This window comes from Punica granatum, chromosome 8 (assembly GCF_007655135.1).
Source record: "Punica granatum isolate Tunisia-2019 chromosome 8, ASM765513v2, whole genome shotgun sequence".
NCBI lineage: Eukaryota > Viridiplantae > Streptophyta > Magnoliopsida > Myrtales > Lythraceae > Punica > Punica granatum.
Genome location: NC_045134.1, coordinates 27621668 through 27765846, shown reverse-complemented (window position 1 = coordinate 27765846; position 144179 = coordinate 27621668). Strand labels below are relative to the sequence as shown.

Here is a 144179-nt window from a genome sequence, read left to right as displayed (position 1 = left end):
ATTATGGGTTGGACCTTTTTCACAAACAACTAGCATGCGTGCAAGCGTCTCTTCTAATTAGTCTTAAGTTAAAGCTGCAGATTCTGAAAATCTCCAGGTTGATTTCCCTACTTGAGCTGCATCAAGCATGAGCTTCTCTCTATTTTCAATCCACAGATCTGTGCAGGTCGCTAAGGACTCTTTCAACTTTTCAAGTAGTGGAGGGATTTCCATCTCCCCTATTGCTTTTTTCTTTTTTTTTTGGAGTTTCTTCCACTAGCCAGTCTAGAACATGACCGGTATAAGAATCACTAAAGGTACTAAAGAAACAAGAACAACAACTAGAAGGCCATTTCATTTCGACAAAAGAACCCTCAACCCAAAGTTTGATAACCAGTAGCTGGTCCCAGAGTATGGTCAGCCACCCTGTGACTGAGACACGACCCCCTTTTTCTTTCTCTGTTTTTTCTTCCTTAGACTGAGCCTGAAAAAACAAAGCGCTTCTTGAGGGTGTAATCGAATCGAGACGACACCAGAACTGTTACCAGAAGCTAATTTAAATGATTGTAATGGAGGCCGCCCGTTTAATTTGGAGTGTCGTTAGCATTGAGAATTAAAAGACCTAATTGACATTATTGCTTCATGGCAATCATGCATGTAGCTTATTTTATCATCTGCCAGCAACTGCTAGACATTTCCCCTGGCTGCATGCAATCGGTGATGGTGTAGAATAGAAGTCTTGGACAAGCAAGCAAGCTTATCCCGGTCTCTATGCCATACAAGAACAACTTACATGTGGAGGACTAGAAGGTAGGCAGGTTCTGCTTTGGGCAGGTCCATGATTGAAAATGCTACGAGAGATCGGTACCGGCAGCAGTTTGTTGTTAAGTTAATTCTGTTGGATACATGCCTGCGTTTTTCTATGACTGCCTTTGTTATTGTTAGTGCGACCCCCTTCGATTGGTATATTTATGTTGGATTAATATTGAAATTTAGCAATTGTTCAGTAGGATAATAAGATAATAATAGGTTTTAAAGTTAAAACCCTTTCATTTGTGTGTGTCACTGTGTTTTAAATTTTTAATATATATATATATATATATTTTGGGTTTTAAATAACACAGTATTTATCGAGACACGTGTCGACCGCCTAAGATTTTCCTTCGGCTCGGAACAAACACACAAACAAACGGGCTCACTCTCACTCTCTCTCCCCCCCCCCCCCCCCCCCACCTCAAGTTCACCCAGTCTCTGTCTCAGACTCGCTCGCTCGCTCAAAGTTGTGTAACCCTTCAATTTTTCCTTCCCGTTGTCCTACAGTTGGTGCCCCACCTCGCAAGTCGCAATCGCTCCGTTCCCTCTTCAACATAAACCCTAGAATGGTCGGCTCTGTCGAGCTTTTGGGTTGAGTTGAGTTGAGGCCTAGTTGTTTTCTTGTATGAATTTTGGTCATGGCCGAGATACACCGGCCGGAGTCGCAACAGATGAACGGTGAGAGGGCATTGGCGAGCGTTCCGTCAGAGATTGGATCCAAGCGGCAGCGCAGGCCCAGCGTCCGCCTGGGCGACATAGGTGGAGACCCGCCCTATGATTCCCATTTCCGGAGGTCCACCAAGCAGTGGAAGCCCCCAAATTTCTCCCTCAAGGACTCTGGTAACCCCCATAAATCCTCCAAGACTCGTAATCTCTTGCACCTAAACTCCCCTGGTGCTGAAACCCTAGATGGGATCGACAATTTGGATTCCTTTGCAATGGGTAGCTGGAAGACCAAAGACTCAAAGAAGCGTGCCACCGCAAAGAAGGTCCGCACAAATTGGGTTTCTAAGGTCACCGATGAAGGTGGAGGTGGTGAACCTGATGCCGATGATATGTACAGCACTGGCGAATATCTCGACGATGATGGCTACCGTGAGTTTGACATGGAGAACTCTGAGAGTCCTTTGAAGGATCAGAGCCCGCTACATTCTTCGGAGAATTTGGCAGCCGATAATGAGAGGGATTCTTCCCTGTATAGGAGACCATCCACCCGGGCCGGGAGTCGGAGTAGAGACCACCACAGCCACGACGGGATCGATATTTCAGGGCCCTCTGACACTGATGTCAGGGACAGGAATGGACAGTGTCGAGAGGATGGAGTCAAGATTTGGCTGAATGGGTTAGGACTTGGGAGGTATGCACCTGTTTTTGAGATTCACGAGGTTGATGATGAGGTCTTGCCCTTGTTGACATTGGAGGATTTGAAGGACATGGGCATTAATGCAGTCGGTTCGAGGAGAAAAATGTACTGTGCAATTCAGAAGCTTGGAAAGGGATTTTCCTGAGTCAATAGTTAGTTCCCTATTCTAATACATATCAGCCGTGGCATTTGGCTATGTAAGATTGCATAACTGTCTCTGACCCGGTTTTTGCTTCTAGTAGATCTTCTCTTGGTCCCTAAATCCAGCTGGTAGTAGTTCCTTCCTTCCTGGTTTACAGTTTTCTTATGGTATTACTAATCCATTGCTTTTTACCCTTAATATATAACTCAAGCATCCCGCCACTCCTCTTTTTTTTTTTTTTTACCCCGCTATGGGGAATATTATGTCAAGGCGGTCGGCCTGGAGATTTTCCTTGCGTCTTCCTTGATGTTAGAATGCTAGAATGTTAGAATCAGAGAGGAAAGTTTTTCTTTTTGTTAGCATCTGAAGTAGGAGAAAAATTTGGAGCTGGCCAAAATTGTGAGATGCTGTTTGGGGAATTGGGACACACACATTGGCTTTTGCATTTCTTCTCTCCTTACTAACCAAAGCGTTGCTAGGAACGATAGGTTCCTCTCTAGTAATATTTGCATTTGCTGGAATCTGACCACAAAATAGTTATTCAGCAAATCCATTAATGGGATTTATGTAATCTCCATGCATCATCAAATGAATTGCTGCAGATCGTTTTCTTCTGATTTTGCGGGCTCTCTTACGGTACTATTCGTGTTCTGTAGCTTTGTATGCCTTCCGTTTTAGTGTCTCCACTAAGATATCGTCTCTGGTTCATTTTGGCTTGCAAGACACTGTATGCAAAATAAAGTTCCTATTGTCAGTTGGCATATGCAACTATAGAATAGAATTTCTGTGGAGTTATTTTCCATTTCGAAAACAATTATGAAGTTTCCTAGTCTCCTGAAAGATTCAGTCAATTGATGAATAGAAGATGAAATGCGATTGCTTTGTCCTGTACAAGTGATTGCTGATGAGGAAAGATGCTGCACTCTATAAGTAATGTAAGAAAGATTTGATCCCCCTCTTTCTACCTCCTTTTTTAGTGAAATATATTGAAATTTTTTGCGAAAATTATCGAATCCAAATAAAAGTTCAATAGCATTAAGGTTGTATTAGTGTTACCAGTATAGATCTTTCGTCCTTTATTTGATTTTTCCTCCCTTTTTTCATTTTATCACAACATCATCCGCTGCTTGATATTCGAATCTTGTCATTTACATTTCTGAAATCCGTGTTCTTACATGCATTTTAATTATATAATTAAATAATATCTCAACATCTTGCAGTCTGAATGATTAGCGTGTTTTAGCAATAACCTGCAGTCTCAAAGTCTCCTTATGGTGTGTCGGGCTAGTAAACTAATTGAAGGGTGAAGAGTCCGTGTCATGCAAGAAGGATTCACCAATTGAATGCAATATATCTGCTTTTGTTTGATCTTGCTCCGTTACTTACTGGGATGTGCTGCCTCTATTCTTTATCTTGCATGTCTTTGTTACTCAATGTTGTGGGCCTGCTGTCTGTGTCTTTTAATTCATCATCTGGCGCATATTCTTTGCCTGGTTGATGAGTTTGCATGACAACTTGTGAGTAAGATGATGATATGTGGTGCAATTTTGTTGTGACATTATTACGGCGACAATACTTACATTGCAATAGGGACCTTTGAAACATTGGGGTGGCACACCTGAAAGACGGAACTGTTCCGTCCAGCTCAGATAAGAAACCATTATCAGACGATATTTCAGCCATGTGGTTCAAATCTAATGGAACCTCAATGTATCCAACAAAAGGACCGATGTTTGGATTGATCCATACATAGACAATAGCCTCAACCAAGTACCAATTTGTGTTTCTCATGGCTCACGCCCATCCACCCCTGCCCCCGAGGTGTTTAGCTACTACCAGGGCCAGCACCAACAATGTAAGGAGGCTCATAATTAGAGAAGGCTCCTATTAGATAGGCCCAGCAATGGAAAGTACGCCGCCAGGGGTCAATATATATCGGCCCCAACATAAACCAACCAACTGGGTTGCCTAGACAATTGGCTGAAGGGAGGGCCATGGTCAAGCCGGAAGGAACGATCACTGGACCTTGTCGGTGTTGCGTACCTTTGTAACTTTTGTCGTGGGGGGCCGGTCAGGAAACCGGGGCCTAATTTTAGGCTGAAGCCAACCACTCCGTGTCCACAAAGATTTTGTTATCAGGGCCATGCACGACTTAAGGATGCACACTTAAATAAACTATCAATCAATTTCTAAAAAGTACTAAATATAAAAAGCCCTGTGCATATCACCCCTCTCGTGCTAAGCTTCATAATAAAAAGGTTCACTACGAAAAAGGGGATTCAGATACATTCCAGACAGACAATAGCGGCAGGATCTTTTCATCAGTAATAACAGGATTACTTAAATCTGACCAGGGATCATATGTACACCTTAAATCAACCGAGCAAAATTTATTAATACTATGACAAACATAGGAATAGAACAAGCCTGAATTTTGTCGCCCGAGGCCACCCTGATTGCATTGATTTTCAGAACAAAGCCAGGGAATGAGGGGTAGTGACAACATGTGTTAGAACTGCCTCCCGTGGAGACTTTACATGACTTTTAAGTCTATCCTTCGAAGCCTCAGTCCTCTTTTATCACGCCTCTCTCCTGTTGTGGCTTCTTGGGTTCAGCAGGGAAATACTTAATGCCCACCAAATCACCCACTTCACTAAAAACCTACCAATGAAACCACGGGGAGAAGTTAAAAAAACAAAAAACAAGATTTCAGCATGTACCACGACAAAGACAAGAAGCATGTTTTTCCCATATTTAACAGTGAACACCTGGAGTCGACGCTCAATATATATCACTACTAAGTAAAATATCACTGTTTTAATATGTCATATCAACATTTATTACGGAAAAACTAAGCAATAAAAGAGAATAAAAACAGAAAAGCAAGCAAAAAGGTAAAAGGCCAAATGTACGCTTTTCCCCTTAGCAGTTCAAAGACTCAATCCCATTTCAAAAAGTTCTGAGTTCATCCTTTTACGATTTTCTTATCATGCTCTTCTTTTATCTCTACCAAATTGCAACCATGTCGACTGAAACTGCAATCTAGCCTAGACGGCAAACAAAATTACAACACAGAAATTGCTCAAGGAGGAGTACACAAAATTTATTACCTCGAGTGCCTTGAGAAGGTCTTCCTTAGTATGAGAGGCAGATATGCAAATACGCGCCCTCGCTAAAAGAAGAGGAGTAGCAGGAAAAGCAACCACGACAACAGCAATCTGTCATGACATTTCACGCCAAATGTTATCAACCACCACCAATGGTTAGCTTTCATTAGCGAACCAAATTTTATTTGTATCTGTTTAACTAACATGCAACCAGTAATACACTCACTTTGTGTTTGAGACATTCGCGTGAAAAGGCAGGAATTTTTGCTGGATTATAAAGCATTATGGGCATAATAGGAGAATCGTTATCCCCAAGAACCTCAAAGCCCATCTTCTGCAGCTCTGACCTAAAAAAGTTGCTGTTCTCACGTATTCTTGCCAGTTTTTGAGCACCTACACCCACCAAGACTCTGATTAGAAACTTAATAGATCAAAGAATTCATTAGAATTAGCAAATTCCCCACACTATACATTGGGATTTCCATTTGATATATGAAGGCCCCTAAACATTCTTACATATTAAACAAAAACATCTACTTAGCATTTGATAAACTGATTAAAAGAAGAAAGGAACAGAACTGATAACTTCGCTTATGATTTCATGATGATAGTTCTCGAGCCAATGCAAAACAGGAGATCTTAAGCAGAACATTTTTAAAGTTTCGCTGAAATTACTAGTGCTAACCAAAATTCTTTAATTTGGTATTGGCAGGAGACTCAAATAAACATTTATGAAGCCAAAAGATATAGCAAAACTTTTAGGTGCTTGGCTGTATACAGTAATGTAGGTTGCAGTCTGAGTTTGTCACCTCTGCTAGAACCATCTTCTCCAAGAATGACCTTTATAGCAGATATAATCTGTTGGGCAGCAGGAGGTGAAATTGAAGTTGCATATAGATGAGCTGGACAAGTATACTTCAGATATTGTATGAGCTCCTGATAGCAAAGCCAGAATTGATATCAGAAGCAGCAAAAATCAGCATATCCATCCACTTCATTCAATTAAAGCAATGACCACTAACCCAAGAAAGAACTATATGCTATCATAATGAAGATACCAGAAGAGAGGTTGCAGTGGTACCAGAATAATATATATTTATATATATATATATAAATAGAAATGTTCAGTTAATTGTGCATCGTCAGAGCATAGGCTATTGTAAACTTCTGCTTTCAAATTAGACAGAAAAGCTCTTAGCTACAAAAAAATAAAATAAATAAAATAAAAGAGAGAGAGATCAGAATAATAGTTATATCCTGCAATGGCCTTGCACATCTATGTTTCAACGTGAAATCCGATCGCAATCAGAGAAAGCAATAGAATTTACATTGAAAGAGAAATGCAGAGTGTACCTCAGATCCAGCAATATAGCCACCACATGATCCAAACGATTTTGTGAAAGTTCCCATCATGACATCAACATCAGTAGTATCAACCCCTAAAAGTTCACAAACCCCTCTTCCAGTTTTGCCGATTGCACCAATACTATGAGCCTCGTCCAAGTAAATGTAGGCCTACCACATATCCCAGAAGAGGGAGAAGGATTAAAGGTGTGAAATCTATAATAGATAATGTAAAGTAGAATTGGTACGTTTAATATGCTCTAAATAGTTTAATATAAGTAACTAATTTTATTTTGTACAAAAATATGATCATTTTGAACTTTATTTTCTAGAAAGTATTTCAAATAAAAAATCTTGAAACTTTTCTATCCTGATAACTACTCAAAAAATATTTAAAATAAACATTTTAAGCAGGCCTTTTGCTCTGATTTTATAATCTGAACAAATTCAGTATATGTTATATACATTTAACATCTATTATACATAATGTAAAGGTGAAGTGGTACAATTAATGCCCTAAGTATTTTAATATAAGTAATTAATTTTATTTTCTACAAAAATATAATCATTTTAATGTGATTTTCTTGAAAATGTTTTAAATAAAAAATATTGAAACTTCTCTGTCATAATCTCTTTGCTCAAAAAAAAAAAAAAGAACTACTAAAAAATATTTTACGTAAACACTGAAAGTAGCCTTTTTGCTCCTTATTTTATAATTGCAACTATTTAACTATATGTATCCATTTAACATCAATTATACATTTAATGAAGGATTATTGAAGACTATAAGTTTGTGTTTATAATTTAATGAAAATGAACAAATCTATATTCATATTTTTATTTACATGTTTCACGGGACCTAAAAATTATTTAGTTCGATATCCATTCAAAAAATTAAGATAGAATAATTGATTACATAGTAATTGGTTTAATTATGAAAACGTATTTCATTCCAAATTGAAAATCTGATATATTCATAAAAATAGTCGCTTGGTAAGAGAATCAATTGTACTTCTCTCATACTGTGTTTTTCATTCGTCATAAGAGTTACCGAAATACAACTATATACCACATGAAAACCCTTCAGTTACAATCATTGATTTGAAAAATATTTTCACACAAATTTAGACAGAATAGACACATCAAAATCCGTGCATCGCAGGGGCAAAGGCTAGTTTATCTCTGAATGAGAATTGGTCACGACTAAGTCAAGATGCATACTGGAGACCATAAGTTAGATGAATCACCTTATACTTCTTGCAGACTGCAACAATCTCTGGAAGTTCGCAGAGAACCCCTTCCATACTGTATATCCCTTCAACTACAACAATTATCTTCTTCCATGGCCTGTGTGTTCTTGGTTGTCCTTCAGCAATTTGCTCCCTCAAAACCTTCTCTAAGTGAGCAGGTGCTGAAGCAAATTTACAGGATAAGATTATTTTCATAATATGGGAATTACTCTAGAGCAGGGCTGCATGGTTCAGGAGGGACAAATTTAGAATGAAACTCACTATTATGTTGAAAAACTCGAATTGTAGCTCCAGAGCCTCGAGCGCCATTTACAATCGAGTTGTGGTTCAGTGAATCACTGATAATCAGACCTCCCTGCAGATAAGATGGAGATAAAACTTAGTTTGTGAAATAAAACTCAGTCTGTAGCAGTGTGTTGAAAACACCACAGTTACTTTGCCGATCAAAACTGGAAGGATGGCAGAGTTCGTCGCATAGCCCATGCCGAAGACAATAGCAGCTGGCTTCCCTACGAAGCTAGCAACGCATGCCTCCAATTCATTGTGCAGGGTTGTGGTTCCTGGTAATACATATGGTGAGAGTACATTCAGATAGGACGAGTAATAGATACAAATCAGGTCAAGGATCCCATACCGCCGTCAACGCGACTGCTGCAAGTGCTAGGTGAGAACCTCTTCAGCGACTCAATCACACGCGGGGTGCAGTACTCATCAGATGCAGCAAAGCCAAGATAGTTGTACGAACCCAAGTTAAGACACCTGCTTGACTTCGTGGTTCGTCTGCATGGAGGTGCAAAATCATTGAAGAAATAGGAATACTATGAGAGGCAAGGTATTTTGGTTAATCGACTCATCCAAGCTAGCCAGACAGTCAAAGTTAATGTCTATTCGCCCATTAAGTGCCGGGCTTCCAAGTAAAAGTCATTGAACGCGACGAAGATGAAGGTATCTGGAACACAAACAAGAAACGGTGCAGGGCAGGAAAGCCGTAGATGAGCTATCAGACGACACTCACTTTAGGGTCTTGTTGTTATCGTTGGAATAGCGCTCGACCACATCAATCCAGGCATCGGGAGCACTTGATATTGGTCGTCCAAAACAATCCTGTAAAGATGGAAAGATCAAGCCCTTTGCATTAAAATAGAGATGTCTAGAGAATTGATGGGTGACAGCTATTCCATCGTCACACATGAACCCCACTAAGAATTGTCAGCTGGAAATTAAACATCTTCTAGTTGAGTGAATTGAGGAAGAGTCGGAGGGAGGATAATCGAGTAGAGAGAAAAAGCACCTGAATGCGAAGGTACAGGCGACGAATGTAGAAGTCCTCTAATCCCAAGCAGATCGGCGCATAACCCTAAGAGAACAAAAGGAAAACAACTAATCACAAGCCTGTATCTACAAAGCAAAGCAAATAAAAAGCGGATCCATGACGAGCTAAAGAGGAAATTACCTGAAGGTTGCTGGAACGCCACCAATCGAAGATTTTCCGGAAGAAGTCGCGCAATTGGCCGAACGCGAAAAGCAACCCATAACTAAAATACGTAGTCAGAGCGGTCAGATAAGGGATGGTTATCATTGCGATGGATCGATCGATCTATCTATCTCCGTCTATCTATCAAGTGGACGATCCCTCTCTTCCCTTCCGTTCGCCTCCCCGACAAAGAAGCTGGGATTGAGACGATTGGATCAAGCAAATTACGAGACCGACGAGAAGCTTCGGAGATTCAAATCAGAACATCGAAGAAGAACGAGAAGGGATCGAAAAGGGAAGGAAGAGAGAGAGAAGGGGGCGGGGGGGCGCAGAGAGGACACCGCAGGTGCGGGCGCAGCCGCAAGCCGAGGATGAGGTGGAGAATCGAATCAAAGGTTTTCAATTCTCCAATAATGACATTAGCACGTGACCAATGAAGGTGATTTTCTCGGGAGGGAGGGAGGGAGGGAAGGTTGCATTTTACTTTTGACTTTCGCCTTTGTCAAGATTTAATTAGTTAATTAATTGAGGGATTTTTATTCTAAATGACCTATGATTTATCCGTTTTGTCAAATCTATTATTTTTTTTTTGTCAGATATATCTCATAATTTACTTTTTATATCAAATCTATCCCGACGTTATTTTTTCCGTCGATATCTAACGGTCATGCTGACGTAGCACGTGAAAGGATAGTGGGCCACACTTGCCACGTGGGTGCCATATCAGTACGGCCGTTAGATGTCGACGGAAAAGATAACGTCGGGATAGATTTGATATAAAAAGTAAATCATGTGATATTTGATAATATATATATATATATATGATAAATTTGACAAAACGGGTCAATCATGGACCATTTGAGGTAAATTTTCCATTAATTAACTAGTTTTTTTATCGCCCGTTACACGAACATTTGTATTTATAAATATTTTAATTTAATTAATAAATTTCTTTGAAATATATTTTACAAAATTAGGGGAATGATGATTTGTTACTAAGTTTGAATTTTAGTCAATTAGAACTTCTATAACAACTACAGATAACATGAACTACGTAAGAGTAAAAGCCAATTATTTTGGTCCATATAATACACAATATATAGCTGGTTGACAATGAAAAAAATGTGCCTGAATCAAATATAAAAGTTTGTACTAATAAAGGTGGTTCAATCAGTTCGATACTTGTTCCCCTCAAACGAGGTCTCGAGTTCGAATTTTATAAATAGAGAAAATTCTTGATTGAAAGAGTTTGATCTTTAATGGATCGAGCATGAGCTGAAGTAGTCAGGTCCGTTTAGCGTTCGGATATCAGGTGTACATCAAGACTATAAAGGATAGGAAATATTTTAAAATTGGAGCTGAGGAATAATAATACAAAGAAGAAATGATCAAAATAGCATATTATTAAAATTCAATTTTCTTGGCAATTTGGTGTTGGATAAGTGTGTACCTCTGTAAATATTGAATGAATGAATGAATGGAATACTAACTTTAAAAAAAAAAATGCCTTTACACGAGCATTCAAGAGCATGAATGAATTTATACCATTCATCATTTTTTCACTTGAGCAATTGCCTTTAGAATCTATACAAATATTATATAGTAGAAATTTGAAGAGTTGGTCAATAATAATTAAAGATATGCCCAAAATGCTTATTTGGAAGGCTCTTATTGCGTAGATGGAACTCCTTAGGAGTTAACTTTAATAACTAATAAGGTCAATAACGATTAAAGATATGCCTAAAGGCTTATTTGAAAGACCCATATTGCGTAAATGGAACTACTGATGGAAGGAGTTAACTTTAATAACTTGTAATAATAGAATAATAATAAAGACTAAATATTATTTGGGAAACTGAGGACATAAATAGATAATTCAATTGGCAACGGGGAAAAGAGAAAGAAGGTGCAAGTGACGCAAAGGAGATTAGGGGAAGAGGCTTCTTGGGGGCTGAGGAGATTTTGATGTGTGATAACAATACCAGAAAGTCTTTTGGATGTTAAAGAAATACAGCATTATCATAGAATGTTTTGAAAAAAAATCTAAATTAAATATTTTATGCGGTATATTTAAAAATATACTGAATCGAACATTTATAGTATTTTAAATTGATGTTTGATAAATTATATTTATGCGTCTATTATTAATGATGGAGAGCATGGATCATGTATGATTATTGAGAATATTATTGAATTAGTCATGCATCAATTTGGACCTTCACAATATCAATTTGGTCTGTCACTATTTTAATTTTGTCATTCACTACATCATCACTCACTAGTCACTACTCATAAACATCAATAAAATCCTTACTATCATAACTATTGGTTTTATTACCAAATAGGTCTTTCGACCCCCCTTTTCTTGAATTTCTACTTCTTCCACTTTCTTCTAATTTTGGTTTTAAGTGAGAAAGAACATAGTTGATCTGGTTGGTTTTTTTTATTATTTATTTATTGGGAAAGGAGGGGTGTAGGGTTGGGGGTGATTTTTTTTTTTTGGAACGACAATATTTTATTAAGAGAAACTATAATTTAGAACGAGGAGTCGACTAGGCCACTGGCCATCACGACTCTCAAACTGCCGACCACGAAGCTAGCCAATAAACTACCCACTAAGACAATGTCGGCCACATAACCAGCTGGGAAACAACCAACTACAACATGACTATTGACCATAGGGTCAACAATACAGTCCCTTATTAACCAAGCCCAGAGAACAAGCAACATAATAAACAATAACAGAGAGGGGTGAGCTCTCACTCGAGTGAGAGGATTGGGTTGGTTTTTTTTTTTATTATTGGAAAAGGTGAGAGGGGAGCGGTGAGCTCTCACCCGAGTGAGAGGGAACAAAGTGGGGAAACTACAATAGGGGCTTCACCAGGCAAGGTCATCTCTGGCGGGACACGGGGCTTGGAGTGATTGGAGCTCTAGGTGGGGCTCCCTTGCCAGCAAAATTCCCCCTTTGTTCATGTAACTAAAAAGGAAGAAATTGAAAAGGAAAAAGAAAATCGTAAAATGAAAAGAAAATCAAGGAAAAAATTTGGGCAAAAAGACCTATTTGATGCTATTACGCATTTTCGCTGCAAACTAACGGCTGACTGAGAAGTGACTTAATTGACATAGTGAGGGACGAAAATAATGTAGTGAAATGATCAATTGACGTAGTGAGGAACCAAATTGACATAATTAACGAAAAAATGAGGGAACAAGATTGGGCTGAGTGATCTTCGTCGGCCATCAACCCCCTTCAGGCGCAGTAGCTAGAGGCCTATTGGGCCTCTAGCAATCCAATCGAGATGGGGATAGTTGGCAGCTGGCAGGAAACCCCTTCCATTCACCTATCTAAATGTTTCTTTTTTTGAGTTATTTTTTTATAATATTTTTATTTTTTGCAAAATAAATAGCAATATTACCAATGCCACGTCAATTTAATGGTCCAATTGGTGGTAATTCAGCTGCGACATATGCAAAATGGGGGTGGTAGGTCGTTTTATTTAAAATGCATGGGGTGTCGCTTGTACATTACAAAACTTTAGGGACAAAATAGTAAAAATACTTGTACCTATCACTCTTTCCCTATTTCCTCTCCATTCGCATTTGTCTCACTTTTTCTTTCACTTCTTTTCTAGGTTTCTCTTCAATTCCCACGCTTCATTTTCTTTCTTATTTCATTTTAATATAATTTTTTCCTAGGAATATTTTAATATAACTTTGATTAATTTATATCTCTTGCGCAACGCGAGTGTCGACTGTCATTAAAGAAATGCCAAGTCAAAATAAGAGCAACATATAACTTTCTACATCATAAAAATAGAGATGATTAGTATCTATAAAGACATCTAAAACTATTATTTAAGGAGGGATGGTGGCGGTAAGTGGGTGGATTTTTCCCATATGCAACCAACTTTTTTTTTTTAACTTTAGTTTTTTTTTCCAATTTTAACACTTTCATAATTAATTAAATTTATTTTTTTCCCTCAGTTTAAACCTGCTTCGAATCCAAATCCAAATTCTACTAATTCAGGTTCTAGTCAAGTTAGCTCACTGAGGAATATGATTATCTCAATTGTGAATTTTCTCAATTCACAAGATTTCAACTTGAGGAAAGTGGATTTTGTCCATTTGCAATACTCAAACTTGAGACCTTAATTAAGAGAACATGCGCTAAACCACCTTAACAAACCTACATTAGTAATATTTCTATTTAAGTATTATAAATATATTTCAATTGATCACTAGTTTAACTAGCTTCTTTTTAACCTGTGAAGCCAAAAATGTCCCCCTTTTTTTTTTTATGAAATACAAGTTATTCAAGCATAATGAGTGAAACTAATTCTCGTTGGGAATTGATTTGACCGTGACCAAGATTGCTTTTAATGAATTTCAAACATGTGCACTGCAAGATGCCACTTAAAAATTTGTCGTGGCTACTTAAAATCTATTATACTGTGATCATCATGGTTTTCTAGTTAAAAATATTAAAAATTCAAGTGAAGTTCAACAAAAGAAACGTAAGCTTTTATACATGACATATTAATCTATATATAATATAAAAAAGTCAAATAGCGGGATGTGGGAGCGTTATTTGATAACTCTCAGTTCTTGGTAAAATGTAATGACTTGCTCAAATCAATCAATTCGATAACTCCCAGTTTCACGGTTAATTGATATTTCAATTTTAGTTCAATGAATTTTACTATATTTTATTTCTGTCAATATTCGACGTATTTTGATTACCATTCATATTATTTGTATGTATAGTTATCGTTTTGAAAAATTAAACTATTTCTCGATATTTTGAAAGGGCTCCTTAATTTTTGTGATATTTTTCAAGTTCGATATACCAACTGTTCTATATATACGAAGTAAAAGTTCATCACTTTACATTTTTTTTATTAATGATAATTTTTCAACACTCTAAATCTCCCATTTTTAGTTGCATTAATGAATATTGCGATATACATTCTTCTATAGTGATGGTTATTTGGACTCCTTCTCACTAATCATTGCAACTCACAACGAATTCTCTGCAAACCCATGAAATAAGTCCCCTAACTACACAGGCCAATCATTGGGTTCATATTACATAATCTTTGATTCTCTATATATATGATATCGCATATAATCATGTGGTTAGATTATATATTAGTTCGAAAATATTTAGTTATTTTCATATTTTGTTGTATTGATTATGTCTATTTGATAAATATATGATTTTTACAAATTATTTCTTTATATCTATATCCATTTATATATCATATATGTTAATTATTTAATTATGAAAATTAATAAAAATTTATCACGCAACGCGGGAGTGCTAACTATCAAATTTCGCCGCCCTCACCTGACACCGTATGGTCTTTTTCACCGTTTGCCTATATGTGTCACGTGAATCGCAACCACCGACCCTCATCAACTTACCTCAAACAAGGCTTCTCCAATTTTCTGGATTGGGCCTTAACACCTCGAGGTGGACTTCCTCTTCCATACTCAAGCGAGTGGGGTCAACCTATTGCAAGTCGGGCTTCCATATCCGAAATTGGACTTCATTTGCCACGAATTCCACACTTAGGCCGAGCGCGGTGCACGTCCCTACACGAGCGCTCATGCTTAGATACCATGTTAAATTTCACCATGCTTACATGGATTTGAACTCAACTTTAACTCAAAAGTTCGAGCTTATAGGTTATGGTACCCAATCTCTTATAAATCCATTTGAGTCTTCTTAGTTTTTTCATGTGAGATTCTAAATCTTAACAGCTGCCCTCACATTACACCGTGTGGTCTTTCTCACTCTTTTACTTACACATACCACGTGAACACGTAGACACTTGCCTTCAATAACTTACCTCGAGCTGAACTCCCATCTCTTTCGAACTTGGGCATTCACCACCTTGAGGTGGGCTTCCTCTTCTACACTCGGGCAAGGGGGATCAAACCAACTACAAGCTGGGCTTCTGCTTCCAAACTCAGACTTCACTAGTCATGAGTTCCACACTTGAGCATGGCGTGGTGTAAGTGTTAGAAAACGATACAAAAAACATGGCGGAAGCAAAATAAACGATAAATTAAAATTATGTTCATTCATACATACAGGATGATTGACATCCGAAATCTTATTCCGAATTCATGGTATCACTTTACCACGAATTAAATAATACTAACTTCACAATCTTACAAGAGTTTATCGATAGTTATCTCGTTCGCAAAATTCCCGCAAGATCGCCAAGTAATCGCTTTCTCGAATAATCAGTTGAAGCCGCCCAAATGTTCGACATCTAGCTCATTCACACGAACGTGTCAATTGCCAAGGGGTTGTTCCTTCTCGACTTAAACTAGTCTCCAAGAGTCACCCACACGATCGAACCATGCTCTCGAGCAAAGATGGAACGGGCGGTGAACTCCGCGTGCAACGGGCGGTCACGTGAAGATCCGATCTACTCCTATTGGCCATGAGCAAGAATGTACGACTGTTTTTGGTTAAGTTGCACATCTCTCCTCTATCCCTTTCTCTTTTGGCCGTGAATGAATCCTATCACAGATTTGACCATAATCTTATATATATCACACATATATCTATTATATGTTTATATATTTTTCAAATAGTCCTTAGGATAATTAGCAATTATAATTAATTCACAATTAATTATTCGCAAATAAGTCCCAGTGACTTGAGTAGTTTCTAAAATTATCCCGCAAATTATCTTGTAACTCACATTAGTTCTAAAAGAGAAAAACTGTAATGCACTTACTAATATATAGACACTCTATATATAGTAACTGACCATTTTAAGATACTATTGTATTGAATATAATAATTCCTTAAACAAGTTCACCTCAATGTTGGATTTGACTTCGGGATGTACTAATACCCCTGCAATCACGTTGCAAGTCTAATCCGATAATTGATTAATATTTGGTTGTCTTTAATTAGAATCAATTGCTACTTGGCTCAAACACGTTCTATTATGTGTGAATAATTAGGTTCATCACTAAATGACAATGAAACTATAACTTCGACCACCTTGACATTATTGGAAACTCCTTTAAAGCATAATTTCCAAAATGCCTTTGGCTCTCAAAGATCATGAGTAACGCCTAGCAACATATCATGATAATCCAAATAGTAACAAATGTGTGATTAGGATATTCTGATGAACTTGTGACCATATATATACTATGCACTTGAGTCCCTTCATTGTAGATTTCAATTTAGCCAGGGTCATGGTTAATATCAAACCCTATAGCCAGCCGACCATATGGAATCTCTGAGCTTCTATTCATAGATCAATAATTAAATTAGAAACTCTTTTTTATATAAGTCCAACTACCTTGGCCAACAATTTCCTAATCAAGAATAGAATCTAAACGCATAGGATCTTTTCCCCGTTTACTCAAGTCAATGAATTCTATCTCGACTAAACACCTTCCTCCACACACAACTAATTAGAACAAGTGCTTGCCGAATACCCATACTTAGCACAAGTATATAAGCAGGAGCAAATCCTAATTACCCATGTATGAAATAACGATGTCATCTCAGGTCTAAGGACTATATGCACTAATATGGTCTAAATAATATTCATCAACCACAGTAAAGTACCAATTGAATATTATATGCGCCACAGTTCGACTCACTTATCTCTATAAGTATTCACATGCATGTCTCAATATCAAATATTGAATAGCGTGAGATTCACTACTTTATCTTTATTAGCATCTCTATACTAATCATGGTTACAGACATAGGTGATAGTTTATTCGGAATGATAATACCTAACTAAGATTCTTACAACCGTAAACAATTTAAAGAAACATGCACCAAAATACTTCGTCACTCATATTCTCAGCCTTTTGAGAATAAAACATCTGCCAAGTATCTTATGGACTTAGTCTATTAAGTATAAACGATTTATGAATAACAAAATAAATATCATTACTATAAATAGAAATTATCCAATTACATATATCGGCTCTAAGGCATATAACTAACAGTAAGTCCTCACAGGGGTGCACAACCTAGGTTTTGGTATCGTGTTAAATCCCTCTGGGCTTACGTAGACTTGGGGTTCATCTTTATCTCAAAAGCTCGAACTATCAAGTTGTGAGACCCAATTCATATAAACTCCTTATGTTTCATTTTTCCTTGCCAGTGTACGGACTCGAATGTGGACTCTCGTCGGGGCCCGCATTGCGCTCTTTTGGTTCGCGCGGCTTGGGAGTGTCCACCTTCCCGTGGGGACGCGTGACGGACACGCGTGAGAGAAGGAGTCGCCACTTATCATTTTACGACCCGAAGGTCGAGGGCGGATAAGTTACCCGGGTCTAGGGGTATGGAACCCCTAGTTGTTGTTAAGGCATTGGTCTGTGCGGAACCGGAAAATCTGTGTTCGGGGATTCATGTTACTTGCGGGCCTATATCCCGCACGCCCTTTCGGTACTCTGGTTTGCTAGGCTTGCATGTTTTATGATTTACCGCATGAATTAAGCTGCACTCGGCTCGCACGTTTTGACACCGAAAATTCGGTGAACTAAACGATGTCGGTTGAGAAGCCGAGAGAGAATTAAACCCTTATGTCGGGGAGTTGGTTCACAATCTTGCGTTACAGTTCATCTAACCATGGAGGTTGAATCCCTGCGTGAACCAAAACCGCGAGTTCTTGGGCTTATTTTCCTTTGAGCAAGCATTAAACCGATTCGATTAATTCGACTCTCGGACCGTTCGCTCACCGACTGGAATTCTTACAGAACAAAATGTACAAAATAAAAGTCCTTACAATGCTCTCGAAAACAATAAATACAAATTACAAATGGCCGAATTCCAGTCGACTCACGTTCGGTTATTATTCCACTCTCACTCACCGTGAGTTTAGGGAAAAGACCGAAGAACTGAAATTCAATGGACGCGCTCACTGAATAGGGCGTTGGACCCTGTGAGTGTTGATTGGGGCGTTGGACCCTGTGATCGATGATTAGGGTGTTGAACCCTAATATTATTCGGCCTATGGATCAGGCTCGACCCGCATGGCAAACAGGTGCGGAAAGATAACACGCAACATGTTAATAACAGACAAGGGGTTTTGTTATTATCGAGTGTACGTGTTTTAACAAGTTTATTAATCCAAGGGTGTTTTTGCAAGCAAATGCCATATGCTAAGCAATCAAACAAGTGCCAATGTTTTAGTATTCTGCTTTTGTTGGAAATTTGGAAAAGGGAATCGAATCTCATGTGTGTGGATTGCTTTTATAGTGATTCAGTATTGCGACACTGAATTACCACTGAATTGATCCAAACTTGTATTTTGACTCTAGATTTGGAATCTAGAATTCCTCCTAACCATTATCTAGTGTTTGGTTAGGTCGAGTGAAAGGTTAATCAGCATTTTGCATGTTTTCTGACAGAGATAACCGTTCTAGTTACCCGAGTCTATGTTAGGATGACAGAAACTCATCGGTTAGATAAGAAAAGGCTATGCAGATGAACCTGCATCTGAACAGGTAGCCCGTTCTTATCCCGTACTGTAGTGTTTCTGTCATGCTAACCTTAAGGGTGTCGCTGAATTGTGAAAAGACGATTTTGCCCTTTATTTGAAATTTGTTTTCGGAAAAGGGAAAACATCGCAGTGCGGGCCATCTCGGCCTGTAGCCGGTGTCGACCAATTCCATGGATCTTCCAGGGTTGTGCAAGAATCCCGAAAAAGCCAAAGAACCAGTCGATCTGCCCGGAAGTGATCTAGAAAGATCTTATGTATCCTAACCTGAGTTACTTGGAATCAGGTAAAAACTCAAGTTGAAACACAGAAGCCCTTTTTAGACGTCCATGCTACATCGGACCGCGTGTTTCGGGTTTTGAAATTGATAAGTTTGAAAAGGGCACCAACGTCATTTGACAACTCATCGACGCGAGTTATCAATTAATGGCCAATTCGTGTAAACTTTATCAGTGTGAAGTGGGTTTAATCATGTGAGCGTCCCGATTGACCCGTTTGTGGAATTAATGCTTAAGGGTTGAGCCGAATGCATTAATTGTGAAAACGATTCGCGACTCGAAGACCAAGACGATTCCATAAGGATCGAGGATAATTTTGTCCAATGACCGAAACTACCCTCGTAACCGAATGGACCCGAATGAGTCATCGATACCCGAATCCATGCATGCTTTGTTTGAAAAGACATTTTCATGCGATATTGCGACGATAATGTAAATTGCAAATTACACGAAAGCCGAGAACGGACTCAAAACGGGAAGAGGAAGCCTCATGCAACCCGTACGAGTCTAAGAGGCTCTCGGTTACTTCTCCTTGGAGATAGCCGAGAGGTCTCATGGCCCGAATGGGGTTCCACGAGGTTTCCCCGTCTCGTTTCGAATCATTTCTCGCATGCTTAAATGACAGACATGATAAACGACACGATTAAACGAAAGTCAGTATTGCCATGATTTGAATAACGTATTCGAACATGGAAACATGCACAAACAAGTTATTTAAGGAATCGATAAAACAATACCGACTTCATGCAGGTAAGAAAACACGAGAAAACTCGGGAATCAAGCTTGGATCGGGCTAAGAAGGCCGATCTTAACCCGAGGAAAGCAAGCCAAGCCTCGGTCACCTCTTTTTGAGGCAAACCCGAGAGCTCTTTTGCTTATTTCGGGTCGGGAAGGTCTTCCGAGGGTCGATCCAAACGTTTCCCGACATGCTAACATGTTATATGATGATGAACATGCATAATATAACAAGAAAGTGTATAAAAATTAAGTCTTGCAAGTTAAACATGCATAAAACGCCATATTACTCCATTAGCCATGCAAATAATATAAAGAGCCCTAACTCCTCTAAGTCAAGAGTGATTTACCTAGCCTCGGGATACGAGGAAAGAGTCGGGGAAGTGTTCGAGAGTCGGGTGACTCGGTTGAACGCTTGGAAGAGTGCTCGGGTGCAAGGGCATGCACGTTCGGGGAGCTAGGTGCACGGGGCGTGCGGCTGGAGTGCACGGGAGGCGCGCGGGCGTGCGCGGGGGCGCAGGCAGGCTCGCGGAAGTGCAGGCGTGCGCGCGGGACGCGTGGGCGTGCGCAGGCGTGCGCGCGACTGGCGCCGGCGAGCGCGCGGCTGGCGCTGGCGTGTCACTATTCACCCGAGAGTAGCGATTTCACCTGAAATGCACTATTTGACCTGAAACAATAATTTAAAGACTTCAAATGGAAAAACCAACTTCACCAATGAACTCCATGGGTCCAAAACATATGGTCCATGGAGTTTGAGAATTTTTGAAGTTAAGTCGGGATGATGAACATCGGCTTCCGACTTAAGAAACTCAAAGTTTTCTTCGGTTTTTCTCTCTTGGTTTTGAAGTGTTGAAGCTTGCTGGTTTTGGCTATGGAGTTTAGAGCTTTTCTTGAGGGAGAAAGCTTGGAGAGAGTGTGCAAGAGGAGAAGTGATTATCTTAATCACTTTTGGGCCATTTATAGGCAAAACTAATGACACAATTAGTGAAACAAAGCATCATTAGTGGGCATGCTTAGGATGGACGGTTTGCTTAAGGAAATATCTAGCCCTATCCTCTTCCATTTGCATTAATGAAGAAGGGATCAAAGCATTAAATGGCATTGAAGAAGAGTTGGAGTGTTGTCTTCAAACTCTTTGGATATTTTGGCTAAGAATGCAAGTTGGCTTCTTGCATTGAAGAAGAAGAGGAAGCTTCTAGAGCAAAGGGGTGACTCATTTTGGGTAGTCCGTGGGTCCCACGACCGAAGAGGAGAAACCGGGAAAAAGCTCGAGTCTCGATTGATCGCGCATTCGAAGTTCGTGGTTTGAATTGAACGTCGAATTATCGATATACGCGAGGAAACGGATTTAATGAGTCCGAGATTGACATTTTCCGTGAGGAATTGCCAAATATCTGTATGAGACTCGAAAGCCGGTTTTTCTCCTTTTACGCATTCAGAGCGAGGTTATCCACTTCTGACAACATATCTTGTATCTGTATCCCACGTCGATCATTTTGACACAAATTGTCAAATTACGTGGGCACTTGTCCCTTAAGCCGATAAATGCAAATATGGAGCCGGAGATGTCCTAAGAGGCCGAAACTGGATTTCTCAGATTGCTTTCTGAGTTTCTTGGGCGATCCGGAGATTACTGTGATCTCTGTTCGCCGAGATTGGGCTTCTAAGGATATGAAAAGTACATCTAAGACCCTTACAGTACTGCTCGAGGGGTTTAGATGAGTTGTGTGATTCATTCCGACGATTCCACATTGAGCGTTGAGATAAGCGGCTCTGGAATTGCCAACCATCCGGCGTCAAGTTTCCCCAAAGAGGACCTCCGGATATGGATTTCCACTGAAAATGGTCTTTTGTGCTCCTCGGAGGTTACTCGGGAAACCGAGAAGGGTTTTACTGTCTGTTTCGCCCAATTGCAAATGTCCGCTGGAGTTTTCAGGACAATATAGTGTGAACTTTGTTTGCCGTAATTCCATCAGACCAGTCTCCGGTTATGCTCTTCCGAAGAGGGGTATGCCCGTTTTGTTGCTCGGAAGTCATTCATGGTGTTTGTATGGTGCTCTGTATGATTGTGGGGCGTGGCCGCATCTGATATTTGGAATTAACTTTTCTCCGAGAAACCGGCATTTTTGGACTTCCACTGAAAAGTTGTCTGTATACAGAAAGTTGTTCTGTATAGAGCAGATGATTTGCAAAATGCCTTTAGGGACACTTTTCATCTGTTTGGCATTGGAGTGGATTTTTGGAGTCCAATATTGGCTATCTTCCGATGATCGAGCGAACTATCGGAAAATAGAATCATCTATGTGGTACACTGAAAATGCCGGTTTTGGACGTTGTTGAGCTCTCTAGCCACTATGTTACCCTTTGGTGACTCCTAGAGTCCTTCTGTCATGTGTGTATGTTTTCTGCTCAATTTTGCCGACTTGAGGATGAATAGTAATTTCTGCTCTGTTAAGTCGTTTTTCTGTATTCTGCTCAAGTTGTGGCTTGAACCATTGCTAATATTGTTGTTTGGAAAGGTGAGCCAAAATGGGGTGCTGACAGCCAGTATGGGACTTTTTCCTTTTGACTTTCTCAACACCCCCCACGTAGCACAATGTGATCTTTTTTCACCGTTTACCTATACGTGCCACGTGAACCTTACCACCCTCCTTCAACAACTTACCTCCAATCAGATTTTTCCTCACTTTCAGACTCAGGCCTTAACACCTCGAGATGGACTTCCTTTTCCACACTCGAGCGAGAGGGGTCAACCTACTACGAGCCAGGCTTCCACATCCGAACTCGAACTTCACTTGCCACGAGTTCCACAGTCGAACTAGGCGTGGTGTACATACCCACACTGGTGCGCAACCTGGGCTCTGATACCGTGTTAAATATGTTAGAAAATCGAGCACGTGCACAGCGAAAAGTTTAAATTCGATAAAAATTAATTTTTTATTGCGTGCTCGTTTAATCAAAAACTTCAAGATCACATCTTGACATAAGAATCACCTTCTAACGAATAGATAACATCACTTATCGAATCCACTAGAAAAGTTAAGAACTTTATACTAATCTTGTCGATTCAAGTCGATCAAATTAACCGTCCAAATGTCCGATCTCTAGCTTGTCCACACGAGCGCATCTCCGCCGAGTATAGGTTCCTCTCGACCCGTACACTTCGATCTAGGTCACCAATCTCAAACATAATCATCACGGAAGGAAATGATCATTTTAAGGACGTCAAGGACAACACCGAAACGCCGACCTGAAGCTGAAGATGACTCCGATCAGCCTTGGACAGTGTACGGCTGTGCTGTGGAACCTTACGGTCGAACCTCATTTCAATCTCTCTTAATATCGGGTCTTATCAATAGATTGCTCTCTAGGGTTAATTGAAAGATCTATCTATATATATCTTTAACCTAAAATCCCAGGGACTCAATCGCAATTATTAATTAATCCACATTAATTAATAAATCACAGATAAGTCATCACGCTTTAAGTATCCAATGACTTGCCCCTGTAGTAAGAAAGAGATATCAAACAAGTTATTAACACGACTTTCCATTAACATACAATCTACTTATGGAAACTCTCAAAATAAGGAAACTTTCGTATTTCCATAATTAGATTTATCCTTGATGTTGAACTCGATTTCAAGATGTGCTAGCACCCTTGCAACCACATTGCAAGCCTCGTTCGAAAATTAATTCCTAATCAACTTCCTTAATTAGAATTAATTTTTTTCTTAGTTTAGACATGCTTAGAATGTGTTTGGTTTTTGAGTTGAGTTGAGTTGAGTTTTGGTTTCAATTGGTTTGTAATGATTGTATTGTTGAATTATGAGAAAAAGTGTGAAAAAGTAATGAATAGTTGAGAAAAAGTAATGATTAAGTAATGATTGTGTTGTTGAATTATGAAAAAAAGTAATGAATAGTTGAGAAAATTTTAAAATTTAAAATTAAATTGAATGGTTAAAAAAATTTTAAAAAATGAAAAACGTAATGATTGTGTTATTGAATTGAAGATAAGTGGAGTTAAGTTGAGTAAAATTGAAAATTTTTTAAAAACCAAACACACCATTAATGTGTGTGACTAACTAGTTTCATCACCAAATGGCAATGAAATTATAATATCAACTCATTTGACATTACCATAAATTTTTTCTGTAACCAAAAGCATAATTCCCAAAATACCGTTGGTTCCCAAAGTTCACGAATGACTCCTAGCAGCATATCATGACAATCCAAATGGTGACGAATGTATAATTGAAACATTCTGATGAACCTCTGATCGTATATGCCAAGTATTGAGTCCCTTCACTACAAGATCTCGATCTAGCTAGAGCTACAGTAAATGTCAAACCCTGCAACTAATCATATGGATTCTCCGATTTCATTCTTAGATTTGTAGAACTTGAACAGAAACTTCGTTATGTTCAAATCTATCTACCACGGCCGATGATTTCTCGATCTAGAATAAAATTCACATCCATAGGACCATTTTCCTTGTTTACTCAGGTTAGTGAATCCAGTCTTAATCGGACACTTACCTCCAAGTATAACTAACTAGAACCACTATCTGACAAATACTCATGCTAAGTACAAATAAATTAGCAATAGTAAATTCTAATTATCTATACATGAGATAGCGTTCCATCTTAGGTTTAAGAACTGTATACACTAATACAATCTAGATAATATTCATTGACATTATTAAATTACCGTATGAGGATTATATGTGTGTCACGTTCGACTACTAATCCTATAAGCATTCACATGTTTGTCCTGATAACAGTTATCAAAAAGCATGAGACTCACTACTCTATCTTTATTAGTATCTGTATACTAATCATGGATATAGGCAGAGGTGACGATCTATCCGGAGAAATAATGCCTGATTAAGTCTCATACGATCGTGAACAGTTTAAAGATATTCTTACTGAATTACTCCGTCACTCATATTCTTAACTCTTTAAGAATGAAGCATTCAAAATATCTTAAAGACTTCATTCTAATAAATATAAATAATATACGAATAATAGAATAAATTTTATTGTCATAAAAAGAATTATTCAAATACATAAATTCAACTCTAGGACATATCACTAACAAAATTCTATCGCACTTTTGAGTTAAAGTTGAGCTTAAACCCATAAGCTTGGTGAAATTTAACACCAACTAGTTAGTGTAATTTTTTTTTCTAAACACCTGTATCATAATTTTGTATCTTTATGTAGTTTTATCATTATGTCAATTGTACTCTATTAGTTATTACATAAACTGACATGATTACCCGAAAGCTTGACGAAATAATTTTTTTGATTCGTGGCCTGGCGTGGGTTTCTTTCTAGCCCACTGGACCAACAAGCAAAGCAAATTTGTTATTGCCGTGCAAGTCAATGTGTGGCCCTCTAGTTGGATTCGATAATCTTCTTCTCCTGCTTCTAGTCGATTACCTATAGTTCTGTTTAAATATGGACTTTGCGCGTGTACGCATGCATTCCTTTGGACCAAGAACGAGAAAGAAAATGATTCGCACACTGTGAATAAATTTACCAAAGAAGAGCTCTTATATATATATATATATATCTGGAAGTGTTCAGGTTTCGCACAATTGATCCTATACAATTGATCCCCTAGGGTTCCATGAACCTTGACGGCACATTAAGGGGATAATCATGTCAAAATCGCTCCGATAACTCTAATGGATTTCAAATCTGAAACCGGATAAATAAATGAATTCCTCCTTAACTGTGATGCTAAAGGGGTGTTTGGATTGTAAGTTAAAGTTTTTTAACTTTAACTTTAACTTTAACTCAACACACTATATAACAAAAATACACATTTCCCAACTTTAACTCAACACACTACACAATAAAAACACACGTTTCCCAAGTCAAATTTATAATCCCATCTCATTTATCATTTTCCACAATCAAAATCAAAATTACTTTAACTCTGAAATCAAACGCACCATAAATTTCTTAAAATTAAAAAAAAAAAAGGAAAAGAAAAAGCTCTCTTGCCAGTAAGTACATTTTCTTGCATCTTATTCAATAATCGCCGACCTACCTGTAGTGGGGACGGACACGCATTTCAATTGGGCATTTGCCTAATATCTATTATAATATATAAAAATCAAAAAGCGCTTATCAAACACCATTTTTTACAAACTCTCATGATTAATTGTTTCTTGTTCTTTTTAAAAAATTAATTTCTAATAAAAAAATTGCATTATCTGTCTATGTCTTAGCTAATCCATTGAACTTTTCTCGCACAGATACTTTGAATGCATGTTATTAATTTATTGTCCATATTCTGTTAATATTTACATTATAGAAAGTTCATTTTATTAGATGTTTTGTTTTCCTAATATAGTATGCCCCTATAAAAACCCATTCCGAAGTAGCGCACCATCACTCAAGCGCTTTGGATTTTTTCTCTTTTGATATGAAATACTCAGTCATTTTTCTACATATGATAATATTTTACATAATTTTTTTGCATATGTTTGGAGTCTATGGATGGCATAAACTGGGTTACTTGGTTATTATGGTGCGATTATTTCTACGTGTGATAGTATTTGACGTAATTTTTTGCATATATTGGAAGTCTATGGATGGTCTTAACAGAGTTACTCAGCACATCGTGGTGAGATTATACAATGTATTTTATGAAATATTATGATTGACACGGACATAATCATGCATGATATTATGATCGTCATAGTAACATTTTTCTTGCTTTTTCTCCCAAAAAAATTTCTAATAAATAACATATTGGAGAGTTTATAATTCAATAAATGTATAGACTACTTTACTTATTGATTAGCTATCATAAACAACTAATATCCTTTTGGGTGAATATAAATAACTTATACTTTTTTTCGGTAGATAAAACTGTGGGAGATATTGCTCTTGTAATTTCGAGGAATCGAGTATTAAATTATTTTTCCTCCCAATAAGTGCGCTTCTCGATACTCGAATTTAATTTGATTTGATTTTTTCCGATTTTTCAACTCTGTAAACTAAAAACCAAATTATAATAAAATTTTTTCAAGAAAACCACAACCAAAACTCATTTTCGAAAATTCGGATATTTGAATGGTTTCAGTTTGGTTTTTCGATTTTTTTTTTCTAATATTTTTTAGATGCCCTATTTGGGCGATGGCTGGCCCCCCACTGTCCCTTGTTCTCTTTATTTGTCTACTCTGTTGGAAGCTTTAAGCTTTTTTTTTCCTCAAATAAAAAAATATTTTGAAAAATAGAAATTTCATATTCCAATATTTTATGTAATTTGAGCTTTATTTCATAAAAACAAGATTGGATGGTCTTATAATGAAAATATTAAAAAGAGATGATCCCAATTAGTATTTTTTTCCATTGATCAAATAAGTCAAATGGGCTAAGCACCCTATTTTCTCAATAAATGGGGTTGAGTGCTATTTTTTCAAAGCACAAGGGAGATTATTGCATTTTACCTAATTTTTTGTCAAAAAATATACAATTAATAATAACTAAAATAATTGAAAATCATGGTTAGGTTAATTTATGCGATTGGAAACATGATTTCTTTAATACCTACTTATAAAAACTTTATACTTATTATATATTTCAAATATCGATTTTAAGAGAAAAAAATAGTAATGGTCCTAAAAGTTTGCTATTATATATATATATATATAATATAAATTATGTTTGTATATATTCATTAAATTTTCGATGAAAAGGAGAGAAGAGTCGATTTAGTAAACTTTCATTTTGGTCTTTGAAAAATTTGTGACTAAAATGGTCCTCCAATTCTCATTATGTCTATTAAATGGTCCAATGTCAAATTGCCGTGACGGAAAAGCTGATGTGGCGTTAACAGTGTTATTTCATCCAAAAAGGACCAATAGAAGAGTACCACGCGTCCTTCGTAAGAAAAAATAAAAAGTTATTCAAAATAAAAACAAAAAATTGAAAAAAATAACAGAGAGAGGTAGACTGGCTGGGGGCTCTCGGTTGGCCACCTCACCCTCCAATTAGGTCCCTGAAAACAGAGCAAGGGAGGGCAGGTTGGTTGGTTGGGGGGGGCTCTTGGTCGGCCATCTACCCCTCCGACAAGAACGCCAGTGGTCCATAGTATCTCCAGAGACCTCGTCGGAGAGGGAGTTGGCCGATAGAAAGCTCCCACCATTTTTTATTTTTCCAATACCTTTTTGTTCTTCTTCTTCTTCATTTTTTTGCAAAGGGACATGGCACTCTTTTAGTGGTCATTTTCCAATAAGAGAGCAATGTTATCGCCACTTCAAGTTTTCTATCACGGCAGTTAGACATCGGACCAGGAATGAAAATTGGAGGACCATTTTGGTGGCAAAAATTTTTTAGGGACCAATTTGATCGAAGACCCAAAAATCGAGGACCAAAATGATAGTTACTCTTCTATTTTCCTGGCCGGGGGGCTGGCCTTCTCCTCCTCCAATAGGAGTCCAACTGGACGCGGTCTGATCCCGCTCAGGCCGACTGGTCAGCGGGTTGACCTTTGACTGCTCTCTTTCTCTCTCTCTCTGTGATGCGGTGCAGTGCGAGAAAGCAGAGTTTCAGGACTAAAGCTTTAGATGGTTGTTGGCCCAGGCCCCAGTAAATGAGTAGCGGCAACAACCATACGCGTGAGAACCACGCACTAGGGCCTCGCGTTTCTTGTCTCTCGAAGGCCCCGCCGGCATTTTCCTCGCCATTTCTCACTCTTTAATTTTATTTTTCCTCTCCTCCCTCTTGATGCATTGTCAGTTGTCCCCAGTTGGATGGTTTCTCTCTCTAGGCAATACACACACAGACATGAGATAGGAGGAGGAGGAGGAGGAGGAGGAGGAGGAGGTTGTGTAGAACAGTAGAACTGGAAGGGTGATCATTACACCCGCCACAACACATAATAATAGTAGACTACTAGCCGAGCCATGAAATTAGTGCCAGTAGCAGTAGTAGGCGGAGGAGGAGGAGGGACGGATCCAATCAGCGGCTCAATCGATCTCCTGTCTTCTCTGCTGACAGCGATCCCGCTGTGCCACCACTTCAGGCCCAAATGGTCGCTTGTCAGGGCCAAGCTCTCCGATCTCCAATCCCTGCTCGCCGAGTTCTCTCACCTCCCCTTCTCCGCCTCCAACCCCCTCTCCCTCGACCTCCTTCGCTCCCTCTCCCACACCCTCTCCGACGCCCTCTCCCTCGCTGACCTTTGCCAGACCCCGTCCCTCCCTGCCGGCAAGCTCAAGACCCAGAGCGAGCTCGACTCCGTCCTCACTAGGCTTGACCGCCACATCGCCGACGCCGGCGTCCTCGTCAAGAGCGGCGTCCTCCTCCAGTGCACCGCCCCCGCCCCCCTCGCCAGCTCTAACCCTTCTCCCTCCTCCTTCAAGAGGGAAGCAGTCCGGGCCGAGTCCAGGAACCTCATTACCCGCTTGCAGATTGGAGGCCATGACTCCAAGAACTCCGCTATGGACTCCCTGCTGGGTCTCCTCCAGGAGGATGATAAGAACGTGATGGTCGCCGTTGCGCAAGGGGTCGTCCCCGTGCTCGTCAAACTGCTCGATTTGGGCTCTGATCTGGAGGTCAAGGAGAAAGCCGTGGCTGCCATCTCCAGAGTCTCGACAGTGGAGAGCAGCAAGCACCTGCTGATCGCCGAGGGGCTACTTCTCCTGAACCATCTCCTCCGGGTCCTCGAATCAGGGAGCGGGTTCGCCAGGGAGAAGGCCTGTGTCGCCCTCCGAGCTCTGAGCTTTTCCAAGGAAAACGCGTGGGCTATCGGGTGCAGGGGCGGCATCTCCTCTCTGCTGGAGATATGCGTGGCGGGCACGCCCGGCTCCCAAGCTTTTGCAGCAGGGGTCTTGAGAAACCTGGCCGCATTTCGGGAGATCAGGGAGAATTTCGTGGAGGAGAATGCGGTCGTGGTGCTTCTGGGGCTCGCAGCTTCGGGGACTGCTCTGGCCCAGGAGAATGCATTTGGGTGTCTACATAATTTGGTGTCCAACGATGAGAATCTGAAGTTGCTGGTGGTCAGGGAGAAGGGGATCGAGTGTCTGAAGGATTACTGGGATTCCTCTCCCAGTGACAATCGAGGACTCGAAGTAGCAATCGAGCTTCTGACCCAGCTGGCATCCTACCAGCCAATCGGGGAGGTCTTGATCTCGGATGGGTTCATCCCTCGGCTCTGCACAGCTCTGAGCTGTGGGGCCATGGGCGTGAGGGTGGCTGCTGCTCTGTGCATTTACGAGCTGGCTTTGAGCCCGAAAACGAAGAAGGAAATTGGGGAGTGTGGGTCCATCAATGTGCTGGCCAAGATGTTGGACGGGAAGGCTATAGAGGAGAAGGAAGCAGCTGCAAAGGGGCTGTCTAGCCTGTTGCAGTACGCGGGCAATCGGAGGATGTTCAGAAAGGAAGATGGCGGGGTCAGGAGTGCAGTTCAGCTGCTGGATCCCTCCATCCTGAATCTGGATAAGAGATACCCGATCTTGGTATTGGCCTCGCTGACCCATTCGAAGAAATGCAGGAAGCGGATGGCTGCTGCAGGTGCCTGCGACTACTTGCAGAAGCTTGCCGATATGGATATAGAGGGCGCCAAGAAGCTCTACGGAAGCATTAGGCGGGGAAATATCTGGAACGTGTTCTCCACACCCTGACTCGCATGGCATTGATCGTGGTCTATCTAGACTTCAATCTGACCGACACAGAGATTTTAATTTTCAACTTACACCCATATCAATGGTACAGTAATTTGAAGAGAAGATTATCATTCATCTATCTTATCCTTATCCCATGTATGTATATATTCGTGTACATATATATTCACATATATATGGAATGTATGTATGTATGAATGTATGCATGTACATTAGTTACTTACAGTTGTTTCTTTTCTTTTTCGTTCGCCTCTTTCTGTTGGTGGGTTTCATTTCATAGATCTGTCAATGATTGTTAGATAGGCATGCAAGCAGGCGTCACTTCTGATCTCTCAGTGTCAAGGGGATAGATGCTTGGAGGAAAGGCTGGAGCCAATGGAATCTTGGTTGGTGAACTAACTGGGTTGACGTTTATTTGTTTTGGTAGGAGAAAGAAATTAAAAAAAAAAAAAAAAGGAAATCGGAGGAGGTGTGAGTAGATTATTAGCTTCTGCTTTGCTTGCATGTGTTGACTTGACTACTGTGGGATATATAAGGAGACAAGAGTTTCCACCAACGGTGATGTTTTCTTACTTTTACCTGCTCCTCTTTGATGGCAAATTTGTTCTCTCCTCTAAATAAATACCGAGACATATACATACATATATATATATATATATATAATTGATGGATGGATTCATAAAATATAATTAACCAGTTCATATATACATAGGTCAATATAATATGAAGGTGGGAAAGGAGAAGAGGGTACTTTGTCTTGGAGATGATAGTAATGAGTAGTAAGGAAAGGATGGGTGTCCAATCCAACGCTGTCCGCAATCTGTGTGTTAATGAGTGCATTGCATGTGCTAGCTAATGCCTAATGTCTGTCCATCCCATCCATCCCTGCACTGTATTTTTATTTTTTTCCTTCTGGCTAGCTGTTTGTTTTCATGGCATGATTTGGTTGTGGTGGTGTCAATCTTTCTTCGCTCTTCCTTTGCTTTCCTTTTCTCTTATCATCTCTCGCTTGGAAGCTTCTATCTGACTAAGATTCCAAGGTAGCTGCTTTATGCAAGATCGATCTGCCCTGCATTCTATGATTCTATCCCATCACCTTAACTTGATGCGTGGAAAGCACGCGCGCCTCCAGGAAAATGACTCTTGGACCCAAATGTATGCAGGGCAGATGAAACAGTAGCAGCAAATATATGGCAACTTTTCGAATTTTTTTTAGAATTTTTTTTCAAATATATGACTCATGTTAGAATTTTTTTTTTTTTTTTTTTTTGTAACTTTAGCCGTGTGCAGAGAGATTTTCTTTTCGGTAGTTAGGAAGGAGCCTTTTCTTGGGACAGCAGACCACAGAGATAGGGAACGAGGACACGATTAGCTGTAGAGGGGGAATAATGGCACGTGCACTTGCTCTTCTAGTTCTGGAGCATGTGCATTTTGGCTGTTCCATACGCATGTGTGTGTATATAGCTATAATAATGTATATCTATTCATGTATCTATCAGTCTTATTGCTCTTCCCCCACCTCCGGGGTCCCCCTAAAATTTCATAGCCCCATAAGAATCTCTCGTGTGCTACCGCTAGCTGGTGAGGTAATAAGGACCTGTCTGTCCCAACTGCGAGCTATGGTCAAGAGGCCGTTGCCATCTTCAGAGGGACACCCTAACCAGTCCGTCAGATTTGTTCTATGGTTTTCAATCCCCTCGGAGGCTATATATATATATATATATATATATATATATGAAAGTAATGGTGACACTTAGTGGATATCATGGACGGATCATTCGAAGCAAAATAAATATATAAAAATAAAAAAATAGGAACGGATTACGAACCTTTAGGGACTTTAGATGATACTTTTAAAAGCATCACCAAAACATTTATAAAAAATTGTAAATTTCAATTAGAAATACCTTGCCGACGCTTTAAAGAGTTGGCTTAGATCGACCTCTCTAAAGGCACAGTTAAAGTCAATTTGGTCGACTCATTTTTTAAGCGACCTTTTATAAAGAGTCGCTGATAGGATACCTTAGGTAACCCTTTATAACCGTCGCCCAAGAAGTACCTTAGGCAATGCTTAAAACTTCGTCCAAATTCTTTAAATTGAAAAATATAAACAAAAAGAAAAAAAAAAGTTAAAATGATGAATGTTAACTTTCCCGCCTAACCAAAAATTTGAAAACTAACAGTGTGTTTAGTTTTAGAGTTAAGTATAGTTGAGTTTTGATTTTAATTAGGTTGTAATGGTTGTATTATTGAATTATGAAAAAATGTGTGAAAAAGTAATGAATAGTTTAGAGAATCTAGTATTAAAAATTGAATTTAATGATTAAAAAAATTGAAGAAAAGGAAAAAAGTAATAATTATGTTATTGATTTTTGTTGTGTAGTAAATAGAGTTAAAGTTATAATTAAAATTTTAAAAATCAACCCTAAAACCAAACGGACTATAATTACTCGTTTGGTTTTAGAGTTTGATTTTAAAATTTTAACTCTAACTTTAATTCTACTCATTACACAATAAAAATTAACTATTCCAATTCAAAAAGGTGAGCCCCATATATAAACCCATATAAATTTTATTATACTCAATTCAATTTTTAATACTAAATTCTCTCAACTATTCATTACTTTTTCAACAATTCAATAATAACATCATTATACAATCATCACTTTCTCTTAACTATTCATTACTTTTTCATACTTTTTTTCATAATTCAACAACACAATCATTACAACTCAATTAAAATCAAAATTCAACTCTACTTAACTCTAAAACCAAACACACCAATTTTTCCTTTACCTTCCCTTGACCTCTCTCTTTCTCATTATCTTCTCCTTGGAAAAGCCTTCGCCGCCACCCTTCCTTCTTATTCCGACCAACAGCCACCAACTGCTCATCCCGGTGACAGTGGTAACTTCGACGGCCTACCCACTATCTTCGGCAAGCTTAGCCTAACGTCTGTGTAGTTTCACCTCCCTCTTCAGCTGATCAACAAGGACGTTGCGAAGTCCCATCCCTTGGCTCCTTCACAGCATCCGCAGCCTTCACTACCTCAACAACATTGCTCCGATCTTCCTCCTTCCTCACCAACGACCCTACCTTTGTGCGTAGCTAAGCCACTAGGTTTTACGCTCTTTATTTTTCTCTCTTTCTCTCACTCCCCAAGTTCTAATTTGTCACCGTCTCACCCCCTTACAGCACTGTCGTGCTAAGCTCTACCAATAGCGATTGTTCGCCTCTGTCTTCCCTTATCTTAGCTCCTCACAACGACCTCAGCTCCTAGCACAATCCCGGCCTGAGCTCATCTCCTCATTTTCTCCCCTATGGTGGCAACAAGCAGCCGAGCACTATCTGCTTCCTCAACTTCAACCACCTTCGATCAACTCCATGTCTCTAATCTGTCACCTCTCCTCATCTTCGTCTGTCTCTTTTTTTTTTTTTCTCTTTCTCAAGTCGAGGAGAAGAAGGGAAGACAGCGGTTGTCTTCTTCTTCATCTTCATACTTCTTTCCGTCTCCTTCACAGCTTAAATAACAGGTTGTTAATGCTAAACTGATGAATTTACCACTAACAGCCTGTTGACAACATGTTATCCTCTTTTTTTTTCCCTTTTTTTTTTTTTAATTTGACTAGCTTTGGATGGCAAAAGACTGACCAAGGATATTCTCTCCATTAAATTGATAGGCCTAAGTCGACGCTTGAAAGTGTTGTCAAACTTATGCCGATTGAACTCAAAAGCGTTGCGGGACTTTTCCTGACATTTAAAAGCGTAGACCAAAGTCCCAAAAAATGTTGTCAGAAGTCCATTTTCCTATAATGATTCCAGTAAGTGAAGGTATCCACGGGTCCACGGTCAGTGCAATTGCTAGCTAGTGAATGCCAATATTAAGGTTAATGTATATGAAGTAACTGATTAATTAGGGTGAACTTATTATCTAGTTAATGATTATAAGCTGTAAACTAAAGAGATACTTGGAAATACTTTTTTTTCACAATTTGGTATTTGAAAGTCCAATATGTTTCGATTAATTCATGTTTGAGCCATAACGTCACCAAGAAAAGAAAATTTCATATTTGAACCGGATCGACCTACCAAGATGTAAATTCTCCCAATCGTGGAAGTTGAATTTTCAATTATGTGATTTAATTATTTCAATTTTAATACATTGCCGCTTATTCTAGTTTCCTTCTAGACGGATGAGCTAGTTCTCTTTACATATATATCCGCATCAATAAGATTTGAATATGTGAAGCATTGGTGTTGCAACTACTTAAATGTGGGAGTGACAAGGTAAAATCATCACAAGGTTTCTTAGCGAAAGCAGGGATGGATTCATGATTTTGGTCGAGGGGGAGTCCTTAGGGGGACAAAAGGGAAAATAATTTTGCCAGATATTATGGGAGCAAATATAAGTAATTCCACTAAAAATGAAAGAAAAATTTATCATTTTTCATCTGCCATCAAAAGTTTAGAAGGGCGACTGTTACCGGCTCGCCTGCTCCCATCCATGGAAAGGACTCGCGATTGAAGATAGAGGAAACATTCAAGTAAATATACGAGGAGGGTTGGAATTAAATGGACAAAGATGAAGCTACTAATTTGGCAGCTAAAGATGAATGAATTTATATATACATATAGATATAATTATATATACTAGATCCCTACCTGCGTTTTGTGTTTTTAGCATTGTTATCAAAATCGGACCAGACCGGCTGGTTTGACTGGTCAGACCGGAAACCAGCCCCATGTCTGTTTCGGTCTGATTAAAAACCCAATTTGCAGAATTGAAATGGTAGACCCATTGAACCGGCCGGTTTTTGATAAAAATTCAATTGCACCTGCCGGTTCAATGGGTTTCCTATTTTGTTTTTTAATGTAAAAATTGTTAGATTGTGTAAAGATTTGAACCCATGACCCATTGCTTCCAATACTAACATGCTACCAATCAAGCCATTACTACATTCTTGTTTTTTTAGCTCTACTTTAGGTACTTATTAAAATCCAATATTTATTTTGGAATAAGAAATATTAAATATAGACATTTTCTTACACTATCCTTATATTTCATTGAAATTATCATACTTCTATCCTAATTATCATAATTTTTTTAATAATATGAATACTCATTTTATTTTAATTAAACGCGCAGTCTGACCCATCGAATCTCCGGTTGGACCCATATACCCATGAACTCATACCTCTTCCGGTTCATCATGCGGTCTAGTTCTGATAACATTGGTTTTAGTGTTCAACTAAAGTTTTAATTATTTTAATTATTTTTCTATATATACACACACATTATTATAGAGGCCTAAAAATAAGATGATGATGATGATTATTATTATTATTGTTATTATTATTAAAATTAAAAACTAAAAATAAACTGTTGATGGGGGATAGAAAAAAGAGAAATAATGGTGGGGAAAAAAAGAGAAGTAGGGGGAAGACAGAAAATAATGGAAGAAGTGAGAAGTTTTGTTAGTGGTCAATAGAAACATATTTTAGGATTTTAGGGTTTTAAGATTTTGACTTTCAAAAATTTCCTAAATTTAAGAGATTACCTTGTGATGGGTAATCTTGAGAATAAGAATGTTAATCCAATTATCCTCTTTTTTCAATTTGTAATATAATATAGATATATGGTTTTAGTATGTGAATAATAATTAGCAAACACGGGGAAATGGGATAAAAGCACAGACGAGTTTTAAGCTTGTGTATAGTTGATATCCATGCGTTGTTCTATAAATTTTTATCAATTCTTATATGACTGAAATTAGATAATTAATAGGTATGATGTACATGTGAATACAAATATAACAAAAAAAAATATTATACTTTATCAAGTAGATTTAATATGTATTATAGAAATAAATATCATGTTAGCAAAAAAATATGAATCTAGTCATATAGAAAAGCTAATAATATATGCATAGAGAATAATTTTGTAGTATGAGCCCAATAAAGTTGGTTTGTGTATCCGGACGACATGTCCCATAGGCTTCATGTGGGCTGTGGGGATTGGTCGAGCAAGACCAAACACTCCCCGTTATTATAAAAAAAAAATCTTGTAATATACATTGATACAACGAAAACTGGGAAAATATCGTCTATGAGTTAGGATATTGACAGTGAGTAAAAAGATGAGAAAAAAAAGAATTTTCATGTCCTATTTACAGGGATATTTGGCACATTAAACTTGAAAACGTCACATATCTAGAGGAATTATCGAATAAACTTTTATTTTTTCGAAAAAATTAATAACATATTGTTACATATAAATAGTATCGGCGAATAATCAAAATACGTTGAATATGGGACAAACAAAGTATTGTAAAATTTATTGAACTGGAGTTAAAAAGTTAATTCATCGTAGAGTTTCGAGTTATCAAATGGATTGATTCGAGTAACTAAGGACGTCTTACCAAAAGCTAAGAGTTATCAAATGAAACTCTCATATTTCGCGTTTTGACTTTTATATATTATATGTTGAAGTATGGGCCGTTGGCTCATTTGGAGGTTCAACAATTAGAGCGACATATCAATCAATAGATTATAATTCATTATAATATATAAAAGTCGAAATGCGGTAAAAGGATGTGGTACAACTTATTTCTTTGAAAACCCCAACTAGTATTTGATTGTTTTTTCAACCACTCAAACAATTTAATCGTTCATCAAAAAATGGGATAAAACAATAAAATGTTTCTTGAAAAAATTATTCATATTTCGCGTTTTGACTTTTATATATTATATATTGAAGTATGGGCTGTTGGCAAAAATATTCATTTGGAGGTTCAACAATTAATGCAACATATCAATCAATAGATTATAATCCATTATAATATGTAAAAGTCGAAACGGGGTAAAATGATGTGCTACGACTTATTTCTTTGAAACCCCCAACTAGTGTTTGATTGTTTTTTAACCACTCAGAGAATTTGATTGTTCATCCAAAAATGGGATAAAACATTAAAAATGTTTCTTGGAAAAATTATTCATATACATATATTAAATATTTTTCTTGGAAAATATAAAGTTTTTTCAATAAATTAAACAACATATATAATCTGCTTAATATTGTCGCCTACATCTATATATGAAATTAATTATTATATAAAAATTGAAATTGTTCGTTAAAAAATCTCGCTCCGCAAATAAGTCTTAATTTGTATTTAAAAGTGTAGCTTTCTCCATAAATTAGATAATTTTTTGATATATCAATTTTCCTACACACCTGCTCGGAGTGTGAGCTTTTACCTAGTAATATATAAAAGTCGATGATCTACAAAAAAGAAAGCACCATATAAGACTTTTCTTGACATCTTTAGCTTGTAGTCGAGTGTCTCTTTAACTATTCTGCCATAATGATTATAATTATTTAATTAAATTTCTCTTTAACTATTCTGCCATAATGATTATAATTATTTATTTCATTTAATTTTTATTTATTCTAGAATAAATATTCAATATTCTTTTGAAAAACATGAAAAAGAAATTATCACGAATAAATATAAAAAAATATTCAAAAAATTTCTAAATAAAACTTAAAAATTGTTCCACGAATTTTATTAATAATTTTCTATATATTTGCACAATGCATGGACTAAGACATGGACATCGTTATAAGGAAGAAGAAGAAAAATGAAAAGCAAAATCTTCCTAATGAAGGAAAGTACCAAAATGAGGACCCACAAGTCCTAATTAGTCGGGAAAAAGAGCGAAAACAAAAGAAGTAAATAGGCAATTTCGTCCTTGACTTTCGCAACTTGCATCAATTTAGTCTCTAACTAATTTTTTGCATCAATTTCGTCTCTGACTTTGCACTTTTGCATCAATTCAGTCCCTCACTACATCAATTCAGTCCCTCTCAACATCAATTCAGTCATTCGCTACATCAATTCAGTCCCTATTACATCAATTTAGTCCATGCATTACATCAATTTAGTCCTCGTTACATCAATTTAGTCCCCTACGTTACATCAATGTAGTCCATGAGCGGTGGAGTTACATCAATTTGGTCCTTGTGTGGTGTATCAAGTCCTAATGCGACATCAGTTTGGTCCCTTGCCACATTAATTTGGTCAGATCGTTAAGTATGACTGTTGACGGTGTTAAATGGTGAAAATTGATACATCAATGTGGTCCTCGTACTACTTCAAATTAGTCCTTGCGCTATTTTCAAACAAATTGAACACTCCCGCCTTCCATATGCTACATCAATTTAGTCTCTGCACCATTTTTTTACAAACTGAACTGAACTCCCGCCTTCCTTCCTCCTTCCCCCAACTGAATAAAGCCATGTAGGCACTGGATGGCAGATGGATTGTAGAAGCATGAAGTTAAATGAAGGAAAAAACTTGCCAAATAAAATAGAATTACAAAAATGACTATATTACTATTATAGACAAGTTTTTATAAGAGATTGTATATGTTACTTTGCCAGAGTAGCTACACAAAACGTACAGACCGATGCAATGTCTAAGACAATATCTTTGACAATCTAACATGTATCCAACCCAAAATGGAGCCAATCAGTATCATCTTGGAACAAACATAACAAAATCAAGCTTTGTTTCCACTGATTGTTCCCAAAATGTGGTATATGAGCTTCTACAATCTGCAGTTTAGTTAGTTGGAGGTCCCCTTGGTTGAAAATATGCTGAAAACCTAGCAGCAGTTCCTGAACTTGCAGCTTCCATGGTGTGTGCTGTGAAAGGAGTGTGAGGGGGCTTGACTGGATGGGGCCTGACTGGAGGTGGCCTCACTGGAGGGGGTCTCACTGCAGGGGCTCTCATTGGTTGGAAAAAGGAGGCCTCGGCAAATATGTCCATCTGTGGAACCTACACATGATATTAAAGAGAGTCAATTAGTGATAGCATTTAGACAAATGGAAATGCACAAATGAAAGCAAAAGTACATGTGATGGCTATGCTGCAGATAGACCATACTGAGATGGCTGTGATGGTTGGGGTAGAGCGGATTTTTGTGATATATTCATTTCTTCTGGTTTAGCTTCCATACTCTCATTCCTTTCTAGTTGAACATTCACATTTTCTGCTTCAGCTTGCCTAGAACCACTCGGAGCACCACCTGAAGTAGAAGCACCATGCATGTCTTTTTTCCCCTCAGCAGCTGGTTGTCCAGTACATTTTCTCTTGCTATGCCCCATTTCTCCACATCTGCTACACCTTGGATCATTAGACTTCCTCTTTAACTTGTGAGGATTAACCTTCTCCTCTGGAACCTTCTTCCTCTACTTCTTAGGTCTTCCTAGTTGTTTCTTAATCTTTGGAGGAAGGATAAATCATAAGGAGTCCTCTCCCAGTATAACCCTCGAACTCATGTGCCTATGGTTCAACTTAGAAGAATAGAGTCGAACCAGGGTTGGATCTTAACAGCTCATGTCCATAATCTCTCAACCTTGCATACTGCTCTTTTTCTTCACCTTCACACTTTTGCTTGGCTAGCTTGGTGGCCCTGTAAACCATTATATCATGCAACTTCACTTGGTAAGTACTAAGTATGAATGAAGAAGTCAAACACCTGTAGTGAAGACATGTCTGGCTAGGTCCTTAATCTGGGAATTAACTTATCTGCAACCCACTCCCTTGTTACCAGTTTATTCTTGATCATTCTTGCATAAGTGTGCAAAGGATCATATGTCATCACTCGATAGGTGTTTGTCTTCTTATTCAAACCACAGTATATTTTTCATTAGCAGTCATCCTCGCCTTTCTTCTCTACACAGTATGCCATCACTCTGGCCTTATCATTTTTCATAAAATCAACTTCCCTCCCCATTGCAATGTTCATGTTTCTGACAGCCATCTTGAAGACCTTAAGATTTTCGAACTTCATTTCAATAGTAATTTCCAAATTTTGGTTGGCATCAGCACTGTACATTGGAAACTTATCTTGTCTCTCATCTGAATCCCTATCCAATGACTCCAAATCTTCACTTTCATAGCCATCAGATAGCCTACCATTCATTGGAATCTCCTCAGCATCATCGCCTACAGTTGCTGGTGGACTTGCAGGAGATGCATGTATTGCATCAGCATGATCATCTGCAACCATCTTTGTTCATTTATCTTGTGTTGTCATCTTAAACCTGTCCTTGCTTTTGTAACTTGGTCTCTAGTTTTTTGAGACCTGCTGGACTTTCTCCTTACCTTTCTCTTTTTGCTTTCTCTTCTTCACAGCAACAGACTTCTTCCTAGTTCTTACTTGACTTGCTTCTACACTGGCATTGCTAGATTCCATCTCCTGAAGACCGGGATGAGTGGACTGCTCAAACTCCATATCATCATATTCTTCATTCTCGTCCCTTACTTCGGGCTTCATCTTTTCCATCTCTTCTTCATGTCTCCTCTTCTCTGCAGCTTCTTGTTCCATTCTTTCAATCTCTTCATGCTTTCTCTTCAGCTCAGCTTCCTGCTCCTTTCTCTCAGCCTCAACCCTCTCCAACTCCCTAATCTCCTCTTCATTAAGTTCTAAAGGATAATCTACTTGAGCATGCTCATAGTACAAGTGGAGTTCAGTCTGATCTTGCAAGACACTGATCAAGTATCTAGCATCAAGGTCAGACTCGAAATTATTTATGGCCAAATCAAATGTCTAAAATGTAGGGATCCATATAATGGCAGGTAGTGGGTGAAGTTCTATACACATCAGGCATCAAATCACAGACCCCTACAACTGTGATTGTATCTACATTTATATTTTTCTATTATGCATACATCACCACCCTCATAACCCACTATGGGTTCCCCAACAAACTTCCCTCCATGATGCAGATACACATCCATTGTCTTCCACAAGTGCAAACTGTAAAGAACAAATTCAATTTTGTAAACCCTAAAAAACAATGATTTTCTTCAGTTTTTAGAAAACCGTTGTAAAAATAAATCATTTTTAACATGTAAAACCACCACATACACCAAGACATGAAATTTGAACCACATTACATCATGATCGACCCACCAAAAGATCATCTTTATCAACTGCACATACTCAGTAATGTCAAAACATGAATCTAAATCATGACAGAGCAATAACACTTTAGGAAGCATGTGTGTTGATGATCAAAACCCCTCATAAATCTAATCATTTTAAAAGCTACATTTCACCGAAACACAGATAGAGACAGCGAAAGTTACCCGGGTATGCAGACAAACTCTTGGTTTTTGTCTTCCATAGTTCTCGTTTGAGCCTTCTCTTGATGATCACCTTACTGAAACTTCGACTCTGACCTTTGCACTTGAACAAAGAGAATGCACAGAGAGAGCAAGAGAGAGAGAGAAAGAGAGAGCAGACAAAAAAGATGAAACGTCTGCAAACAGGCGGGAAAATAAAGGGAGAAAAGGTTATGATATCATCAACATTTAGGATGTAACCAACATCATTTAATTTTGGGGTTACATCAATTTGCTTAGGCGTTACATCAGTTCAGTCTCTCAACAAACTAATGGAACAGCAACGACATCTGGCCCTTTTGCTACAAGGATCATATTGATGTAACCGGGGACCGATCTGATATCACGCCAAACTCAGTGACTTCTGTTGCACCAGTCAGGGACTACATTGATGTAACGTAGGGGACTAAATTGATGTAACAGAGACTAAATTGATGCAGTGAGGGACGAAATTGATGCAAAAGTGCAAAGTCAGAGACGAAATTGATGCAAAAAATTAGTCATGGACGAAATTGATGCAACTTGCGAAAGTCAATGACGAAATTACCTATCAAAACAAAAGTGCTACTTGGCACAATAACTCTAATATAAATAATATTGATATAGTAGGAGGAATCTTGTACGAACCAGTTAGCAAATTATGCGCTTAAGCTCCAGATCGAAATTCATAAATTTAACATTTGCTCTTTTAAAGTTGATATTATATGAGTCATCACACCTTTTGTGTTGCTTGAGGTTTTATTCTAATGCACCCCAGCTATAGCCTCATATTCTACAAGAAAAAACAATATTGATTTTTTTTTATCAGAAATAATATTGATATACACACTCAACACTTTGATTCTTTATTCAACTCTTTCTTTGACTGATGATTATATTCACTTTTTAAATTTTCTTCCCCTAAAACTGGCGACTTTTAATTTCACTTTTAAATCGGCTTATCTTTTTTTCTTTTGACAAGTAGAATCGGCTGATCGTCTTTAACAAACATACATGCCTACAAAATAGAGTACCCAATTAACCCAGGCTCTACAGCTTCTAGTACCATACATGCATATATTGTATATATAATACGCATACTACTTATGAAAAGAAAAACAATATGTAGAATATACATGCATTCTAGATATATTAATCAATTGTTTTCTAAAATATAATTTTAAATACTCAATTTAATTTTTTAGATATATAACTGGTGTTAGGGATATATATATATATATATATATACATGTATGTATAAATATATATTCACGTATGCATGAAGCTAATTATGTCTTTCCTAGCCCTTTTACTGGTCCGGGTTGCTTTAATGTGTCATATGGTTAGTATGCTGCTGTGTAAAGCCACCAAAGGTCGGATTAATCAGCAACACCATACTGCTCACCCAAGGGGAAAAAAAAAAGCACAACCACTTTGATAATGGAAAGGAGAGCAGCCAGACAGAAAATCAAATTAATCAATCATTTGCACGCAGTTTGATGAATAATAATATTTTAATAATCAACTAAATAAAATTCCCTTAACAAATTAAAAGAAATTAGGTAGCTTGGCTAGATTTGGCTTTGGTAATTTAATTGATGAATGCATATTATTAATTAGCAACTTCTTATGGAAATATATAGCCAAATAAATAATATAGACCAAACAGTTCGACATACAAATTGTATCAAGAATGTTTCCGAAGGATAATAGTAAAATATGAAAATAAAAGTATTATGATGATTTTCCTTATAATATATACAAGTCACGTACTTGTGTTATGCATGGTCTGACAAAATCCTTTTTGTTTAAAAATCTGAAAAGAAATATTATTTTGTTATAATTTTTAATGTGTATTTACAATGTTGATTGGTATATAATTAGTGAAGTTAATAAAAAATTGAAAAGAAGATATAGTGAGATAGGAGAGACGAAAAGAAGAGCGAGAGATTTCAGTAAGTTTAATTATGAGACAGAGAAAGGGAGGGAAGGAAAAATATAAAGTTCGTGGTTAAAAAATAGCTGAAATTATTAATTTATCCTCAATTTTCATTCAATCTAGTAGTTGCTAATTTAATAGAGTTATTTCGCTATAAGTAAAATTGGAAAGATAATTTTACCAAAACCTCTTTCTTCGCCCTTTTATAATATAGATATGTCTGCATGTTTTTTATATGGGTGAATGTGTGTGTGCATGTTTTTAACAGTTATGATAGGACAATTTAATTAGGGTGAATTAAAAAAAAAATCCAAATTTTGCAAAATGTCTCAATTTTGTCATAAATTTTGTTTTGTAACAAAAAAACCATAAGTTTTCTAAAATGTTTCAAAAATGACATCCGTTATAACTTCCGTCAATTTTTGCCTACGTGTTGACCTACGTGGACTGTTAAAGGGACCCACAATTAGCAACAAAAATTGACGGAAGTTATAACGGATGTCATTTTTTAGACATTTTAGAAAACTTATGGTTTTTTTGGTTACAAAACAAAATTTAGGACAAAACTGAGACTTTTTACAAAATTTGGATATTTTTTTGTAATTTGCCCATTTAATTATAGTATACAGTAACCATTTTTTTCCCTTCTTCCGAGTGAAATTGGGATCATAAATTTTTTTTATTACAAAGCAAGTCCGTGGGTTTAGTGCAGTGAAATATAATTCATAATATCTAATAAAATGACGCTGGTAGTCCCACTAGATATCAAACCCAAAAATTCTTGATTATCAGGTGAAAGCGTGCACCATTAAATTACACTTTATTTTGGGATCCATAACTTTCAGTCGCAGCATATATCCTTAATTATATATATGGGCTTAATTACTGTCATTTGCGAAAATGGAAAAAAGGAAAAAAGAAAGGAAAGGGTAAAAGTAGACCCAATAAAGTCGAAAAAGTTTTCAAAGAATTAAAGTAGTTATTATTTATTCAACCAAAAAAAAGAGATTTTTTTTTACGGTTATAGAGATTTTCTTTCTTTTTTTTTACAAAAAAGATGTATTGACCATGTATATTGACATATAAATCTTAAAAGTTAATAAATGGATACAGATAATCTCATTAAGTATCTAATCCGAAATCTTTTAATTTTCAGACGATAACTTGTGTTACTGTGATAAACTCCCCTTTTACAGAGAAATTTTTTTATTTGCATGCATGTGTTGTGTGTTGTGTCCCTCATCTGCGCGCGCTCTATTAAATTTAGATACCGGTGGACCGATCAGATGAGCTCCTGTCCTAGTCCTATCCTGCCCTAGCTAGCTATCTATAGACTATATTCTCATCATATAAGTTTGAATTTGAAGGGGAATTCCAACACAATAGGCTGGCGAAACTGAGAACCAAAGCAAGGGAGAGCATAGTAGCTCAATCATATCATATAAAGGTCGACAACGAGACTGTCGTATGTATCTATGAAATTTATACGAAGTTCCATTTGATGATATCATCAGACGACGATGGAGGAGTGACCAGAGGATTACCACCAGGTTTCAGGTTTGAGCCGACAAATGAAGAATTTGTGGTCGAGTACCTCAAGCGCAAGATATTCTCCCTTCCTCTTCCCGCTTCCGTCATCTCCGACCACATCAACCCTTATGACACCGATCCCCGTAACTTGCTGCCTCCACCAGCTGCTTCTGGTAATAATGTAAAAATGTTAAGCATGTATGCACGCTAATAAGTAATAGTAATCCGTGGCCATGAAATTGCACATTTGTTGAACTTGTACGTACTAATGTATCTAGCTAGCCATATCTAAATGAATCGCTGCAGAAGGAGATCGTCCTAGCTATATGTATTTACGTACTATATAGATGAACACGTGTCGCTCCATTTGCATTAATTTTATATATATATATATATATTGTTAGTGATATGCCCTAGAACTTGATTTATGTATTTGGATAATTCCTTTTATGGCAATAAAGTTTATTATATTATTCGTATATTGTCTATGTTTATTAGAATAAAGTCCTTTAAGATATTTTGAATACTTCATTCTTAAGAGTTAAGAATATGAGTTCGAAGTAATTCAATAATAATATCTTTAAACTGTTCACGATCGTATGAGACTTAACTGGACATTATTTCTCCAAATAGATCGTCACCTCTGTCTGTTTCCATTATTAGTATACAGATACTAATGAAGACGAAATAGTGAGTCTCATGCTATTTGATAACTGTTATCACTTATCAGGACATATATGTAGATACTTATATGATAAGTAGTCAAACATGACGTGCATATAATATTCTTACGGTAATTTACTAATGTCAATGAATGTTATCTGGATCGTATTAGTGCATATAGTCTTTAGACCTGAGATGGAACGCTATCTCAAATATAGGTGATTGAGATTTGCAAGGGTGCTAGTACATCCTGAAATCGAGTTCAATATCAAGGATAAATCTAATTAAGGAAATACAATAGTTTCCTTATTTTGAAAGTTTCTATAAATAGATTGTCTATTAATGGAAACTCGGGTCAATGACTTATTTGATTTTTCTTTCTTACAACAAGGGCAAGTCATTGGATGACTTAAGTGTGAGGACTCATTTGTGATTTATTAATTAATGTAGATTAATTAATAATTACATTTTAGTCCATAGGGTAAAGATATATATAGATATGTTCTTACAGATAACCCTAGAACGCGATCTATCAATAAGACCCGATATTAGAGAGAAAGAGAGGAGGTTTTCGGCTGAGAAAATTACAGCAGCTCAGCCACACTCTTCCCGAGGCAATTCGGAGTCTTCCTCGGCTCCAATTCGGTGTTTCAGTATTGTCCTTGATGTCCTTGAAGAGATCCTTTCATTCCGTGACGATTCCGTTTGAGACCGGTCACTTAGATCGGAGTGTACGGGTAGAGAGGTGCTCAATCTCAATGGAGACGTGCTCGTGTGAACGAGCTAGAGGCCGGACAATTGGACGGCAAGTTTGATCGACTCGAATTGATAATGTTAGTATAAAAGTCTAAACTTTTCTTTTAGATTCGATATGTGATGTTGTCTATTCGTTTATAAGGTGATTCATACATCAAAATGTGATCTTGAAGGTTTTAATTAAAAGAGCAAGTGATAAAATTTGATTTTTATCGTAATTAACTTTTCCGCTGCGCACGTGCTCGGTTTACTAACATATACAATATACACAGATGCATGTATATATGCATATATAGACTGGAGGAAGAAACATTAGTTATCTAAAAATTATAAAATGCTGAAGTGGTACGTTACGTTACGTACGCAGGTGGAGATGTGGATCAGGGGAGACACTTCTTCTTCTTCTTCAGCAAAGTGGAAGACCAGAGAAAGGGCAAGAAGCTGAGAAGATATTATTGGAAAACATGCGGTACTGATGTTGATGAAGAGCAATATATCCTGTCACCAAAGAGCGAGAACAATGCTCTAATGGGTGTAAAGAGGATTCTAATTGCCTCCCATGGAGCTGGGGGCGAGAACTGCAACAACGAGCAGGCCTCACCTTCACCTTCATCATCATGGGCAGTGGGAGTGGGTCATGCACGAATATCGCCTCATCCCTACCCCACATATTGCTGCTGCTGGTTGCTCATCCAACTCATCAATTCTTGATAATAAACAGCAGCTGCAGGTTACTTTATTATTAATTAAGAAACAGCTAGTATTTACTCACCGAAAAAAAAAAATTCAGTTAATATTTAAAGCGAGTTATCTCTTAATAAATTACTACAAATATGATCGTGTTCTCCTGCTTCTGATGATCTCTAGCTAGCTAGGGAGAAGCGTGAAGCGTTAAATAATACATATATCTATATATATATATATAATACATATTTTGAGTGTGTGTGTGTGTTTATTTGCAGAAATTGGACAAATGGGTGATATGCCGCATATTCAAGTCTAAACCGAGCAGCAGAGGCAGCAGCCGAGTCGTCCCTGAAACAGTCAGGCGGCAGAGAGTTGGTGGTGATGTGATTTGGATAAGTGGAGGAGGAGGAGGAGGATCAAGAAGAAGAGGACTACCGTCTTATTCTAATTATTGTTATTATTATTCATCATCAGCATCATCATGTTCATTAAATTGCAGCTCTGTCACTGATGAAGTCTCCCCGACAATATCAACCAATGACTGGGAACCTGCAGAAGAAGAGATTACTAGTAGCGGCTGAACTACCGAATATTAGCTATATATCTCTAATATATATATATATATATATATATATATATGTATGTATATGTACTCTCTAACCTGCCGTACGTTTATATAAAATAAAATAAATTATTAGTTTCACAATAGTACGTAGGATTACATATATACACACACATATGTATCCCCATGAGATGTGCGGAGTTTGTAATTTTAGAACGATTGCGTCCAAATTGATCTTCGGTTGGTTTTGGTTTTTGGTCTATGAAGAATGAATTCATTCATTCATTCATTAATGTATAAGTATGAAAAGGTATAGACCAACATATCCCGGCCCCCACGTCTTCTTCTTTACTGCATGCAGATTAACGTTATGCTGTGAATTGATGCCATTGATCTGATAAAAATGATACAGCATGCAACAGCATGAGTCTTGCGACGGGATCCTCGGAGCAAATGAGGATTGGATTGGATTGGATTGCATTTTTTTTTTTTTTTGGTATGCAATGTGATATTCGAGAATCTAACCTAAATAATCCAATTCGAGTCGAGACAACCCACTAAGGAATAAAACTCTTTCGACGTGAATTTTTTCCATTTACAAAACTTGAATCCAAAACCTTATTTGTGTTTAAAAGAAATAAATGTCAAACCACTTGAATCAATCCACGTTAATAATTGCATAAACATCATCACTTGGGATGCCATGTCCTGGTGACACACAGTCATTATAGCCAGACTATACAAGACGATACTCTGCAGGGCAACACTACAGAGCAGGCTACGTCACCATCCCCATCAATATCATCATCATCACCGCACAATCAAAAACAAGTCCAAACTCAAAATCAGTGGTAGGAGGAAACTTTGGGAGAGAGTGACGTGGCTGTCCCCCAGTGGCTCCGCTTAGTTGCTTTGGATAGGAGGAGGAAAAGGAAGAGTAGCTTGCACACTCGCTCTCACAGACTCAACGCGAACCTCAACCTCAACATCCAATGCTACTACTACCTCAACCACTCAACGTCCGGTCCTACTACTACTGCTTACACCACTCTCACTTGCCCTGCGGTATATGTGCGTATTGTGTATATATATATATATATATATATATGCGTGTGTGTGCTGTTCTTCACCCACGCAGTCTCAGTCCCCCACTAAATGATTGTTTCTTAGCCTCCTCTAATAGCACCTGACCTGTCTTTAGTCAACAGAGAAGCATCACACAGAGAGGGCAAGCAAGATCGAGAGAGGGGCGATGGACATGGGGATGTGCTGCTCTGAGTCGGATACAAACGAGATGATCATAGGGCTTCTCTTGGCTCTGATCATTGCCATTGTACTGCTCTTCATCTGTCAGCCCTACCCCCCCACCAGGAGGAGATTTGCCACCGTCTATCGCTGCTCTTGAAACGAAGAAAAGAAAAACCTGATCTTGAAGGATTTCCCTTTCCTCAACCTCAACCCCCTACTACTACTACTTCTACTACTTCTACTACCTACTGCTGTATTCGTACACCCTCTGCATCCCGCAAAGACTCCTCCAATTACTTTTGTGCTCGTCACTTACTATCACTACTAGCTGTCCTCCCTTATCTTTCTACTTCTGTAGCTCCACCCCCTAATCACTCGCCAATCTTATATAGGCCAGCCACGGCTCCTGGGACGGTTTTGAATCTCGATTATAGGCCCCTAGAAGAACCACTGCGTCACTTCTTAAGACAATGAACAGTTATCCCATCACTCTTAACTCCATGGTCCAAGATGTAGCGTAAGAAGACAAAGGGCATCCTCGAGGCAGGACCAGCTCAAGCATGATCCTTGCCCAAGCAAAACTGACTGCAAACACTGTCCCCCCATTGGCCCTGGCCTCATCAGCTAGCATATGTAAAATGGAAATATGCAGTCCTTTTACGTTCACCAATATTTCTAAGCTTTTGTTCCCTTCAAATGTAAGTTTCTCCAAAAGATACGCAAACGGACACTAAAATCCAGAAAAAAAAAGAAAAAAAAAAAAGAAGAAGGTGATAATCAAGAAAAAGCAGTAAGCACAGGATAACAGAGTGGGGAGTCAAAAGTAAACCTAGCACTTGCAATAGTCCGGCAACAAGTGAAATATTTCTGAAGCATCAATCAATATCATCTTTGACAATTTAATACAGTCAATACTTGCTCACACCTTAGCTGGAGCAGAGCCTTTCAAGTGCCAAGTTCTCATCCCCACCTACAGCTTCCAGCGCACTCCTCACAATCGGCTCAGGGAACCCCATTTCCACCAGCTGCTTTACCTGGAGCAAGCACAACCACTATATTATGTACTCTGCTCAACGTACCATGCCTGGCAGAAGGGAATGTAAACTAAAAGATTCCACTTCCTAGGTACGATTCCTTCTGTGAATGTTTGCAGCAAAAGCTTTATGTGTAAATACACCTCTACTTCACATAGAAAATACAAGTCTACTGTTACTGGAAGATTGTAACTCTTACTTTTTCTTCAACCCCAAGGGAAGATGTCTTGGCAAAAGCCTCAGTCCAATAACGAGCAGTGCTAACGAAGGTCTGGTAGTCCTTATGATACTGTAACATCCTCATGCAGACGCTATCATTATATTATAAAGAGTCCAATCCACTAAGTATTAATATTTGCAAAGAATAAAGGGGAAAAGCCAGCAGCTAACTGAACCTGCTGGGCAACCACGGCATCTTGTGGATCATTAGGTTCTGGTGCAGATAGTAACGCTTGCACAGAAAGAAGTGCAGTCTTCAAAGTGAGGGCAGGGCTCCATTGGTCCTTTAAGATGTCCAAGCAGATGGCTCCACTTTGGCTGCTGATATTAGGGTGCCTGCATCGACAGACCAGATAAAAATGCTAATCGCGGGAATCCCGGCTTCTGAATCATCGAGGGTTCAGTTCATTAAGTGCTTGCAGGGTTAGAATCAGAGGGGTCAAGGACTTCCGCTCCATGTGTTTATTGAGAAAAGTAAGTGCCAGTATATCACACAAGGAAACATGGATGCGGCAGATAATAAATATACTACAGGAATCCAGGACTTGGACCGGAAACACATAGAGTAATTGGAGGCAAAGAGTTATAAGTATAGCATATAAAAGACGACTAAGAGGAGCAGTTTACAAAGATCTTTCCCTACCAAACTTTGGTGGCAAACTGCATTTTTGGAGGCTGGAATGGATATGCATCTGTAGAGAAAACAAGGTCAGAAGCCAACAAGAAAAGGATTATCGCAATGGAAACAGTTACACAGGAAACACGTGATGCAAAAAATGCAGTCAATAGCTAGTCTCAGCACTTGAGATGTAATGAATGGATACTATACTGCCGAAGAGCACATGATCCAACAGTATGCAAAACCCCAACCAAAGCAATACATAGTATAGACAGCCATTAATGTAAATCAAGAACTGGATACTGCTCCCTCCGGAGTCAGGACAGCATCTGATAAAGATCAATATGGCTGAGCCCCAGTTTCTCAAGAAAGTGTGTCCCGTAATTAGATATATCTCCAGCCGAAAGCCTGCCTAAAACCTAAACATCGGTTCGATTGTCCGTAGCTATCCCGTGAAGAAGCAGAGAGAGAGGAGATTATGGGGGGAGTAAACACAAGACATTGATTTCAGCGGTGTCACAGGGCAACCCTAAAGAACACAAGTGACAGGACAAAGGTGGCTTGAGAGAGAGAGAGAGAGATATTGAGGGGGCTACCGGGGAGGGTGATATCAATCTGGAAAGTGCCACCTTCATAAGGAGTACCGGTTGGCCCAGGAATGGTGCCGAGCAAGCGAGTGAGATTATCGCCCTTTGGGGTGACTTTGATGCCGGAAGCTTCGATATCTTTGCTGCATTCCTGAAGCTCCTTCTGTACCCTACCGAAGTCGATCATCTTTCCCTTCCAATTCCAATCAGATCATCAAATTATCTTTCAGAGACTTTGACGACGACCTACTGCAACTGAAACCGAAAGCGAAAAGCGGAAGAGAATGAGGATTCCGTTCGTCTCTGTCTCTGATTAAACGAACGGAACGGAACGGAACGGTCGGTCCGTCCAGAGTCTCTTTTCGTGTAGATTTTTCGCCCACACCCATCCCCGGGGCAATAACCGGACGGTTATATTATAACCAAGCACTTAGAATCAGTCGAGAATCATGAAATCATAAATCGTAGAATCGATTCGTAAATCGTAAGATTCTAATTTCTACATGTAATTAAAAAAATAGCATATATATATGTATCATATTTTTTTTTAGCAGAAAAGATCAATTCTCACGACATCGTTATAAATTACCAAAAATCAAATCACAGTTCATAACTCAAAGTCTCGAAATAGAGTTAAAAGGCTAACATAACATAGAGTAAACAAACAGATCAAATCTTCAACACTAACATGATCAATGTATAGCAGAGCAGCAGTGGAGAGCTCGAAGCGCACGGCAACACACAACAGTACTTGAAGGACAACGATTACAATTGTCAATTTCAACTGAAGGAGGAAGTACGATTATTACAATCAGCAATTTGAGCGGGGATGAAGGCGATTTCAACAGGAGAAGACAAGATTTGAGTAATGGGAGAGATAGGATTGGAGTCTTTTCTTTCTTCGAGACTTCAACAAAACTCAGAAGTTAGGAGTAAATTATCAATTCGATTAGTAGAAGGGGGAAAAAAATCCAGTCAGACTGCTCTATGGGCCAAACAACTGGACGGAGCTTGGTCAAATTTTTAGTTTTGAGCCTAATGTAGGATTGGTAAAATCGTACCAACCCTATGATTATGCGACTTTGGATGCGATTTTACTAAGATTCTAAGATTTTGATCCCCGAGGTGAAATCAGGATTGCTAGTCCCCAGAGAATCGTAGAATCATGCGATTCTACGTCTCAACTCGTGCGTCTAATAACCATGATTATAACAACGCACTAGTTTAATTTAATAGATGACTAGATGAAAGGGTTCGCGCAAGATTTTAATGCCAACATATTTTAATTTTTGATACTATTCAAATTTATAATTATAAAATATAATAATTTAATAAATAATATCATTAAAAAAAGAAAGTTTCAAAAGCTAATTTTTACTAAATTGTGACTTCTATCATAATATATAATTTATTATATTGAATGAATTGTAATTTGTCACAAACCATAATAATCCAAATATCCTTCATTAATTCGTTGAATATGAAAAGTCATTCAATGTAAGGACTCATTTGTCCTATGTGGCGTAATATGAAGAATGGTTCCAGTTTTTTATAATTTACTAAAAAGCCTGAAAGCCGCCTCTTCAATAATCTCACTCTAAAATATTATTGGAATTTGGAAATGCTATTTTGAAAATTTACATTAAAATTTGGTTAAATCAACTTGCATATTTATTATATTTACTGAAGTTCGAAGAGCACCTTAATATCATTTGGATTTATACCTTTTATGAGAATCATGAATCATTACATCCAAAAATAAAAATAACATTATGCACAACTTTTTATAAAGGTGCATTATAACTACGTAATTTATGGCATTTCATGAGTATTTGTCTTTCTGGCTTTCAAAAGAGATGTGGAAGTAAGATACCACACCATTTGTAATATCATTACTGGTTATGACTAAGGGTTACGCAATGAAGGTTTTGCTCTTTCTTACGTGGCATATTTCGGTACGTTGTCTTAGCTTTTATAATTCATATATATATATATATATATAGACATATACTCACGCATCGTATATATAACATACAAATAGATATGAAGAAAAAAATATTAAAAACTACATATTTTATCAAATTGACCTAAAATATAATAGAAACAGTAAGTACAAACAAATATATAATCTAGCTTACAAGATACACAAAAAACAATAATTCCGTAATATAAATCGAGAAAACTATCATTGTCATCATTTTACTTTCACCGAACCACCACTTTAGTCCCTCAACTAATTTTGCAACCAATATGACCCAAACATAAGCATTTCGTTCACCAATTTGGTCCTCGTTGTCAACTGCTCCAACAAAACTCTGACGTGGAGCCTCGCTGAACAAAACAACATCAAAACAATTTTTTTTTAATCAAACTTCCCAAAACGACATCGTTTTGAATTTTTTTAAAAATTAATTAATTTTTAAAATTTTAACGATGAAGTCTTAGATCGGTTGGGGGCTCCCTGGTTGGCCTCCACCCCCTCGATTGAGCTCGTTGGAGGAAAGAGGAACCCCTAGCGACCTCGCTCGATGGGACGGCAGTCGGCTGAGGAGGTCCCAGCCGATCTGCCCCTTTTCTTATGGTTAAAATAAAATCAAACTGCCAGAACGACATTGTTTTAAGAATTCAACAATGATGTAAAACATATGTACAATCTATATATATAAAGTTGTATCACACCTTATTAAATAGGGGTAGAATAGTAAATATATATATATAATTGTATCACACCCTATTATATTGGGGTAGAATAGTAAATTTTTAATAAATTATGAAACTTAATATATGAAATATGAGTGAAAGAAAGACAATTGTGAATACTTAATGTTAAAATTTTATGGACTCTATGATTACTAGTCTTTCATTAATAATAAACTAGCTAGGAATTTTGTTTTTATTTTTGAATTTTATAATTATTTTCTTATAAATTGAATTGATAATTAAGGTCTGTCTATGAAATATTTTACATGAATTATTTGCTTATGAGCTCTTCAATTAATATTATCTAGCATGTTAAGTTTTTATAGTATAAAACAAATTTTCTATTTTCTATATATTAATATTAATATAAACTATAAATCTATATTTGTCTTCTAACATTTCGTAATAAATTTTCTTTACAAAATCCGTGTAACGTACGGGTTCAATAACCTAGTACAATAAAATAATTATTCAATATATATTAAAACAATTATTATTTAACTTTTTTACAACATAATTGGCATATACTCTATTTCGAAATAAATTTTTAGGAAGATGTGCTTGGAAGACAAGGAGAAAAACATACTCGATTTCATGAACCGTCCATGCATTGGACGGTAGAATTTCATGAAAAACATATGAGAATTGTTAAACATATTGAAAAAGATTAGACATGTAAGAGTGAGATTATTTAAGTTCATGAAAGTTTTTGACTATGTACAGAAGGTTGATAAAATTTTAAAAGGAAAAAAATGAATAAATCGGCTGATACATGTCCTCGTGAGGTATATGGATCAATTTTAGGAACTCCAATAGAAAATAGCTAGATAGATAGATAGATAGAATTAATTAATTAACAAAATTTAGGAACTAATGAAGAGAGAGGGATTATGCAAAGTGAGTGGTGTGAGTACTGCTGTGCTGCTGCTGGGCTTGGGCTCATAAGCCCATGCCTCGTCTTTCTTCTCTTAGGCGAGCTCATTGTGATATTTTCATGAGAAAAGCCCAATTTCTCCGATAATCTATACTTTCATAATTATTGACGTAAGTTTATTTCAAAAAATCATGTAAAGTAATTTTTTAATATGCAGCATCGTGCGGGTCATAATTGCCTAATTATATTATATAAGGAAGTTATTTTAGGTCCCATTATGGGATCGGGGGAGAGTGGGGATCTTTTTCCTATCCCTTTAAAAAAGTATATATATATATATATACCAAAAAAATCTTCTTTTTAAAAAAATATCTCCCCCTTTCTTTAGCATTTTGAGATTTGACCCATATAAGGTGGTATTTGAGATCCAACTAAAATCAAGGCGGTAGGTAATTCGGCCAACACATCGGGCCAATCGATCCGATCATTATGGTCGTACCAATTATTTTCAAAAATTAAAGAATTTCGTATAAAATATATTAGATGTAAAAATTAGAATATATTAATTTTTTAAAATTTTAGGTTGCGACTGGGGAACTTTTTCTCACTTTTAATGTTTCATTTTTCCACTTTTTTTCACCATGTACCGATTTTAAATTTTAAATTAAAAATGTGCTCGCAAGAAATTTTATCACTCCTTATAAATTCTTATGAAAAATAACATAGAATGAACTCAACTAAATATACGGTAAAGTCAAGTTTATTGTCAATGAAAATTTTATAAAAATAATGATTAAACAATGATCATGATGTTAATATATCTAGAAAGTTATATCTAGAAACTGTATATATTTGAATGATGTACGTAAAAAGAATATATTTAAAGATTGTTTAAAATTATAGATGTAATTGTGTTTCTTTGTATTGGAATATACGGAAAGAAAAACAGAAATTTTCTTGATATGGTGGTTTAGATTTCGTAAAAAAAATAGATGCGCAACAAAATGCAAGTTATCATACTGAAAATGTATCACCATATTATATTTTTGTCAGTTATTTTCTATTTTTGATTGTTTCAAATATTTATTTCTATAACGAGATCGGTTAAAGATAATAATGATACTTATTTTATAATGAGTTTATATTCATAGACTTTTTTGATAAGTATAATTCATGGGTTGAACACTCCAAACAAATTATTTTAAGATATTATCATTATTAATAAATAAGTGAATATAAGAAATAATGATTTCTTAATATTACATGTGTGTAACAGTTATTCGAGACATTTTTTAGACCTGTAGCAAAGCGCGGATATTTTTACTACACGGGAACACATGCATGCAGTGTTATCAGAACCGGACCGGATGATGAACCGGAAGGGGTACGGGGTCATGGGTTTATGGGTCCAACCGGGGGTTCGATGGGTCGGACCGCTCGTTTATTTAAAATAAAATAAATATTCATATTATTAAAAAAATTATGATAATTAAGATAAAAGTATGATGATTTTAAAGAAATATAACAATAGTATAAGAAAGTATCTATATTTAATATTTCTTACTTCAAAATAAATATGTTATTTTAATAAGTACTTAAAAGTAGAGTTAAAAGAACAAAAAAGTGGTGGTGGCTTGGTTGGTAGTATGCTAATATGAAAAGCAAGAGGTCATGAGTTCAAATCCTTACACAACCAACCAATTTTTACATTAAATAGGAAACCCATAAAAACCCATAGAACCGGCCGGTTTAATGAAATTTTGCTTAAAACCGGCCGGTTCAATGGGTCCGGCGGTTCAAAGCTGCCATTTCGGTTTTTAGGCGAACCGGACCGGACTTGGTGCCGGTTCCCGGTCCGACCGGTCGAACCGGCCGGTCCGGTCCGGTTCTGATAACAATGCATGCATGCATCTCATTAATTTCTTCTCTTCTCTCCATTCCATCCTACCATACCATTCCATACCGTACCGTACCGTACCATACCGTATATATTCCAATGCTGACTAAATATAGATGGAATTCAGGGACGACAAACTTCTGTGAGTATATTGTAATAAACATGACCAGCTTGCTAAGCACATATCTTCTTGCATGTATAAGGCCGAATATCAGTGCACATGATCACGCATTTAATTAATGAAAGACGATCGTTGCTAATCTAATTAAGGTGATTGCCACCCTGTTCGCCTATTGTCTTATTAATCGATTGGTCCTATTATAAATATCTGGACAACAGAGTAATTAATTAATTGAAGAGAACAACGTCCTAATACATGTTATGTTATATTATATTATATAGTTCAGGTGTTCATCACTTAATTACAGGCTGAGGCTGAGGTAATCTTAATTATTATTCGAATCATTTGATAGAGTGAGTGAGCAAAATCTTATCCCATATCATTTGGTCAGCAAATCAACTTACCCACAAACATACACATATTCTAGTTGTCCACGTACCTCACTTGGAGATCCCTAATTCAATCTTACCAGCACTAATCAACCTGAAGTACTATCTACCTATATTTATATATATTACTATAATGACAACCTATACGCGAACACACGCATTCATTACTCAACAGGACTTAACAACGGGTGTCTAAATTGACGGTTTGTACAAGATTGTTACAAAATTAAAACATTGTGTAGTTGATTGTCACAAATTTTTAGTTTTGTATTAAAGTATTGCATCGATAAAATATTTTGTACTAAATGAGCAATTTTGCCTGAAATATTATCTGTATCTATACCTACAACCTAAAATACAATTCTAAAAGCGAACTATCTTTTCCTTGACACGTGTCCATCAATTATTAATTAATCCACTTTTTCCTCTTATTTTTCTTCAAAAGCTTCCCCATATTATTTCTCATCTTTATATAAGTCCTTTTAACTTCCCAAAAAATACTTTTCCTTTCAAGAATTTCCCAAAACTCCATTAATAATATTGAAAAAAGAACTTATTTATCTTACTCAACAAGTTACTATAATTTTATACAAGTATAATCTACATTAATTTGAATTGAATGCTGTCCATTTTCATATTTTCTTTAACTTTTTATTTAGTTTTAAAAATACTTTTAATTCATTCAATGTTTTTTAATCTACAAATACCACAATATAATTCACAATATTTGAAAGTTTGTATAATGAAGGAATATTGGAGTTCATATTAGAAATAATCAAATATAGTATATTCAATAAAGTTAAAATAGTTTCAGATTTAAGATAATTTAACGAGTTTTAGATATTATTTTATCGTAAAATTAATCGTCAGTAATGCACATGAATTAATTTTAGTTATCTTTATATGAAAGGATGGACCGATGGGGCTGAGGGAGCAGTCCCCCCATAAGGAAATTTGTATATCGTCCTTCAAATTTTCATAAAATTACTACTATTCACCCCCCTAAATCGGAAAGTCTATGTTCTTATTGTCCCTCTAAGGACCTTGCCCCCGAGCTAAATTCTGCGTCCGTCCTTGTTTATATGTACATATCCAAATAATTAATTCGATCAATCTATGATATTAAAGAAAAGGCAAAAGGGAAGCTAGATATTATATGTGGGCCGGGTATATGTGCATACATATATATCTATTTATAAACTCTATTGCTTTCGGAGTGTGCTGGGGAGAGCACGATTCGAATTTCGTATTCTCGTAACTGTGACTTTTTTTCATTTATTTTTATTATATTTTTAATAAATTCATTTTACTTACAACATGTTTGATATGACTTTCAATGAATAAACAAACAAAAGTAATAAGTGTGTTGACATTGCTAATTCGTCCTTTTAGGCAAATAAATTATTAACGATAAATTAAATAATAAAATTATAAAGTTACACAATAATAAATACGTTGCTTAACGCTGAAATAAATAATAGTATTATAAAATAATATATTAATATATATACATTTACTTAACGATGAAATAAATAATATTAATATGCACGTTTATTTTTCTATAAGTTTTACAAGAAATTAATTTTCATGAATTTCATTGTAAAATTGATTGAGCATACTCGATCAAGCGGGTGATTTTCTCACGTAATACGTACCCCATTCTACCCTTCTGAGGCAAATATTTAGATCTATTATGACATAGTCTTTTAGGATTTATGGTAGTATGGGTACATATAGATTCTATAATACCCACATTTAACATTTTTTTTGTATATATTTTACTGAAAAATAATAAACTTTAATTGATTTGGTCACATTTACTTAGTTGAAAGTTAAGTCATGTATAAATTTCAAATTATTTTCCATAAATACAAAATTTACTTTTTTTGCTGCTTACAAAGCACATGTTAACTCAATTAATTGCTTCAATTTAATTTTCACCGACTACCGAACATTAATTATCCTATTAATTTAAAAATGATTAATCTCACATAATTTTTCCCCATTAAATATCCTATATTAGCTTAAATGTCACAATAAGCAGTTGGATACCTAGCTTTTCTCGTAGAGCCAGTAGCTACGCTAGAAGTTTTTCCTGTCTTTGTTTTTATAAATTCCATGAACAATCTAGCAGCAGCGATTGTTTCACTCACTTACTGATCAAGTTACAGTGCCAAAGCATGATAAATACCGCCAAAACCCAATACTGCATAAGAAAGTAAGTGAAGTACTCCAGATACAAAGTAAGGAAAGGTGTCTATAACTCCCCACCCCACCCCCCAACCTAGAGTGGCAAGGTGGGGAAGTAGAATTAATCCTTGTTCATACATGGGCTTCTCTGGTACAAAATGAGCCACTTCAAATAGGTTCATTGCTCCGGCTGAGAATACAATTAATCCGGCATGGGCTACATGAGCTCCCAAAAGCTTGCCGGATAAATTGATAAGTCGTGCATTCCCGGCCCACCAAGCGAAATCGGTGGTTTCTTGATCACGACCAGCTAAAGCTAAAGTTCCATTAAAGAGCGTGGTTGTGCAGTAAACCCCCTACGGGCGGTCAGCCCCAACAAAGAAAACAGTAAGGATAACGAGCGCCCGTATGGGGTTTACTGCACAAGGCCCCTTTTCATAATAACATCATTAATGACCGTGCATAGCACGGGCCATCACTCTAGTACATATATATATATATATATATATTAAAATTTTCTGCTTTATTAAAGCCCAGATGGACTAATTGATTAAGGAACATCGATCTTATGTCATGGTTTACACCATCAATCCTGTCCGTACTGGCCGAAGAAGAGCTTACCGGCAACTTTATGTAAACAAACGTTTGGTTATGAGAAATTAAATTACTACTTCAACCACCCATAAAAGAGAGAGAGAGAGAGAGAGAGAGAGAGAGAGAGAGAGAGAGGAGAGAGAGAGAGAGGAGAGAGAGAGAGAGAGAGAGAGAGAGAGAGAGAGAGAGAGGACATCCATCTTGTATTGCTATAAATAATTGGAAAATAATTATATTATATATTTTTTTCGATGTATATTTTAATATTCAAAAGTCAATTAATCTGATTAATAATTCAAGCTGGATCACTTCATTAAGTGATAAAATTATTCCACTTAAAATTTTTCTCTATTCACAATACTTGAACTCGAAATTTTACTTAAAATGAAATAAGCGAATTAACTATCATCAATATTATTATAATATATATATATATATATATATATATATATGAGACAGATACAAATAGCTATCAAAGAGAGATGAGATGAGATGAGATGCTGCCATGTTTTGCGACCGAGGAGATGATCTACGTGTGGCCTCTTCACGCGTGACGGTCAAAAAGGCAATTGGAGATATAACGCAATAACACTCTCCCGAGCCCACCCTTTCCGTATCTATACATATACATATTATATGATAGATATATATATCTATATTATAATAGCAAAACTCCCTGCGCTTCGCAGCTAAGTATACAATATCAACTCTTCAATAATAATTAATGATAAAAAAGTTAGCTAATGCATATAACATGAATCAATATGTTATTGAACAATTAAATCAACGATAATTAACAAAATTTATGGAGTAATTAATATTATTTGAAATATCACTTTATTTTATAAAATGTTCTTTGAATTATTGTTATAAATATCTTAATTTAAGAATTGTCAAAAAAAATCCTAATTTAGATACATTCATATATATACTAACAAAAAAAAGTTGTTAGATTAGATTCCTTAATTTTTTTCTTCGGTGAACTCCTTAATTTTTTTTAAATATGATTAAATCTCTCAAAAATTAAACATAACTAAATTTGTCATTCAATATGAAACTCTCCTTGTCGACATTTTAAAAAGTGTAATTAATTAAAAAATAACTTATTTAAAACATTAGAGTTTAAACTAGAAACCTATTACCATTTAGAATTATTAAATTATTAAAATTTCTCGGCCTAATCTTTATTTTTTAATATATATAGAAGATTTCTTTTTCTAATAAATTAAAATAATATATTTCTTTTATTTTTAGAATGACTTGTGAAGGCATAGAAAAATTCCATTGTTACTCTCTTTTTAGTCTAATATATAGATTAGGTATAAAATGTGATTTAAGGGCACCCAACTTTTGTTTTTTTTATAAATTCATTTACTACTAGCATGTATAGCTAGCTTGCTAGAGGCTTCGCTTGCTTGCTGGATCAACACATAATTAATATTGCAGGAGGCCTAACTGAAAGGCTGGCTTCCTTGAACATGTCAAATGCTCGGTCTGACTCCTGGATTGATCTATCTCCTCAAGACATTTGTCTGTTGTTTGAGATAAACAAGACCGGCCAGGTTTGATCAATCATATCATCATATTAATTATCATATCAATGTATAAATTTGTATGTGCGTGTGCGCGCGTGGGGAGATCTCTGTTGGGTAGAAGAAGCAACAAAATCAATCAATCGTTCATCACATATATATATATATATATATATATATATATAAAAGATGCCAGAATCATGGTGATGGTGGGATTTGTGCTGCTGCATATTAATTAATTAATGAGCTGCAAAGAATTAAATGAAGTTGACGGTCGTACTTTGCTGGTACACATAATATATGAGAAATTTATTCAGTCCAGGGCAATAACGGGTTTAGGGAGGCCCAAAATGAATACAGAAAATTGCAAAGTGAATGCAATTAGTTGGAGCTAAAATGCAATCTATTATGATGAATTTTATAGTCGATTATTTGAGAACACTGGCTTGATTCCTCGGGATGGGATAAGCTCCCTAATATATGACAAGTGTGCATTCATGTCGGGTGGGCCATAAAATGATTGGTGAAGAGAGAGAGAGAGAGAGATTGGATCAGAGAACGGAACGTTACGTTTCCCAACCGATGAGAAGGGGAGAGGAGAAGAGGAGAGGAGAGGCGAGGAGAAGATGGTAATAAGAAAATATTTAGTGAATATTAATTAACTGTTCATGTAATATCTAATTAGAATGTTTGAAGGTGGAGAATTGACCTCATAATGAGTTATATATTTTCACTTATAAACATTTTCATTGGATATTACTCATTCGCGATGGATGAATAATACTTATTGAATATTTTATCATAAGATAATGTCAACGCAACGAGAAAATATTCGTTGAGTATAACAATCGATCAATATGCTTATAAGTAGGAATATGTGAATCTGTTGCAGGGTCAATTTCTCACTTACAAGTATTCTGATTAAATATTATAAAGGAAAATAATAATATAATGCTCGCCGAGTATTTTTTTGGAATGCGTTTTGGCATGCATGGTTCTCTCCTCTCTCCCTCTCTCCCTCTCTCCATCTCTCTTTTTCTCTCTCATAGGCAATCCATGGACATGCACTGCCGCGAAGAGAAGGCAAGTGGCAAGCAGGTGGAAACGGAACCCATCATCAGAAAGGTTTCTGACCGGCCGAAAAGCTTTATTCATTATTTATTCATTTATCCTTTATCCTTTTTCATTGGGTGGTCTGGTCAAATAATATTTCATTACTCTTCTTCTTATTTTTTTTTTTTTGCTCTTCTCTTTAAAAGGTTTTGGAACGCCAAAAGCAGAAGAAGAAGGAAAAAAGAAAAAAGAGTTTGTTCAAAAGTCACAAATTATCACCTGACCTGACGATGATTTGGCGCCGTTTCAGGTAGATTGCATGCTTGCTTTAAATACTTTTCCGTGAATTCCTCTAATTCCCCTCTTCATATTCATACATAATATACATAGGTACATACATAAACATGTAGAATAATAGTTTTCTAGAGTGAGTGAGCTATTCATATATATACATAAATACAAATATGTATCTATACTTACTATACAAAGAGAGAACTTAGTATTTCCTAATAATTACTTTTATTGTGACTTTACTGAATTATTCTCAATAACTTTTAACTATAATAGAATAGAATAAGAAAAATAATGTCAAATGTAAGACCATAATTGTAAAAATAATTATGTCCATCACTCCTCACAAACTCCTTTTCTTTTCGTAAGGGCCTTACTTCTCCTTCACTCTTCTCTCTCCTCTCTCTATTTTGTTCTTCCGTTTCTTCCCGGTTTCCACCCTTACTATCCCATTCCCTCTATCTTTTCATTTTCATTTTCATTTTTTCATTTTACATAACATTTATCTTCCTTGAAAAATTATAATATGACTTTAATCGCGTGTAGCATGAGTATAATTTCTAGTGTATATATATATATATATATATATATATATATATTTTAATGTGTACTCTGATATCTAAAAACCTAATGGTGCGTTTGATTTCAGAGTTAAAGTAATTTTGATTTTTATTGTGGAAAAATGATAAATGATTGTGTAGTGTGTTAAGTTAAAGTTAAAGTTAAAGTTAAAATTTTTTATTTGGGAAATGTGTATTTTTATTGTGTAGTGTGTTGAGTTAAAGTTAAAGTTAAAATTTTTGTGATTTTAATTGCGAAACCAAACGGAGCATAAAAAGTCCCGACCAATCCAGTTCGAGCTGAGTCGACCTACTAAAAGGAAAGCTCTCACAATATGCATTTTTTTCATTCACAATATTCGAATTCGAAACCACTATAAAGAAGAACAAGCACCAAATCATTAGTACTAATTCATGTTGGGAGTATATATTATGCTTTTACGACCTTATGAATATTATCATATCGCGAAATTAGCCAAGCAATATAAGAAAAGAAAACACAAAAGGAAAGAATGTTAATAGTTTTCCCAACGTCTTGCTCTCACATGTAGCAACATCAAAGCAAGATATATGACTCAGCCATACTGATAAATCTAGCCCATGCACACGCGGGTCTCCTCAACTAGTTGTTATGTGTGTATATATATACACGTATATATGTATATACACGAGAGATTTTTAGCTGAATTGGTGGGTAGCAGCGATAACAATATTGCTGCCTCCCACTACATAGTATTTGAACTATCATGTTCAACCGTGAACATATCATGCGAATTGAATAACCAGCGCAAACACTAGTCCCGTCAGCGTAGTACCACCGGGGGTCTATTATAGTTCACAAGAGTCAGAGATCACCCCACACCCAAATCAAGTAGCCCACCCTACCATATCTCCCTAGGGGGATTTGACCTCGAGACCTGAAAGTTTTTAAACTACATGGAAGTGTCCTTGAAACCACTAAATCATCACCCTGATGGTGTATATACACGGGACATAATATACCTACTTTCACTCAATTCCTTAACTCCGTATAAGTAAAAATGCATCTCTCTTGCTTTTGTACGTACTGTATAAGTATATATATATATATATATATATATAGAAGTTTGCAAACAGGTCAAAAGAAAAAGTTCGTCAAAATAATTTCTATACAAAATAGCAGCATATTGGTTTGCAGATACAGTATGCCACACAATACATATGCCTCATAAGTACAATACATTATAATCATCAACAACTGTTAGTGGAATGGTAAATAACATATATCAACTTTCGTAAGGATAAAAACACAAATTTGGCTTTCGAAAAGTGCACATATTATAATTTTAAATTGTTCATGCTCGAAATTGAGAAAGTCATGTCTTCCGTGATTTATTTTTAAAAAAAATGTATAATATACACTGTATGTATGTACATGTGCATCTCATGCACACATAACAAGTTGAAGAACGTAGTAATAATAATGAATGGATCATCCGATCTATTATTTATATTATCCCGTAGCTAGGTAGCCTTACTATATACTAACCCAGAATCAAATCATTAATGGAGTTTCAAACACCGCCTCCTATTACTAAGGTGTCCATCAAATAGCTAGCTATTACATGCAAAAAACTATAAAATATTACAAAATAATAAAACTTTATATTCTAATCATTATTAAATAATTTATTAGAAAATAGTGCAATATTGTTGTCTATATATATATTGCAAGAGATCAGATAAGTAGCAGTATGCCCCGGCCCTCACAAGGCTTTCCTTAGTTCTAACTACTAGCCGGCCGGCTAGATCATCCATATCAGGGTTGGATTGAGGTGGGGCAAACTGTTGCATTTGGAGTCGAGACCTTTTCCGGGTCGTCCGCCTCTTCCTCGCTCTTCTTCTCTAAGCTAGCTTAACTATAATTAACACTATACGTACCAGCTATATACGCACACGCACGTACATTAGTTGATCAATTTGTGGTCTGAACGACCGGAGAAGAGCTGGGAAGAGAGAAGGAAAAATGGCCATCTTCTCATCCCAAAGTCCCTGTGCCTTTGCTTTGGGTATTCTTGGTACGTTAATGAATAACAATACTGGCTAGCTACAACGTCTCTCTGACATACTCATCATCGCCCATGCCCTACTATATATAATATATATATATATATATATACACACACACACGTATACCCATGGACCCATTCCTTGTTATAAGGAAGGAGGCATATTGTTTACGTACGTACTAATTTTCTGTGTAATTCAATTAATTAACTGATCATCTATCGGCTTTCGATTGATGGAGAGCGCATCTCTGTCCCTCTCTCTCTCTATATATATATGTATGCGTGTATATATATATAAATTAGTTTATTTTAGTACACATGGGAAGGAGTAACTTACCTTATATTTATAATTTGTTGCAGGTAATGTAGTATCTTTCGTGGTTTTCCTGGCACCAGGGTAAGCTCTATTCCTTAACCACAATATCATATATTGCACCCGAGGCATAAGTACCGTATTATTTCTGTTTGCTATATATATATATATATATATATATTACATCTACATGTATCTAGCTAATATGGATGGACTAATTATGAATGGTTTGTGGGTGTGCGTATATATGTACAGACCGACGTTCTATAGGATATGGAGGAAGAAGTCAACAGAAGGGTTCCAGTCATTGCCGTATATAGCAGCACTCTTCAGTGCATCGATGTGGATATACTATGCTTTCCTCAAGTCCTCCAGTGATTTCCTCCTCATCACCATCAACTCCCTCGGCTGCCTCATTGAATCCTTCTACCTCCTTCTATACGTAGTTTTCGCCCCGAAGCATGCACGGGTATTCATCACGCCTAATTAACACATATGTTCCGGTGCCGTCATGATTATCTGTGGATTGTGGATACGTATATATTCATTTTCATGAGTAGCCAGTGATCGTATATATGTATATGTGTGAGTGTATGTAATTAAATGAATGATGGCAGATGTTTACGTTGAAGCTGCTCCTCCTGCTGAACATTGGTGGGTTGTGCTCGATTCTTCTGCTCTCCCACTTCGTATTGGCAAATGGATTGACCCGTGTCCGAGTTTTGGGATGTATTTGTGTAGCGGTGTCCGTGTGCGTGTTTGCAGCACCTTTAAGCGCTATGGTAATGTCGTCTAATAACTTGATCATCATGTGAATTCATTGTATACATGCGATGCATGTGCACTACCTAGCATATATACTACTCCAATTTCTTTCTTTAGTTGATCATATATATATATATATATATATATAGTTTGATTAATAAGGATATATAAATTAATAAAGAGTGAGAGTAAATTGTGTTATTTTTTTAATATATATATATATAAATGATATTGCTGCTGCATGTTGATGCTTCAGAGAACGGTGGTACGCACGAAGAGCGTGGAGTTCATGCCCCTGTCTTTGTCATTTTCCCTCACGGTGAATGCGGTGATATGGCTCGTTTATGGTATATTGATCAAGGACTTCTTTGTCGCCGTAAGAATCTGATCATCAACTTATTATGATAATATATGTGTGTGCGTGTGTGTGAATTTCAGTGATATATATATATATAGCCATATTTATTAATAAATTATTGATGCATGGATGAATAATATTAAATTAATTCAAAATTGGATTTGGGTGGGGTGGATGGATGGATGATTTGGATGCAGCTTCCAAACAGTGTGGGAATCATATTAGGGGCGGTTCAGATGGTGCTGTACGTGATGTGTAATAGGAAATGGAATCCACCAAGGATCACGGAGCAGCTGAAGCTGCCCCAGTTAGCCCCTAGCTCAGTAGTGGTCCCCAAGCCTGACGGTGGTTATGATGATCAGCCGACCGAGCCTGAGCCCGAGCCCGAGCTTATAAATGATAGAGACGATAACATCTGCAGCCGTACTGATGATCCCATGATCATCATAATCGGAATTCTGGCACCTGTATCAGCCGATGATGATGATACTCCTGGCGACAAAATTATTCGCGATAAGGAGAAGGGCTACAAATGCGACCAAGCTTCCAATGAAGGACAACAGGCAGTTGCTGTTGTCGAGAAGTGACGTTTGATCTACCAAGCTGAGCGAGCATGTGGCTCCTAGTTAATAATCTCACCCACGATCTGGCTGGCTCATTGTACTATTCTCGGCTTCGATGCAAGATTAGATAGCTAGCCAGAGCATCAAACAAATTAATAGGGGAATGTATGCCTTTCCTTCATCAGCTTTTTGTCTCATTATTAATTACCGTCCTCCCCTACCCTGTGTGTCTTAATTAATTTAAAGGTAACCCCTTCATATCTAAGCAAGCAATGCAAAGCATCTATACATAAATTAATTATTGTTTGGTTGTTTGTTTTCTGGTTTGTGAAGTGGTAGTTCGGCTCGGAGGCATTAGCAATGTGAGTAATTCATTAATTAGATTCCATTCCCTCGTAGTTGTCTGTCTATCCATATCAACACGACAACACCCTTCAATTTGGCAGTACGTATTTGTTTATTTATTAATATTAATAATTAATAATTAATTGGAGACGGATGATGGATCGAAATAAGAGGAGACTGTTCAATTCAAGCAAGAAAAGAATGGAGGAGGTGAGGTCGTACAGGTACAACGAATCTGTTCAACAGCTATCTGCGGTGCCGTGTAATTGTCTTTAATTCCGTGTAATTGTCTTTAATTGAAAACCGAAAACTTCTATTTTGGATGAACTAAAAGGAGCCGTAGCCCAATTGTTTTTTTAAAAAAAAAAAAAACTGAAAAGCTCTAATAATCAATAACCTATCATTGATAAGAAAAAAGGAAAAAAACTAAAAAAATAAAAAGAAAGAGCAGGAGGGGGGCGGGCGCGCACGGCTAAAGAGAAGCCCAATGAGGATATGGGCATTCATAAGCCCAGCCAGGCCCAGAGTAGCGGATGCAGTGCAACCACAGACCTTCCTCCTCCTCCCCGCCATCATCGTATCTGCGCAAATGAAAAAAAAAAAAAAAAAAAAAAGTAATCAACTCTTCTCTGCGTCTGTATGTCTGTCCCGCCAAAATGAAACCAAATAGAGAGAGGCGGAGACCGAGAGCGAGACAGAGCTTTTTACCCTTTTGGGCCTAAATTTGGGCAACTCGTGCACATTGGGTCACTCTTATACGTCAACATATCATAGGAATCCTCTTTGTTCCCAGACTGACGGGCATCATCTTCATGAGGAGCTGCCGCCTGTTCCAATGGTTTCCCTGCTGCAACTGCAGCCCTCACAGCTCTCCTTCCATCTTTGCCCAAACAGTGCTCCGACAGGTATAGCACATCATTAGCTATTGGATGCCCGGTGTACTGCAAGTGCACTCTTATCTGCAATACCCTGCATGATATGTTTCGGAGTCCCAACACAGAAACCAGTCCAAGAGCTCTAGCAATATATATATACATGCCCGCCCGCCCCGCGCCACCCCCCCCCCAAATCGACCAATAATAATAATAACAACGACGACGACAACGACAATAACAATAACAATAACAACAATAATAAATGAAAAAAAAATGTGGGAAACTATCTTACTTGATGAGTCCGCCCGGTGACTGGTTCACATAAGACGATGCTATGAGTTCCATCAGTCCTAATCCTTGCAAACTTTGTACACGCTTCCTTCCCTCTCACGCTCACATTACGCCCTCCAGACCCGTGCACCTTGCAAAAGAGAGGCACATAAATGTCGACATTTTAAGGATCGTCCCTGATGCTATTCCCATGTATGATATATTGCAAGCATCCTCCTCTACGAATACCAAAAGGGTATCAACCATATTAATCGACTGTTTCTCATTTCTTCTAACCCATTTATCTTTGAAAGCTACGCGTCATACAAAATGCTACTGGCTCACAAGCACATAGCACTCTTCTAGAACTCTTGATTTAATCATGCTATCTTCATGAAATCCTATATTGAAGAGTCAACTCACTTCTTCCTGCGCCTCATTCAATGTAAAAGCTGCAGTTTGACTGCCCCAAAAGTTGAGTCAGATTACTCACCCCTGCTGTGCTCCTTCCTTCCCGAGCGTTATAATTTATGTTAACATCAACCAGTTGCTGGTGAACCACAGATTAAACTGCATGGTCAGTGTCATTTTCAAAGAAGAATGATGCTTAAACGTTAGACAACAATATCATACGGTTTTACAGAAACAGAGTTACCAGAATCCATCAGATAGCCGCTCTTTGAGAGAATACTAGCAGGGAATAATAACTTTGTACAAAATTCACGGGGCATGTCTAATATTTTCTGTCCATTCTACTTTTTCTCCTCCATGACTTTCCAAAAGTACATTGCAGCATGTCTCCAAATGACACAAAATTAAAATCGGATGCCATGTTTTATTCGTACACATGTACCCGAGGAAGGGGAAAAGGTTACTCGTGATGGAGAACAACTAAAAGCAAGCAAGAGCATACCTCTTTTTCTGGAAATTCTCCAATGACTTTTGCAATATATTGTTTTCGTACCATTCCACCCTCAATCTGCAATGTGAATTGCTAGTTCAGACTCTACCATAGGCCAAATCAGCATGCCAAAATCAAGACACCCTATTCATTATTCCTACTGGTATAGAGAATTAAGTAGCATCAAGTGCATCATGAAATCACAATATACATGGATTTAAGAGTAGTAGTTAACAATGCAGCACATGAGTAAGGAAAAGTTATTGGGTTCAAATCAAGGATCTGAGAAATGATGTAACAAAGTACATCTAACATCTTCTGGCAACACCACTAAGAATGGAAATGGGCATAATGGCAATCACTGAAGATTTATTAGCCATATCTTCCAAGAGAGCATTTATAGCGGAACCTTATAAGAGAACTAGAAAACACGGTGCTGATTCAGCCACGACATGGAAAAGCTGGAGCAGTGCAAGACAAAGCGCTGGCATCAGATTAAAAGTTTGAACACCACCATTGCAGAGTGCAGAATATTAAGAGAAGGCACAAAAGGGAAATCTGCAGTACCAGAACATGCGCAAAGCCCAACAAACCATTTCTCACAGCCAAAGAACTTGCTCTCAATGACTGGTAGAGAGAACTAGTTTTTCCGCTTAGAAGGAGCTTCATTCAGTCTAAGACTAACCTGTTGCCTGAAAAGATCAGCTCTGGAAGCACTTCTAGCAAAAATAAGGAGACCCGATACAAGGCGGTCTAGTCGGTGGACAGCTGATATAATTGTGTCAAAGAAAATAAATGAAACCAAGAGTGTCCCAAATGGAAAGAAAGATGGGAAATGTCATTAAATAATTGGTACACTAGATATAAAAAGGAACAATTAAGGAGGGATTTCAACATAATTACGATAAGCATCCAAAGTAATTTCTCGAATAAGATATCAGCTTTTGAGTTCCAAAATGCTAAGCTTGGATACGAAAGAGAGGTGCCAACCCATGCTCTGCCTCAAGTATCCCAACAACAGTGTTTTTCCGATATTGTCCACAAGGATGTACCTCCGTCATATATAACATGAACCTCAGTTAACCAAAACACATGTAGAAAGCAAGAAGGGTGAAAATTGGTGAAAAAGATTGATTGCTTGCAGTGGGTTTGACTTACCGGAACAGATGCTGGCTTACATACAGTCACCACATCCGGTTCTTCCTGAAGTACGGAGACACCATTTGCTGTTACAGGAGGTTCGTGCCTGCAGCTTTAGCTAACATCAATTGCAAGTTAACAGCTTCAAGTGTGGGACACTCGCAAATGGTTTAGGAGATGGTGGTAGCAAAGCCACCAATTTGACAGAGTAGAAACTCTCCCGCTGACATTAAATTTTCCGAAACAACTGCTCCTAAAATGATCTGAACAAACAGTTGGGCGAAGGGCGAAATCAAACCTGTGGACAAAATGACTTATCTTCTGAGAAGATTTGACAGGGTAAGAGATGGGCACCATCTTGCCTTCCACCTGTATCCGTCCACATTTAACTGCACTAACCTACATTACATAATAGCAATTAATGAATAGAAACTAAAACATCAGATCAGACCAGAAGGCAGTCCTTAATACATATTATGCGCAAGCGCGCACAAAATCTCTCGGAAGCAGGTAAGATGGGTAGACCTACATAGTAGTCATAAGGTCGGCCTTTGAACTCTTGAGCAAACAGATCAACAATTGTTTTGCCTGCCCATCGATTCTTCCCCTGTTTGTGTTGTGCCCCAACCAATCCAAATCAAACATTGCATTGCAGTAGACAAATTAAGAAAGCTTTTGTTTTTCTTTTTTTTTTTAACCAGCTGAACTTACAGAAAATTTCGAAAAAGACTCACATGAGAGATGAACTCGAAGTAATAGGGCCTCACGTAGCGTCTCCCTGCATATATACGTACATTATGCATATATAAGCATCTTTTAAGTTACGAGCATTGATAATTTAATTAAGGTCGTGGGAAGAGGAGACTGAAAGGAGAGGAGAGACAAGTATGATATATGTATATTCATAGATAAGCAGAAGGCTCATGGGTTGGTGTTGGTTACCATGGCGAAAGATGTAATCCTGGGCCTCCGGAGGATCAGCAGGAGTTTGCCATACAATCTCCATCTCCTCCTTCCTCTCTTCATCCCCTCGCTTCCTCTTCATCTTCTGCATCTGCATCTGACTTTGACGGTGATAAATAATTACTGCAACAGATGGAGCATTCTTAACTCGAGCAGTGGCCATAGGGTCAGCGGGCTTTCTCTTTGACCCCCCAGCCGGAGCTGCTGCCGCCGCCGCCGCCGCCACGATAGAGTACTGGAGGTGGACGGAGGAGCAAGGAAACAATCAAGCGACGTTGTCTGGTTTAAGCTTCGTAAGAAATTCTTCTTCACGCCACGATCGGTCGGTCGGTCGGTCGGTTCACCAACGAGAAAACCAGAGAGAGACAGAGAGAGAAAATGGGAAGGACTAGCAGGATGGGCCCACTGGTGAGGTTTTTTTTTTTTTAAAACTTATATATATACTTTACTTTACTAACAATCAGGCCAGAATAGATGCAGGAATGAATAAAATTGAATTGCTCTCGTATCGTCTCGTCTCCTCTGTCTAGTCCAGTCCGTCTTCATCATCTCCCTCCCCCTCCTCCTCCTATCCGTTTGATTGACTACCCACCGGATAATCGATCTCAACCCAGCTGGTTATGCTTTGCGAGGGGGTCTCTAGAGTTGAAGAGGCGAGATTCTTTCAATATTTGATGAGATGAGCTGAGCTGAGCTGAGCTGACTGATCTGTGTCAGTGTCATCGATTTGAGGAAGGAGAAAGGAAAATTGCAAATTCGGAGAGACAAATAAAGAAAGCACGAAAAGGGAAGTTTTTTAGTAGATGCCGGAAGAGGATTGCTTGCTGGATATCAAGTTCAGGTTGTACGATGGGTCGGACATGGGCCCCTTTCCAGTATTCATCCGCTTCCACCATTGATATGCTCAAGCAGAGAGTTGTGTCTGATTGGCCCAAAGGTACGTGTCTCATCTCATTCTTATCGAGGTAATTATCATATCAATCCAATATTCCAGAAAGACAGATTGGGAAGACAGACAGACAGACAGTGCCGTGTATGTGATCCTGTCCCAGCTGATTGATATATCATATTAGATTGATGGCTTGGCTTCTCTGTATGCCTTGCCATGCCGTGCCATGATCAGGGTCAGAGATGGAAGGAAGCTTGCCTCAGTTTAGCCTATTTATATTAGCAGTAACACCACCTCAAAATATTTAACTGATGAAATGGACTGTCTGTATCTTAATGGGACGAAATGGATTGGATATCCATCTGATCTGTTGAGGTCGTTAGACCGGGGCTGCTGGGTTGATTGCCTGCCCCCTCCTCATCTTTTATTTTTTTTTAAAAAAAGAGCTAACTTTTGGTGCTTGCAGCTTGTCGTTCCACTTTCAATATACAAATAAATATCTTGTTTGATTGTATATATGTGTGTGTGTGTGTGTGTGTGTGTGTGTGTGTGTAATTATATGATATGCCCGCCAGCCTACCTCCTACGGTTTTTATTGTTCTAGTATCTTCTCAGGTAAGACGGTCATACCGAAAACTGCGAGTGAGATCAAGCTGATAAGATCCGGTAAAGTCTTGGACAACAGCAGAACTGTTGGTCAGTGTAAATTGCCTTTTGGAGATGTGGCCGGGGGAGGTACAGTAATAATGCACGTCGTGGTGCAACCATCTTCGACAAAAACCAAAACAGGTATTTCCCATTTAAAAGATTGTATGTATGCTTTCTTAGGCTCATGCACAAAGAATTTAGGAAATTTTTTCATGTCTACATGATGCGAAAGACTCTTGAATCTGAGTATAGTGTATGGTCTTGATGAGGTCATTCACTCGAGTCCCGTGATAATTCTGGAAAGCCAGTCCTTGTGAGTCTCTTTGACTGCAGCTGCTATTTTTTGTGATTCCAATTGCCACTTCTGAAGGATCGTGTTAATTGTCATGTAAGTTTGGACAATCAGTTCTAGAAAGATATTTTTATCCGAGAATATGGACCGTTAACAATTTCGATTAAATACCTTCTTGCCAAGCTTCTTTCCTCTTCATTCCAATTCATCATTTCGTTTACTGTGAGAAGGTAAGTATCGTATATAGTCAAGCCCCCTCAAATGTAGTTGATCTAATCCCATCTCAAGACTGTTACTGCTGGATCAAGTCAGTTTTGATGGAGGGGGCGGGGCACTTTGGCATTGTGTTCCGGCTGATTGGGGCTGGCTAACGTTTCTTCCTCTTGCTTTACGTTGATATCTGAGACAGTGCTGTTGGTAGAAGCTTTCTGATCCCAAAATGCTCGGGGTTTTGTTTCAAAACAGAGAAGAAAGTTGATGACTCACCACGGAATGTTGTCTGCTCGTGCTCCATCCTGTGAAAGCAGAGAAGTTACCTCTAGGGGTGTATGTGTGTGTAGCGCTGGTATGAATGCTTTTGAGTGCAGGAATCAGTCTGGATCATCGTAAGGGCAGTTGACGCATTCCTGTGCAGAAGTGTATAGTGGTAGGAATTGTGTTCGCATAAGATCCATGTTTTTCAGTCTTTCCCTGTTCATATATATGTATATACTCCTACTACAAGCCCACAAGATGCACACTGAGAAAGCTTTTGACGCAACGGCATATGCTTGATCTCCTTGCTTGTACTAAGTTTGGCTCTCAACAATTCTTAATCTACAATTACATATACAATAATGAGCTGAACGAACCAAGCTCCCTGTCTCTCCATAAAATGAATGGCATTTCTCATGCTCCGCACAAACATTTGCCTTGAGACGTTTTCCATGTTCCAAATCCAGGTGAATAGCTCCGTTCACGCCACTGTTAATACTATCGCAATAATATGCATTCATCGGAAAATGGCGCGAATATCCCCTTTTTTTAGTACCTAACAATGTTAGCTCAAAGTACACCGAGAAAAACAATGTCAGCTCAAAGTATTGAAGCTCCAAAGAACTGAGAGCAGGCTAGACTAACACGATTATCATACTCAAATTCATGGCAATATCATGTTACTAAAACTAGTGGCAATGTCTATGCCTCGCCGCCATCAGAGGCTCAAAAGTTCAACATCACAAGAAGGAAAAATCACTCTCTTTCAAACATCCTCATCATCATCAGTTCAGTTCCCCATTCAGATCAGGGGAACCAAAGTACCACTATACCATACCATACCATACCATACCATACCATACCATAGTATACCATACTATACTATACACAAGAGATGCCTCGAAAGAATGCAACTCAACCATCTGTCCAAACTGTAATTCAAAAGACATGCAGGCTGTCCAACTCGGGTCGCCTGTCGAAATGCGTGTATCAGTGCCGAAAACTCCTATTATATACTCTGTTCCATCCTCTATAGTAATCTGCAATATCCAAGGATTGTCCTGCGGTACGAGCAGGGGGAAGCCCAAGCACAACATAGAATAGCAGCAAAGAGAGTCCCAATGACTCAAGCCGGTGAAGTTTGATTGATCCAACAAAAGAAATATCCTGCAGAAGGGAGTCCGTCCATGGCAACTGCTGTGAAGTCTTCTGTATCATCAGCAGGAAACTGAGAAGACAGAGAGTGGGTAGAGATAGGTATTGGCATATGTGAAGGAGAGGCCAGCACCATAGGCCAAGGGCTCTCCGTTGTTGACAAGACAGTCATCGTAATAGAGTCGCCTGAAGACCCTGGGGTTGACGAGACGGACAGAGCTGAACCATCCGCATTTGACGTGGATGTTGGAGATGTTCCAGCCGGTGGCACAAACGTTTAGGATCTCGACAAGGTAGGCAGGTGTGCCATCTGGGAGTGGAGCCGTAGGACCTTGGTTTATCTCTATATCTGATGCTGTACATTTTTCTCCCCAAATCCTGGTTGTTTCCTCCGCCTTCGATGCTGTGGGAAAGTACGCGATAAAAAGCCATAAATAAACCAACAACTTAATCAGGAATTGATTCTCCAACGACAGTCAAAAGAGGGAGAGCTCAATCAATCATTCAAAGACATGGAAAATACGACTGATTCAGATTTTTCGTAGATTCAACTATAATTACTGACACGAACGAAATTTCCCACACCGAGAGTGATTGATCATATAAGCCACAAGGCCTTAATCATCATCAATCAATTAAAATGAGGGATCGTATTCATAAGATATTGAATAGGCCACAGTAGGCCTCTACTGGGGCTTGGGTTTTAGGGTCGACCGACCAATTAATGGACGCATCTGCAGACGAAAATAACTTTTCTTTCTCGAGGCAGTACGCAGAAATCATATTTATTAGGAATTTACTTTAAAAAAAAAAAAAGAAAAAGAGAGAGACACGGAGACACGGAGACAGAGAGAGAAATGAACAGAAAAAGGCTCTGGGCTCTGGTCACCTCAATGGTCGGTCGGTAGGGAGGGGGCGTCACCAGTTTTTAGTTTGGTTTCAGACATTTTTCTTAGTTTTCCATGCGGGGCGATGGATGAAAGTCCCCTCCCACTTTTACTTCGTTTCATCTTTTTTATTGGAAAAGAAAATAACAATCAATCTTAATCAGTCAATCCCACTAATTATCCTTTTTAACCAAACCATTTGGCTTGGCCTTTCATCATTCTGCAAGGCACGGAGCGCTCAAAACTAATTTTATTATCCCAAAAAGAAGTTTTTTTTTTTTTTTAAATGTGCCCATTGCATTAGCATTATCACTCAGGTAATATAAGCTGCTGCTAAAAATTATACACATTTCACCATACTAATTAGGGGCTTCAATCAATAACAGAAGGGAATTGGACTGAAGGAAAGTTTACAACGAGGAGAATTTATTGATGGCAGATGGATACCATAACCTAACCTGTCAAAAAGAGAAAGACAGTGTTGATGATGGATGCGACGGGAACACCTCCCAATATATTATTATTATTCTACCCCAACTCCCTCGCCAGGCCAGGCCTTCCTCCCTTTTTCCCCAAACCTCCCACCCACTTTCTTTCTGGCTTTCTGTTCTGCTTCTGACCTGATGACCATTCTATAATTGCTGTGGCTGTGGCTGTTCATAATTTAGGTCGTGCATTTCAAATATTCATTTGCAAACCGACGTACAGACGGACAGACAGGAAGGAAATAAAGAATTTAATGATCGTCTCGTCTCGTCTCGTCTCATCTCATTTCATCACCACCCCCAACCATTGCAAGCATTACATTCCATGGCCATATCACAAAGCAATAGTGCTGAACCCATCTCCCATCTGCCCCCTACGCTACCGTCCGCACCTCCAGTCCCGTCCCAACAGCAACAATTCCAACTCCAAAAAGAGAGCACTCCCCAACCCTCACCTTACTCCATTATCTACACGAAGACAAGCTGAGTGCAGTGCTGCACTGCGCTCATCAAAACAATTTTTCTCTCCAGTCCACTGAAACAAATTTCAAGCTTATTGTTTCTGTAGTGATAATCATTGAGCTTTGTTTAAGTTTAAAAAAAGCTCTAAAAGGAAAAATCAAAGTTTCCTTTTTTTTAAAAAAAAAAACAACAATAATAATAATAAGCTGAACAAGTTAATTTGCAAAACCCAAAAATCTCGGAATTGTTTGTTACCTGGACGAAGCAGCTTCCGGTGAAGAAGAGAATGGAGCTTGCTGTTGCTTGTTATGTACGGGCCATCAACCACACCTGCAATGATGCAATTGCAATATAACCAACTCCCATTTTGTTTATTCATTTAATACATACATATATATATATATATATAATAGAAATAGAATAATATTTGAGATAATTGAGAAACAAATGAACATCCCTTTCCCAGGAGAATGGGGAAATAGAAGAAGACGACGGAGAGTAAAAAAGGAAAACGACAAAGAGCTGAATATATTATAATAGTAATGGAGAGGAGAGGAGAGGAGTGGAACCCCCCGCTCCCCTCCGCTTCCCTTTTGTCGCTGAAATAGAAGCCAAATAACAACCCTTGACACCCAAAAAAAAAAAAAGCATATATATATATATATATTATTCAACAGAGAGATCAGAATCAGATCATAATATCATCCATCTTTTTTATTATCTTTTAATAGCATGATTATTATATATATTTATATATAAATAAATAAATAAATAATCAATCATCAGTAAAATAAGAACCAATGCCCCGCAGGCAGATGAGAACTACTAAATGTATGTATCAGTATCACCGTTATTCATTCACACGCATCGACCAGACGATTGCTGGCTTCGATCAGCAAAAGAGAAATCAAACCATGTCATGACCACACGTAGCGTACGTACCCGTGGGAATCGCAATCGTCAACAGCAGCAGAAGCGCCACCATTGCCGAACTAGTAACAATGGCGCGCCGTCTCCATGAATCTCCGATTTCAACATCAAAACCACAGTTCCTCATCAAGCTCATACTCATCTCGAACTCCTCGATTGGTGCTTGTCTTATCTGGATGTCTTTCGTCCCTTAATATATATATATTATATTATATATGCCACTGGGTGAGGTCCGTACGGTAGCTCGGAGAAGAGACTCGGTGAATAGATGCGGCAGTGAGCGAGTCAAGCTTGGAACCCTAAGAAGGAAGGAAAGCGAGGCGCCATTAGTTAAGGTGATGGCGGCGGCGCTGTGGTGTGGTGTGGTGCGGTGTTCACCGGCTGGAATGGAAGACTGTAACTCTCTCTCTCTCTCTCTCTCTCGGTGTGTGCGCCTCTCTCTCGCTCCCACTATGTCATGTCGCACAGCTGCACGCACAGAGGAACCTACCTGCATGCATAGAAGAAAGAGCGGCTTGCAATGAATGAATGCAGGTGAAGAGTTTGGTAATTTATTTCTTTCGGATGGATAATGGGATTTCGAATTAAAATCGGTCACAGGAATTATCACAGGGTAACGAACAGACGAGAGAAGAGCAGAGGAAGAGAGACATCAATTAATAACTATATATATGGAATGCCTACTGCTTGGTAATTGCTATATCCCTACAGCTGGCCTGGCCGAGCTTTCACTCAAAAAAAAATGAAAAGAAAAAGAGAGAGAGAGAGAGAGAGAGAGAGAGAAAGGAAGGAAGGAACTCAGGAGCGGCTAATTAAAGTCTACCTCTAACTACGTCTTAGAAGAAATTAGGAATGTAATAATCAATCGTTCATTCATTTACAGGAAAAGCTTTTTCTGTTTTTAATCTGATCGGATCGGATCGGATCGGATCAGATAAGACATTTTAATACTCTTTCAAGCTTCTTCTGTTCGCTGCTCAGTTCTCGAGCAAAGACATACTAATTAATGGTTTCCTTTTTTTTTTTTCTTTTTTCTTTTGTGCACTTATTAGATTAGCTAGTGGTGCAATTGCAAGACGAGATGAATCTGGAAAACTAGAAGTCGTCTCGTCGTGTGTGGTGATTCGTATAGTGGTTAAGAGATATGAAACGCCAAGCTCTACCTCCTCCTCCTTCTTCGGTTTTTCTGTTTCCTCCCTTCCTCCTTGTTTATTTTTTTCCCGAGAAAATTGAAAAATATAGGAGAAATTGCATATATATATATATATATAGAGAGAGAGAGAGAGAGAAAAGGGGGGGGGGGGGGAGGCAACAGTCGACAAAGCAGACAGTACAGTACAATCCCACGCTACACAAATACCGGTGCAGAGGGACAGAGAAGCAAGAGCGCAGCACCCACGCACAAAACAGCAGAGCAGAGCAGAGAGAGAGAGAGAGAGAGAGAGAGAGAGAGATGGGAGGAAGAAGGGGATGGTGCACTGCAGAGGAGGATCGGCCTAGCCAGAGACACAAATGATAAAAGCAGAAGGACTGGAATCAAACCGCATTTATAGCCACGAGTTGAGCTAAACACGGCATATATATATATATATATATATATGCGCGCGCGCGCGCGCGTTTATACAAGGGGCAAGAATACCACAAATTATATAGCTGTGGATAGAGAATGCCATAACATATGCCACTGTCACTGGACTGGAGATGAATGTGTGTGTGTGTGCATATATATAGTAGCAATAGATATTATTATGTGCATGTAGTAGTAGACTAGTAGTAGTAGATTGTCTAGATGATCATGGAGTTAAGAGTAATGGAGAGATGCAGCTAGCTAGATAGGGGCTTAGGGCCAGGTTGCTAATTTCTTTTATGAAAATTCAACTATGGTAAATAAAATGAGAAAGCTTATTCAGTTCTATCCTGAATCATTCGGGATTTAAATAAACCCGGTCGATTGTAAAAATGCAATACAGTGGACTGTGATCTAAAACCTTGGCCCCATTTGGCCCTTCCCTGTACGGTACGGACGGGATAAATTTCCATTAATGGACATTCTCCTTTCCTCCTCCTCCTTTTCTAAATAAAAAAAGAAAAAAGAAAATAATAGCTTGTAGAGCAGAGCACATTACGAACCAGTGTTTCTTTAATTTTGACGATCAGTCAAATCAAAATCCCGATGGAGCTACGTGCGGCTCTGCTAAAAAAAAAAAACAAAGAACAGGAGAAAAAAAAAGACGCACAGACACTACACTATGTACACGACACGGATGAGATCAGATTAAATGGGTGAGTGAGTAAGAGGCGAGCGAGAGACTTTTTTAGCCTCCGAACAAACCAGAAAAATTGTGAAACGAAAATTATACATTTAATCCTTTAAATTTAGATATTTATTTATTTTAGTCCTTTTTTAATCATTTTTTTATCTTTTAAATTCTATATTTTCGAATACTTTTTTATTTCAATTCTCTTTTTTTTCTTGATTCATTTTTATTAAATATATTTGATTACTATTTTATTTTCGTCATTTTATCATAGATTTTATTAGAGAAGATCTTAACTTTGATCGTCAACTTTTAAAAATTATTTTTTATCCTAATTATTTTATTTTGTTCAATTTTTCTTAATATTAAACATTTTGTTTCTCATATTGTTACGGTTCTACCTCTTGAATTCTCATATAATGCCCGCAAAGCATTTTTAAATTTGAAAAGATTATTATTTTAATTTCAAAAGTAAACAAAATATATCAAAATAATAAAAGAAAGATTGTGAACCTACTGAGAGAATGAGCAGGGACTAGTGTTTAGGTCACAAGCAATCTTGACGAGAGAGTGGCGGTTTACGTTGGGAGAATCAATACTCAAATTTGCGAGTAATGAAATGGAAAAATACAGAAAAAATAAAAGCGATTGCGATTCGATAATCACGAACCCGCGTATGAGGTTGTGTCGGTAGTGACACACTAAACAAGAACATGATAAACCTTGATGTTGTAAAGTGTAATCGTGGATAGAAGTATAGGCCTAAGGTGACCTCTCATACGGTGGCGATGCCGGACTTTGTCCCATATCGGCCATTGCCATCGCTCTCCCTCTTAATTTATCATATTATCCTCTCAAAATATATTTTGATAGATTTTGTTTTAATTTTGAAATTTTAATAATAAATCTTTTATAAATTTCAAAAATATGGTGTGCGCAATTTTATGGAAATTTGAATGGTAATAGTATAAGAAACAAAACATTTAATATTAAGAAAAAATTGAACAAAAAAATTACGATAAAAGAATAATTTTAAAAGGTTGAAAACCGAAGTTAAAATTTTATATAATAAAAAATTTGATAAAATGATGAAAATAGAAAAATAAAAAGAACCAAAATAAAAACATATTCATAGATATAAAATTTAAATTAGAAAAAATTAGAAAAATAATTAAAATAGAAAAACAAACCAAATGTATATTTTACTTCTCTAATCAATTCTATGAATCCAAAGAAGTATTTTTTGAATTATAGACTTAATATTGATCTAACGACTGATGCGATGTGAGCTAATAAAAATTTATGCCCTCGAAGGTGGTAACCAGAGATTAAAAAAATTAATTAATTAATATTAATCGCCACTTGGCATGTTAACCGGTAGATTGACCTTATATTTGAAAAAAAAAATTGAAACAATATGATATTGTCAAATTTCGATCGAGAAAAGTTAAAAGGGGTTCTGTCGCCTTTTTCTCCCGTAAGCTCTCTCCCTCTCTCCTTGTCCAGCGCCTACCTCAGCATCTTGTTTTCTCCAGCCGGCGCATGTGGCTCCGGCCACGCGCGTTGACTGCCTACTCACGCTCCCGATGAGAGGATCCCACCGTCCTCTTAACTGTTGACCGTCCCTTCTTCTCCACCGCCGCATTGGTGGCTTTTGCCCAAGCGACTATGTTCGCTTCTCCTCCAACCCTTCAAGATCGGACTTCTCCACCGGATTTCACTGAGATCAACATCATTCCTCCCTGACAAGATTTTTTTGTAAGGTGAGCTCTTTGCCGCGAAGTCCTCGACGTCGGAGGGAGCTGGGAACAACATCGGAGGTGACGATGGCGGTCTGGAAGCTTCATACGATTACCGTTCGGAGGAGACCGGACTGCTGCAACTCTGCCTTTGATCCGCTGTCTGCCCCAACACACCCACGCTGTTACCTACTCGGACCGACCTCGATCCGACCATTTCTGGACAGATCTTGGTCAGACCTACTAGAATCTAGCTTGATTATACCGGATCAGATCAGATCCGGTCGGATCCTGTTTTCGATTAGAATGATATCGGGTCGGGTTGGATTATATCCGATCCGGTTTCGACTGGGTTGGATCCGATCTGAATGTGGGTTTCAGGGTCGGCTGTAGTCGAAACGTCTCGTCCACCCCAGTTTTTGTTTCTCTTGTGGCAGGTGCCTTCCCCGGCATTATGCATGATTGGTCGACCCAGGAATGTTACTGGCTGGATTGGTTGGCTCGTTTGCGTCCTCCCTGGCTTTGCTGCATTGATGCCTATAGCCTTTGATGGAGAAAACGAGAAACGAGAAGACCATATGATAGTTCTAAAATATAATTAAAGGCTGTTGAACTGAAACCGTAGAGTCATTTTGTGTTTAGTTTTATGAGTCATTTCTGCACTAAATAGGGTTAAATAAGATGTCATTTAGCAACCAAAAAAAAAAGAGTCAAATAAGATGTCATTGGAAAGTCCTAGAAGTCTAGTTTCCAATGCATCAAACTGTTCGTAATTTGGAGTTGTCTAAGAAAAGTTATCGTCATTTTTGTGAATTGTGTCCAGAAAATTCGAGAAGATAGAATTATAGTTAATGGGGTGTTTATGGAAGCTAAAAAGTCATTGTGTCCTTATTCTATAAATATGACGATCGTGTAAGAATGTGGGCATGTTATCTTTGAAGTAATCAAGTAATATTCTAAAATAACTCATTTTTTGAGTTGTTCTTCTTTGACTTCGAATAACTCAGGTGGATTCATAAGGTTTTTCGGGTCGTTCGCTCTTTCTTTTGGGGGCTTGGTCCTCTCCTCTCTCATTACCGCCATCAGATTGGTATCAGAGCTCCGGGTCTTTCCATGGTTGGACGTCGTCGTCGAGGTGCGAACGTCAACGTGGTTCCAGTCGAGCGTGATTTTCGTGATGTCGAAGTGGATAAGTTGAGGAGGCAAGTGCGACAACTCCAACAATAACTTGAGCGTCTTCAAGCTACAAACTAAGATGAGCAGCATCATGGTTCGAAAATCCATGAAGAGGATGAGGAGGAGAATCCTTTTCATGAGGAGTCCGACTCATCCAATGGGAATGCTACTTTTCAACATCATGGTCGTGAAGACTATGGTGTGAAAGTTGACATTCCCGACTTTGAAGGTCACTTGAATCCGGAACATTTTATCGATTGGTTAGCAACGGTTGAATGTGTTTTCGACTACAAAAGCATTCCGGAAGACAAGAAGGTTAAGTTGGTGGCCATCAGGTTGAAGAAACATGCCTCAATTTGGTGGGGGAACTTGACGAGGCGAAGGGCTCGTGAAGGGAAGAGGCGGATTACGACATGGGAAAAGATGAAGATAGAGCTAAAGAAAAAGTTCCTTCCCACTAGTTACGTGCAAAATATATTTTGTCGTATCTATGATTTTAAGCAAGATGAGCTGTCTGTGGAGGAATATACCGCTGCATTCGAGCAGCTCTTGATGAAAGGTGACGTAGTGGAGTCGGAGGAGCAAACTATTGCTCGATATCTTGGTGGTCTTAGATCCGAGATCCGAAACATCGTCCAACTACAACCATATTGGACCTTTGAGGATGTTGTCAAGTTGGCAATTCGCGTGGAAAAGCAACTAAAGGCGAAAGGTGCTCGCAAGATAGTAGGTAAAGAAGAAGTTCTTAACCGGGGGAGCGCATCATGGTCTAAACCAATGCCCACGGACAAGGCTACTTCTTCAAAGTCCGTCCCAAGGAAATCAAATACTCCTCCTAGTACTTCTAACACTACCTCAAGACAGTGTTTTAAGTGCCGTGGATTTGGTCACATCTCTTTCGAGTGCCCAAATCAAAAGATTGTTTCTCTCGTGGAGGAAGACGATGGAGAATCGATCTATGACTCCTATCCTAGCGAGGAGAATGAGGTTGATCATGAAGAGATTACTTATGGCGATCAAGGAGAGGTTCTCGTCGTGCAAAGCATCTTAAGAGTTGAACACGTGGAAGGTGACAAGTGGATCTGTCATAATATCTTTCACACCCAGTGTACGTCGCACGGGAAGGTTTGCAGGGTAATCATTGATAGTGGGACCTGTGAGAATGTTGTTTCCACTACTATGGTGGAAAAGTTGCAGCTCACGGTGGAGAAACATCCCGAGCCATACAAGCTCTCTTGGCTCAAGAAAGGCAACGATATTCGCATCGACAAACGTTGTTTGGTCCAATTCTCGATTGGACGACACTACAAGGATGAGGTTTTTTGCGACTTGGTTCCTATGGATGCATGCTATCTACTCCTTGGACGGCCTTGGCTATATGATCGAAGAGTTATTTTATGATGGGTTCAAGAACGCTTATTCCTTTGTCAATGATGGTGTTAAAATCACCTTGGGACCTTGTAAAATGGAGAATAAATCCAAGTCCTTGAATGGAGAAGGGAGTTCACTTCTCTCCAAGTCTCAATTTCTTCGTATAATGGATTGCTCTACCGATGCTTTTGCACTAGTGCTCTTAGAGGAGAATGAAGATCGAGAGTACATCACTTCTAGTTTGAAGCCTTTGCTCAAGGAGTTCCAAGATGTTGTCCCCGATGAGATTCCTCCTAGACTTCCGCCCATGCGAGAAATTCAACATAACATTGGTTTTGTTCCCGATGCTTCAATTCCCAATAAAGCAGTTTATCGGATGAGTCCGAAGGAGCACGAAGAACTACAACGACAAGTTGACGAGCTTCTACAAAAGGGCTTGATTCGAGAAAGTTTGAGCCCTTGTGCGGTGCTTGCTCTCTTGGTACCAAAGAAGGATGGTTCTTGGCGGATGTGTATTGATAGTCGAGCGGTCAACAAGATCACAATCAAGTATCGGTTCCCGATTTCTCGTATTGATGATTTGCTAGATGATTTCTCGTCTTGATGATTTGCTAGATCAACTTCATGGTTCGTCAATGTTCTCCAAGATGGACCTTCGAAGTGGATATCATCAAATACGAATGTGCCTCGGAGATGAATGGAAGACGGCTTTCAAGACAAGGGATGGTCTCTACGAATGGATGGTTAATGCCGTTCGGATTCTCTAACGCGCCTAGCACTTTCTTGCGCCTTATGAACCATGTTTTGAAGGCTTTCATTGGTAAATTCTCGGTGGTCTATTTTGATGATATTTTGGTCTATAGCAAAAATTTAAAGGAGCATTTTGAGCACCTTCGACAAGTCTTTAAGGTGCTTCAAGAACAACGACTATACGTAAATCTCAAGAGGTGCTAAGTTTCCATGGGTTAGCATCCTTTTATCAGTGATTTATTGCGGGCTTTAGCACTCTTGTTGCTCCTATTATCGAGTGCTTGAAGGGCAACATGTTTAAGTGGGATGAAGCAGCACAAAGGAGTTTCAAGCTAATAGAGAAGAAGATTACTGAAGCGCCCGTTCTCGCCTTGCCTAACTTCGAGAAAGTGTTCGAAGTTTGCTGTGATGCTTCGAGCATCGGGATTGGAGCTGTTCTCTCCCAAGAATGCCAACTCGTTGCCTATTTTAGTGAAAAATTGAATGGATCACAAAGGAATTATTCGACTTATGAGAAGGAATTCTATGCTATTGCTCGAACCTTAACTAATTGGAGGCACTATCTTATTTCAAAGGAGTCTATTCTCTTTTCTGACCACGAGGCATTGAAGTATATCAATGGCCAACACAAGCTCAACAATCGACATGCAAAGTGGGTGGAGTTCCTTCAAGCTTACACCTTTGTGATCAAGTACAAAAGTGGTGCTCAAAATCAAGTTGCGGATGTTTTGAGTAGAAGACATGTGTTGCTCTCTTCAATGCAAGTAAAGGTCATGGGTTTCGAAGTCGTTAAGGAGTTTTATGAGAAAGATCCGGATTTCTCTAAAATTTGGATTGAATGTTCTAAAAGTACCCCGAAGGATTTCTTCTTGCAAGATGGATTTCTTTTCAAGAATAATTGTTTGTGCATTCCTTGGTGTTCTTTGTGGGAGGCAATAGTCAATGAGGCCCACGATGGTGGACTTGGAGGCTATTTCGGGCGAGATAAAACCCTTGCCCTCATTAAGGAAAATTTCTACTGGCCGAATATGATTCGAGATGTGTCAAGGTATGTGGAGCGTTGTCGAACGTGTCACATCGCAAAGGGACATGTTCACTTCTCGTTCCAAATGCACCATAGGAAGATGTGAGCATTGATTTCGTGGTGGGCTTGCCGAGGACACAAAGAAATAAAGATATTATGGTAGTGGTTGATTGTTTCTCGAAGATGGCGCATTTCGTACCATGTCTCAAGACTCTTGACGCCTCTCATGTAACGGATCTTTATTTCAAGGATATCGTGAAACTTCACGGCATTCCAAAGACCATTACATCAAATCGTGATTCGAAGTTTATGAGTCACTTTTGGCAAACGCTTTGGAGGAAGTTCAGAACTACTCTTCAATTTAATTCCTCGCACCATCCACAAACCGATGGACAAACCGAAGTTGTCAATCGGAGTTTTGGGAGCTTATTAAGGGTCTTGGTCAAAGGGCATATTCGGCAATGCAATCTTCAATTACCTCAAGTCGAGTTTGCCTATAACCGATCTCTAAGCAAAACCACGGGCAAGAGTCCATTTCAAATCGTGTATGGCTCTAATCCTAATAGCCCATTGGATTTGGTTCCGATTCCAATAAATCACTCTTTTAGTAGTGATGCTGAAGAAAGAATGGAGCAAATTCAAGAGTTCCACAAGGAGGTTCGCAAAAGGATTCTTCAGCAAAATGAGAAATACAAGGAACAAGCCGACAAGTCTAGAAGATCCGTAAGCTTCAAAGAAGGAGATTTGGTGTGGATCCATCTTCGCAAGGAACGATTCCCTCCAGGTCGTTTTGGGAAGCTCAAGCCAAAGGCCGATGGACCTTTTCGAATTTCGAAGAAAATTGGTGAAAATGCATACAAGGTGGAGTTGCTAGAAGATTATGGAGTTTCAAACACCTTCAACCTTTCCGACCTGTCACCCTACATTGGAGAAGATGAATAGTTCGACTTGAGGACAAGTCTCTTCCAACCGGGGGAGAATGATGGAGAAAACGAGAAGACCATAAGATAGTTCTAGAATATAATTAAAGGATGTTGGACTGAAACCGTAGAGTCATTTCGTGCTTAGTTTTCTGAGTCGTTTCTGCACTCAATAGGTCAAATAAGATGTCATTGGAAAGCTCTAATGGTGTGTTTGGTTTCAGAGTTAAAGTAACTTTGATTTTGATTGTGAAAAAGGACAAATGATTGTGTAGTGTGTTGAGTTAAAGTTAAAGTTAAATTTTTTGTGATTTTAACTGCGAAATCAAATGGAGCATAAAAGTCTAGTTTCCAATGCATCGAACTGTTCGTAATTTGGAGCTGTCTAGGAAAAGTTATCGTCATTTTCGTGAGTTGTGTCCAGAAAATCTAAGAGGATAGAATTAGAGTTAATAGGATGTCTAGGGAAGTTAAAAAGTCCTTGTGTTCTTATTCTATAAATAGGATGATCGTCTAAGGATGTTGGCAAGTCATCTTTGAAGCAATCAAGTAATATTCAAGAGTAACTCATTTTTTGAGTAGTTCTTCTTTGACTTCGAATAACTTAGGTGGATTTCTAAGGTTTTTCGGGTCGTTCGCTCGTTCTTTTGGGGGCTTGGTCCTCTTCTCTCTCCTTACCGCCATCAGCCTTCCCCGGCTTGGATTATTGGTCGTGGCTCGAATTCAGTGTTTGGTCCACAACGTACAAGTATGGCTCAAGAGCCCTGCTACTTTGCTCAGATGTCGATGTCTCTTCAAAACGTCGATGTCAGATGGCTAAGTTTTACATGAATATAAGGCTTGAGGATTGTTCCTTGATTTTTACTAGGGTTCATGTGTAATGACAGAGGGTCTTGATCGGGACTTTGGATTGCTGCTACAAAGTGTTTCACCTTTAATTTTCCTATGTAGGATGCCTGAGAGGATTATTCTCTCTTCATTTCTTGAATATTTTATCTGGATACTCATATCATGTAATAGTTTTACATGTCATGGGTTCTATTAATGATGATAATGGTGATTGCAGTATCATTATATTTATTAGAATCGACCATACACCTACATTCAATACAAATACCGTAAAATACATACGTACAAACATAAAAAAAAAAAAAAAGCAATACATACATACATACGACATAAAAAATGGTCGCCTGCGGCCATAAAACAGTCGGCCAATCCAAAGGCAGTTGGCGAAGGCCCCTCTCTGAATGACCCATTGAGATTCCTTCCACTAACCTGGGGTTGGGTGGATCCTGGGCCTCTGCAGATTACGTTATACTTACAGATAACAAGGTATGAGCATAATATTTTACAAAATATAATAATTTAGTCATTACTATCAATCAAATGTAGACGGTGAAAGAACCCGAGAAATCGAAATGAATACATTACATTAGATCGGATCAGATTAGACAGAGTTTAGTGCTACATGTTCCAAAATCCGACGTCTCTCTTTCTACCTATGACTGGGAAAAAGAGAGAAAAATAATTGCAGATTGACTCATCACCGCTCACCGGCGATCCATTCAGAGTTTCACAAGGAACAATTTAAGATGATGCCAAATGACTCAGAACCTTCACATGCTACTACATTTAATTACAAAATCACATACATAATGCACAAGATCCTCTTTCACTCATGCTTCTTCAATTCCTTAATGCCCTACCACCCTGCCACCGACCCTACTCAAACTGAAACCATCTCTACTGCTTCAACTAAACCATCCCATGAATGAAAGACACACTTCCTAAGCTACATACCCAACTCAAATAACGCTGATCAGATCAGCCCCACTCGTTCCTTCCACAATCAGAGATGCCAGGGATGAAGGGCATACACATACCGCTGCCCATGCTCACGAGGCATCAGATTTGCGGTTGAAAGACTTCATATTTTCCAAGAGCCGCACCTTGTCGAGCAAGTCTTGGATGGTATCCGAAGCTTCCTAAATAAATAAAGCAAGCAGGGAAGAAATCATCAGTCCTTTTAGCTTACTTCCACACCTGGCAATTTTAAGGGGCGGAAACAAAAAGAGAAACGCTGAAAAAGGCCACAAATTGACATGGGATGGATAAAACCTTTAACTTCTTCCTCAAGTTCTGCTCCTCGGTTTCCCGCCGCTCTCTTTCCTCTGTAAAGATCTCAATTAGAGTTTCTTGCTCCATAGTCACTTGCTCAATCTTCTTTTGGGATTCTTGGAGCTGGTCAAAAGATGGTGCCGTTAGTACTCGCAACAGAAAACATAGAGCAAAGAATAAGACTGCTATTACAAGCACATTCATCCCTGGTCCATGATGGTCTAATGTGTAAAATGATGTATAGCTTTATGGAAATGGAAGCAGAAGCACCAACCTGGTTTTGAAGTGTCCTACACCTCTCTCTTTCAGCCTCCAGATCACGCTGCAACTCACTCACAAAGTCACTCTCCACTTTCTCTAACCTACATAGAAAAGGTTACTTAAAAGAGTAAACACTGGCACAACCATGCCAAGAGATAATGGACCAAATTTGCCAGTGCTTCCATGGAAATGGAGTAATCACCTCTCCTTTAACTCACGGTTTTCTTGCTTCAACATTTCCATCTCATCATCCTGCAAGACAACGAAACTACATACCTTTAATAGCCAATCCATCATTTCCTAGCTGCACAATTATGCTATTCCTCTACCAAATAGCACAGGGAAGTTCATGTGCGAGAGCTCAGAATTAAACCATATCAATCAGTTTAACTACTAGAGCATCACCAAGTAAATCCAAAAATAAGAGAATAATGGCAGCGGTTTCACCCGAAAAAGGAAGAAAAAAATGAAGCTGGGAGTGCTTAATAACACACTAAAAGTTCATGTCACATAGGCTGCAAAGCCTATTGAATCTCCTTCATATGATGGTCTAACAGCATTCACTTTATAATTACCCTAAATTTTTTTTTTATTATTTTGTGTGCTTAGAAATTTTTTTTGTTTTAAAGTTTATTACTCCGTTGCAGATTTAGACTCTTTACAACAAATGCAACATTTTAATATTTATGCTTTCTAAGAATCAAAAGGAGAAGCGACTTATCATTTCTTCCCCTGCTCCTAGATTAGAAGATTTCACAAGGCATTCTCTCACAGTAGGTGATGTCTCGAGTTGGAGGCTGGGCAAAGAATTTCAGTGAGCATAATCTCTTAGAGCAAGACTGGAAGTTTTGATCTTAAAGCTTGTTTGCAGTGTTTATAAGTATAGACAGTGTTCACCGAAAACATAATCAAGGACCCCAGTCGACCTCTGAAGCTGTCCATAGTCAGATCATTGAGATGATAAACACTAGATATGTTACTATTCGTTTTCTTGTCCAGGAACATGAAGTAGATTGTTCCAGGTTAGCTGATAGTTGGAAATTGGAATTAACTAACTTTGGCAAGTAAGGGCTCATACGGAAGATTGGGTTTGACTGCAGGAAGGATTTATTAATACAAAGCAATTAGTTTACCCAAAGAGGGAAACTTTGTATGTCTATTGCTGTGGCGGGTAACAAACGAAACTGCTGAAGCAAAAATGTATTTGCAACTGCACACAGACTAGAAAATTACCCCGTAGCTATTAATCAATTATGCTGAAGGTGACAGAACTTATAGTCAATGGCACTTCTAGAATTTCTCAACCGAACTGCATTAATGAGCCAGAAAAAGAATAGACAGGCACAGAAATTACCTTCGAAGTGGTCCCTGTGGTCCGTACATTACTTTTATCCGGGTATGCATAATCTTGTTGTGCACCATTTCTACACAAGTTTGCACTCGATGATGACACGCCTGCACCATCTTTCCTAGATAATGTGTCCTTGCAGAATGTTCTGTGAATACAGCCATTCAAATTTCCCAGAGATTGGGAAGTTTGCAGATCATCTTCATTGAGGTACTCCACCGAAGGTGAAGATGGCTCCAATGCATTTGGTATCGCGATACCTTTCGCACCCAAAAAAGTATCTCTCCTCTGATTCGGTCGTAAAGAGAATTTATGTGAACCATTCAATGGTGATTTGCCACTGGAGGCAGCACGGCTAGTGGACTTGGAAGATAGCCGGAGATTGTAATCAGGAGAATTATCTGTGAAAAAATAATTGTAAACAATGAATTCAGAGAATACTAGCGGTATGTTTGATCTGATTCTGACCTGATTACACTTCATCTGAGTTAGAATTTCCGTTCTGGAAAGATGAAAAGTCAAGGGGGAATTCCTTTGAGTTTTATATATAATGGATATACTCTACCTGCCAAAGCTAAATGTCTAAAATCCCTTGCCGCTTATTTTCTTTTCAAAATTTCCTAACCCATTTCGAACAAGATATACTCTAGCTGCCAAAGCTAAATGTCTAAAATCCCTTGCCACTTATTTTCTTTTCAAAATTTCCCAACCCATTTCGAACAAGAGTCACCTGCCTTCCAGCAACCCCCATGAAACTGATTGGCCCTCCAACAGCTATAATTCAGTCTCATAATGCCGCAGCTACAGTATCGACAGTACCTCAACCACGGAGATAGCCAGTCTAGCGTTGATGCACATCTAAGCATCTGCCTAAATGGAGGTAGCCTCAACAATGCCTTTGGAGTTCAGATCACACCCTTCTGCCCATCTATCTGTGGCTATGAAACCTATATACTGCAAAGCTGCCTTCGCAGCCTTACAACACCAAGATCTGGCTGTTGGCAGGCCTCATAACCTTGACAAGGCTGAGGTCATAGGCCTTGGGTTTTTCAAAACACAAAAATCTAAAAATAAACATTATTTCAAGTTCTATAAAAAAAATTCCAGTGTTTTACTTAGGATCCTTATGATTCTGTAATCAAATCCTTGTACAATGCCAGACTCCATTCTTAATTTTCATCAATTTCTTTCCCTAATTATCATATTTATCATATACTTCATAGGTTCCTTCCAGAACTAGCAAACTTGCCATTAAGGCGTAAGAAACAAATCAGAATACTTAGTCATCATATTCAAATCAAAATCTTAAACTTCCAGCATACCTCTGCCTGCAGAACTGCCTGTCGGTTTCATGTTCTTAAGAGAATTATAACCAATTTTATGGCAATTCGTGTGCCTAGGAAATCCAATACGAACCAATTAGTGATGAAAGGCAGCCAAAAAAATGAATGGGGTACAGAAACAAACTCTAAAAAAATCACACATTAGTTAAATACCAGTAATTCTTCTGCATTTGTATAAGTCGCCCTTCAAGTCTTGCAAGAACTGTTGTTCGTTCGAAACCCTGCTTATCATGAGCTGGTTCGACAAAATTAGCTTCCAGAACACCTAAGAGCAAAATCAATCTCTTCAGAAAAGTAAAGGTTGTAAATATTAAGCCAGACCAACAAAAGAAACAAACCTATGACTCCACGACCGTGACTTGCCGCAGGATTCCAGAGCCTCCAAAATGGCTGATACAAAGAAAACATCACATGATTGTGAAGCTCATACTAATGAAAGAATCTTCACCAGAAAAAAATGAACAAAGGGTCCAATAATCATTCCTAACTCCACTTGCTTTGTAAAATGACATCATATACAGAAAAACAGTAATATTTCAGCCCTCAAAAAGCTAATTTTAGCCACTGCATGGGAAGAAGCTTAATTTATATGCATATACATACATACACCTATGCATCAAAATTACCTCAAGAAGAAAGCAATCGACCTACTAACCAGGTCACACCAATTATAATATGAATAAATTACACTGGTCAGACTTTTCACTAATTGAAATTAGTTCTAGAAGGAATTGACATATTTGTTGAATAAGCTTCATTTACCCAAGAAGTGCAATTAAATGTTTTTATATATGAGTGCTCTTTTTATCGAAGCAAACCTTAATGAGGCGATTCTTATGATATACATTGAATCCTTGCACATCAATATGGTACCTGGCATCCTTCACAAATCCAATAGTTACAATGGCAGCCATCTGATAATAAACATGTATGAAATTAGTATCGTATATGCCAAAGCAGAAACATGTTAGAGAACTGATAAAAATAGTGACCGATTACGTTATCTTTAGGAACCCCATCAGCGCCAGGCTGTGGCCGGTAAGTGACTTCCTGGGATAGCATCATATCATTCACTATATTGTGATGCTCGATATCTTTTCCGCAAAGAATCATTCGGAAGGTTGGAGGAAGCCTCAGATAGAGAATGGAGGCATAGCTCTTCAGGTAACAAAAGAAACAGTCAACGTATGTCAATACATAAGAATGGCAAAATCAGTGGAGAAAAAGGCTGCAAAACTGTCAGATATTAAAGCCATAAAAAAAATAAAGAAAGAAAAAGAAAGAAAGAATTAGAGATTAGGCCCCATTGCATACCCTCAAAGAATGTTTGTAAGTCAGGTAGTGTCTAGAGTTGGGAAATCTTTTAGCCATTTGTATATTCTTCTCATCTCGATTAACGCCTCTAAGTTGAATATCCTGAGACACAAAAATCCATGCCATTAAAACTAAATGCAGACAATGAGGAGTGTGTGTGTGTGTGTGTATGCGTGAGATTAAGGGATGAAACCACAAAATAGAAGGTACATACATGTGGATCAGCATCAAAATCAAGTTCTAGTAATCCTTGGTCATCCTCCCAAAGGTTGTATATGATAACACGCGTACCATGGTCTTCCATCATGCTAAACTATAGAAAAGGATTGGAAACAGAGTTAGCCCATAAAGAAAAATCTAGCTAATACTCCTCAATCCATTTATTAGTTATACCTATGAGCCAATAAACAAGAATGATAGAAGAAATAACACGCTCAAGATTTAAAATTCTCCCGCACATGCAATCCTATAGCACTGCTGATCAATTGCAAGCCTATCAGGGAAGAAAAGTATCACAATTTGTTACTTTATGAGCACATGATGATCATCTAAATGCGCCTTTAATCTCTACTTTCACTCAACTGTGACTCGTAATGCTCATCTTACGTTTTTTCCCCATTCAAGGCATATTTAAAAAAATTCAAATAATTGAAATTAGCTATCACCTCGACCATTCATTAAAAGTCACCCTAAATCCTGGCATCTAGGCTCATCCTAGTCATCCAACAAATAGGTCAACCCTAAGATCACCACTCAATTCATCAATTTCCAATTTATATCACAGACAAATCACCTCAACGTAATATCTACTGTTATCCTAAGGCTTCCATCTAGGTTGATCTAGGAAGTACCTGCCGTAGAAGGTCTGCTTCACTGGAAAATGGAGACCACTGAACTATTGTTTCCACATTTTTATTCCAATCAGTGGATGTAGATCGTTTCAGTTGATTCCATCCCCCTCCTCGTCTTTCATAGTCAAGCTTTTCAATAAATATCACAGGATAAGAATCAGCCAATAAGTTTGGCAATGAGTTTCAAAAGCTAGGTTAGTATAGGTAGAAATACAGGCAGCCGTATTACAATAAACTTCATATCAAATTTATATAAATATTGGAGTGCATCAAGTAGCCAGAGACAGATTCATTACCATAGGAACCACTATATTTTCCATGCCAGTGCTCCTCAAAAATGTGTATGACAGCATTCCGATGCTCTCCGTAGGACTAAAACAAATAACCAAATGTCTTACTTAATCCATAAAACAAACATATACTATGGACAACAATTGTGTAGGAAAATTGTATTTGTACTTAATGAAACACAAACCTTTTTCCGCCTTTACAGATGGCAAATAATGAGCATAATCTAATTAAACCGATAATACCAGCTGCTAACATAGGCAATTAAATGACATTTGTGCTTAATGAGTCACAAACCTCTTTCCACCTTTACCACGACACCGTGAGAACACGATTACATCTGCCCCAAGCCTCATAGTACTTGTTTTGAAACCATTGCCATCTGTTGGAACAAAAAAATGATATGGTTTCAATCAAGCATCCGTCATATACACCTTTCATAAAATATTACGGTTTTACATTGTCCAATAGTGTTGGCCACTTTGCTCTTCGCAGAATATCCTAGAGACATGCACTTTCGCATTTTATCAGGATCCATGCCACCACCGTTATCTACAGTTAAAGGACAAAGAAAACGCAAGTCAATCTAGAGATGAGTTTCTCGATTGAAGCATACCACCTACAAATAGATCGCCCTGATAAATGCAGTCCCATGTTGTTGTCTGTCAAATGGATCGATTGAGAAATATAGTAGCATAATATGGAACCAAACAACATGAAAACTCTATGGTATGAAAGCGATTTAAACTTCACCACCATGATGATTCTTATCACTTGTATAGTGAATTGCCAACACTTTCCATCTGCGACAAGTCGTGTCTCGTTAGCATGGTTAAAACGCTCACACACAATATCAAACAGAAGATTATCTTCATTTCTACTCCAAAGAAACAATAAGAACAATTTTACATTGATAGATTGCAGTGTCACACAATATCCCCTGAGTTGCCATGCCATAAGGCAAGCCTCTCTACCAATATGAATCATCAAGCTGATCCCTAGCTCATTGACCTAGAATGGCTAAGCGTCACCACTCCACTGTATTTCCATTATCCCGCTTCAAGCTTCCCAAACAATTTTGAGACTCCAGAAGTAGATGCAAGCAAGGTGCAAACAAATCAAGCACATGCAGTAGATACAAGATTAGAGGTCAAGGGACGCTACCTTCAATCAGCAACATTCTACTACCATCTTTCTTATTTTCAAGCATATCCACGTTTACATATGTTGCTCCATTGCAAACCTGGAACCAGTAATTTCAGTTGCATTATTCGAACAGCAGAGTAAATTGCCAGTTTTGAAGCCTCAATAACCACTTCAAGTACCTCATCTAATGAGTTGTCAAGGAGCTCAGCGAGAGCTGCAGAAGATACATGGCTACCCTCGATCAGAACCAGAACTTTGTATAAACCCAAAAAAAAAAAAAAAGGGAATTTCAAGTGGTTTACCTCCGAGAGCCCACTTATGGCTGGTCGCATTCGAATGCAGAAATTTGGGGTGTACTCTAACATGGTCGATGCCTCCTGAATCGAATGACAGGAGAAGATAATGACTTCAACAACAAGAATCATCAAGCAAGATTCTTGATGTAAAAAAAAAATTAAAAAAAAAATTACTAGTGTAACAAAGTTGCCTTAGCAAAAGACTGCCAGATGAACTAATGCACGTTCAGATATGATCCCTTCTTTTTTGGTCGAGTGTATCCACCAAATTCAAAAGGCAGAAAATAGGTTCATAACAAAAAGAAGAATCTCTTTTTCAGTTTAATTAAGTTGAAATTGAAGGCCACCGGCCACCGGCCACCGGCCATGACCATGAGATGAGTGAATGTGAAACCAAAGAAAAGAAAGCAAGTAGAGAACCTGAGCTGAGAGCCCAATCAGTGGAGGGCCCTCCATCATAATCTCCGGCCTTCCAGAACTGCTTAGAAGTCGGTCCGGTGGCAGTGGCGCGTGTGGGAATGGGAGTGGGGGTGGCCAGTGGGCGCCGCAGGACAGGAACAGATGAAGGAGAGGTAGCAGCAGCAGCAGCTTCAGTCGCCAACGGAAGAGGCGCGAGGAACCCATGGGGCACCGCAACATCGAGTTTCCTCCTCTTGGAGAGGCCTGCTCTTCCACCGTGGTCGGAGTCGGAGGCGTCGCTGCTGCGGCTGCTGGTATCGTCGTCGTCGTCGTCGCTGAGATTGATAACAGAGACGGAGGAGGGGGGTTTATCATTAGGATTAGAAAGACAGAGCCTATGAGGGCGGAGATGGTCGGTGAGTTCCTTTTTGACAATCACAGGAGGGTCCATTGAATTGCAAGGAGAAAGAAGCAACGTGAAAGGAAGGGAGAGGGGAGGGGAGTAAGGAGCGATGGAAGAGGAAGGGCAAACTGGTAGGCTGGATGACAATGGAGAATTTAGAAAGAAGAGTAGTAATTAGTAGGGATCCGTGGAATAGGAAATTAATGTGCTCGTGTGCCCCGCTGCCTGTGCCTCAGACCCCAGAAAGAGAGAGAGAGAGAGAGAGAGAGAGAGGAGCGTTGTTTTGCTCTGTTAGGTTGGGGTGGTAGGTTTTTTTTTTTGTCAAACATATTACCGTATGATTTGTCTTTGATTTCAAAATATTTTTTTACTCCACTTTACTCCACCTCACTTTCTCTTCAATTCAATAACATAATCATTATTTTATTTTAAAATTTTTTATCTTAACTACCATTTAATTTAACTTTTTAATATTAAATTTTCTCAATTATTTATTATAACTTTTCATAATTCAACAATATAATCATTACTTTTTTATCTTCTTTCTTAACCTTATTATTACAATCTCACTTGAATATATGTATATAAATATTTTTTCACCAACATACTTATTTATCTTTCACCCATTTCAATGAGAATTTAGTTAAATATCGAAATTTAATTCTATTGCTAAACGGACTCTTACTTACTATTCTCATCTAACTAGTTAGGATGTTAGGATATTTCATAAATGAAATTTATGAGATTATCGTAGAGTTAATTATTTATTTTTCAAATATTCTAATTAGGTGTCGTACTGCTATGTTTGGTTGTGAAGTGAAAAATACTTAATTTTTCTTCACTTTACTTTTTTTCAATTTAACAACATAATCATTACTTTTTTATCTTATTCTTCAATATAAAAATAAATTCTCTCACATATTTTTTTCTTAACTACCATAATTCAAATTTTTAAAATTAAACTCTCTCAACTATTCATTACTTTTTTCAACAATACAATCATTATTTTTATATTATTCTCTAATTTAATAATAAATTCTCAAACATATTTTTTTATAACCATTATTAGAATCTCACTTAAATATTTATATAAATATTTAGAGTGGAATTTAACTCGACTCCATTATCAAACGCTATGGTATTGAGAAGCCTTAAACCAGTATTTGTATTTATTGGGGTGGGGTGGGGGTGAACCGAAACAGAGAGAGAGAGCCTGATCGATTGGATGGGGAAAAGGAAATATAGGATTTTCTTGTGTTGCAATGCGAATGTGCCCATTTTTAATAGTTTTATTAAGAGTAAATAAGCAATTTCGTCCCTGACTTTGACAAGTTGCATCAATTTTGTCCATGTCTTTTTTTTCATCAATTTCGTCCCCGACTTTGCATTTTTTCATCAATTTCGTCCCCAACTTTGTACTCTTGCATCAATTTAGTCCATAACTTTTCGGTTACATCAAATTGGTTCTCGACTTTGCACGATTACATCAATTTAGTTCATGACTTTACGCAGTTACATCGGTTAGGACTACTGTTGCATCAATTTGGTCATTCTGTAAGGTGGTTGTATCGATCAGATCCCAATGCGACATCAATTCGGTCCTTACCACATCAATTTAATCCCCATGCTATATTAAATTAGTCCCACTAAAATATTTTAATCCATTTGTCTTTGTTTACTCTTCTTCCTCTTCATTTCCTTATGATTCTTCTTCTTCGGACAAATCTCACTTGATTATGATTACTACCATACACTAAACCCACTGTCATAACAGAAACAGATCCCTTCACCAATGCTTAAATCCTCTCAACCCCACTATTCAATTCCAAATCCCCACTGGTAGCAACCACCGGGAGATCCTTGTTCGGATGGCGCGAGACTGGCGTGGTCGCCCCTGTTGCGGCCTGGCCATTCCCAATGCTGAGGGCTACTGCCTTTCAATCTGACTGATTTTGGGGCGGTAGGCGACGTGGTAACCCTTAACTCCGGAAGTTGAGGTGTCGCTCGTTAGGTTTTAAAGAAAGAAAGCTTGAAGGCTCGTTAATGACAAATCATCGTAGCTATGTTATTTGACCAGAATTGCTGTATAATTTCATTGCTTAGATTAGTAGGATGCTTTAGGATCTTACAGAATCGAATTTAGTTGAGTCGTTTGAAAAATATCGTATTCTAAAATCGGCTACGGACATGATGAACAAAGGATTCGAGCTAGTTTTTCGACCTGTTTTCTCCATATTTTTCACTTCCGTTTGATTCTAAACTGTAGCCTATTGTTTAAGGTTTCCACAGACACCTAAAATACATAAATTTGAGTCTTGTGGAAATAGAAACACTCTCCCGAAGTTGGTCCGATAGCCTGTCCAATGTTGTTCGTGCTTGTCACGCCCAACAAATTAGAGAGGTTCGCTTGACACGTTTCGATCTCTATTATTACTAATTTTTGCGCCTAATAACTTTTATTTCAATTTCTTATTTTTAGTAATTTTCTGGAATTTTTTTGAAAATATAAGTATTTAATATATCTTTGAAAATAAATGAAAGTTGTTGGGTTTTTGAGTCTTGGGTCTTGGGAGAGCTGAAACATACCCTCAAGTTTTTAGGATGTAACTGATATAACGAATATCATTTAATTTTGGGGTTTCATCAATTTGCCAAGTCGTTACATCAATTCAATCCCTGAACAAATTCATGGAATAGTAACACCGTCTACCATTTAACCACTTGGACTAGATTGACGTAACCGGGGATCGATCTAATGTAACGCCAAAACTCAGGGACTCGTGATCGGAAAGTCAGGGACTAAATTGATATAACCATGCAAAGTCAGGGACTAAATTGAAGTAAAAGTGCAAAGTCGGGGACGAAATTGATGTAAAAAATAAGTCAGGAATGAAATTGATGCAACTTGTAAAGTCGAAGATGAAATTGCCTATTTACTCTTTTATTTATTATTATCTATTTATTTGTTTATTTATTTATGTGTTCACTTGATATAATTTTTTTTTTCCACATAAGCATGCCCTTCAATAGCGGTCACCGGACTGGGCTAGGCTAGGCCTACTCAAATAAACTCCAAACAGATCCAAGAAGCAGGCACGCAGAGGCCCAATCAAACTAGAAGCCCAGTTGGCAATGACATGCTTTTTACAAAGAAGAATTAATGGATCGAAATACAAAAGAACAATCAGCCCACTTTCCGGTTATTAGCGACCTGGCTCATCTGCAATTATGTTTGGTGGAAAGGAAAAGAATTGATGGGAAATAGAATCTATAGAGAAATGAATTGATAAAGAATAGATCCATCAAGGAAATGAGAGGTTTTCATAGTTTGGCAGTGCAGAGTAGGCGTTTAAAATAAATGAGGAATCAAACATACTAACGATTGGGAAGACCAAAACGCCATCAATCAATATACCTTATTTTGTTTATTTTAGTATATATATCATATTTGATAAATTATATATATTTATATTAATTTTTTGTATTAAGATGTAGCAAATGGCAAGAGTTCCTCCTGTCATGCTCCCAAAAATAAAATAACATTAATTAGACTTATATAATAAAATTATTTAAAAAAAATTGAAAAGGAAAGGCAGGATTTCCAATCTGTTTCTCATCGGTCCCGTCCGTCCTATTCTTCTTCTCAACCACCACCCTTACAGGATTTCGGAGGCTCGGAGCTGGGCAAAACTCCTCATGGATCGGAGTCGGGGCTCCACGGCGAGCATTGGCAAAGGATCTCGAGCTCTCTTGCTTCTCTCGGAAGCTCATGTTATCGGGTTTTCCATAACTCACTAGCCAAGGCTAATCAGGATAATACGAGAACGGATTTGGCTTCTCCGGTCAGCTGAGGTGTCTCTGGCCGTCAGAGGTAGAGCGTCAGGGCTGCGTCGGCAGAGAAAGAAATGGGGGCGGCGCGGGGGAGGGAGTGGTAGGCAGAAGGAAAATTTAACTGATAATTGAGGGCAAACTTGGTATTTCGGTGTTATTAGTTTAAGATGGGCCTGAAAGAATTGAGCCGGAAAGTCCATTATTATTTATTTCATGATCAGGAACTATATTTCCTCACTGATCCGGAATCAGGCCCGATTCGGGAAGCTCATGAAGGATCCAAATTTGCAACCAAAATAAGGCAAACAAGCCATTTTTTTACATTCTCCGTATAATCACATGTTGTATTTGATTTTAGAGTTGAATAAAGTTGAATTTTTATTTTAATTGATTTGTAATAATTGTGTTGTTGAATCATGAGAAAAAATAACGAATAGTTAAGAAAAGATAATGATTATATCGTTGAATTGTGAAAAAAAATAATGAATAGTTGAAAGAATTTAATATTAAAAATTAAATTGAATCATTAAAAAAATTAAAAAAATAAGAAAAAGTAATAATTGTGTTGTTAAATTGAAGATAAGTGAAGTTAAAGTAAAATAAAGTTAAGTAGAGTTAAAAAAATTTCTTTAACCAAACGGGACAAAGTTTCGAGCAACCTGGGTCTTTCTTTTTCCTTTTTATATTAATAAATAATAACAAATAAAGAACGAACTAAAAAACCAAAAAAAAAAAAAAAAAAAAAAACTTTCACTTATCCTCAAGAATTGCAGGCCACTTCCCGTCAGGAAAAAGGATGCCATGTAAAAGTTAATGACAGGGGAGGGAGAGAGACAAGGGACCTTATCTGCAGAAGGAAATAACCAAAACGACACAAAAGGTCCACAAAAAAAGTTTTTGAAACGTGCTTCTTCATTGAAAGTCTTACCTCCCCTTAGCCGACTCATCAAACTCTTCAACCCCCTATAAATATTTAATAGCCTGTGCATGTCCCTTTCCCTCTTAAAAGCTGAGGATTCTGCCTTAACCATAAAGAATTCCATAAGAGTCTGAAAACCACGGAGAGGCTTGGGGCTGAGGGAATTACATCCAAGCTCTTCATTTTTGTAATTCTACTGCAAAGGACTACCTAGAAGAGAAAATTATTATAGAGTTGGTCATAAATGTTGTTTTCTTTTGCATATCTCTAAACATTTGGAGATGTATAGAAAAAAGAGGCTTCGGGCAGAGGAAGACTTACCAGCAGTAAGTTACGAGAGGAGCTGCAAATATAGAGAAAAACGTACATTATCAACCATCAAAGTCCAAAAAAGCTGAATTAATCAAGAATAGCGTCGGAAGTAGAAGCCAAAAAAAAGGTGAGTTCTTCACTTCAGTAATTTGTAGCACTGGACCGCCTGAGACAATGTTCCTTACCGGGCTTTCCTGATTGTCGTTTCTTCGCTGAACTTGCACAGATATTGGAGCTCTATTTTCAAAATTTCCGTACCACTAAAAAGAGGCGTAAAAACCACTATATGTTACGCATTCTATTTATTTTTTTTACTTAATTTTTCTGTGTGGATTATGTGAATGTATTTGTTTCATATTGGATGAAATTTAGAGACGCAGCAGCTTACATGATTTTTGGCAGGTTAGTAATTACCTCGCATGAATGTTGTTTATCTTTGCAGCGTTTCAGGAGAAATTTAACCTGTCTTTCCAATCTTCCCTCAGCAAACAAAGGCGCGTAAGTCAATATATGGCATATCACTGTTTTCTCTGGCTTAGCTAAGTTGCCACATGTGCTAATAGGAAAAAACAGAAACGTGGGTCGTGGCTGAGAGGGATTTTATAAATTCTTCTCTTTCTAAATTTTATTTGTTATTATTTCATTCATGATGATACTGCCTGACGAGAAAATTTTAGTGGGTTAACTTACATGATTGTTGTTTTCTTTTGCAGTGTCTATGAAGAAGATTTGAAGCGGTATCTTCAAATTTTTGCTGCTAACAGAAGCATGTAACTTAGCATTAGCAAGAAAATCACCAAAAATTGTGAGAAAGAACAGCTTTACAGAGAAATGAAGCTCCAGCTCCAACCTTTAATATTCATGTATATGTCTACTAACTGAAACATTTTCAATTGTCAGTAGTTCTTTTATGGATCCAAGCGTGGACACCTTCAAATTATATTAAGAAGGTTGCTCATGAATGTGAAAAAAGGAACTGGTATTAGTAGCTGGAGAGAGCACTTCACAAGGCATTTTGTTTTCTGGCGACATGTATGAACATACAAAGGTCGTAGTGGTTATATATATATATATGTATATATTGTATAAAAGAGAGTAACAACATTGTATAATGAATAGACGAACAAAAGAACAATTTATTCAGCATGATAGCTCAGACGAAATTACTATTTACTTAAAATAAAAATTATTATTATGCAATTGTCAGCAAAGAAATTACAAATTACTCTTTACTATTGTGTTGGAAAACACGAACAATTATGGCTTATTATTTTCTTTTTGTCCAACAGCTATTGACATTTCTTTGTAGAACGCCGGTCCAATATATGTAGCATTCTACCGAAAGAAATTATTCCACCTAATAATCCTATGACTATGAGGTAACGTGATTATAAGTTCAAGGATCGATCACATGCAGGGTAGAATTATACTATACTTGATGGAGAGCCACCTGCAAGGACTTCAGCGGAATTCCACGTCTCAAGCAAGAGGAGCAGACGAGCAGTCGCTGAAGAAGCAAGAGGAAGCCCATTGACATTGCAAACCTGGCCGGGCGTAGAGAACGGAGAAGATGTAGGAAGATAGAGCTAATCAAAATTAGGGATTCTCTCTTTCGAGAGGATTCCAATGGAAGAGATGATTCAGAAAATATAATACCCCAAAAAAATTGAAAATATATATATATATATATAAGATTATGTAAGTTATAGTTACATAGTTGGAGCGCGGGCTATAGTTTTGACTTTTGAGGACAATTGCGTAGCCCCACTCTCTCTTTAGTAGAAGCCCTAAGTCGAGCCACCCTCACCGGCGCGTCCGGCTCCGGCCAAGCGCGTCCAGTCACACCGCCACCGGGATCAGGAATCCGACGCCTCCCTCTATCTGCTGGTTGTCTCCGCTCCTGGTGGCTCCCCTCCCTTTACCCTTTCCTCCCTACTCCTCCTACTCTCCGGACATGTGACGATGGCTAAAGGAGGCAGCATCGTCGTCGGTGACTCGGCTCTGATCAGGAGATCCTTCGCTCCTCCACGACGTCGCGGTCCTCAGTCTCAACTTTTAGCCGGACGTACCTGGAGCTCCTCCGCGGGTCTCGGTTGGTTGTCCTCTGCCATGGCTGCGACGCGGGTTACGAAGCTCATCCATGGGGCGGGTCTCCACTGCCTCAGCATGTTCCTTCACGGGTCGACCTCAGCCGCATACGATCGAGACTGTGTTTGTTAGCGTCCCGGAGGTTGCGACGACACTCCTCCTCCTCTTCGTTTCCGGCGGAGCGTGGAGGTGTCCCTCGATGGAGTAGTCTCCCGCTCCCCAACCGGATCGCGCCATCTCCTGGCTCCGAGCAGATCGGTAAGGGAGAGGGGAGTCAACCCTCAATTCCTCGGTTCGACCCAACAGAGGCTGGCTGGTTTCGACCCGCCTCGGCTCGACCTGGCAGAGGTCGACCAAATTCGACCCGATAGATGCTGGTTGATCCGACCCGGTAGGCGGACCCCATCGACTTGGATCGAACTGCCTGACCCGACTATCTGCAGCCCGACCACCCTTGCTCCAATCCAATTGGCTCCCAGCATATCGACTGCCCCTGCTCCGATTCGGTCGGCGACGTCATCTCTAGTCTGTCTGATTATTCCGACTGTTCCTGTGATGGACTAGACTGATGAAGATACAGCTGAGAAGAAGAGAAGATAGAAGAGGGAAAGAAGATCGAAGAGAAGCAGAGAAATTCAGAGGATTTCCAGAAAACAATATTCTTCATTCCTGAATAGAGTTGTGATTACATCAGTGATCCTTTATACTAGGAATTACCGACTCACGCTATTCTTGCTTCTCTGTAACTAACTTCTTCAGACTTATGAAATATACCCCTACTCTCCTATTTGTTATATTCTCGTCTCTCACTCTTCTTTTCTTATAATTTGACCCCGCAATTCCTCTTTTATTACAATCGACTCCTTTGCCCTCTTTTAACCCGTAACATTCCCCTCCCCTTCAAAACCCTTGCCCTCAAGGTCGAACCACGGGAATCGCCATCTGAGCTCATCGGCGTACTCCCAGGTCGCCTCTGCTGGGGAAGTGTGGGTCCAGTGGACAAGCACTTGGGCGGCCGCCTTATTTCCTCTTCTCACCATCCTTCTTTCCATTATTGCAGATGGCTGCATCGTTAGAGCTTCTGAGTCGTCAGCCGATATGGGTAGCTCAGTTGAACAATTAGCGACCCCGATAGCTTTCTTCAATTGCGAGACGTGGAACACAGGGTGGATCTGTGCTGAAGCAGGTAACTTTAATTTGTAAGCTACTTTACCGATTTTGTCCATGATTTCGTAAGGGCCATAAAATCGGGGAGAAAGCTTCTCTGATATTCGATTAGCTGCTGTATGTTGTCTGTATGGTTGTAGCTTTAGGTATACGGAATCTCCAATTGAAAACTCCCTCTCGGTTCTTTTCTTGTCTGCCTGCACTTTCATCCTCTCCTGTGCCCTTTTTAGATGAAACTTGAGGGTTCTGATCATACCTTCTCTGTCAGTCATATATGTGTCGACTGCTGCTACCGTTGAGTCATGAGGGAAGTAGGGCATGTTCAAGGGGGGTTGAAACCCGTAGAGTGCTTCAAAGGGTGTCCTCCCTGTAGAATTGTGATAGGTAGTGTTATACCACCACTCTGCCAGGGGTATCCATTTAGCCCACATAGATGGCTTATCTCCGGTCATACACCTTAAATAGGTCTCCAGGCACTTGTTGACAGCCTCCGACTGCCCATCTGTCTGTGGGTGGTAGGCCGTGGATGCTAGCAGCTCCACCCCTTGAAGTCTGAATAAGTCCTGCCAAAACTTGCTCAGAAACACAGGGTCTCGGTCACTTACGATAGTTTCCGGCATCCCGTGTAGTTTAAAAACATTGTCCAAAAAAGCTTGGGCTACTGTTGAGGCTGAATAGGGGTGAGAGAGAGACATGAAATGGGCGTATTTGGTGCACCTGTCGACTACCACGAATATTACTTCCTTCCCCATAGACTTAGGGAGACCCTCGATAAAGTCCATGGTAATGTCGGTGAAGACTGACCTGGGCATAGGTAATGGTTGGAGGAGACCAGGGTAAGCGAGGTGTTCTGCCTTGTTTTGTTGACAAATCTGACATTCCCTCACGAACTGCCTGACTTGTCTCCACAGTCCCTTCCAGTACATGAGACTTGCTATTCTCTTAGCAGTTGCTTGTGCCCCAGAATGCCCTCCTATGGGACTTGAGTGGTAAGCTGCAATGATATCCTGTTGTAAGGAAATGTCATTACCTACTACGAGTCTCCCATTTCTTCTTAGTTGCCCATCCTGCCATGTGAACTTTGGGTGTGAGTTTGATTCTTCCCTTATAGCTACTATTAGCTGTTGCATCTTATGATCCGAGCTCCAACTTTCTTGAATTCTGCTCAAAAAACTTGTAGACATCGTAGATAGTGCCATAGAACAGAGTTCCTGTCCTGATATGCGAGAGAGTGCGTCTGCTGCCACGTTCTCCTTACCCCTTTTATAGCTTATCTCGTAATCATACCCCAATAGCTTGGCCAGCCATGTGTGTTGGAGAGGGGTGTTGAGCCTCTGTTCCAGGAGGTATTTTAAGCTTTGGTGATCTGTTTTGATGATGAAATGTCTTCCACTCAAATAATGACTCCACTTTTTGACTGCATAGAGTATGGCAAAGAGTTCTCTTTCATACACTGAGAGTGCTTGATGTTTAGGAGCTAGCACCTTGCTGATATATGCTATAGGATGCCCCCCTTGCTGCAACACAGCCCCAATCCCTATTCCCGAAGCATCTGTCTCCACCACAAACTCTCTTGAGAAGTCAGGTAAAGCTAGTACAGGAGTAGAGGTCATGGCCTTCTTAAGCTCCTCGAAAGCTTCCTGAGCTGCCTCATTCCACCTGAAAGAATCCTTCTTGAGAAGATCTGTGAGAGGTCTACTTATACCTCCATAATTCTTCACAAACCTCCTATAGTACCCTGTGAGACCCAAGAATCCCCTTAACTGTTTCACAGTAGTAGGTAAAGGCCACTCTTGTACTGCCCTTAATTTCCTGGGGTCTGTTGATACCCCTGCAGCCGAGACATAATGTCCTAGGTACTCCACCTTATCCTCCCCAAAATTGCATTTAGATTGCTTTGCAAAGAGGGAGTGCTCTCGTAGCAGCATGAATACCTTCCTCAAGTGTTCCATATGTCTTCTCCAATCCTGACTGAACACCAGAATATCATCAAAAAAAACTAATACAAATTTTCTGAGATATGGTCTGAATACCTCATTCATCAGACCCTGGAATGTTGAGGGTGCATTAGTGAGCCCGAAGGGCATAACCAGAAACTCATAATGTCCCTCATGAGTTCGGAAGGCTGTCTTATGCACATCTCTTTCATACATTCGAATCTGGTGGTAACCAGACCTCAAGTCGATTTTTGAAAAGACTGAGGACCCATGCAACTCATCCAGTAATTCTTCCACCAGGGGAATAGGGAACTTGTCTTTAACAGTCAAGTTGTTGAGACTCCTGTAATCAACACACATCCTCCATGAACCATCCTTCTTCTTCACTAACACCACAGGAGATGAGAATGGGCTATGACTGGACTGTATAATTCCCGACTCTATCATCTCTCTTGTCATCTTCTCAATAACGTCTTTCTGTAGTGCAGGGTACCTGTAGGGTCTGATGTTTACTGCCTGACCCCCTTCTTTGAGTGGAATCCTGTGATCATGTGCCCTTTTGGGAGGTAGGCCTTGAGGTTCCCTAAAAACATCTTCAAATTCTCTGAGCAGTAACTCCAGTTCAGGTGTTTTTTTATTTTCCTGACTGCTGCTGACTTGCACCTTGCTGGTACAAGTTAATTCCAACGTGCAGAGCTGCACCCTGGATAGCTGATCCTTTTTTTGTAACAGTTTCTCCATTTGTTCCTCTCCGATGGTCTTGAGTTCTTCAGAATTACTCCCTTGTAATATACTCTCCTCATCTCCTACCACAAATTTCATCTGCAATTCCTTGAAATTCCACAGTATATCCCCCAAGGTCGATAGCCACTGTACCCCTAGGACCATATCGTAACTTTCCAAGGGAAGCAGTAGCATATCTGCCTCATACTCTCTGCCTTGCATCTTCCACCTGAACTTCTTGCACACTTTTTTACAATTCAGTTCATTACCATTAGCCACTGCCACCTTCACCATTGGCATAGGCTCAGTTAGACACCCCAGCCTTCCTCCTACCTCCTCATTAAGGAAATTGTGAGTACTACCAGAGTCCACCAGAATGTGTAGCAATCGTCTGCCCACAGTACCCACCACCCTCATGGTTTGAAAACTTTGAGTGCCCAAGAGAGCATTTAAGGATATCTGTGGTGGTGGAATCTCCTCCAATTCTTCCTCTGTTGACACTTCTTGATCTTCTTCGACTGCTTCCACTTCAATAAGGAAGGCCTGCCTTCTTGAACATTTGTGCCCAGGTACGAACTTCTCCTCACACCAAAAACAAAGATTCTTAGCCCTTTTCTCATCCATTTCCTTCTGAGTCAGTGTTCTGTGGGGGCGGTTGTGTAATGGTGGTGTATTTCGTGGGGAATTATGGCTTGGCAGTGGCAGTAGGCCATTGCCAGTGTTCTTGTAGTTGCTGGTCATGGTGTTTCTGGAAGTGATAAGTGGGTTGCTTTTAAGAGTATTTGTAGTAATGCTTGGGGAGTGTGTGTGGTTGTTGCTAGTGAAAGGATTATGTAGCTTTGGAATGGGAGAGCCTGGTTTGTGTAGGACTGTGTAGGTTGATTCTTGTAGTTTGGCTAGGGAATAAGCTTGAGTTAGTGTGGTAGGATGAAACATGCGAATGGGTAGCTGGATTTCGCTTTTCAGTCCCCCCAGAAAATGGCTAAGAGCATCAGATTCAGTGATTGTAACCCTGTTCAGTAAGGCGTCGAATTCCGTCATGTAGTCTTGCACAAATCCAACCTGTCTAAGGTTTTTTAGATCTGCCATAGGGTCTTCATACCCCGAATCACCAAACCTCGATACCACCGCTGTCACATATTCACTCCAGATCACTGCCTTCCCTTCTACTCCCAGTGACCTCACATACGCCTGGTGCCACTGTAATGCCCTTCCCTCGAGGTGGATAGCCACCAATTTCACCTTAACATCATCAGGAGTCATGTCTACTTCGAAAAATTGTTCGCACCTATACAACCATTCTCTTACTCCCTCACCACTGAACCTAGGAAATTCGAGCTTGCCTATTCTGGCAGTAGCAGAATAGTGTCCCACATCAGATCCACTAGTTTGATGAGAGACAGATTTCGACTCACCAATTTGCAGATGCTGCATCAGGCGACTCTGCTGTAGTGCGAGTCCACTGATCATCTCAGTCAGTTGATCGATCCTGCTATTGGTGTTGCTTGTGCTGCTTTTGAGCTCGATGATTGCCTTATCTTGCTCTTCCAATGCTGTGGCCATCTTGCTAACTTCCTGTGCCCGTGTCCCCATAGGTGCCAGGAGGTGGCTCTGATACCAACTGTGATGGACTAGACTGATGAAGATACAGCTGAGAAGAAGAGAAGATAGAAGAGGGAAAGAAGATCGAAGAGAAGCAGAGAAATTCAGAGGATTTCCAGAAAACAATATTCTTCATTCCTGAATAGAGTTGTGATTACATCAGTGATCCTTTATACTAGGAATTACTGACTCACGCTATTCTTGCTTCTCTGTAACTAACTTCTTCAGACTTATGAAATATACCCCTACTCTCCTATTTGTTATATTCTCGTCTCTCACTCTTCTTTTCTTATAATTTGACCCCGCAATTCCTCTTTTATTACAATCGACTCCTTTGCCCTCTTTTAACCCGTAACAGTTCCCCCCCCCAGACGTCGATTTCTTCTCTGTGGAAGCCCGCCCCTGGCAACGCGATGGAATCCTCGCCCTCCACCAAAAAGGATCACACTCTTGGGTTAGTCGATTGTACCAACCGCCTGCAACTCCGACCTTTTGTGGCCATGCCCTTTTATGTTGGTTTATTGCAGGTTTCGGCTCCTTGACGACGTGTCTGGTTTGAATCGATCAAAGAAGCTAAGTACTATGATTCGATGGTTTGACTGATTTCTGATTAGTTAGGTTGCCACTGGTTTGAGCCTATCATAGGAACGTAGCTGAATTGATTTGAATGTCTATGGCTTGGCCGTTTAGGATTTACTGGTTTCAACGCTCGACAACAGTCACCGGTTTGAGCCGATCAACGAAGCTGTGCTTCTTTAGTTTGATAGTTTGGCTGATTAGATTAGTTTGACCGCTGGTTTGAACTGATTGAATAACATTGCTGAATTGATTTGATTGTCGAGGAATGGGGCTGTCCAGGAATCGGTTGATTGATTCGCCTATGGGTACCATCTGTGAAAGGTTCCTGCGCGGGATACCGGTCCAAGACTCCCCTGGCTCTAATTCTTTGTTCCCCCAACAGTGACAGTCTTTATATGGATTGCGCTTATGCTCTACTTCCCGTTTTTCACTAGGGTCTGTATATAGTTCCGCTTAGGAGATTGAGAACGAATACAACAACTGGATTGATCTCTGCAATTGTATCAATACTTATTCGATGTGTTTTTGCCGTTTTTATCCTCTTCTGCAGTTATCTAGGGGGTATTTGTATTTTCGAGCTCTATAATGTACCATCTTGGACATTTTCCCCGTATCCGTTTTTGTCATCAATGAATATTCATTGACTTGTCGATCCAAAAAAAAAAAAAGCTCGGGCTTTAGGGCCATACATGTTTAGGTGTCTAACCCATGGGCTTTAAAATACATGGCATGTGCATCTACACGGGCTGAACTCTCTAGTTTAAGAGTAAAACATGATTTTGGTAAATGAGGTTTATCGTGACAGTCAAATTGGTTATCCAAAAAATTTTGCCATCAATATAGTCCTTGAACTTCAATTCCATTCGTCAAAATGGTCACAATTTAAATGTGACTTACAGAAATTTTACTATCATCTTACATTTCTTAATGTGGTCAGAAAAATTCATAAAAAAACAACCATTGGATCAAAACAATGTATTATTGATTTTTTTATGATGAATATTTTTTAATTATTGAAAAAAGAAAAACGTGAGAGATATGAGAGCTTGAGTGCAGCCCAGTCCAGGTGGGAGTCCAGGTGGGAGGTCGCTGGCGGGGAAGCCCGCACCCAACTTCCCCCTCTTTTGTCCCTCTCTCTTTATGAATGGGGGTAGTTCAAATGGGGCTCCCCGGCTCACTATCTCCCTATAAGATGAGGTCGCCGAAAGTGACAATAGCCTCCGGTTACCTCACTTTGTGAGGAGATCATCGGCGGATGAGCTCCCCCTTTGTTCCTTATCTTTTCGAAGGACAGTGAATAGACAAGGAAGCTCTGGTAGGGATCTCCCTATTTCCTTTTTCTTTAGAAAAATGAAAATATTCATTTTTAGAACAAATTATATAATACAACGTCATTTTGGATCACGTTGTCCGAAAGCGTGTCATATTTTTATTTTATATTTTTTTTTACGAGGGAGAACGAGTGCCACTGGAACTCCCTCTTGTTCTAACTCCCTTTGATAGGAGAGCGAATGGAGAAGAGCCCCACCCAAGCTCTCCCTGTCGGTGACTTTCACCCATGGTGAGGTCGCCGGAGACTTCCTAACGCCTCCGATGACCTTGCCCGGGTAGGAGGTTGCCGACATGGGAGTCAAGCCCCACCCAAACTCCCACTTTCCATCTTCTTTATTCTTTTTTTCTTTTTTTAATAAGTAAAAAAAATATAAACCCAAAAATGGCTTAATATTACGTCATTTTGGTCCAATGGGTTTTTTATTAGTTCTTCTGATGGTGTTAAGCCACGTAGGACGTGACATAAGATTTTCATCAGTCACATTTTACATCGAACTATTTTGAAAGATGGAATTGAAGTCCGTGGACTATATTGGCAGTAAAATTTCTTGGTTGACCAAATTGATAATCGTGGGAAACCTCATGAATCAAAATGATAGTTCACTCTTTATTTAATTCAATAAGACCATTGCCATTATTATTTATGTGTGTCATTTTCTGATGATTCTTTATAGAAATTTCTTTTTATTCCTAACTAGTTGATCAACTAGTTTTTGTCAATTTCTGTAGGATCGAAAGTACATAATTAACTCATATGACATACAAATAAAATTTAAATATGAAGAAAAAGTATGTTAAAAACTATGTATTTTGTCAAATAGATCCTAAAACTAATAGAAACCATGAGTGTAAACAAATGCTTAATCTAGTCTAGTGGAAATGCGAATAACAAGGTTGGTTCGATAGGAAACGAAGCAACTTCATTAGTGAAGACCTAAGTTTCCGTGTCATGTATTTATAGACATATGACATGCTGAACTCGAACAATTTCAAATAAATCGAGGAGTTCTTTCCATTTATCGAGAAAAATTTTAAATTTTCAAGAAATTTAATTAAATACTATTACATGCAATGGATATGGACACGTTACTAAAATACGTCGAATATGGCACAAGCAAAACGTTATGTAGGTTCATTGAACCGAAATCGAGAGATTTAGTGCAACATAGAGATGAGGGTTTGTAATTGCACTTATGTGGCACTTCATCATCTATGCGCTCCGGTTTTTATATATTATAATTGACAATTGATATCACATTTCATCCTTAATTTGATTATTACTGTCCCGGATGGACTTTGTGTTTTATTTTATTAGTTAATATTATTCTTCCTTCGCAATCTAATAGAAAACAAAGAAAATGTTGATGGATAAACACATTTTTTAAATAATAATAATAATAATAATAATATACTTTTTTTTCAGTTACAAAAGAGGCTAAATGCCTAGTACAATTAAAGAGAAATCCTAAATAATTAATAAATAGATATTGATAGTCTCACTTGGTATTGAACATGGGATCTTAAGGTCAGCATGTGAAAGTTACAATACACTATACATTCTTTTGACAATAAATATGCTTTTTCAAATTGTCAAATATTGCGATAAACACTTTATTAATTAATAATACGGCATCGACTGTCCTAAGTTTAATCCTTACCTATGAAACATATATATTTTATTTTATTTTATTTCATTTTCTATCCATTTACTAACGTTATGACCTCCCTCAACCTAAAGAGAGAGAGAGAGAAACACAAAAATGCCTTCATTTTGCTGTCAAACGGAGGAAAGCTCTCAATGCATGCAGAGTGATGCCTAACGTGGCATCATTTCCTTCTGCTCTATCCCTTTCTTTGTGGGCGGTGGGCGTTGAAACGAAGAACATATATATCATCATCATACAGTATATACAATACAATACATAACGTGAAATTTTGCTCGCTAGCTCCCCATTACTCCCTACCACCACCAGCTAATAGCTTAGCGAGCTGTTTCCCCCTTTCTCCTGCTATCCGCATTGATCCAACAATTCCAAAACCATCCCTCCCTCCGCTAGCTAGGTAGCTAAGCTAGCTTCATTTACCGTGATTCGAAATCAAGAGTTACATCACATTGTTATTAATTATAATATGGCCGATTTGATCCACAAGGTTTTGAACCTTGTAATTCCTCCTCCTTCTATAGCAACCCTCCTCTTCCTCCTCCCACCCTACCTCTTCTTCAAGTCCCTCCTCGCCTTGATTAATTCCTTATTCAGCGAGAACGTCGCTGGAAAAGTCGTCCTCATCACCGGAGCTCCTCTGGCATCGGGGAGGTGCAACGACCGATCCATGACTAATTCTTTTGTCTCCAAATTAAGTTTGATTAATAATATTTATACACACAGTTTGGAATAATATTATTTCAATTAATGCGATCGAGTTATAACTTTTATTTTCTTCTATGCCTGCTGATATTTCATGCTATATATTTAATATTTCATTTTTTCGGTGCAAGATAACAAAGCATCTCGCTTACGTGTACGCATCGAGCGGGGCTTGTCTGGCGCTTGTGGCGAGGAAGGAGAGTCAGCTCGTGGAAGTGGCTAACAGCGTGTACCAGCTCGGCTCCCCCGACGTGATAATCATCAGAGCAGACGTCTCCAAGGTAGATGATTGCCAGCGGTTTGTTGATGAGACTGTGAGCCACTTCGGATGGCGTAAGTACACACACACATATGTATTATGTATGCATATTATATTCTATATTATATATAACCCCACCACAGCTTACGGGAATGAAATTAAGCACTTGAGTTAAGCGAGCCGTTTTAAGATTTCACATAATGGTTCTCCTTCTCTGTCATCACAAGTGGATCATCTGGTTAACAACGCGGGGATTGCACTGGTTTCTTGGTTCGAGGACTGCCATGATATTACTATCTATGGTACTGGTTTTAATCTGTTCTGTTCTCCTGCGCACTCTGATTCCTGTAATATCTTCTTTCCAAATGACTGCCTGCTCGCCCAGACTCGCGATTTATTGCATGCCTGTACTCCCGGCTGGGCCAGACGATGGTAGAGTATTATTTGTGCCTTCTTTTCTTATTTTCTTTTTCTTTTCTTTTTTTTTTCCTTTTTTTGATGAAACTGTTTTCAGGGGTTTACATTAGCATTACAATATTTCATACATAACATGAATTGAATGGCTGTTTTTCAAGTGTTGCCTGCCTGCATGATGTCACTGACTCACATGTACTTCATTCACATATGAATATTAAAAGGACGTAAATTTCTGGGGTTCTGCGTATAGCTCCTACTTTGCCATTCCCCACCTGACGCAGAGCAGGGGCAAGATCGTGGCTGTAGCCTCCGCTGCTTCATAGTTGCACTGTGCCCAGACTCAGCTTCTACTCCGTATGTAATTAATTAGCAGCACTCATCAGTTCCTGATCTCCTTTTCTATGTGTTCATACATCGTCGGTACTTTAATTTATTAGTTAGTTACTGCCAGTTATATGGATACGGGAGATCGAGAATAACTGAAGCGAGTATGTACTAAATAACTTTAACTTACTGTGTGTTCTGGTATATATTCAGGCAAGCAAAGCAGCTGGAGTTACCTTCTACGAGACGTTGAGGACCGAACTTTGATTGGATGTCAGCATAACGATTGTGACACCCGGTTTGATTGAGTCGGAGATGACACAGGGGAAGTTTTGATCAAAGGATGGAGTAATGATATTGGATCCTGAGTTAAGAGATGTGAACCAATTATTTATAGAATCCTATCCTAGAGCGAGCTGTCGATCTTCAGACTGGTGTTAATATATATAAATAAATCAGTACTTAATTAAGAAGGGTTTAGTGTATCATTAATTTTTGTGAACGTCTTTTGGGGTTGTGTGTGGCAGGTTGAAGTAAGCTTATTGCCAATCAGGTCGGTGAAAGTGGTGGCTGAGAAGATCGTGAACGGGGCATGCAGGGGACACGGCTACTTATCGGAACCGGGTTGGATCAAGGCATCCATGTACTGGAAGGTGTTCTGTCCGGAGATCCTGGAATGAGCTAATAGGCTGCTCCTGGTGTCGGGGTTGATGGCAGAGGAGGAGGATCCCGATAGGAATGCGATCAGTAAGAAGATATTGGACTGGAGTGGTCTCAAGCAGTACTTGTATCCCACCTCTGTCCAGTTCCCTGATCTTCTTGCTAATAAAGGTTCTGACTTGATGATTAATTAATTACTTAGCCAGCTGCAGCTACAGCTAGCTACTGCATGCTGCTGCCATATATGTATGCGTTTTTCTTATAATATATAATGCTTAATAAATGTAATTATATATTGCTGTCATCAACATATGTTACGGAACAGTGCAGTACTACGTATATGGAGAATAGCTAGCTCAGATGGTCTGTACGCACCCGCGCGCGTATGTTAAATAAAAGTTGTATGTAGTCTGTGAATCATTGGAATTAATGGACTTTGCGTTTCATGACAACTTCTGCGTGCTTCATGAGTTGCTCTCTAACGAGCTTCTGGTACAGGAATGCTGCCCCTTTGAACCGGGGAAGAACCAACCATGCCACCAACACTAACTTCAGGTCGTACCATATGGGTATCCTGCAATTAAATAAATTAATTTCGTAAACAATTTATTAACTTTCTATAAATATATACATATCATTGAAAATTAGAAAGTAGCTACTGCGATGCTATATTAGTTATGGAAAGAAACCAGAGAAAAAAAGGATTGCGATTAATGTCGGTCTATTGATGATTGTGTTGATTGGGTGTTTGAATATTGTGTATATATATATATATATATATATATATGAATTATAGCGATGGATTGCAATATGATATTGTATAAACGTACCACTGGAGAAGAGGGCGGAGTAACATTTCCACAAGGGTGAGGAAGGAGTAAAAGATCCAATAAGGAAGCCATTGCTCATCTTCGATCTTTGATGTCTCTATGGCCATCACCGACGCATATCTACAACACAATGCATACATATACGTGTGTGTGAATATATATACATATATATGACAATAAGGACATATATATCGCTGGTAGAAATAGAACTAATTTAGTTAATCATGATATTCTCTACATCTATAGGTAGGTGTGAATTCAAAATAGATCCTTACATGGGATAAAGCAGCATCAACGCAGGCCTGCAGCAAGAATTAATTTTGTCCAAAGTTAAGAACAAAATAATGATTATGATGATATAAAGTCTATGCATGCTAGAAAGTAATAATAGGATCGGATCAGGAGGCCCATGATCAATTAATATGGCCGGCGGGCATGCTATAGCGAGCTAGCTGCAGCTTAATACGACGATTGTAATATATACTTACCCGGCAAGTGAATGCATTTTCGTGATGAATGTCCACAAGTGGCCCATGATCGATCCCCTGCTAGCTAATGTTGGCCTTCTCTGATGATTTGGTTATAAACCTTACGAGGCGCTGAATGGAAGATTTGCACACAACAAATAATGAAAGAGTTAATAGTACTGGCGACCGAAACCAAACAAATAAATGAGGATGGAGTATACATACATGTCTTGCAGCTAATTCCCTCAATTTATATGTGTAAGCAGGCAGGCAGGCAGGCACATGTTTGTATCTATTTATATATATATATATGCATGAGATGAGACGAGACGATAGAGGTACTTTTAGGTAATAATTGATGATCTGGTGAGATGATGGATGGAGTATTAGATTCTGCCTTAAATGTGTTGTCCCAAGACAAGCATCTGTCTGACATCTTTGCATGTTGTTTGTTTTTTTTTTTTCAATTACAAAAGAAAACACATGAATTTAATATAAAAAAATTAAAATATAATAAAAGAGTACACGTAATCTCATCATAATAAATCAAACATAAAATCTCAAAATTATCAAGTGAAAACGTGTATGTATAGACTACATTTCCTTGCTCGTCTCTTCGCATTTTGCATATTGTTGATGGCTCCCTCTCCCATCGAAAAGAGGATGTCGCTAAGGTAGCTAGTTTTTTCTCCTCTGGGCCCATATTACTTTCTTCGTGTGCGTGCTAACTGATTAAACCTGATATCATCCAAACTGGATTGTTTTGTTCTTTCCCTAAACCTCAAGGCTTCTCCAACTAACTAATCGTCCCCATCATAAAAGAAAAAACCTTCATTTAAATTACCATCGATCTATATCTATATTATATATAGTAATACTAGTTTTCTTATCTGTGTTTTACACAGGTTAATTTTAAGAGAGATTTATTTAAAATTTTATAGTTTAATTTTAAGGTATAGGCAACATAATTCTAATTAATATGATTGCTTTTAAGATTATATATTTTAATAATAATTATGAATTTTATAATATTTTCAAATTAGTCATTAGAATTGAAAGTTAATAGAATATATGTGTTTATATAGGTAGATTGATGTACATAAATTGTAGGTTGATGAAAAAGCTTCTCTCCGAATTTCCTCTAAACTTCTCCTCAATTTGCATAAAATACACATATTAGTTTAAATAGTTTGAAAATTAATTATCTCATTGGAAGAATTTATTTATCATATTGAAAATTATTATCTATGTAAAAGATTCTTATATTAATTAATTGGGTAAATATATATACTTCTACTTATCCTGTAAATTTTTTATTTTTATAATTATTTTTGTATATATTAAATTATATATACGATTATATTTATATGAATTTATGTTCTAATTTTTTGTTTAAAAGAATTTACTTATCATACCGAATATTATCTATGTAAAATATGCTCGTATTAATTAACTGAGTAGATACTTATAATTCTACTTATTGTAGAATTACATGTTGAAATAGATGTAATTATGTTTATATGAATTAATTATATAAATATTTACATTAATTTAATTTTAAAATTGTCATAATTTGACCATAACAAATTAATAATTTACGATTTATTAGTTTCTAGTCAACTTTATATATATATATATATATACACACACACACACTAGTCTTCTACCCCTGCATTGCACGAGATCTTGATATACATTACTTTTTATGACAAAGAATTAGGAAATCAACATTTATAAAAATATAATTAATGTAGATGAAAAATATAATAAAAATTATATATTCTATTGAAGAGATATTACAAACATAACAATTCTAAGAGAGAGTGAAAGAAAAGAACATCATCTTGATTAGCAATATTTACTCATATGAAAATACAAACAACACATATATTAAAAGATAATAATATATACAAAGAATTAAATATGAGTATAGATAATTTATGAAGGATAAAGTATATACAGTCCCTTAGAACAAAGATTTTTAATATATAAATTATAAATTAATATTTCAAAAAACTTGATCGCTATTATGCCTTTTCTTATCAAATAAAATTTTTTGACATAGACCCGAGAGAATCCCTCAACCAAAAGGAAGAGTTGGTCATTCGCTTAAAAATTGGGTGGGTAGTTCCATGAACTCAAAGGATGGAACCTCAAAGGATGGTATGTAAAATGAATTTTTCAATCTTCTATTTATAGGATGCTTAACATTGAACTTGGAAAAATCACATTTCTCAAAGAGTTCTATTCAGTAACCGAGAAAACTTCTCGATAACATAAATACATTGAATGTAGAAAATGCCTTCTCAATATTTTCATACATAAATTACAGATAGTGTACTTACGAAATATAGGACAAATACATGAATTTCTAATTTAGATTTAAATTCTCCGAATAGTAGAAAAGACGATCAATCGCGAGCTGAATGTTTGCTAATTAAGCTCTCACGAAGTCGCTCCTCAGCTTTTATATATTATAAATATATTTTCTTATTAAAAATATATTTTTCAATTTATAATTTAAAAGGTTTGAACAATAGTCTTTCATATTTGGGTACTTTTCAATAAAAGATTTATGATTATTTTGAAACGAATCATCTTTTTTAATGTTTATATTATGTTCAATTTTATTATTACGACATACACATATATGTTAGTTCAAATATCATATTGAAAATTTATTTTCCACCTTTTCTTTAACGCAAAGTTTATGACATCCCTACTGTAAATGTTAATTTTTTTTAATATTATGACAATACGTTCATAGTGACTTTTCTTTTACTCTACCATAAATCAAAAAGGGTGCTTTGTAGTAATATATATGAAAAATTTATATGCGATCTGTTCATTTCTTTAGTATTTTTAGCAGTTAGATTGTATTTATTCATTTTTGAACATTTATATCATTTTTATAATAATTACTCATTTTATTTGCTTACAACAAGAAAAATTAAATCATTAAATTTGAACAATAATCCTTTATTAAGTTGGACTAATTTTGAATAATTTAATAATTTTTGGATCTTTCACTATGCATTATGATCTATTTACTTGTCCATATATTAGATGAATTTATGATATTTTTACATTTAGAAATTTTTATACAATACATTTTAAATAAGTGTCCCATCTCAAGTATTATACTGTCCATTTTAAATACTAGTAGGAGAGCCACGTGAGTTGCACGTGGTATGCATATCCACGAGTTCTCTATGCGCGTCGCATGTCCTATATTTATTATATTATTGGGGTGACAACAATAATTAAATCAGTTGGTAAACCTAACAAGACTCCCTAACTCAAACTAATTAAATCAATAAAAGGGATTCGATATTCGTTCAAATGCAATTTGGTTATAAAATCAAACGTGATTTGATTCAAGTGATTCGATATTTATTTCACTTAAGTAAGGTCTCGGATCAGCTCTTCTAAATGGATAAAATTCATTATTGAGAGAATTTTAGGACATGTTTACTTTTAGAGAATTGATTCTTCATTTCCATCTTTATTTTTCTGCTCCATTTTCTCCATTGTAAAGTATTAAAACATGTTTACTAATATTAAATTAAAAAATTCTTTACTTTGAGATAATCATCATTCATGAAAATTTTGAATTCAATTTATAAATAAAAAATTCATAAATTAGAAGATAGAAATGGAAACAATTAATTAAAGGAAAAGTGAAGAACTAAAAAAAGTATTTTTCTAATTCATAAACAATTTGAACTGTGGAAAAGAAAATCTTCCCATAATTTTTTTTTCATTTCTATATAATTAAACATTTTTTTTTCTGTTCTCAACTTTTTAGAAAATTTCTAAGAAAAATAAAAAAATTTCCATAAGTAAACATGTCCTTATTTTTTAGTAGCCGACCATGCTCAAATTGAATTAGTTAGGGCCTATCGGATTTCCGAATATTAGTGTGGACACCAAAAAAAGATGATATGATAAGTCTTCACTGATTGAAATACATTTTGACAACATAAATAATTTTAAAAGGATCACAAGCAATCTACCAAGAAAAAACAAAAACAAAAGATCACAAGTAAATTTCAGTGCACAACAAACTTTCTTTTTTCAAAAATTCATACTTAGAACTTTCAATTCACGTGAACAACATTTATTTAAGATTGATTGCAGTCCTTTGATAGTGTTTGCAACAAATACCCTAGATTCTTGAAGAACTGCTTGAAAACATATATGTTATGGAGGGAAAAATAAATTTCACGTGCTTTCTTCTGTAAATAAGAGAAGAAACTTAAAATTAAGTTAAAACTTTTACTTTTATTCTGGTAGAGGTCAAAACTTTTAATTTGATCAAGAAATATCAATATATCCTTGAGCAAAGATGCTCGCAATGATTCATCCCGCAATCTATACTGTCACAGTCGATGAGAGACAACATAAGGATGATATCTCGCTCAAAAAACTTAAGATTTAGTTCCTACATGGAGAAATGCAATAACTTCAATCAAATGACGATCTACTGAAAGTAAGTAAATACATAATTAGTAACTTCGAAAATTGTTACAACAAAGAATCTTACTGAAAAATCGAGTTTTATAGGATCAAAAAATCGAGTTCCACAATTTTTTTTGAATAAATAAAAGTTGTCTTCACACATCACATCATAGAAAGATATTTTTAGAAGGTTAGTTTATAGGTATCCACTGAAAATTTAGTCCGACCAAGTTGCCGGCTAATGCAGATGCTTACATTTTTTTTTATTTCGAGTTCTTCCTTTTCATTTCCTTTTAATGTACAACGTGATCCTAAAATTTTCAAAGACAAAAATGTGAAAAGCTGGTCGAAACATATAGAAGCCCTCTTGAAGTATTAGGTACAGTAGAAATCGTCCACCATTCTGACCTCCGGTCACGATACAATGAAGTTACACAACACATTATGTAGTGACTAATACAAGGTCATTGTAACACTGAATTACAGAAAAATGCCACTTCCAAGAAAAGCAGTAAACTGAAGTACGATTCCTAGGGGCGATGCTGTATTTGGAAGTTCATTCAGAGCAACGCAATCTGTATGGACCATAACAAATGAAGTTCACTTGAAAAGGAATTGCCAATTTGAATTCTAGGGAACAAACATGTTGATTGATTGCTTCCAATTTCTCAAAGAACACCGCAAACAATTTGATATTATCTAAGTGAAAAAAATCTATAGTAAATTTTTCTCTGCGAATCTGCAATTTTTCTCAACCAAAACTGGCAATTAGGCTTATATTACATATAGCTAAAGCATCAAAGGTTCCAACGTTCTGTGACGAGAACATAATTGTTCTTGTCTCGAGAATGTGATGAGAACATAATTGTTCTCGTCTTTAGAATATATATCAAGTGAGATGTCGTTCTGCCATTTGGAATTGATCACGGGGTGAGTCGAGGTACCAGTCCAACAATGAAAACTATAGCCATAACTCGATTACATCGTAGTCTGTAAATTCAAGGGCCACCAAAGAAACAACCTGCACAAAAAATTATCAAGAAATCAACTCGCACAGCTCCTTGTATGCAACATATGTACCTTGATATAATTGATGGTCAAGCCCATGTAGAGCTGCCTCCGTCCTTGGTTGCGACCAATAGAAGTTAATTAGCACCTCCATGGTGCTGTTATACCAAAATTCTCATGCATCTTACTCTCGACTCAGATAAATCAAACATAAGATAATAAGACCGTAGATCAACTCGAATTTCACATTAGTTTTTCAAGCAAAGTATAGTTGATATCTTGTAGCGTCCAACTTTTTTTCTGGGCAGTGGGCTCACCAGCTAATACACACACACATTCCTTCAACTGGGTGAGTCGCCAGGTGAACTACTATCACATCCAAGGATGAGATGAACAAAAGATTGACAGAATTAGGTTTTAATGTCGCGATAACTTATAGTATGCATTTGCATCTCTCTCCTGATCACATCCAATGAGTACGTGAAGGTCTGCCCGACAACCCGGCCACATCTCCACATGGAAGCTATGTTAGGATGGAATCCTTTTAGCCTTTGGAGACCTGTTGCTTGAGCTTCTCACGCGCATACTATTTCTCATGCACATGCCTTATTATGTACCAAAGCCTTGATAAAAAGCATGAATTATGCCTTTTCTATGAACTTCTTCGAACACATCCAGTAGCCTTTAATGCGGAGGTCGAGAATGCTGATTTGTTACGGCATAACGGCGGCTGTGCTGTTGAACCCCAACCTGCAATGCATAATTGATCGGTCTATCATAGAAGTAAAATTAGCCTAGAGAAGCGAAAGTCCTTGTGGCTTCTTGGAAATTATAGTTCCACCTAAATTTTTCCGAATCCCTATACAAATGTTAGCCCTAATACAAGACAGTGAATTTTGATGAAAACCAACATAATGTTCAAGTGGAAAAGACTCAACCAGTTTCAATCATGTGCAATAACTCGGCCATTCCATCTGCATGTAGTATGCACAACGGTAATTGAGAATTTGCAAATACATTATCCAAAAAGAATAAAGGCTAGGTTTGACAACAAGCCATTCAACTAAAAATTATAAATTCTAAAAGAAGAAGAAAGAATTACCTGACCGGGGTTGTGTGGATGCAAAGCAATAAAATATCAAGACTGGAGAAAACTCTAAATTCATCTTGTGAGAAGATGTTGAACTGATGGGTGGAGGAAGAGTAGCTAGGTCGGACAATGTGCGGATCGGCAAAGGAGGGAAGTCGAGGTAAGATTAGGCCTTGGGCATTCGACTGTTGATGTGATCAGAAGGTATTGTAGTGCCGCCAAAGGCTAGGCAGTGTCCGATTACGTTTATTACAGAGAAAAAGAGCATCAATTTATTACGGAGGCACTATTGGCATCCTACCCATAGAAAGAAACAACCAATACTTTATGGATCTGTCAGAGATAATAGAGTAAACAGATTTTTTTTATGAGAGTCTACAAGTGGCCCATCGGAGGGGCAAACTGGTGACTTTCGAGAGAAAAACAATTATATTTTCATTGAGAAGGCATGGCTAAACTGGAGTCCCTAAAGTGAAAAGAGGTTAGAGGGTGTATATCGAATTTCAAAAAATCACAGGGGCATTTCAGGAAGTGAAATGTGGAGAAACAAAAACGGAGCTCCGTACTTTTATATATTGTATACATTTACTTGTTCATCTCCAAAAATTATTTTTGATATTCTTATATTACCATAATTTTATAAAATTTAGCATTTTGTCATAATCGATTTCAATTTTATATTTATAATTAACTAACATTCTCCAATAGGAATAATTATAGTAACATCTAATCATATTTGTTACTTATATTTATAGTTTATATTTTATAATATCAATCATTTTTTGGATATTGATAATATTAATTAGGGAAATTTAATTCTAGTGTTTTAACCATTGCGCTACACGGGATTGTTTTAATTGTAATTATTACCATTTTGTAGAATTTTCAACAATAACAAAAAAATCAAATAATAGTTCTAATATATTAGTTTAATTATTAATAGTTCAGTGACAATTTTGCAACTATAATTCTTTAATTTAAAGTATATTTAATAATTATTTAATTGTAGGCATTATGCAAATTTATTAAATGCAGGTATACAACTTGATCTTGTAAATTTTGTTATTTGAACTATAATTATTTCGTTATTTTGCAACTATAATTCTTTAATTTACACTATCATTACTTTCAGTTATTATTATTTTTAACCTTTTTAAGTGGCCTTAATTTCATATATTTAGTATCTTCTATTAATTTTTACGGAAATTCTTTGTGTAAGCAACTAATTGTTTTGTTTAATATGCCTTGTATATATATTTAGCTAATCAATACAATTCTAATGTATATTAGAAACATATCATTTGGATATTTGTTATAGACATTGTTTGAGATAGTGCTATTGAAAATCCTTATTTTCAAACGTTAATTTTTATTTGATATTCTTGTAATTTTATATAATTATTGTGTTACGATAATTTGTAGATGTGCTTAATCATTTTCGAGTATATATCATTATAATATTTATTTTCTTATTTGTTTGTTACATTATTTATAGTCCTTTTGTTCTATACGTTACACGGTTTCATTTTTCATAAATCTAAACATCATTTTTATTCTAAAAATTCACATTTGGAAGCACTAATTTTCTCATAAATATAATAATATTTCCATTTATTATTTTTCATTAGTCAAATAAAAATCTCCAATAATCTCTTTACATATAAGACTAAGTTAATTATTATAATAAAAATTTGAAAATAATTGTTTTCATTAACATGCATCATATATTTGAGATATTTATTAATTAGATATGTCAAATATAGCATGTTTAATAATTAGACTAAAAATTTGTCTTTTTTCCTTTTGAGCACATATTTGTCTCTTACCACGATAACATATTTCCCATGTTTAATTTGAAGTTTTATACAATATCAACTTCAAATATTTTCAATATTTTAATTTGAAATTTAATCTGCTTATTATGGCAATTGTTCTAATACTCATTGTAATACTTATTTATTGTATCAATATGAATCTATCGTTTATAACTTGACTTTTTTTTTGAATTTTACAATATAATTTTATTACAATATAAAAAATATTTATTATTGAATGTAGATAATATTATTATCTAAATATAAATTGACTATTTTAATCCTATATGATATGACCCTATTTACTGTAAAGTATAAGTCATTTTTCTATATGTGTGTGTGTGTATATATATATAAGAGGAAAATTATTTTCATTGTTTCTTATATCCTAATTGAATATTTAGGCTTCCAATAAACATCGATAAGTCTTTAAATTTTTTTTCACAAATTCCCCATAGCATTTATTGTTCTTTCCAATTTGGAAATTTTGAAATTAATTAAAATTAGTAGCTTTTTTTGTTAGGCATTAACTATAATATTCGTTCTAATATTTATTATGTTAGCTAAAATATTTATTTCAATAAACTATTTTAATACTTTTTTGTTCCAATAATAACCCGTCATTTATTGAGAAGCATTGATGACTTTCAAGCTAGTTTTACATGATATATAGATATAGATATAGATAGATAGATATAGATATAGATATATTGTAAGACGCAGTGAAGGATTAACATTGTTGCTCGAAATATGGCATATTAGCAAATCCTTGACTCATCGTTGAGCGACTTTTGACTTGCAAGCATGATTAAATGATCATCTTGAAAAGATAAATCCAAATAACTATTTTCATGGAAATGGCAAATTTTAAAAAGACTTCTGCAATTTTTATGCTTACAATAATGCTCATCGAGATAACAAAATACAATTAAATACTTGTGTACTAAAAGCAAAATCATAATTGTTCATTTTTAACTCGTTATAAGCTTGAAATTATTTATATGAGAAGTTCAAGTTAAATAATTACAGAAATAATTATACTAGTCGTCTAGGAGGGCCTCATGAATTTGATCATTATCTAACAAAAGCAATACCTTCATTTATTGAAACAAGAGAAATAATGCCTTCTAATAACCATATATAATCCCAAGAAGATAATGCCTAAAATAATTAATAACGGCAAAATTACTTTTGAGTCCTAAAATTATGTAAAAAGTTCAACTTTTATCCTAAAAAATTACAATGGTTCAAATAGACATTTAGTCCATCAAACATTTTTCGTCCAAAACTATAACTAGAAGTTGGCGGTGCTGAATCAGTTCACGTGATACCTCCTAATTGGTCAAATAATATTTTTAATTTTTACAAGTTTTAGATTTTTTTAAAAAAAAGAAAAAAGATTTAAGTAAACAAAAAGAGAGGGGGGAAGGGAGTCCTACTGGTGGGGGCTTCCCCTGCTAGCCTCCTCCCCACTGCCGTGGTCATCGGACCATAAACTGCATGTAAAATTTCATTCGTAAAAATATACTAGTTAAAATTTTCAAATAGTTGATATGCTATCCATAAAAACTCCTACTCAAATAAAAGATCAAGTATGTTGCCAAAAAATGTTCAGTAAAAATATTGCAAAAAAATTAGAAATATAAATCTGATTGCGGGTTTTCAAAAATACAAATGCATTAATAAAATTGTTAAGTAAATTGTAGAATCCATGTGATAAATTTATATTATCTTAAGTAAATATTTAATTTCTACAAGCGTTTATGATTGTATAAAAGATGTAAAGTTCAAAAGATCGAAATCTCTCCTAGAACTCCGAAGCTAAAAATTTTAAATTTTGTTTAGAAACCGGAAATTTTTTATTAATTGCCCCTATTTTGATTTAAATAATATTATTCATTTAATTTAAATAATTTTAAATGATTTTAAAGTTAATTAAGTAGTCCTTTTTATGTAAATAAAGTGTTAATAGAGTTATCTTAGTATTATGAATTTAACATTTTCTATTTTTAACTTGAAAATTATTAAAAAGTTAATTTTACGTTCATATACTAATTAATATTTTCAAATAACCGTTTAAATAATAAAATAGAAATATTTATGTGACGAATCAATAGTTCTCCCTAACGAGACAGTGAAATGGTTAGTATAATATAAATATATAAATGCTGATAAATACATTGAGAAATCGTCACATAAATCAAATTATGAAATCCTCAATTCCACGATGAATTGACTTTTCAACTTCAATTTTTTGTTCACGATAGTTTTCCCCTTTAGCTTATTCCTTGTAAGATATCCCCCACTCTTTGTATACTCATATACAAATAACTGGATGATTGCCTCTCAATACATATATTATTTGCATTTTCATAAGACGAGTGAGTATTTAATTGTCATCGTAATTCACTATATTGTTCTTTTGAGCATAATTTTTAGTGTTTATTATGAATACTCAGAAGTACATATAGTTTTTACATAGCTTTCTTCGTCTAAATTATTTGAATGTAGTAATATGTAATTAAAAAATCTTTTTAGAAAATAAAAAATCTTATCAAAAATTGAAAAGAAATTTTTGAGATAGCATTTTTTTTTTCAATTTCAATGCGTGTTAAAAATCTTATAAACAAAAAACATGAAAATTTATTTTATGCATGAACTCTCTATTCACTATAGTTTCCCCTTCAACCTATTCTTTGCAAGATATCTCCCACTCTTCCTATACTCATATACATATAACCAGATGATTGCCTCTCAATACATATATTATTTGAATATTCATAAGACAAGAGTGAGTATTTAATCGTCATCATAATTCATTGTTTTGATCTTTTGCGCATAATTAGTAGTGTTTATTATGAATACTCGGAAGTACATATAATCTTTTACATAGCAGTCTTTACAAAATTAGTAGTGCTATATATGTTGATTGACAAAAATGCACAAGTATCTGCTAGTACAACATAAATAAATATATAAAAGCTGAAAAGTGCGGAGAAAAAGCAACACAACAGCCATTTAGGTAAAACCACCGGCTCCTTATCAATAGATTTTTTGAGTCTGTCATTCATGGGTTTATCCTTATTAGTCCATGTCCTTAGTATACCTACTTTATATGTCCACTTCAACTGTATTTGCGAAATATAATTAGAGATTTTTTTGAAAAATTAAAAGTTAATCTCTGAGAAATATTTATCCAAATTTAATGTACTAAATCTTATATAAATTAAATATAAAATTTATTTCCTACACCATCTTTTTTCTAACTCTTATTTTTCCCTACATCTTATCCCAGTTAAAGCCAGGGTAAGTGATTACTGTCGACATGCTCCTATGCAGTTTTAAGTGATTATCATGTCTCTATTTATACTTCTAATTCATACTACGTATATAATATATTTTCTAAAATATAATATTTCTTGTAATGTTACTTGAAAATAATAATATAATATAAATTTTGTTAGTTATTCTTATTGTAAGTTTAATCATCTTAATTTCATTGTATAATTTTGTCGTTCATATAAATATGGTATAATTTACCATATCATATTTTATATGATTCAATTTTTGTAATTGCATTTTTCATTCCGATATTATATAGGTTGATCATCTATTTTAAACGCATATAAAAGTTCTTAGAAAAAGCCAACAAGTCGGAGCTCCATTTTGACGATCCTTGGCTTTGTAATCTTAGATCATTTATACTGTTGATGACATTATGATAATAAGTTATTATATTAAAAAATTCAAGTAAACATTAAAAATTATTTTAAAAAATGAAAAAACCTTATAATTCACGAATAATATTAAATAAATTTTCGAACCTACACAATGCATGGGCCCATACCTAGTAATAATAGAAGTATATTTGTAATTAACCTTTATGCCTAGGGCTGACAATATTTCACCATACACGGATACGACACGGAGTTAAATGGGTTTGGATTGGACATTTTTGATAATCGGTCTAAACGGGTCCAACCCATTTAAACACGGTTAATAAGCGTGTCTTACCAGGTTGAACCCATATAACCCGATTATACACGATTAAACATGTTTATTTAGACATGTTTAATTGTGTTACTATAATGGTGTAACTTGTTAACCCGTTTATGTATATGGATTTATCAAAATACCCTTATGTAACCCTAAGTTCCTAAGTCCCTAATCTAATTTCCTTTCCTTTCTTTCACCCAATCCAACACAGCACAACCGCACTTCTACTTCTACTTCTACTTCTCTACTACCCTCTCTCAGATCTCATCTGCGATTTGATTTCCTTCTTCTCATCCATCAATGGCGAAATTCTGCTTCTTCGCTCCCATTGCTCTCCTCTTCGTGCACCTCGTATTATCCACAGATCCGCCTCAGATCTCGCCCTCCCCTGCTCCCAAGCTCGCCGCCGACTCCACTCCTACCATCTCCCCTTCGAAGCCCACCGCTTCGCCGACTCCCGCTCCTGCCAATGGGCCTCATGGCTCGATCTCTTCCTCGCCGTCGCTGCCTCCCTCGAATGCGGCTCCTGCCTCCTCCCCGTCCACATCATCCTCCCCTCCATCTCAATCTTTGTGTTAACGTGTAAACATGTCGTGTTAACGTGTTCGAGTAAACGAGTTAATCGAATAAACAAGTCGTGTTAATGTGTCCGGGTAACCAGGTTGATGGGATAAACAAGTCGTGTTAACGTGTTCGGATAATGGTTATAATCGTGTCATGTATACGTGTACCTATTATGACACGTTTCGATAAACGGGTTTAAACCTGTCTAAACGAGTTGACACGGATATAAATGTGCCGTGTACGGGTTTCCAAAACCTGACTCGTTTAATAATCGTGTCGTGTACGGGTTATGACTTCGATGACACGAACCCGTTTAGACACGACATGTATAAACATTACACAACACGAATTGCCACCCCTATTTATGCCTACACATAGGACACATGCCCGATGTCTTTAGGAAGCTATTCATTCGTTCACTTTTAAAATTGCATATGATATACAAAATATATATATAAATAACTAAAAATTAATGAAACCATTAATTAAAAGATTAATAGTGTGTGTGTATATATATATATAATGACAAGAATAAAAAGCAAATTAAAGGGCCCAAGTTCAGGGGGGTGTGCCCGTGCGTCCATATTTATGACCCAATCCCCCAGGCCCAACCCACAAAGTATGATCAACCAAGGTGATCTCCAATTCCATTCACTCCTTCCTCACGATCAAAGCCTAACATGTTGCCTTAGGAAGATCCGTTGAGTTTATTTTTTCAGCTGCCCTATAAATGGGTATGTATGTATTGTTGTGGAAAATTGCGACATGCGGAGAATTACAAATAAATACAGAAAAATAAATATGTCACAAAATATTATAGTATTGTGAAATCACAATTACAGGAAATAAACTTGTATAATATGTATATCAAAACGAGAGATATAATTTGACGGAAAACATAAAGAATTGAAAACGATTAGTGGATAAGACGTTTTCAAGAAACTCTCTTGATGATAGATAATTTCCTGCAAAATTTCAGCGCGGCTTCAAAGAAATTATTCAACCTTGGGATACAATACCCACGAGGAGAAATCGTGGCTGCAAATACGACAGGAAAATATTTGAAATCTTCCTATCATACATAACACACTGTTTGCTCTCATCATCTGTATAATATCTCATCATCTGTATAATATATATATATATAATGTAAAACTTCAGAGTTATCAAAAACCTGTCATAAAGTTAATTAAATTAAAAGATGATTAATAATCAATTTACTTGCCTTGCAACGGACAATATTTAAATTCCAAATTAAAACTGTCAAATAATAAATTTGACCAATTCAAGCAATTAAGTACAATTGACAAATTAATTACTTCTTTAAATTTATTATTATTTTATGTATTTGATGTGATATTTTCTAATAATGAAAATATCACATCAAATACATAAAATAATATCATATAAATAAATTAAAATAGTCGGGTTATTGTATAGGCCTAGGGCTTGAACCATAGGTTAGAACATAAATTCAAAGAATTTAGTTCACATTATAAATGAGTTCTAGTTCATTATAAGCAATGCCAATTTAATACGGCCTTAAGCTATCCCAGTCACGCAAGTACTCTAGAATTTATCGAAAAATCTGTAGGAAGCGACCTCTCATTTTCATACTTGCATAGACAGTCTCATTAAGAACCACTTTATCACCCTATTTTAAAAGCTATGAGACTAATTAAGGACAATAGTCTAGCATTTCTCATTGTGGAAATTTAGTACATTAAACTACATAAGGGACTTTGGGAATTTACCCCACTATTTCTCACAATTTGTAATGAACCGGAAATGTAAAAACGTATTACATTTCATGTATAGTCCATAGTGAAAAGCCCTTAAATCCTCATAACTTGATTTCCGTTCAAGGAGTCAATTCTTCTGTTTAGTGGCATCGATGGAAAGATAGTAGAATTCACTCAGACTATTTTTATAATCCGGTAATAATCATATACCTCTCATGGTTTTATAATTCTTCTACTTATAGGAAGATTAACAAGTATATATCGTGGGTATTTCTTTTATCACATCAATCTCAATATGCTCATCTCACTACACTCATTTTTAGTCTCTATTATGTACCTAACTTTTCATGGAATGATCTCTCGAAGACATTGCTCCATCTTTTTACCTTTTCACCATTTGAAAATTCTCACTTAATTGCACTCCTTAAGCGATCACCATCTTTCTCATCTTCGCTATTCTCTTGTTTCTCTTTAAATTTCTAACCGTCAAATAACACTTTCTCCAGGAAAAATAATCATCATGATGCACACCAAAATGGCTAATATCAATATTATTCACAAAAATATGAAGCCATAAAGTTCTTATTTAAGAGCATAAGTCCCAGTCAACTCGATAATTGCAATGATATACAACCAAACACATTAGTATATCTTTATAGTATTCTCATGAATTATCATGTTACTGTAAAAAGACTTTGTTAAAAAGTATGATCCCACTAATGCATTATTCTCATGTCTATAGTATATACCACGTGCACACAAATTGACAGTATAAAATTGAAAATCACTTTCATTTAATTCATATATTGTCAGGGTATCACTTAATACACTGAGGCCATTTTTCCTTTGTAGAGAATTACACTAACAATTGCTATATAAGTATTTAGGATTAATTACCTAAAAAAGTACGACCTTCACACTTTTTTTTCTAAATATAGCACAACTTTTAGAAAATAACACAGAAAGACACGACCTTTAGAGAGTAGCATATAAAGGCACGACATTTCCACTTTTTTCTAAATATAACACAACCTTTAAGTTTAGTTGTGTATTTAGTATAATCTAAATTATTCAGTCAAATTATAATGATAACAACTCACGTGGAGCTAACGGTACCACTTGACAGAACATGAATAGACGAGAAGACCCCACATGATCGGACGATAATAGCTAATATGGAGCTAACGATGTCAGGTGCCACTCGTTCAATCATGTTGTGCCACATTGCATCGTCAACTCCCGCTAGCTATCCTCTTTATATTTGATGGAATAATTGACACGTGTTAAAATCGCGGCTCAACCTGAAAGTCGTGCATTTTTGTGCTTTTTATAAAGGTCGTGATATATTTAGGAAAAAGTGTAAAAGTCATGCCTTTATAATGCTACTCTCCAAAAATCGTGCTACATTTAAGAAAAAATGTAAAGGTCGTGCATTTCTTTGCTATTTTGTAAAGGTCATATTATATTTATGAAAAAGTGTAAAGGTCGTGTTTTTTTAGGTAGTTAAACCATTTATTTATCTCAAAATCTCAATATCAATAAATCCAAGAAATTTTGACGGGTAGAAGTATAATGCAATTCAAAAACTAGCGTGTGCTAAATATCTGTATAACATATTACCCTAATTTTTCAATATATATTAAATAAAAATTCCAGCATCTACCACCAGATCAAATTAAACACGTAAATTCATTTGATTCTCTCAATATAAATCAAAGTCTTAATAGATAAATGTTGAAGCTTAGCCTATGTAATCTCATGAACTAGCAAGTAACTAATATATAGATAGCCATGAATCAGAATATAAGTTTTCAATGACCTCCTAAAACTATAAAATACTTCCATGTCAAAATCAAATAATTGGAGAACGCATAAATATATTTTAACTATTTGTGTTATGATCTTTCACAAAGAACGATGCTATAATCTCTCTCTCTCTATATATAAATAGGTAAGCATGTAAGTGTATATATATATATATATGCGATAGGTCAAATCGGAGACTTTTGTTTTGTGGGGGTCCAAGTCGTTTATGGGGGCCATCAAAAGACTAACTATTCATGTGATTTATTATAGGGTATCGGATGTAACAAATCCATGTGGGAATCCTCAACGCTCCACTCCCTAATTTTGCTTAATTCTCTTCTGTCGACCAAAATTCATTATAATATAATAATATGTAATGCACCCTATTACTTTCATCATATATGCATCGTTCATATACATGTATATTATAAATACATGCATATATATATATATGTATGTATACTTATACAGAGAGAGACAGACAGAAGGAATAGGCCTAGACGGGGACATTTTGAAAAGAAAATATACCGTCAAGGTCAATGAATTTATAGGTTAGAAGAATATATAATATAATATGCATATCAACGGTTTATTCCAGCTACCCCTTTTGATCATATATACTAATAAATAACCCGTGCATGCATGAGGTGGACTTTTTAACCACCATGGAAAAACTTGCACGCAATTCATTTACATTAGGCGAAATAGCACAGTTAGTACAAGATTTTTTTTATAGAAATAACAGATTGATACTTCGTAAAAAAAGGTAATATTTTGATATAAAAATTTAAAATTGTAATAATTTTGTGCATAAAATTTTAATTTTATTACAATCTTAGGTAAATTATTAATTTTGGACTAATGCCGTCAAATTTTGCTCACATGAATGCTGTGAGGGTTCTAACTAATTGGACGTTCTCACCTTCCCCACTCACCTCTCTTCTCTCTCCTTTTAATTTCATTTTTATTTTATGTAAATTTTAATATTTCAAATAATATTGTAATTTTAATTTGTTTTATTAGTGTTTTGATATTTACTTTTAATTTCCTTTAATTAATTATTTAATTTAAATTTTTAATATTGATTTTTTATTTCATTTTGAATTCATATTTTTATTTTATTTTATTTTTCTGCCCTTTTGGGATCTATAAGTAATGCCTCTATACAAATACTTTTTCACCGTCATAAGAATGAATTACATTTGATCAAATTTCACCCCCAAGTTAGTTTTTTTTTTCTCGGTGAATTAAAAAAAAATTTGGGTGAATATCCCCGAATTATTTTTAGGATTCAAGTTAGACTGTTCTTTTACCATTTTCGTAGCTAAGCAAAACTTCCTTCAAGTAAACTTTACTTCATAATTAATTAGGACGATTGTCATCACCAGTCACCTGATGAGCGGTCTTCCTAAGCTAGTTATCTATGGCTGGCTAGTAATTCTCATCGAACCCACCCGCATTTTTGTATCATAGAACCCCCATGCATGTGATCTTACAGGAAATTAATGCATGATTGATTGAGAGAATAACATCTCAATAATAATTCTCTCCGCGTATTTAATTAAAACTTAATAAACAAATGACATTAGCTTTGATATAATCTGGATAACTATGTGTGTGTGTGCGCGCGCGCGCAGCCTGATAAGCCTGACATCCCCTACAATTGTTTACATAATGTTTTTTTTTTGGGATAAGTTTCTTTACATAATGTTTGATAACTAAGTTAAGTTTCATTTAGTTTGATTTGAGAAAATGAAAATAAAAGTAGTTAAAAAAATTATGTGAGAGAATTTTAAAAAAAAGTAATAATTATGTTGTTGAATTGAGAAAAAGTGTTGAATAATTGAGAGATTTTAGTATTAAAAATTAATTGTAATAATAGATAAGAAAAAGTATGGTAAAAATTTTGAAGAAAAAGATTAAAAAAAAGTAATGGTTGTGTTGTTGAATTGAGAAAAAAATAAAGTTAAGTTAATTTAAGTAAAGTTTATTTTCACAGACAAACCCTTAGGGTGTATTTGATTTTGGAGTAAAACTCATTACTCTGCTCTATTTTAACTACATTTATTTTCAATTCAATAACACAATTATTGTTTTTCCTTTTTATTTTTTTATCTTAACTACTATTTAATTCGATTTTTAATACAAAATTCTGTCAACTATTCATTACTTTTTTCACAATTCAACAATACAATTATTACTTTCTCTCAACTATTCATTACTTTTTCTCATAATTCAACAGTACAATCATTATTTTTTAATTTTCTCTCTCCAACTTATTATTACAACCCAATTAAATAAATATATATATATATATATATGCATAGTTGGAATGGAGTTAAGTTAAACTCAACTATGTTTCCAAACAATCCCTTAATCTTTTCCCAATCCCTAATAATTTTACAAAATACAATATATATACATATATATATATATACACACACTACAGCTGCAATATTCTCCTAGTTTTCTGGACGTATAGTCGGGAACGAAATTTTATGCACTAAAAAAAAGAAAGAAGAGAGACGGATGGGCGGCAATGGCAGCATGTAAACATATATGTATGTAGAACAAGAATAACTAATCACGTAGTTCACGCATTAGGCGGTCAATTTTTAATGGTCGGAAAAAGAAATTGTAAAGGAAAGTGATGAATAAAAAATTTCTGTTTCAGTAGGGGTGGAGCTCAAGGAAGAAAAGAATCAGATAAAATTTAAAGAGAGAGAATTACGAAATGTTTACATGCCAGCTCCTAGTACGAAAATGCTTTCGTATTAGCTCCTCCTTACACGAATGGAAAATCTCATTGGAGGAATTTAAATTACACAATATATAAAATATATTTATATACGCAGTAAAAGACGTCCTAAATTTAGTTATATATGTAAGGGATGGTAGAGAGATGACAATCGAAGGAGACACTCCAATCATGAACCACAAACACCATCACGAACCATGAACAAGATCACGAACCACGGACACGATCATGAACAAAGAACACGAACACGATCCATGGACACGATCACGAACCACGAACACAAACCACGATCATGAACAATACTCGAACTTAGGGAAGCCTCAAGGCACGGGTCAACGCTTTCTAAAAAGTAGATTTTCCTCCACATTTAGTTGCTTCGGGTTTTGGCGAAGAACTCTCTGGATACAATGAGGCTCGTGTTTTTCTCGAGAAGCAAAACTCCGAAAAATTCTTACTCTAACCCTCTCAATTTTCTGAAATGTTTCGATTGATGAATAATAACTTTTTGGGAGCTAAAGCCTCTATTTATATGTATTCGATGAGTATGAAAATCGAAAAGCCAGGTCTCTTATTTATTGTGTCTAACGGTCAAGACATGCATAGAGTCACCATGCACTTTCTTGTGTCGCCAACGGGTAGAATCAGGCAAGAAACCGCCACCTAGGGTCGGTCAAACCTGTTGACCAGGTGTTGACCGCGGTCAAACCTTGGTTGACTTTTTTTAAAATAAATAAAATTTTATATTTCATCCACTTTGCATTCGATCTGCAAATTGCACCAAGTAATTTATAAAAAATACAAGCCCATTAAATTTATAATCTAAATTCTTAATAATATATATTGCGGATGATATATCCATATTTGTGTGCTTGCGGCATTGCTTTTTAAAGATACTTTCCTCGAAAGGAGAGGAATTAGATGAGCCGTCATTCAATCCAATTCGTACTAGTGTGACACACTTATTATGCACGGGTGTGTGATCAACAGCCGATTTATTTATAGCTCAATATGTAAATGAAATTATTTTCTACATTTACAATCTTACTATATATATAATTTGTGACATTTATAGGATACTTATATCCAATAAGTTTGATATTTGCGAGTAATATATTAGAACTTGACTCTTTTATATTATTGAAACAGCTCAAACAATTTTACAATTGGTATCGCTCCTTTCCTTTAATTTGTTCATAGTCATAGGAACATTTCAAATATAAGAGGTCAAAAGCGGTTTCAAGAGAAGAAAGGGTGTAGAGTTTACTTTTTCTCCATTCATTTTTTTTTATTTTTATGTTTTTCTAATATTATATAACTAAATAACAAAAATATACATGCAGTCAGAAAATAATTTTACACTCACGACTCCATGTTTGTCTTTTTTCCTCAACTTTTTATATACAAAGTAAGAAATAATATAGAGAAATAATATTAAAAAATAATCAAATGATAAGGAAATTTTTTATAAAAAAATACAAAAAATAAAATAATGAATAATGAGTGCTTTCTTGCTCGCTAAACTCGCTCCTTCCTCTTACTAATGTCCCTTACTTCCTCTCTTGTTTATTTATTTTTTTACCTACTTGTAGATTTATCAAATCATAAATGGAAGAAATTCTTTGTCATTTTTAATTTCTTTTTTAATTTTAACTTTATCCAATAAGACAAAATAATATGAATATATGTTTAGTCTAATAAGACAAATAGCTGATGCAACTTTTTATTTTTATTTTTTGCCTTTTTATAATTGAGTGTAATATAAAATAAAATAAACAAATTATTGATATGGAAAGAATTTGCAAGAATATGAAAAGGAGGCATACTCTCGCCCTCCTTCCTCAGAACTTTAGAACTCATACAATTATTCGATTAGATAGATAGATAGATAGATAGATAGTCAGATAGGTGGAGGGGATAGTTTTATTATGCTCGTGTGTTAATAATTGATTGTTATACCAAACTACTAAAAGTAATTTATGGCATGAATTTACTCGATAATCCGTATGAGTTATATGGAACAGTCTGTTTATTTTACAATGTAATTTGATTAGTAGTTAAATCAAGGTTTAGGTGATTTTTAAAATTTAACATAGTGAGAGACATATTCACTATAGCTATATTCAAGTCCCTCGATGTCGAAACATATAGAACTCCATACAGTATCATTTAATGAATTTAATTGAAGTCTGTAAATTAATCTGAAATTTGTATGATTTACTCCATGGATAAAATTTATTGTAGAGTTACATCACTATAATATTTTATTTTTCTTTTTTGCTTAAAAACAATTCAAAAATCTTCTCTCATATAGACATATTATAGATAGATAGATAGATAGATAGATAGATGCGGATACTCACTAACTGAATGAAGTTTTAGCATAAGGATTAACTAAGAAATGATTACAGGTCCCAATCAAGAATGTGGTGGCGAGTGAGAAATTTCTCCATACGCTCATCGTGTTTTTCTCTCCACCATAAGAGCCCTTGCTCACGGGTTCCATTCCTAGGAGTACACTCTTTTTTTAAAATAATTTTTACATTATTTATAATCCTTTTTTCCTTTATTCTTAACTTTTTTTTCTTTATAAATAAAGCATCACTCTCTTTTTAATTCAAGAAGGCGATGGGTGGAAATCAATTTTGGTATTAGGCTCTATTCACAATTTCATGTAATATGAGCTTTCCTCATTTTTATCTTTACCTAATCACATTTACAATTTCAATATTGATGTCTTTCCAAAAATTAGAGTCTTCCAGCTCAATATCCACCTATATAAGATATCTAAAGCATGAGATATTTAAATATGCATAAATATATATTATTGCATAACATATGAGATATGATTGTTGTCTAATTATAGTTATAATATATAACTTTCTATAAGAAAAAAGGAGCATATAAATTTAATTGAATTGAGATGATAATTTAGATGGTAAAAAACATACATAGCATTATCAACGTGAGTTGGTTCAAACAGTTCGACGCTTGTTCCGCTTATTCTTCACCTATTCAATAACGAAGGGCATATAGGCCAGTCTTCTCAGCAAGGTGGGGATAAAGAAGATGAATTGCAGGCTGGGGTTCTGAGTTCAACAAGACCACGGCTATCAAAGGAAAGAAACTTGATACAATAATTTTGAGGCTGTTATGGATTGCATATGTCTATCATATATGGAGGGAGAGCAATGTACGCATATATCAGAAGAAAGACATCCACGGTGCTAGCTTGGTACAATAAATTATCCAGTCTGCAAAGATGAGAGTTTTGTCCTTGAACAATTTTAAGAGTAAGAAGATTCACTCTTGTGCAACTCTCGGACTTTAGTATGTCCAGAGCTATTTTCTATTTTTCAATGTTAGTACTTGGATATGTAGTGCAGTCTGTGAATATTTTTTGATCAATGATATATCACCACTTATCGGAAAATAAAATATAAAAATATCTAACGGATAAAGGCTGATGATAAAAAAATAATAATAGGACCAAAATTGTAATTTTCCTTAAAAAACCCAAATGTTTGAGGATAAAATAAGGAAAAAAGAAAAAGAAGAAAGAGCAAGAAAAAGGATCCGAGCCCACTCAGGTTGGGGTAGGAGAATATTGCAATTGTAATTACCTGGAAAAATATTCAATGTTACTCATCTGAATAACTAATAAGAAAAAAAGGCACATACGTAAGGGTCTACGAAACGATTGTGAACCATATTTACTACTTTCATATATTTTTATTAAATATTGTTTAGTCAAATGGCTGAATAATATTACTACATATTTGCTCCAACTTCCTCGCTGTAACTACATTTGCTCCAACTACCTTGCTATAACTATATTTTTTTTTCTTTTACACGTGAACCTTCGAGATTTATTCATAACATGAAAAGAATATATAATAATATATTCAAGAAATCAAAGATTACAAGATCAGAATAATCATGCCTATGAGGCATGCCACATAGGAAAATTTTAAGGCTAAACACCAAGCAATATAGTCACAAAAACAATGTAGCAGCAATTCAAAGTTCCAATCAATACCCTCTGCCGTCACGCATAGATCCGACAAAACCAGGAAAGGATTCTCAAGCAATAATGCCATGTAGAACTTGGCCATATGATACCAATGTTCTGAGGAGATATCAACAACAAAGCAAAGTAGAAAGGACTTTGATATATTATTTGTTTATATTACGATATATTATTTATTTATTTATTTCTAATAAGAAAAAGGAGCCAAAGAAAAAGGGTACAGAAAGAAAGAGAGGAGCTTTAACAAAACTCTACGGCTTATCTGTAGATTCATGATGCCTTGCAGTAGCAGCAGCAGCAACCGCAGGGCACATGCAGAGCAGGACAAATTGGGGAAATATACCCCCCATTTTTAACATTTTATAATGTATGTAATATATATTTTTCCCCTCTTTTCCCCATTTCTCCCGCTCTGTATGACCCAGGGTTAAGTTCCTTTCTTTCTTTTTTTTCCCTTTCCCCCTGATTTTACATGATAGAGCAGGCGTTGGGGTTCTCATCACTGAAGAGCTGAGGTGGGTAAGCAGCAGCAATGGCAGCAGGGTGTTGGTGGTGGTGGTACTGGCCATAAGAAGACGACGCCGATGAAGAAGAGTAGATGTCCATAGCGTACTTTGGGGGGTAAAACGCAGGGTAGTAGTAGTAGTACTCATTCTTCTTCAGCTCCACAACCTCATTATTATTAGCACCACCTTCTTCCATGGCTCCTTCTGATGATGCTTTATTATTATTATTATTATTATTACCATTATTATCTGCAGCTGCGGCTGCTGCTTCACTACCACCTTCTTTGCTTTCTTCCTGATGGGCCTTCTTCTTATTATTCTGATCACCACCACCTTCCTCTGCTTTCTTGTTTTCTTCCTTACCATCATCATCGTCATCCTTGGGCTTGTCACCTCCCTGATATTTCTTCTGATCTGGCGGTTCCTGTTTCACCACCACCGCGTGCTTCCCCGTCCTCTTGTACACGTAGTCCACCAGCTTCTGCACTTCGAACACCCCTTTCACCGCAACCTCCGAGCTCTTCAGATCCGCCTCCGCCGACTCCACATCTGAACGAATGAATTAATTGAACATTCATACAATTGGCTACTTTACTGACTCAGTTAAGTTACGGAGGCTTTGCTTGCATTGCATTTTGCATACATATTAGCCGCCTAATATTCTAATGGAATAATCTTTTTATTTATCCATCAAAAACATGAGCGTTTGTGGACATTTTTTTTAAAAATTAATTAGTTTAATTTCTGAAAAGGAAAACGATCGGAAACTGGAAAAAAGGAAGAAGAATCACAGATCCATGACATCACAGAGGAGAGGGAGATGCAAAATTTCATCAGTCAGATTCCCCTTTGGCTTTACTTTTCCAGGGCGGGCCGGATCATCATCATCATCATAATAATAATAATAATAATAATAATAATAATGGACAAATAAGATTAAGAGGGGCCCGGGGCCAGAGGGGAAGGGAAAAGCCTTTGCCTTGAAAACGCGAAACAGAACTAAAAAGCGTATGTTAGAGTACTGTAGAGAAGTCCAAACCGCATGAACAAACTGAAACTCTTTATTATTATTATTATTATTTTTTTTTCCTACTCCTCAAATTAAAATAAAATAAAGATTAATAAAGGAAGGTAGGAGAGACAGATTGGGGAGGGAGGGACCTTTCATCCTGAGGATGCGCTTCTTGATTTCCTGAGAGCAGGCCTCGCAATGCATGTGGACCTTCAGCACCACCATTATCACTTGCGGCTGCAGTGCAGGGGACGAACGAATGATCGGAACGAACCAACGAAGCTCATCGTCAGATGCTTTGCTGAGCTGACTATATGATATATCTATATGTGTGTGTGTGTGTGTGTGACGGTATGAATGCTAATTTAATTTAATTTATAATTAAGAAAAAACATACGATAGAGAGAGATCAAGATCGAGATTCGAGTACCTTATCATCCTTGTTGTCGTCAGGCTTGGAGTTGGGGGGCTCCTTCTCCTCCTGCTTCGGTGGCTCCTCTGGCTGCGGCTTCGGGATGGGGGAGAGGAGCTCAACCTGCCGGTGGCTCTTCTTCTGGACTCTATCCAGCACCTTCAAAGGATCCGCCTTTTCTCCCTTCACCACCACCTTATGACTCTTACAGTCCGTTATCACATCCTCCACCCCTATCAATGAATGAATGGATGAATGAAATGTATAAAAATAAATATCACAATCAGTCAGTCAGTCATTCATCCATTCATGATCATTAACTAACAATATATATAATATATATGTATGGCAGGATCAAGCGATCGATAATCCATCCAATAGGAGGGGGAAATGGAATGGTCGTCGAGGTGGTACCAGCGAAACCTTTGAGGCACCGGCGGACCTTGCGGGCACATCCCTCACAATGCATGTACACTTTCAAGACTATCTCTTGGGGCTGGGGCGGGGGCGGAGGAGCAGCAGCAGCAGCTTGCTCCTTGGCATCTTTAGCAGCATCTTTTATCTCTTCCTTTTTCTGATCTTCTTCCGCCTGATTCTGATTCTTCTCGACGGGGGGCTTCTTCTCTTCCTGATCTTTCATCTTATTATTATTATTATTATTGTTATTCCCTTCGCCTCCTTTGGCTTCTTCCACTGGGGCAGCTGCGCCTTGTTTCTTCTCCTCTGCTTTCTTTTCTTCCTATTTAAAGAAGTAGAGGGGGAGGGGGACTCAAAAAAGATTGCAAATGAAAATGAAAACACAACGCAATGCAACGCCCACAATCAGAAATCTGTGGTGAGAGAGATCAGATCAGAAGAGGGACCTCTCCCATGGGTAGGTGTTGTACTCCTGAGTTGATGTTGAGCAAGAGGGAGGAAGCGAGGGAGGGAGGGAGGGAGGGAGCTTAGGCTTAGCTACAAAGAAAGAGAAAAGAGTGTTTATTGTGGGCGATGGGGAGAAGGAGGAGGAGGAGAGATAATAAGCTCTGGACTGGAACTGGAACTGGAACTTGGAACTGGATGCGGAGGCGGAGGCGGAGGCGGTTTATTAATTTTCTTTTTTCTTAATTCTTTTCCTGGTTCACTTTCTTCCTTATATTAAATATTATTATATATAATTATTATTTTTAATTTATCTGTTTAGTAATCGAATAATAAAGTTCCAGTTAAGAGTTAGCTACCGAAAATTTCTCAGGACCATCGGATCATTCATAGATCTTCTTCATCTATAAGCCGCAGAAACACACACGTACTACCCACATGCATGCATACACTTACATATATATCATCCATCCCAATCCCAAACCCACCCTACCCCCATCATCCATCCATGCATCATCCTCGTCCAACACATTGCATTACTACGTCTACGTGGCATTATATTGCAAAGTATCATTCTGGTGTTATATAGTTGTTGCATTGCATACCCCTATACCATATATAAGGCCTTGGAGGTTTCTAGCTGGGGATTTCACTTTGCCCATTTGTAGTCGTCTAGTGTTGGTCTACCCAATCCAATCCTAT

The 144179-nt window shown here is 37.1% G+C and overlaps 12 protein-coding genes and 1 pseudogene across 13 annotated transcripts in view; 6 read left to right on the top strand and 7 right to left on the bottom strand.

Annotated features, from left to right (window-relative positions):
• LOC116188597 overlaps nt 1–2502 on the top strand; it is a 3248-nt gene extending 746 nt beyond the window's left edge. Inside the window, exon 2 of the mRNA XM_031518052.1 lies at nt 1300–2502. Within this exon, the coding sequence (XP_031373912.1) occupies nt 1431–2300 (870 nt within the window). The 5' untranslated portion in view covers nt 1300–1430 and the 3' untranslated portion in view covers nt 2301–2502. The remainder of the gene's footprint in view (nt 1–1299) is intronic.
• A 2011-nt stretch (nt 2503–4513) lies between these two features.
• Nucleotides 4514–9872, bottom strand: LOC116188596 (long chain base biosynthesis protein 2a). Its single transcript, XM_031518051.1, has 12 exons — nt 9452–9872; nt 9290–9355; nt 9014–9102; nt 8633–8778; nt 8434–8558; nt 8260–8353; nt 7996–8159; nt 6758–6919; nt 6214–6340; nt 5631–5797; nt 5408–5515; nt 4514–4958 (listed from the first exon to the last, which is right to left on the bottom strand). The coding sequence occupies exons 1-12, from the start codon at nt 9575–9577 to the stop codon at nt 4863–4865; spliced, it is 1470 nt and encodes a 489-aa protein (XP_031373911.1). The 5' UTR covers nt 9578–9872; the 3' UTR covers nt 4514–4862.
• An 18849-nt stretch (nt 9873–28721) lies between these two features.
• Nucleotides 28722–31198, top strand: LOC116188595. The gene has a single exon (XM_031518050.1). The coding sequence runs from the start codon at nt 28905–28907 to the stop codon at nt 30618–30620; it is 1716 nt and encodes a 571-aa protein (XP_031373910.1). The 5' UTR covers nt 28722–28904; the 3' UTR covers nt 30621–31198.
• Nucleotides 31199–45231: 14033 nt separating this feature from the next.
• LOC116188914 (NAC domain-containing protein 18-like) lies at nt 45232–47390 on the top strand. The gene is made up of 2 exons (XM_031518363.1): nt 45232–45433; nt 47047–47390. The coding sequence occupies exons 1-2, from the start codon at nt 45232–45234 to the stop codon at nt 47388–47390; spliced, it is 546 nt and encodes a 181-aa protein (XP_031374223.1).
• A 2558-nt stretch (nt 47391–49948) lies between these two features.
• LOC116188648 (ubiquitin-conjugating enzyme E2 27) lies at nt 49949–52030 on the bottom strand. Its single transcript, XM_031518135.1, has 5 exons — nt 51645–52030; nt 51073–51121; nt 50606–50765; nt 50410–50499; nt 49949–50210 (listed from the first exon to the last, which is right to left on the bottom strand). Exons 1-5 carry the CDS (start codon nt 51820–51822, stop codon nt 50103–50105), a joined length of 585 nt encoding a protein of 194 aa, XP_031373995.1. The 5' UTR covers nt 51823–52030; the 3' UTR covers nt 49949–50102.
• A 13549-nt stretch (nt 52031–65579) lies between these two features.
• On the top strand, nt 65580–68143 carry LOC116187396 (bidirectional sugar transporter SWEET12-like). The gene is made up of 6 exons (XM_031516061.1): nt 65580–65893; nt 66245–66281; nt 66453–66666; nt 66815–66979; nt 67219–67338; nt 67518–68143. The coding sequence occupies exons 1-6, from the start codon at nt 65842–65844 to the stop codon at nt 67905–67907; spliced, it is 978 nt and encodes a 325-aa protein (XP_031371921.1). The 5' UTR covers nt 65580–65841; the 3' UTR covers nt 67908–68143.
• Nucleotides 68144–68464: 321 nt separating this feature from the next.
• LOC116187932 (RNA pseudouridine synthase 7-like) lies at nt 68465–72769 on the bottom strand. Its single transcript, XM_031516967.1, has 12 exons — nt 72357–72769; nt 72149–72192; nt 71944–72021; nt 71713–71813; nt 71433–71520; nt 71248–71326; nt 70960–71042; nt 70287–70352; nt 69867–69923; nt 69396–69524; nt 68937–69187; nt 68465–68809 (listed from the first exon to the last, which is right to left on the bottom strand). Exons 1-12 carry the CDS (start codon nt 72538–72540, stop codon nt 68701–68703), a joined length of 1269 nt encoding a protein of 422 aa, XP_031372827.1. The 5' UTR covers nt 72541–72769; the 3' UTR covers nt 68465–68700.
• An 81-nt stretch (nt 72770–72850) lies between these two features.
• LOC116187934 (membrane-anchored ubiquitin-fold protein 3-like) lies at nt 72851–75060 on the top strand. Its single transcript, XM_031516969.1, is given in 4 exon segments — nt 72851–73243; nt 73245–73314; nt 73882–74055; nt 74672–75060. Coding segments are annotated over 4 exon segments (363 nt in total). The 5' UTR covers nt 72851–73180; the 3' UTR covers nt 74728–75060.
• A 269-nt stretch (nt 75061–75329) lies between these two features.
• Nucleotides 75330–79281, bottom strand: LOC116187933 (protein TAPETUM DETERMINANT 1-like). The gene is made up of 3 exons (XM_031516968.1): nt 78612–79281; nt 77925–77999; nt 75330–76238 (listed from the first exon to the last, which is right to left on the bottom strand). The coding sequence occupies exons 1-3, from the start codon at nt 78739–78741 to the stop codon at nt 75898–75900; spliced, it is 546 nt and encodes a 181-aa protein (XP_031372828.1). The 5' UTR covers nt 78742–79281; the 3' UTR covers nt 75330–75897.
• A 9946-nt stretch (nt 79282–89227) lies between these two features.
• LOC116189304 (protein MICRORCHIDIA 7-like) lies at nt 89228–97849 on the bottom strand. Its single transcript, XM_031518906.1, has 20 exons — nt 97226–97849; nt 96812–96886; nt 96689–96723; nt 96528–96606; nt 95823–95915; nt 95661–95745; nt 95372–95447; nt 95076–95204; nt 94439–94537; nt 94225–94326; nt 93910–94068; nt 93729–93824; nt 93249–93300; nt 93064–93175; nt 92890–92963; nt 91574–91968; nt 90422–90471; nt 90233–90320; nt 89959–90081; nt 89228–89825 (listed from the first exon to the last, which is right to left on the bottom strand). Exons 1-20 carry the CDS (start codon nt 97653–97655, stop codon nt 89736–89738), a joined length of 2442 nt encoding a protein of 813 aa, XP_031374766.1. The 5' UTR covers nt 97656–97849; the 3' UTR covers nt 89228–89735.
• Nucleotides 97850–114000: 16151 nt separating this feature from the next.
• LOC116188912 lies at nt 114001–116427 on the top strand (annotated as a pseudogene).
• LOC116186980 (HVA22-like protein e) lies at nt 116408–117739 on the bottom strand. 2 transcript variants are annotated; one of them, XM_031515543.1, is made up of 5 exons: nt 117646–117739; nt 117442–117552; nt 117229–117255; nt 116954–117073; nt 116408–116697 (listed from the first exon to the last, which is right to left on the bottom strand). In XM_031515543.1, exons 2-5 carry the CDS (start codon nt 117486–117488, stop codon nt 116550–116552), a joined length of 342 nt encoding a protein of 113 aa, XP_031371403.1. In that variant the 5' UTR covers nt 117489–117552; nt 117646–117739; the 3' UTR covers nt 116408–116549. The 2 variants fall into 2 exon arrangements, with proteins under 2 accessions (XP_031371403.1, XP_031371404.1); XM_031515544.1 differs by lacking the exon at nt 117646–117739 and having other exon boundaries at nt 117442–117628.
• Nucleotides 117740–140794: 23055 nt separating this feature from the next.
• Nucleotides 140795–143682, bottom strand: LOC116189546 (heavy metal-associated isoprenylated plant protein 7-like). The gene is made up of 5 exons (XM_031519258.1): nt 143480–143682; nt 143031–143355; nt 142635–142849; nt 142354–142441; nt 140795–141741 (listed from the first exon to the last, which is right to left on the bottom strand). The coding sequence occupies exons 1-5, from the start codon at nt 143486–143488 to the stop codon at nt 141155–141157; spliced, it is 1224 nt and encodes a 407-aa protein (XP_031375118.1). The 5' UTR covers nt 143489–143682; the 3' UTR covers nt 140795–141154.
• Nucleotides 143683–144179: the final 497 nt, after the last annotated feature.

Coding starts and splice junctions, on each gene's coding strand:
- LOC116188596 (XM_031518051.1), bottom strand. CDS start 9,577: ATGATAACCATCCCTTATCTGACCGCTCTGACTACGTATTTTAGTTAT. Junction 8,160..8,259: donor TCGAGTTTTTCAACATAATA/GTGAGTTTCATT, acceptor AATTTGCTTCAG/CACCTGCTCACTTAGAGAAG. Junction 4,959..5,407: donor ACCTTCTCAAGGCACTCGAG/GTAATAAATTTT, acceptor TTTCATTGGTAG/GTTTTTAGTGAAGTGGGTGA.
- LOC116188595 (XM_031518050.1), top strand. CDS start 28,905: ATGAAATTAGTGCCAGTAGCAGTAGTAGGCGGAGGAGGAGGAGGGACG.
- LOC116188914 (XM_031518363.1), top strand. CDS start 45,232: ATGATATCATCAGACGACGATGGAGGAGTGACCAGAGGATTACCACCA. Junction 45,434..47,046: donor GCCTCCACCAGCTGCTTCTG/GTAATAATGTAA, acceptor TTACGTACGCAG/GTGGAGATGTGGATCAGGGG.
- LOC116188648 (XM_031518135.1), bottom strand. CDS start 51,822: ATGATCGACTTCGGTAGGGTACAGAAGGAGCTTCAGGAATGCAGCAAA. Junction 50,500..50,605: donor ATGCCGTGGTTGCCCAGCAG/GTTCAGTTAGCT, acceptor AGGATGTTACAG/TATCATAAGGACTACCAGAC. Junction 50,211..50,409: donor CCCTTGGGGTTGAAGAAAAA/GTAAGAGTTACA, acceptor TGCTTGCTCCAG/GTAAAGCAGCTGGTGGAAAT.
- LOC116187396 (XM_031516061.1), top strand. CDS start 65,842: ATGGCCATCTTCTCATCCCAAAGTCCCTGTGCCTTTGCTTTGGGTATT. Junction 66,282..66,452: donor GTGGTTTTCCTGGCACCAGG/GTAAGCTCTATT, acceptor ATATATGTACAG/ACCGACGTTCTATAGGATAT. Junction 66,980..67,218: donor CAGCACCTTTAAGCGCTATG/GTAATGTCGTCT, acceptor TTGATGCTTCAG/AGAACGGTGGTACGCACGAA.
- LOC116187932 (XM_031516967.1), bottom strand. CDS start 72,540: ATGGCCACTGCTCGAGTTAAGAATGCTCCATCTGTTGCAGTAATTATT. Junction 70,353..70,959: donor CTGATCTTTTCAGGCAACAG/GTTAGTCTTAGA, acceptor TTCACATTGCAG/ATTGAGGGTGGAATGGTACG. Junction 68,810..68,936: donor CCAAATTTAGGCCCAAAAGG/GTAAAAAGCTCT, acceptor TCATTTGCGCAG/ATACGATGATGGCGGGGAGG.
- LOC116187933 (XM_031516968.1), bottom strand. CDS start 78,741: ATGAGTATGAGCTTGATGAGGAACTGTGGTTTTGATGTTGAAATCGGA. Junction 78,000..78,611: donor GACGATTGCGATTCCCACGG/GTACGTACGCTA, acceptor GCATCATTGCAG/GTGTGGTTGATGGCCCGTAC. Junction 76,239..77,924: donor CCGGAAGCTGCTTCGTCCAG/GTAACAAACAAT, acceptor ACTTTCCCACAG/CATCGAAGGCGGAGGAAACA.
- LOC116189304 (XM_031518906.1), bottom strand. CDS start 97,655: ATGGACCCTCCTGTGATTGTCAAAAAGGAACTCACCGACCATCTCCGC. Junction 96,887..97,225: donor TGATTGGGCTCTCAGCTCAG/GTTCTCTACTTG, acceptor CATTCGATTCAG/GAGGCATCGACCATGTTAGA. Junction 95,448..95,660: donor CGTGGTAAAGGTGGAAAGAG/GTTTGTGACTCA, acceptor TATTTGTTTTAG/TCCTACGGAGAGCATCGGAA.
- LOC116186980 (XM_031515543.1), bottom strand. CDS start 117,488: ATGGGCCACTTGTGGACATTCATCACGAAAATGCATTCACTTGCCGG. Junction 117,074..117,228: donor TTGATGCTGCTTTATCCCAT/GTAAGGATCTAT, acceptor ATTGTGTTGTAG/ATATGCGTCGGTGATGGCCA. Junction 116,698..116,953: donor CTCCGCCCTCTTCTCCAGTG/GTACGTTTATAC, acceptor ATTTAATTGCAG/GATACCCATATGGTACGACC.
- LOC116189546 (XM_031519258.1), bottom strand. Junction 142,850..143,030: donor GTGCCTCAAAGGTTTCGCTG/GTACCACCTCGA, acceptor ATTCATTGATAG/GGGTGGAGGATGTGATAACG. Junction 142,442..142,634: donor ACGACAACAAGGATGATAAG/GTACTCGAATCT, acceptor CCTGCACTGCAG/CCGCAAGTGATAATGGTGGT.